This window comes from Castanea sativa, chromosome 2 (assembly GCF_040712315.1).
Source record: "Castanea sativa cultivar Marrone di Chiusa Pesio chromosome 2, ASM4071231v1".
In the NCBI taxonomy this organism is placed as follows: Eukaryota; Viridiplantae; Streptophyta; class Magnoliopsida; order Fagales; family Fagaceae; genus Castanea; species Castanea sativa.
In genome coordinates, this window is record NC_134014.1 from 34490035 (window position 1) to 34634213 (window position 144179).

The 144179-nt window shown below is 36.1% G+C and overlaps 9 protein-coding genes and 2 pseudogenes across 14 annotated transcripts; 6 read left to right on the plus strand and 5 right to left on the minus strand.

The window, feature by feature from the left end:
* Nucleotides 1-24283: 24283 nt before the first annotated feature.
* On the minus strand, nucleotides 24284-26633 carry LOC142623605 (zinc finger BED domain-containing protein RICESLEEPER 2-like; annotated as a pseudogene).
* Nucleotides 26634-37497: 10864 nt separating this feature from the next.
* LOC142624060 (GDP-mannose 4,6 dehydratase 1) lies at nucleotides 37498-39018 on the plus strand. Its single transcript, XM_075797563.1, has one exon. The coding sequence runs from the start codon at nucleotides 37688-37690 to the stop codon at nucleotides 38798-38800; it is 1113 nt and encodes a 370-aa protein (XP_075653678.1). The 5' UTR covers nucleotides 37498-37687; the 3' UTR covers nucleotides 38801-39018.
* Nucleotides 39019-39794: 776 nt separating this feature from the next.
* On the minus strand, nucleotides 39795-44728 carry LOC142624061 (uncharacterized). Of its 3 annotated transcripts, XR_012842269.1 has the most exons (8): nucleotides 44436-44728; nucleotides 44072-44230; nucleotides 43903-43986; nucleotides 43711-43795; nucleotides 42416-42504; nucleotides 41247-41358; nucleotides 40398-41031; nucleotides 39795-40123 (listed from the first exon to the last, which is right to left on the minus strand). XR_012842269.1 is itself a non-coding variant. In XM_075797564.1 (7 exons), exons 2-7 carry the CDS (start codon nucleotides 44105-44107, stop codon nucleotides 40856-40858), a joined length of 582 nt encoding a protein of 193 aa, XP_075653679.1. In that variant the 5' UTR covers nucleotides 44108-44230; nucleotides 44436-44728; the 3' UTR covers nucleotides 39795-40855. The 3 variants fall into 3 exon arrangements, 2 of the variants coding, with proteins under 2 accessions (XP_075653679.1, XP_075653680.1); XM_075797564.1 differs by having other exon boundaries at nucleotides 39795-41031; XM_075797565.1 differs by having other exon boundaries at nucleotides 39795-41031; nucleotides 44072-44175; nucleotides 44436-44717.
* Nucleotides 44729-49077: 4349 nt separating this feature from the next.
* On the minus strand, nucleotides 49078-51192 carry LOC142625261 (uncharacterized). The gene is made up of 5 exons (XM_075798949.1): nucleotides 51006-51192; nucleotides 50856-50959; nucleotides 50572-50757; nucleotides 49785-50304; nucleotides 49078-49133 (listed from the first exon to the last, which is right to left on the minus strand). Exons 1-5 carry the CDS (start codon nucleotides 51190-51192, stop codon nucleotides 49078-49080), a joined length of 1053 nt encoding a protein of 350 aa, XP_075655064.1.
* A 7616-nt stretch (nucleotides 51193-58808) lies between these two features.
* On the plus strand, nucleotides 58809-63719 carry LOC142626087 (uncharacterized). 2 transcript variants are annotated; one of them, XM_075799863.1, is made up of 11 exons: nucleotides 58809-59295; nucleotides 59787-60913; nucleotides 60983-61072; nucleotides 61152-61610; nucleotides 62053-62167; nucleotides 62254-62421; nucleotides 62539-62792; nucleotides 62911-63001; nucleotides 63095-63147; nucleotides 63229-63312; nucleotides 63399-63719. In XM_075799863.1, exons 1-10 carry the CDS (start codon nucleotides 59058-59060, stop codon nucleotides 63295-63297), a joined length of 2664 nt encoding a protein of 887 aa, XP_075655978.1. In that variant the 5' UTR covers nucleotides 58809-59057; the 3' UTR covers nucleotides 63298-63312; nucleotides 63399-63719. The 2 variants fall into 2 exon arrangements, with proteins under 2 accessions (XP_075655978.1, XP_075655979.1); XM_075799864.1 differs by having other exon boundaries at nucleotides 58917-59295; nucleotides 59790-60913.
* A 5615-nt stretch (nucleotides 63720-69334) lies between these two features.
* LOC142626088 (protein BASIC PENTACYSTEINE6-like) lies at nucleotides 69335-72111 on the minus strand. The gene is made up of 3 exons (XM_075799865.1): nucleotides 71970-72111; nucleotides 70677-70732; nucleotides 69335-70425 (listed from the first exon to the last, which is right to left on the minus strand). Exons 2-3 carry the CDS (start codon nucleotides 70677-70679, stop codon nucleotides 69574-69576), a joined length of 855 nt encoding a protein of 284 aa, XP_075655980.1. The 5' UTR covers nucleotides 70680-70732; nucleotides 71970-72111; the 3' UTR covers nucleotides 69335-69573.
* Nucleotides 72112-76377: 4266 nt separating this feature from the next.
* On the plus strand, nucleotides 76378-79084 carry LOC142625262 (zinc finger BED domain-containing protein RICESLEEPER 3-like; annotated as a pseudogene).
* A 5655-nt stretch (nucleotides 79085-84739) lies between these two features.
* On the plus strand, nucleotides 84740-85920 carry LOC142624468 (uncharacterized). Its single transcript, XM_075798037.1, has 2 exons — nucleotides 84740-85208; nucleotides 85300-85920. Exons 1-2 carry the CDS (start codon nucleotides 85032-85034, stop codon nucleotides 85744-85746), a joined length of 624 nt encoding a protein of 207 aa, XP_075654152.1. The 5' UTR covers nucleotides 84740-85031; the 3' UTR covers nucleotides 85747-85920.
* Nucleotides 85921-91633: 5713 nt separating this feature from the next.
* On the plus strand, nucleotides 91634-93398 carry LOC142625882 (histone H3.3). The gene is made up of 4 exons (XM_075799624.1): nucleotides 91634-91855; nucleotides 92607-92683; nucleotides 92809-92899; nucleotides 93002-93398. Exons 1-4 carry the CDS (start codon nucleotides 91784-91786, stop codon nucleotides 93170-93172), a joined length of 411 nt encoding a protein of 136 aa, XP_075655739.1. The 5' UTR covers nucleotides 91634-91783; the 3' UTR covers nucleotides 93173-93398.
* Nucleotides 93399-102570: 9172 nt separating this feature from the next.
* LOC142623869 (NAC domain-containing protein 37-like) lies at nucleotides 102571-106878 on the minus strand. 3 transcript variants are annotated; one of them, XM_075797348.1, is made up of 4 exons: nucleotides 106728-106878; nucleotides 104715-104892; nucleotides 104018-104289; nucleotides 102571-103269 (listed from the first exon to the last, which is right to left on the minus strand). In XM_075797348.1, exons 2-4 carry the CDS (start codon nucleotides 104878-104880, stop codon nucleotides 102691-102693), a joined length of 1017 nt encoding a protein of 338 aa, XP_075653463.1. In that variant the 5' UTR covers nucleotides 104881-104892; nucleotides 106728-106878; the 3' UTR covers nucleotides 102571-102690. The 3 variants fall into 3 exon arrangements, with proteins under 3 accessions (XP_075653463.1, XP_075653462.1, XP_075653461.1); XM_075797347.1 differs by lacking the exon at nucleotides 106728-106878 and adding an exon at nucleotides 105005-105358; XM_075797346.1 differs by lacking the exon at nucleotides 106728-106878 and having other exon boundaries at nucleotides 104715-104997.
* A 31233-nt stretch (nucleotides 106879-138111) lies between these two features.
* Nucleotides 138112-142182, plus strand: LOC142624451 (V-type proton ATPase 16 kDa proteolipid subunit-like). The gene is made up of 3 exons (XM_075798019.1): nucleotides 138112-138357; nucleotides 138449-138734; nucleotides 141542-142182. Exons 1-3 carry the CDS (start codon nucleotides 138276-138278, stop codon nucleotides 141672-141674), a joined length of 501 nt encoding a protein of 166 aa, XP_075654134.1. The 5' UTR covers nucleotides 138112-138275; the 3' UTR covers nucleotides 141675-142182.
* The last annotated feature ends 1997 nt before the right edge of the window (nucleotides 142183-144179 follow it).

A 144179-nucleotide genomic window follows, 5' to 3' on the forward strand; every position in this document is an offset into this window, starting at 1 on the left:
CTAGTTTCCAAGCTGTTACATTCTCACATGTAAAACGTAAAGGGAACAGTGTAGCTGATAAATTAGCTAAATTAGCTAGACAGTCCCATTTCCCACAGATTTGGTTAGAAGACATCCATAGTGATGCCACCAATCTTGTATTATTTAACAGAAGTTTCTGTTGATGAATGAATAAATGGACTTCCTTCTCAAAAAAAAAAAAAACTATTTTATTGTTCCTATAAATATATATATAGTTTTTTTTATTGTTGAAAATCTATTACGAAAACGTTAAAGGAGAAATACTATTAAAACAATCTCCACAACGAATCCTAAATAGTAACCTATTATTGGCCGTTATTGATGGATAAAAAAAAATTTCAATGATAAGTTCAAATTTGAACTAATAACAACTTACCATCTAGAATTTGTTGTGAAAATATTATGGATATAACACTTCTCAATATTAATTAGCTTTTTATGGTAATTTACTTTTAGGTGAAACTCTATTTTATGTGAAACTCTATTTCTTTAATATAATCTAAGTGTATATATGTGTGAAGTTCTCTCCTAAGAACTTGAACCTGACCCTTACCCTTCTCCCCGCCTCACACTAATTTTGTACTTGTGGAGTGACCATCACGCTAAGAGTGCGCATTGGCGGTGGTGAAACTCTATTACGTAAAATTTTTATAAAAAAACTATACTCTAACAAAATTTTCTTTACCAAAAGTTTAAAGAAATTTAAATAAAATTTAATACTTATTTGATTATTCTATGTCATAATGTGTGTTTTGATATAGTTAAACTTACATACTACTCAGCACTCACCTTACTTGTACCAAATTCTCCGAAATATAAATTTAAAAAAAAATATATATATAGGTATTATACATAAAAAAAGGGTTATTTTACATTGCCTCATGAAGTTAAAAAAAAAAAAAACCATATGTGTGGGGTCATGGATTTTGGGATTTGGCCGAGAGCATGTGGTTTTGGCCGAGAAGCATGGGTGGTCCGAGTCCGAGGAGTACTATCTCCTCGGATAAAGCCAAATGCAAATCTGGTATAGATCCTAATGATCAAGGATGACCTTCCAGGAAGTTCTAATGATAGCAACGAGCATCATGAACGTACAATAGGGATAAGGACTCAAAAATATCTAAGGGAAAACTGCTACCACCGCATTAATGAGGAAGTGACCTCTGAACAGTATTATGGCAGCCTTACAGCAACCCTAGAAGACTTTTAGAGGGGGCTGATGGGACAACCATCAACTGTCCACATGTGGTCCACGTGTAGGGTAAGGATGAAGGGAGAGATGTAATATAAATAAGGGTAGAGATCTCAGAGAAGGGGAGATGAAAAAAGGAGAAGAGAAAGTACTATAACTGATAATGCAAAGAAAATCAGTAGGCCGAATGCTTCGGACTTGAAAGGACTACTTGCTCTCTCAATGGCCTGAAAAAGAAAGAAAAACGATTAAAGGTGACCGGGGTTGCCGGCCAAGAATCCTCTGATGGCGAAGTTAGTTTTCTCTATATTTTTGGAGTTCCAACTTTTTGGAAGCAGTAAAAACGTACCTTTGCTTTGTCTGAATGAGCGTTTCTATAGTGTTCTAATAGACGGTTATCGCAATTATAACCTCCCCTGGATTCAAGGAGGTGCAAGAATTTAAAGATAACTTCCATAACCGTTTAGGAGTTATATACTTCTTACACAACGGTTACCAGAAGTTACGCGTGAAATAAGGAGTTGTCACATTCCACTCGGAAATTTTCCCAAGTATGATATCCTCGTCCTAGTATCTCCTTGTCGAGTGTACTTAGCTTAGAAATAGGGGTCGTTTCCATCTATGGACAAATTTCTTTCAGGACGAGCTTGTCGACACTCTGGACGAGCGTCTCATTCCCTGGTCACGCGGAACTCGTCCAAGGTTCTTCCTCTTTGGATGAGATAGTTATAGGTAAAGTTTTTTCAGGGGTTCTTGCAATACTAGCTGGGTCACGGACGACCTCTATGGACGACTTCAAGATGGGCTCTTTCGTACCCCATCAGCTGCCCCCTCGTCCAAGGGTCGTCCAGAGCTCTTGGTTTTTGGACACATGTTTCATCATGTCACCCCACGTGTCTCGATCTTGATGGTGGGGCTCCAATGGCTTCGGATTGTACCACGTGTCATCACTATATGGGTTAACCACTGTGTCGATTTGTGTTTTCGAGGAAGTTGCCACGTGGTTCTTCCTGATTGAGCACGTCGTTCCAGGTTCCATTTTTCAACGCCTATAAATAGTGGATTTCCTCCCATACCCTCTGCATTTTTCAAATTTTCTTGTTTGACATTTCTCGTCCATCGCCTCATCTAGAAGTATTCCAGCGTCCCTAGTTTTCCTTCGTCTAGAGCCAGGTATTTTCTCTACACTCGTCTTTAGGTTTCCTTTAAATTCCCACAATGTCAGAAGTTTTTTCTTCGTCTAGTAATAGTGTTGATAGAGAGATAGATGAATACCACAACTCAACTAGTTACAGTGGCTCTAGCAGTAATAGCAGTAGTAGTGGAGGTAACACCACAGACGAGTACGTTTTTGGGGTTCCTGGGGTTCCCCTAGAAGTCTTCCAAGAGGAATTTAGGATGAGAGTGGCGTCTGGGTCTGGGGCTGGTCCTTCCGGTGCGCCCTCATCCACTCAAAAGGACGAGGTTGAGACCATATATAGCTGTGCTGTGGGGGTTCATGCTAAGACAGACGAGAGGAAATTAGCATCTCTTAAGAGCTGGTATCAAATTCCAGACGAGCTAAATCCAAGGTTGGCCGTCCGTGATGAGTGGTGTTGCCAACCTCACTTTGGCATAGGCGTTTACGAAGTCTATCTTCTAGGAGGTCTTAGGTTGCCTCTCAATGCATTTGCTAGGGAGTTGCTCACTAGATTGGGTTTAGGGCTGTGTCAGTTCAATCCCAATGCATGGAGACTCATTGTTTCTATGCAAGTTTTGTGGAGAGAGGTTTTTGAAGGGGATTGTCCCCTTACCGTGGACGAATTCCTTTTTTGCTACAAACCCTCTGAAATTAGCCAATCCCGTGGCTTTTATCAGTTTACAGCCAGGAGAAGAGATTGTAGGATTATAAAATCGTTGGTTACATCAGATAGGAATTGGAAGACGGAGTCTTTCTTCGTCTCAAGTTTTTGGGCAGGGCACCCTGTTGAGGTGGGCAGGGATCCATTTGCCCCATATACAGGAGAGTTAGGGAACCTTCGTCCTGAAGGTATGCTTATCACTATTGTAGCATTACCGTCATCACATGTCTTTCTATACTAACTAAGCTCCTCGTCCTTACTGCAGGTGTTAGAAGGTCGTCTTTGAACAAGTTTTATTTAGGACGTGTTCAAAAGGCTCGCCTTTACCCAGAGAGGGACTTCCATTCTTTGGTTACCCTTCAACGTCTTGCGACTTGGGGACTTGGCCCTGAACCCTCTCCAGAAGCCTTAGCTCACAAAATTACAATTCGTCGACATAAGTTCTTGCCCTGAGACTTCTTCATTTTGTTCGTCTTGCCATCACCTTAATCATATCGTCATAGGTACATATGTTGATTTATTCATTTATTTTTTGCAAGAATGGCTACTATGAAAGAGAACAAAGGCAAGGGAGTCGTGGACAAGGCCAATAGGCAAGACGTTGAAACTAGGGCTTGTCTTGCTGTTGGTGACAAGAGAAGTCTGTCGAAGGCTATTAATCTTGAAAACCTCCCCAGCCGTCTGAAGGAGAAGAGAGCGAAGCATAGGAGGTCGTCCAAGCCTGGGGTCGTCACTCCTGCTGTCCCTGTTCCTCCTCCATCTCAATCGCCGTCCATCCAGATTCTTGACGTGGAGTCGTCTGAGCCTACCCACACTCCTCCGTCTAAAACTGATGTTCTTACCTCGTCCCAGCCTCTTGTGGAACTTGTTTCAAACCTCCTCGAGAGTGAGGACTTGGCCTGGGAGAGGTTTGAGAAGGCAGTTTCTGGTGAGGACGTGGCTGCGTGCTATAACATGTCCTTGAGAGAGTTTGAACACTCAGGTGTCCACGACCTTTTCAAGGTAATTAATATAAACTTCTCTTTTTTTTTCTTTTTTTTTATTATATATCTTCCTCGTCATACGCTTATTTGCTTTGTTTTATACGAAAATTCGTAATTATTTATGCAGGCTATGTCAAAGTTCATAGCCGCGTCCAGACAAGCTACTGAGCTGGATAAGACGAGGCTTTTATAGGAGAGGAGGATACAGGAAGTCAGGGACGACTGCAAAGGCTGGGTTGAAAAAGCGGCTAAGGCTAAGGAGGAGACCAAGGGTTTGTTGAACCTCGTCGAAGAGTTAAAAGCTGACATAGTAGAGAAAGACACTCGTCTTGATCACTTTCATAAGAAGACTGACGAGTTAAGAAATTCTCTTGAGAAGGCTAAGGAAGATGCTGTGGAGGAATTTAGGGCCTCAAAGCAATTAACCGACCTTCTGGACGCCAACTATGCAGCCGGATTTGAAGATTTTCGCATGAAGGCGAAGGAGAAGTTTCCCGAGGTTGATTTTAGCTCTATCGTCCTTCAATTAGGGGGTGCTGCTAGTTCTTTTCTCCAGACTAGTTCTGAAGATGTCAATGTTGAAAATGATGCCTCGACTAAGCCTGCCAAGGACGACCCCAATGCCTGATGCCCCTGTTACCTGAAGACTTTTATCCGTTCAAAGTGTTCCCTTCTTTTTTTCTTTTTTCTTTTTTTTAAAAAAAAATTTATTAGAGTACAATTGCCTCGTCTAGAATACTCTCGACGAGTTTATTAACAATTTGCCTTTTAAGGTTTATTTTATAAGGGTTTTTGGACGGCGGTCGTCTACCCTTTAATTTCTAGTGAATGTTTATTTTCATATGTTATTGTTATTGTATGGACGAGGTTATGTTTTATTTTCTCCATTAAATGTTTTTGGCTTTTAAATAGTGAGCGTGCCAAGTGTTGTATGGTTGTCCATGGACTTTTCCCTATGGACGACCTACCTATACACGGACGTCTTTGTTTGCCATTTTAATTTTTCAAAGTGTTACGTGCCTTAGAAATGACAATGATGATCATGCCTTTTTCCCTCGTCCATGGGCCAGAGTTGGCATTTGTCTTTCATCTAGACACTCTTAGTGTTTTCTTCATCCTAGAATACCTGGGCGTTTTGGCCAGGTGCTTGTCCATGGACTAGTTTCACTGTGGACTTTCCTCGTCCGTTTAGTTTCAGACAAGCATGCCTTAGCTTGTTTTTCCTTCGCTTGATCCCCATTTCGAGGAAAGATCGTGAATGGTACATTCCTGCGTCCAGAGATTTTCATTCGTCTTGGGCTTTTGCCCCTCCCCCCTTCCGGGTATTATTATGGAAATTAGATTTATGCATTAAATACATTAGAAATCCAAACCATATTATTACATGAACATTGTCCACAAACGTGGCACATGCTTATAAGCTAGTGCCTTATTAAAATACTTAAATACATAACCTCGTCTTTCATAAGCTGGTCTGTAAATGGTGCAAAAGTTTAAGAACTAGTGCACTTTTTATTTTTAACACACACCATAGTAGTAGTAAAAACACAACAATAAGTATAAGTGAACACAGGTCATAGTTGTAACTTCACTATTAACTTCCCTCGTCCCTGCTTATTACTGATAGTACCTCTTTAGGTGTTCCACGTTCCAGGGATGCTCTAACTTCCATCCGTCCAAAGCTTCCAGGTAGTAAGACCCCTGCCTCTTGCAATTGATTACCTTGTAGGGTCCTTCCCAATTAGGTCCCAATATTCCATGAGCTGGGTTCCTGGTTGCCAAGGAGACTCTTTTGAGAACAAGGTCCCCAACACTGAACCGTCTGGGTTTTACCATGGCATCATGCTGCCTGGCCATAAGATTCTTGTATCTCGCTATCCTTTGCTCCGCGTCCATTCTTACCTCGTCGATAAGATCGAGGTCAAGACGGAGTTGCTCCACGTTCTCTCTTTCTTGATACTTCATCACTCGGTGATTAGCCATATGAACTTCTGCCGGTATGATAGCTTTACTTCCGTAGGCTAGCTTAAAAGGGGTCTCTCCTGTTGGGGTTCCTACAGTCGTCCTGTAGGCCTAAAGAACACCTGGTAGCTCGTCTGGCCATATCCCTTTTACCCCTTCGAGCCGAGTCTTAATGATTTTCAGCAGGGATCGGTTCGCTACCTCTGCCTGTCCATTTGCCTATGGATGGGAGGGCAAGGAATAGTGATTCTTGATCCCAAAATGATTGCAAAAGTCCCTGAAGGGTGTGTTGTCAAATTGACGTCCGTTATCCGATACTAATACCTTGGGTACTCCGAACCTACATAGAATATTCTTCCATACAAAATTTTTCACATTTTGCTGAGTGATTGCTGCAAGAGGTTCGGCTTCTACCTACTTGGTAAAGTAATCGATTCCTACCACCAAAAACTTCATTTGCCTGGTTTCCATGGGGAAGGGACTTAGAATATCCAGTCCCCACTGTGCAAAGGGCCACGGGGCCATCATTGGGGTCTGGTACTCTGACAGCCATCGAGGTACATTGCTATAGCGCTGACACTAGTCACATACCTTGACATAGGCTTTAGCATCTGCCTGCATTGTAGGCCAATAGTAGCCGACACGGACAATCTTATGGACTAGCGATCTTGCTCCTGAATGATTTCCACATGCTCCTTCATGAACTTCCCTTAAAACATAGTTTGACTCGTTAGGAGCCAAGCACCTTAAGTAAGGTTGGGAAAAACCTTGCTTGTACAACACTTCATTTATGAGGACGTACTTGACTGCCCTGACCCTTAACTTTCTTGCTTCATCTTTGTCTTCTGGGAGCCTTCCATCTTTAAGATAAATCACTATTGGACTCATCCACTTTTCTCCTCCTCCTATCTGCTGTATGTCAGGGATGTCTATGCTTGACATATATTGGACGTTGTCGCAACCGTCCGTAACTCCTGCCCAAGCTGCTTTTGCCAAGGCATCCACTTCCACATTTTCCTCCCTGGGGAGTTGAACAAAACTTACTGCTGAAAATTTTCGTGCAAGTCGTTTCACTTTATTGAGGTATTTCTTCATTCGATCTTCCTTAGTATCACACATTCCATTTACTTGGTTGATAACTAGCTGAGAATCTCCTCTAATTGTTATCGACTCTGCCCCTAAGGACTTAGCCAATTCCAATCCTTTGAGTAGAGCTTCGTACTCAGCCTCGTTTTTGGTGGTTTGATATTGTAGACGGGCCGCATACTCCAACTTGTCACCCTCGGGGGACTTCAATATAACTCCAATTCCTCCCGTATATAGTGGACGATTCGTCGACATTAATCACCCATCTTTCAACTCCTTCTTCCTTGTCCAGCTCATCTTGGCTAGGGGTGAACTCTGCGATGAAATCTGCTAATGCTTGCGCCTTTATCACACTCCTTGGAAGGTATCTAATATCGAAGTCGCTAAGTTCAACAGCCCACTGTATTAGCCGTCCAGCAGCTTCCAACTTGTTCATTGCCTTCTTTATAGGGTGGTCTGTTAGATGTTGATGATGTGAGCTTGGAAATAATGCCTCAACTTCCTAGAAGTCGTGATCAATGCAAAGGCTAGTTTCTCCATCATCGGGTATCGTCCTTCTGCTCTTCTCATTGCACGGCTTGTATAATAAACCGGTTTCTGGACTCTCCCCTCTTCTCTGACCAACGTTGAGCTTACTGCGTGTGGGGACACTGCCAAATACAAATACAGCTCTTCCCCAAGTACAGACGGACTTAAAAGCGGTGCTGTCATGAGATATGTCTTCAAGTCTTGGAAGGCCCTTTGACACTCGTCCGTCCATTCAAATGCCTTCCTAAGAATTTTAAAGAATGGCAAACATTTGTCAGTAGCTTTTGACACAAACCTGTTGAGGGCGGCGACTCGTCCGGTAAGAGACTAGACTTCTTTGATATTTCTCGGTGGTTCCATGTTCAGTATCGCCTGGATTTTGTCCGAATTTGCTTCAATTCCTCTGTACGAAACCATGAACCCCACAAATTTCCCCGACGAAACTCCGAAAGCACACTTGCTTGGATTTAATTTCATGTTATACCGCCGCAGTGTATCAAAGGTCTCTTGAAGGTCGTCCAGATGATTGTCCTCGTCTTTGCTTTTCACCAACATGTCATCTACATAAACCTCCACATTTCACCCGATTTGAGGATGGAACATGTGGTTAACTAGCCTTTGGTAAGTTGCCCTTGCGTTTTTCAATCCAAAGGGAATCACTTTGTAGCAATACAACCCTTGGCTTGTAATAAATGAGGTTTTTTCTTGATTCGCTTTATCCATCTTTATCTGGTTGTAACCTGAGAAGGCGTCCATGAAGCTAAGAACTCTGTGACCTGCCGTCGAGTCCACCAACTGGTCGATGCATGGCAAGGGGTAACTATCCTTGGGGCAAGCTTTGTTTAAGTCGGTGAAGTCCACGCACATTCACCACTTGCCGTTAGCTTTCTTCACCATGACCACGTTCGCTAACCAGTCTGGATAATAAACTTCTCGGATGAACTCTGCGGCAACCAACTTCTGTACTTCTTCCTTGATGGCATTGTCTCGCTCAGGAGCGAAAACCCTTTTCTTCTGGCGCACTGGTTTTGAATAAGGACACACGTTCAGGCTATGAGTAATAATACTAGGATCAATGCCAGGCATGTCTTCATGACTCCATGCAAAGATGTCGAGGCTTTTCTTCAAAAACCGGATCAAAGCTTGCTTTAGCCCCTCTTCCATACTCACCCCAATTCTAGTGAACTTCTCAGGCTGGTTCTCGTCCAAAGGGACGTCCTCTAACACTTCAGTGGGTTCGACTGTGATCCTTCTCCCATCTATACTCATTGCCTGCATGTGCTCGTCCATCGCCAACATGGCTAAGTAGCATTCTCTGGCGGCCAATTGATCTCCTTGTACTTGGCCCACTCCGTGTTCAGTAGGAAATTTGATGGACAAGTGGTAGGTAAAGGTTATCGCTTTCCAGCTATTCAGAGTTGGTCTTCCAATAATTGCATTATATGACGATGCACAATCGACAACAAGGAAATTTACCTCCTTGGTTATCTGCTGTGGATATGTTCCCACGACCACTGGTAACGTGATGGTACCTACCGGTTGCACCTTCATTCCTCCGAATCCTACCAATGGCGAATTCACTGATCGAAGCTGATCTCGTCCTAGCCTCATTTTCTGGAAGGCGGGGTAGTAAAGAATGTCTGCAGAACTGCCATTATCTATCAACACCCTCCTGGTTATGTAGTCAGAAATGAGTAGGGTTATGACTATCGCGTCATCGTGTGGGTGGTGAAGTCGTCCTGCTTCCTCGTTCGTGAATGAAACAGCCTGCTCGTCCACTTCCTTTGTCTTAGGAGGTCGTCCAGACAGCTGGATGTTCTGCACCACCTTGAGGTATGTTTTCCTCGACTCAGATGACTGCGCTGTCGAGTTTCCTCCTACAATTACCCTTATTTCTCCTAGTGGGGGTCGTGATGGCTCTTCCACCTTAGCTTTCAATTTCTCATCTCTTTGGTCTCGTCCGAGGAAGTTCCTTAGCTTTCCTGTTCTAATAAGATTCTCTATTTGCTGCTTCAAATCAAAGCACTCGTCCGTGTCATGCCCGTGATCTCTATGAAAGCGGCAATACTTGCTTTTATTGCGCTTGTTAGGGTCTCCCTTCATCTTATCCGGCCATTTCAAGGACGGATCATCCTTGATCTGCATAAGAACCTGCTCTAGTGGCATGGTCAGGGGCGTGTATTGCTAATTCCTCGCGGAGGAACTTGCCTTCTTCCCACCCTTATCTTTCCTCTCATCTACCCGAGCTTTCTTTGGACGAGGTCCCAAATTTGAGTAACGATGGTGGCCCGCTTCCGAGCGCTCTTCCCTTTTTCTTTTCTTGGCTATGATAGCGTCCTCAGCATTCATGAAATTCTGGGCCGAATGGACGAGCTCGGCCATAGTTTGCGGTTCCTGCTCGTAGAGCTTATGAATGAACAAGTCAGAATTGACCCCGTTGTGGAAAGCGGCCAGCAACAACTTATCATCCATTTCGTCCACCGTCAAGGCTTCCCTATTAAACCGAGTAATAAAGGATCGCAGACTCTCATTTTTCCCTTGCTCTATAGTCAGCAAACTAGAAGAGGAATGCTTGTGGCACTGTCCTCCAATGAAATTATTGACAAACAAATTACTCAACTCTCAAAACGATCCCACCGAGTTTGGGGGTATTTTACTGAACCACACCCGCGCTGGTCCCTTAAGTGTGGTGGGGAAAGCTCTGCACATAATCTCGTCCGGGACCCCTTAAAGGTGCATGGTCGTCTTGAAAGTAGCAATGTGATCGCACGGGTCGCGATTTCCATCATACGAATCCAAAGAAGGCATTTTGAATTTTGGAGGTAGAGGATGACTGTTGATGGAAGCTGTGAAAGGAGAGTCCGTTCGGTGAACCATATCATCCAATGGGTTTGCCCGTCTCATGTTTTCCCTCATCTCATCCATGACTTTTCTCATTTGGTCCATCTCTCTTTCTAAGTGTGGCATTTTTCTTGAAGCGGTACCCCTTGTTTGATTCTCGGACTTAGGAGTGGCAAAATTTGACACGACCCGCGAACCCGACACGACAGGACACGAAATTAGCAGGTTATGGGTTGAGGCTTAACGGGTTCGTGTCATATTCGGGTTGACACGACTAACCCGTTTAATAAATGGGTTGGGTTAGTGTTGAACACATAGAACTCGTTTAACCCGTCTGACCCGTTTAATTAAATGATATTTTACCAATATACCCTTCAAACTCTAGGTATATAAACTTATTAGTTGTTGTGATTTATTTTCTTTGACATATTGTGATTGATTATTTGTGATATTGGAATATGCTTTAATTTTGAATGATTATTTGTGATGCAGTTACTCGTTAGTTCTAAATTTTATATTAAAAATATTTATTTGTTTTTTTTTCATTAATTTTTATTTTTCATTTTGATAAAATCTGATAAACAGGTCGACACAACTGACCCGTTTAATAAATGGGTCGTGTTAGGGTTGAGGAATCTTGACCCGTTTAATAAACATGTCGGGTTAGTGTTGACCTATGTAGTCGAATACTCATGACTTGACACGACACGAACCCGACACGGGAACACGAATTGCCACCCCTACTCGGACTCGACATTTTCTCCTCCACCTTCCTGACTTGGTGCTCGTCCCTCCGTGTGCCCATCTTGGCGCTGCCTCATGAGGTTGATCTCCCTATTCAACTCCTGATTCTGACGTGTCAGTTCTGCCATAGCGGCAGCCATGGATTGTATATGTTGAATAGAAGGCGGTTGCATGACAGGCGCTGACCTGCGATCGCGAAGGGGATTACTAGATGCATCCCTACTCTTCTGGTGGCCTGGGCTGGTAGCCCTTGATCTTGTTTGAACCATTCAGCCTTTTGTCTGGGAAAGGCTAATCCTTGACAACAAAAACACAATCGAATGAAAAGAACAGTGAATAGTGCTTGTTTGTTTTCCCACAAACGGCGCCAACTGATGATGCAAAGAAAATCAGTAGGTCGGATGCTTCGAACTTGAAAGGACCACTTGCTCTCTCAATGGCATAAAAAAGAAAGAAAAACGATCAAAGGTGACTGGGGTTGCCGGCCAAGAACTCTCCGATGGCGAAGTTAGTTTTCTCTCTATATTTTTGGAGTTCCAACTTTTTGGGAGCAGTAAAAACGTACCTTTGCGTTGTCTGAATGAGCGTTTATATAGTGTTCTAATAGACGGTTATCGCAATTATAACCTCCCCTGGATTCAAGGAGGTGCAAGGATTTAAAGATAACTTCCATAACCGTTTAAGAGTTATATACTTCTTACACAACGGTTACCGGAAGTTACGCATGAAATAAGGAGTTGTCACATTCCACTCGGAAATTTTTCCAAGTATGATATCCTCGTCCTAGTATCTCCTTGTCAAGTGTACTTAGCTTAGAAATAGGGGTCGTTTCCATCTATGGACAAATTTCTTTCAGGACGAGCTTGTCGACACTCTGGACGAGCATCTCATTCCCTGGTCACGCAGAACTCGTCCAAGGTTCTTCCTCTTTGGACGAGATAGTTATAGGTAAGGTTTTTTCAGGGGTTCTTGCAATACTAGCTGGGTCACGGATGACCTCTATGGACGACTTCAAGATGGGCTCTTTCGTACCCCATCAATAGCAATCTCAACAACTCCTGTAACCATTGTCATCCAATATATGCTAGAACAGAGCTCCTCGAACTGTGTCGAGAACCAACTTTTTCGCACAAACCGGGTTCAATTCTTGTTGGCTCATCATCCAAAACCATATTAACTGTTATCCAAGCACTAAAGACTAGCTCTTTGACCCACTCTCTACAAATTTATTGTACTGGGTTCACTGGGCCAAGATCCCTTACATTTTGGGTTTGATCTGAAAATTGTGTCTCTACAATATGTATATGCATATAATTTTCAATTAATTCATATATTGCACAAGCATAATTCTAGTATTTTGCATCAATGTTTGGTTTCTCTATTGATTTTAAGCAGAGATTTATCGATTTCAATTAATGAATTATTTCTTATCATAAAAAAAAATTAAATGTATTGTGTATTGTGTGGAAATCTAATTGAAATTCTATAGTTTTATTTTTAATTATTTATTGATTATAATTTGTTGAAACTTTATATATATATATATATATATATATATATATATATATATATAATATAGATATAAATATGTTTTTACACAATAGATAAAAATATACGGTTTTTTCTTCTTCTTTTTGATGCCACCAAACGGATTTAAACATACGCATTAAAAAAAGTGAAGGTCGGACGAATTTCCAAGTGGTATTATGTGGTCCATTACCTATTTTCATCCAACTTATTTTCTTCTTGTTCTCTTTTGTCTATTAATTATTTTAGCCAATGATTCAGGAGGGGGGTGGAGTGGGGGAGAAGATATTGGATCAATAAGCTGAACAATGGGCAAAAAGAGTCCTTCTATTTTACGTCAACATAAGTTTTTTGAGTTCTTCTAAAAAAAAAAATTTTAAAAATTGGTTAAAATGATATATCCATAGATTTACTAGTCAGCATGGGCTGTGAGTTGGCTATAAGCCTTAAGGAATGCATGCCAGCAGCGTCTGCATCTAACAAAATACAAAGATCATTTGACAAAGGATTGTCTAGAATTACAAAATCATCATTCAAGCAGCAGCCTTCCCTAGCAAGCTTGTCCGCACATTTGTTCCCCTCCCTGTACACATGACTAATCCTTATGCCTTGGAACCAGGTGAGCAAGGTCCAGCAGTCATTTAAGAGAGGAGTATAATATTTTTTGGGGGTATTGTTAGCATAAACTAGATCAATAACAACTTTTGCATCAAGTTCCACCACAATGTTTTTAATCCCCATCCGAGAGGCCAATATCAGCCCATCCCTCAAGGCCCAAAATTCTACCACCACACTAGTTGCCATGCCTATTTTCCTCATGTAACCTTTTACCCACTTCCCTTGAGAGTCAAGGATCAAGCCTCCACCCCCTACCTTCCCCGAATTTCCCATCGATGCCCCATCGGAATTCAACTTATACCAGCCCATTGGTGGTTTCTGCCAGCACACCCAAGAGGCAAAGGAGTGTTTTCCATTTTGCTGCTTACTCACGCAGAAGAAGTACTTTGTTGCAAGCCTGATGCAAGTGGTGTAGGTTAAGGTTAAGGGGTCTGTTGTCAAAAACAACTCCATTCCTATGCTTCCAAAGCTCCCAAACAGTAAAATGGAACAAGATACTCCAGGTTTTCCCATTAATTTGAACCTGGTTGCTACATAAACAATTTATTTTCAGCCATTCTAATAGCTCCAGTCGAAATGAACTAGTTAGAGGTTGAGGAAATCCAACCTGTTCCCAAAGATGGGATGCAAAGGGGCAATTTTTAAGCATATGAGCAATTAATTCATCTTCATTCCTACATAATGGGCACCTGGGATCGCAATTAATCCATCTCTTGGCAATGACTTGTTTGACAGGTACACTGTAGCACAACCAGAGGAAGGTGATAACTTTGGGCCAAATATCAAGCTTCCAAATCCAATTTCCTACAAAGTTCTGATTCTCATTATCCAATTTCCAAGATTAGATGTGGCTTGGATGCCCAGATTTTCACACACTTTCTCCTTAAGATTGGTTGGGATATTAGGGGAGAAGTAGATCCGTGACTTTTCATAGCTAATCATTTGCCCCGATTCTTCATAGAACTTATCTAACACATCTTTAACAGCCTCACTTCCCTTTTCACTCACCTTAGCAAAAAGCATTAAGCATCTGCAAAAAACAGATGTGAAATTCCAATATTTTCCCTCAAGGCTTTCATCGAGGTCCACCTTTTCCTGATACACTCCTTCTCAATCAACTGTCCAAGATATTCCTTACATAAGATGAACAAGTATGGAGACAAGGGATCCCCTTGCTAGATTCCTCTCGAGGGTTTAAAAGTATTAAGTTTACCTCCATTAAAAAGAAGTGACATGCTGGTAGTGGAGATGCAGCTCATGATCTGCTCTATCAGATTCTAAGGGAAGTGAAAAGCAAGAAGAACATTGTGGATAAAACTCCACTCTAGGAGGTCATAGGCCTTAGCCATATCAACCTTGACAACCATAAACCCCATCCTATCTTCTTTCTTGTATATTGAATGAATAAGTTCCTGTGCAATGATAATATTATCCAACCCTTTTCTTCCTGGAACGAATGTAGCTTGGACAAGGGAGATAATTTTATCAAGAAATGGTCGAATCCGTGCCACTATGATCTTTGACACCACCTTATAAATGGAGTTGCATAGGCTTATAGGATGATAATTGTAGAGACTTTCTGGACTGGGTGGCCTTTCTCAATCCCTTAATTTTACCTTAGAAGTCCAAACAATCAGGCATTAATTGAGCCTTAAATTCGACCTCGTTCTTCACACCAAAAAAAAATGTGCCTTCAAATCAACCTTGGGCTCAATTGTGTTCTATTTTATGTTCCATCAATCACAATTTGTCATATATTTATTTTTTCCATTTTAAAATTTGGCTATTTTATAAGAAAAGTTAAACAAATACATGACAAATTGTGACTAGTAGAACACAAAAAAAAGTACTGAGGATTTGTATTCCAAAATGACTACAACTCTTGGATTGTCTTAACTGAATACAGATCCTCTTTACCACAACATTTTGTGTTTTACTTTATGTTCTATCAATCACAACTTGTCATGTGTTTATTTTTTTTCCATTTTAAATTTTGGCTAATTTATAAGAGCACTAGCATTGGGAGGTGTAAACACCTCCCAATTGTTATTTAACAATCCAAGACACTTAAAACCCACTCCATCCAAGTTTGTAAACTTAAAAAAATTTGCAACCTATAAACAGTAAGGTATGAAACCTTAAAGCACTAGCAACGGGGGATGTAAAACAATACCTATTTTACATCCTTAAACACTACTTTATCTATTTTACCAACTCATCCAACAATACACCCAACATTCCAGTTTTTATTTTTACATACAACCCAATAAAATAATATAAACTACCTTATCAACTCATTCTCTCTCTTCTCTCCCATCTCCCTCTTTCATCTTTTTTGTACTTTCATGTACTTTATATTTACGATTATGTTTAGCAACCATAAATAGTAGATTGTATATATGCAACCTTACTATTCATGGTTGCCAAAAATTTTTAGCAACCCACCCTGGATGAAGCTCAACTGTTCATAGGTTGTAAAGAAAAAAAACATTATTTTAATTTTGTGGTTGTGTGTGAAGAGAAAAGGAGAGTGTGAGGAAAAAGAGAGAGAATAGTATTTTTTATCATTTTATTAGGTAATTTATATTATTTTATTGGGTTGTATGTAAAAATAAAAATAGGGATGTAGGGTGAGTTATAAAATGGGTTGGTAAAATAGATAAAATAGACTTTGAGAATACAAAATAAGTTTTTTTTTTTCATCCCCGGATGTTAGTGCTCTAAGGAAAGTTAAACAAATACATGACAAGTTGTGATTGGTGAAACATAAAGTAGAATACAAAAAATAGTACAGATGATTTGTATTCATCTTAACTCATAATACAATTTGTATCATTGGAGTGTCCAAGGGGGTTATGTAGCCTTTAATATTTGCCTTTTTAAGTAGGGCAACAATTTACTGAACAATCAATGTCATTTTGTCAATACAATTAACAGAATAAATATAACTTTATAAACAATCACCACCACACACCCTTAGTGCGATGGTCACTCTACAAGTATAAGTACTTGTGGAGTGTGGGGGGCAAGGGACATGATTCAAGTCTCCAGGAGGGAGCTTTACACACATATACAGTTAGATTAAGTTAGAGTAGAAATTCTATCTTGTATAAAAAAAAATTTAAAAAAAAAAACACTTTATAAACAATCAATGTCATTGGATTAACACAACCATCAAAATAAACGGTAAGACGCGCAATAGTAATTTTAATTTTTACATATTCCAATCATGGATCAGTCATGAGGACTCTTTGGGTTATATATAGAATTATAAATGCCTCAAAGAGATTTGTTGAGTTCCAATTCTATCATTTTTCTTAGTTGTCCATTTCCAACGATTTGCATAACAATCAATGTCATTTTGTCCATACAATTAGCAAAATAAAATATTATAATTTCATGACAATCGGTGTCATTTTGTTAATACAAGCCTTCAAAATAAAAATTAAGAATCTCATTATAAAAAAATATAGGAGTAAATAAATAGTAAGAAGCACACTAGTAAATTTACATATATCGATCACAGATGAGTGCCTCATCAGGTTTTATATATATATATATATATATATATATATATATATATATATATATATATATCAAGAAAGAGTCGTTGAGTTCTCTTTAGTTTTCCAACTCTGGATGGTTCAACTTCCAACTCTGAATGGCTTATCAGGAAAATGAAAGGAAGTGAAGACTCAAGAACGTAATTACAGAGCACAAAAATGAAAGGAAATGGCTTTGGTGCTTACTGGTGGTCTCATGGTCCAGTAGTAGGTTGGATTGTGATAGTCATTTGTTTAGGTGGAAAGGTAAGTAGTGGTAGTTGATGTGGGATGAAAACACTCAAACCACCCAACCCGTCCATGGACGGATATCACCTCGGCAGTCGTCCAGAAGTTATCCTCAGGACGAGGGAAACGAACAAGGACGTCCATAGGGTGAGCGAAGTTACATCCCTCGTCCGTGGGGTGCGCACAGCCTACCCTGAGAAGACTCGTCCACATGAAGATCCATGGACTAGGATTTTACATTTGGAATCAGCAGGTTCACACGACGAAGGAAATTCAGGACGAGGGTACCATACTTGGGAGAATCTCCGAATAAAATGTGACAATCCCTTATCCCACGCATAACGGTCATGTATCCGTTATGAAATAGAAATGTAACTCCCGGACGGTTATAGCAGTTACGTTTCAGCCTCGAATCCAGGAGAGGTTCCCATCTCAATAACCGTCTATAAGAACACTATATAAAGGCTGCTTCAGACAAGGCCAAGGTATGTTCAGTTTTCACTCCAAAAAAGTTGGAACTTAAATAACTTAGAGGAAAAAACTAACTTTGCCATCGGAGGATTTTTGGCCGGCAGCCCCGGTCGCCTTTGATACGCTTTTCCTTCTTTTTCAGGCCGTAGAAAGAACCAGTAGTCCTTCCAAGTCCGAAGCATCCAGCCTACTGATTTTCTTGGTATCATCAGTTGGCGCCGTCTGTGGGAACTGAAGTAAACTTGTTATTCTATCCCAGACAAAAGGTTGAATGGTTCGAACAAGATCAAGGGCTACCAGCCCAGGCCACCAGGAGAGTAGGGATGCTTCCAGCAATCCCCTTCGTGATCGCAGATCAGCACCTGTAATGCAACCGCCTTCTATGCAGCACATACAATCCATGGCGGCTGCTATGGCAGAACTGACGCGTCAGAACCAGGAATTGAATAAGGAGATCAACTTTAGGAGGCAGCGTCAAGGACACATTGAGGGAAGGGCCCCAAGTCAGGAAGGAGGAGGGGAGAATGTAGAGTCCGAGGATCAAACAAGGGGTACCGCTTCAAGAAGGGTGCCGCACTTGGAAAAAGAAATGGACCAGATGAGGAAAGCCATGGATGAAATGAGGGAAAACATGAGGCGAGCAAACCCAGTAGATGATATGGTCCATCGAACGGACTCCCCTTTTACAGCCTCCATCAACAGTCACCCTCTACCCCCGAAGTTCAAAATGCCTTCTCTAGACTCGTACGATGGAAATCGCGACCCCTGCGATCACATTGCAACTTTCAAGACGACCATGCACCTGCAGGGGGTCCCAGACGAGATCATGTGCAGAGCTTTTCCCACCACACTCAAGGGACCAGCGCGAGTGTGGTTCAGCAAGATTCCCCCAAACTCAGTGGGATCATTTGAAGAACTGAGTAAGCTGTTTGTCAACAACTTCATTGGAGGACAGCGTCACAAGCGATCCTCCTCTAGCCTACTGACCATAGAGCAAGGGGACAATGAGAGTTTGCGATCTTTTATCACCCGGTTTAACAGAGAAGCCTTGACGGTGGACGAGATGGATGACAAGCTATTGCTGGCCGCTTTCCACAATGGGGTCAATTCTGACTTGTTTATTCATAAGCTCTACGAGCAGGAACCACAGACTATGGCCGAGCTTGTCCATTCGGCCCAGAATTTTATGAATGCTGAAGACGCCATCATAGCCAAGAAAAGAAAAAGGGCAGAGCGCTCGGAAGGGGGCCACCATCGCTACCAGGACCAAGGACCTCGTCCGAAGAAAGTTCGGGTAGACGAGAGAAAAGATAAGGATGGTAAGAAGGCCAGTTCCTCTGCAAGGAATCAGCAATACACGCCCCTGACTATGCCATTAGAGCAGGTTCTTATGCAGATCAAGGATGATCCGTCCTTGAAGTGGCCGGACAAATTGAAGGGAGACCCCAACAAGCGTAATAGGAGCAAGTACTGCCGCTTTCATAGGGACCATGGGCATGATACGGACGAGTGCTTTGACTTGAAGCAGCAGATAGAAAATCTCATTAGACAGGGAAAATTGAGGAACTTCCTTGGACGAGACCAGAGAGATGAGAAAATGAAGGCCAAGGTGGAAGAATCATCACGCCCCCCACTAGGAGAAATAAGGGTAATTATGGGAGGAAGCTCGGCGGTACAATCGTCCAAATCAAGGAAGACATACCTGAGGGTGGTGCAGAACATCCAACAGTCTGGACGACCTCCTAGGACGACGGAAGTAGACCAACAGGCTGTTACTTTCACGGACGAGGAGGCAGGACGAATTCACCACCCACACGATGACGCGATAGTCATTACACTACTCATCTCTGACTACACGACCAGGAGGGTATTGATTGACAATGGCAGCTCTGCAGACATTCTCTACTACCCCGCGTTCCAACAAATGAAGCTAGGACGAGATCGGCTTCGACCAGTGAACTCGCCGTTGGTGGGATTCGGAGGAATGAAGGTGCAACCTGTGGGCACCATCACGTTGCCGGTGGCTGTCGGGACGTATCCACAGCAGATAACCAAGGAGGTGAATTTCCTTGTTGTTGATTGTGCATCGTCATACAATGCAATCATTGGAAGGCCAACTTTGAACAGCTGGAAGGCGGTAACCTCCACCTACCACCTGTCCGTCAAATTCCCGACCGAGCACGGAGTAGGCCAGGTACAAGGAGACCAGCTAGCTGCCAGAGAATGCTACCTAGCCATGCTGGCCATGGACGAGCACATGCAAGCGATGAATATAGAAGGAAGAAGGGTCGTGGCTGAGCCCACTGAAGCATTAGAGGACGTCCCTTTGGACGATGACCATCCCGAGAAGTCTACCAGAGTTGGGGCAAGCATGGAAGAGGGGGCAAAGCACGCTTTGGTTCGATTTCTGAAGAAAAACCTCGATGTCTTTGCATGGAGTCATGAGGACATGCCTGGCATTGATCCGAGCGTCATTACCCACAGCCTGAACGTGTGTCCCTATTCGAAACCATTGCGTCAGAAGAGAAGAGTTTTTGCTCCCGAGCGAGACAGTGCCATCAAGGAAGAAGTGCAGAAGTTGGTCGCCGCGAAGTTTATCCGAGAAGTTCATTACCCAGACTGGTTGGCGAACGTAGTCATGGTCAAGAAAGCCAATGGCAAGTGGCGGATGTGCGTGGACTTCACTGATCTCAACAAAGCTTGCCCCAAGGATAGCTATCCATTGCCGCGCATTGACCAGTTAGTGGACTCGACGGCAGGTCACAGGATACTTAGCTTCATGGATGCTTTCTCAGGGTATAACCAGATTCAGATGAATGAAGCGGATCAAGAGAAGACCTCATTCGTCACGAGCCAAGGGTTGTATTGCTACAAGGTTATGCCCTTCGGTTTGAAGAACGCAGGGGCGACTTACCAAAGGCTGGTCAACCATATGTTCCGTCCTCAAATCGGGCGAAATGTGGAAGTTTATGTGGACGACATGCTGGTGAAGAGCCAGGACGAGGATAAACATCTTGACGACCTTCGAGAGACTTTTGATACGTTGCGACGGTACCACATGAAGTTAAATCCGAGCAAGTGTGCCTTCGGGGTTTCATCGGGTAAATTCTTGGGGTTTATGGTGTCGCACAGAGGAATTGAGGCGAACCCAGATAAAATCCAGGCGATACTGAACATGGAGCCACCAAGAAATATCAAGGAAGTCCAGTCTCTTACTGGACGAGTCGCCGCCCTCAACAGGTTTGTATCGAAAGCCACCGACAAATGTTTACCTTTCTTTAAAATCCTTAGGAAGGCTTTTGAATGGACGGACGAGTGTCAGAAGGCCTTCCAAGATTTGAAGACGTATCTAATGACGACCCCGTTGTTGAGTCCGTCTGTACCTGGGGAAGAGTTGTACTTGTACTTGGCAGTGTCCCCACACGCAGTAAGCTCAGCGTTGGTCCGAGAAGAGGGGAGAGTCCAGAGGCCGGTCTATTACACAAGCCACGCGATGAGAGGGGCAGAAGGACGATACCCGATGATGGAGAAACTAGCCTTCGCATTAGTCACGGCTTCCAGGAAGCTGAGACATTATTTTCAGGCACACGTCATCAACGTCCTGACAGACCATCCCATAAAAAAGGCGATGAGCAGGTTGGAAGCCGCTGGACGGTTAGTACAGTGGGCAGTTGAGCTCAGCGAGTTCGATGTCAGGTACCTCCCGAGGAGCACAATAAAAGCGCAAGCATTGGCAGATTTCATTGCAGAATTCACCCCCAGTCAGGACGACCTGAGCAAGGACGAAGGAAATGAAATGTGGGTGGTAAATGTAGACGGATCGTCCACACTGTATGCAGGAGGGGTTGGAATTGTACTGAAGTCCCCTGAGGGTGACAAGCTGGAGTATGCGGTCCGTCTGCAGTATCCAACTACCAACAACGAAGCTGAGTACGAGGCACTACTCAAGGGGTTGGAATTGGCCAAGTCCTTAGGGGCGAAGTCGTTAACAATCAGAGGAGACTCTCAACTGATCATTAACCAAGTAAATGGGATGTGTGATGTCAAAGAAGATCGAATGAAGAAGTACCTTAACAAAGTGAAACGCCTTGCCCGGAAATTTTCAACTATAAGTTTTATTCAACTTCCCAGGGAGGAGAACGCTGAAGCGGACGCCTTGGCAAAAGCCGCCTCGGCAGGAGTCATAGACGAGTTTGACGACGTCCAGTACATGCCGAGCATAGACATCCCTGACATACAGCAGATAGGAGGAGGAGAAAATTGGATGAGTCCAATAATAATCTATCTCAAAGAGGGGAGGCTTCCAGAAGACAAGGATAAAGCGAGAAAGTTAAGGGTCAGGTCGGCCAAGTATGTCATCATAAATGAGGTGTTGTACAAGCGAGGCTTTTCTCAACCCTATTTAAGATGCCCGCTCCTGACGAGTCAAACTATGTTCTGAGGGAAGTTCATGAAGGATCATGTGGAAATCATTCAGGGGCAAGATCCCTTGTCCATAAGATCGTCCGTGCCGGCTACTATTGGCCAACAATGCAGGCAGACGCTAAAGCCTATGTCAAGGTATGTGATCAATGCCAGCGTTATAGCAATGTGCCCAGACAGCCGTCTGAGTATCAGACCCCAATGACAGCCCCATGGCCTTTCGCACAGTGGGGACTGGATATCCTAGGTCCTTTTCCCATAGGAGTCCGGCAAATGAAGTTTTTGGTGGTAGGAATAGATTACTTTACCAAGTGGGTAGAAGCCGAGCCTCTTGCAGCAATCACTCAACAGAACGTAAAAAATTTCGTATGGAAGAACATCCTATGCAGGTTCGGAGTACCCAGGGTATTAGTATCTGACAACGGGCGTCAATTTGACAACGCACCCTTCAGGGACTTCTGCAATCATTTTGGCATCAAGAATCACTACTCTTCACCCTCCCATCCACAGGCAAATGGGCAAGCAGAAGTAGCAAACCGATCCCCGTCGAAAATCATCAAGACTCGGCTTGAGGGGGCAAAAGGGATATGGCCAGACGAGCTACCGGGTGTTCTTTGGGCCTATAGGACGACCGCACGAACTCCGACAGGAGAGACCCCGTTCAAACTAGCCTATGGGAGTGAAGCTGTCATACCAGCGGAGGTCCACATGGCAAGTCACCGAGTGATGGAGTACCAGGAGAAAGACAACGGGGAACAACTTCGCCTCGACCTCGATCTTATTGATGAGGTAAGAATGAATGCGGAACAAAGGACGGCAAGGTACAAAAATCTCATGGTCAGACAGCATGACGCCATGGTGAAGCCCAGACGGTTCAGTATGGGGGACCTTGTCCTCAAAAGGGTCTCCTTGGCGACCAGGAACCCAACTCATGGAAAACTGGGACCCAATTGGGAAGGACCCTACAGGGTAATCAACTGCAAAAGGCAGGGGTCCTACTACCTGGAAGCCCTGGACGGGCGGAAGTTAGGGCATCCGTGGAACGTGGAACATCTGCGAAGGTACTATCAGTGATGAGCGGGGACGAAGGAAGTCAGTGGCAAAATTTCAGTTGTGATTTGCTTGTTTGCTTATATTTACTCGTGCTTTTACTACCATTATGGTGTGTTATGAATAAAAGTGCACTAGCTCTTAAACTTCTGCACTACTTACAGATTAGCTTATGACAGACGATGTTATGTACTTGATATCTTAATAAGGCACTAGCTTGTAAGCGTGTGCCAAGTTTGCGAACAATGTTCATGTAATGATATGGTTTGGATTTCTTATGTACTTGAATTCCAGTTTCCTTGATAATATCCACGGACGAGACAAAAGCCTTGGACAAATAAAATCTCGGGACGAAGGCAAACTCGTCTAAGATTTCCTTTAAATGAGGATAAAACAAAGAAAAAATGCTAAGGCATGCTCGTCCAAGATTCTTTTTTAAAAAAAAAAAAAGAAGAAAAAATGATGATGGGAACAAAACAAAGGGAAAAATGCCAAGGCTTTCTCGTCCAAAGCTTTCCTTCAAAAGAAAGGGAAAAGCAAGAGAAAGAAGTCCAGGCTTTCTCGTCCAAAGCTTTCCTTCAAAAGAAAGGAAAAAGCAAGAGAAAGAAGCCAAGGCTTTCTCGTCCAAAGCTTTCCTTCAAAAGAAAGGAAAAAGCAAGAGAAAGAAGCCAAGGACTGCTCGTCCAAAGCTTTCCTTCAAAAAATGCAAGAGAAAGATGCCAAGGCCTTCTCGTCCAAAGCTTTCCTTCAAAAAAGAATAAAGCGAAAGGAAGGCCAAGGCCCACTCGTCTAAGGAAGAAAAGTAAGCCTTAAGATATAGCATTCCAGAGACGAGCATTCGTCAAGACGAGAAAGCATAAACATTATAAACTGCTTTCGAGAAGGCGAATAATAATAATTGCCTAAAGGACAGGCTAAAGTAATGCAGTCATCATCAGTCCTAGGTGGGTCGTCCATAAAAAGATTGTAGACGGTCATTCAACACTTAGAGCATAATTTAAAGGACAATGACATAAATGATAAACAAACAAAGAAGATATTCTTTAACTTGAAAAGGGTAGACGGCCACCGTCCAAAAACCCTTACAAAATAAACAGCAATAACAAACAAACAATAAATTAGTACCAAATACAAAACGACTAGCTTGTAAGGAAACCAAGTTTATAACAGTAGCAAGCTAAAGGCAGAATCATACCAAGTCAGCCATTAATCATCAATGCTAATTAAGGGTCGTTTGCCGGAAGTGAAACTCTTGCTTGAGTTGGAATTTGCTGTTGCATTTGCTGTTGGTTGTTCATTTAAAACTAGAAAAGAATAGGAAATAAACACAATAAATTAAATTTGGCTTGAATACACAAGACATTCAATAAGATTAATAGACTAAATTTCAGAATTTAAACATATTACCTAAGTCAAGTAACTCCTCCTCCAATGCCTCTACATCATCCTTTGACCGGCGATGAGAAATTGGAACCGTGGCTTGAAGCCAATTTTGTGAACATACAAGGTTTTGAACCATGAGAGGAAATAGTGAACTTTGAAATGGATCGACAATTCGACCACCAGTGCTGAATGCAGACTCAGATGCAACAATAGAAACTGGCATAGCCAGCACATCCTTAGCTACTTTAGACAACACTTGGTACCTACTACAATTGTCCCTCCACCACTCCAATATCTCAAAATTCACATCCTTTCTCCCATCACAATTTTCAGCCAAATAATTCTCAAGCTCATTACTACAACCTACAGATTGTTCAACTTCCAAAAATCGTTCATATCGCGAGTAAACCATCACATATGGATCACTACCATCACTTTCCAATTCTGACCTCTCACTCTCACTTTGTTCTTGCAAATTTGGTGAATGAATAGAAGAGTAAAAATTATACAACTTGTACAAAAGATCTTTCACCCTATCAACCATCACTTCAGCAACTAAATTCCCATAAATTTCAGTAAAAGAAAACTTCAAAAACCTCAATTTTTTTCGTGGATCAAGAACCACAGCCACATACAAAAGAGGATTAATTTTCTCCCCTTCCCCCCAATACTTCTCAAATTTAGTTTGCATGTTTGTGGCTGTGTTTTTCAAGAGAGTGTTTTGGGATTTAACTAAATTGGAAATACTCTCCTGAATAACAAAGATCTCATCATAAAAGGCACTTGAAGTAACATACAAAGAACCAGAGAATTTCTTCGTTGCATTATAAAAAAGCCTTAAAAAGGTCACAAATGACCTACAATTTTGGAAATCAGCCATACACGGAGATCCCAAACCACCACTATCTTCCTTGGTCCTAAAGTACGAAGAATAACCATCATCTTCAAAATCCATTCGAAGGAACACTTTCTCAAACTTTTCAGCAGTTTCTAACATGATATAGGTCGAGTTCCACCTAGTAGGTACATCTAAACTAAGAAGACTCTTGGACTCCATACCTAACCTCTCCATAAAACTCTCAAAAGTTTGACTTCTATTGGGTGAGGACTTCACATACCTCACAGCTTCACGTACCTTAGCAACAGATACATCAATCTCTTTCAAACCCTCCCCCACAATGAGATTTAGGATATGAGCACAACACCTCATGTGCATGTACTCATTTCCCAAAACTGTCCCATTCCAATCTTTAGTCACCCTTTGCAAAAATTTAATTGTTGTTAAATTTGAGCTAGCATTATCTACTGTCAAGGTAAATATCCCATCAATACCCCACTCACGCAATGACATCTCAATTTTTCTACCTATAGTCTCCCCTTGTGGTCTTCAACTAGACAAAAGTTTAAAATTCTCTTATGTAATTTCCAAGCATCATCAATGAAGTGACATGTGAGACACATATAATTTAAATTTTGAACAGAAGTCCATGTGTCCGTAGTAAGACACACCCTACAACCCTTCAAAGATTTCCTTAGCTTATCTCTCTCACTATTATAAATGCCAATCACATCTCTAGCCACAGTTTGGCGAGATGGGATATCCTTTAATCGAAGCTTAGGTTGTAAGGTAGTTACATACTTCTTAAACCCATATCCCTCAACATACCTAAAAGGCAATTCATCAATTATAATCATTTCGGCCAATGCCTTTCTAGAAGCCTCAACAGAAAAGGTTGTTGACACAAGGTTGAATCCATCATCTCCATCCTTTTTGGGTTCAAAAGCTAATGTTTTCTGCCCTTTAACTAGATCATCTCTATTAGGGTTCTTAGGACATATTACCACATGAGCTAACAAATTACTAGTACCACAACTCTTACTATCAGCATTATACGATTTTTGGCAAAAATTACAAACAGCTTTTACTAGAATCACCCTCGCCTATCTTTACTTTTTCAAAATAATCCCAAGCAAGTGACTTTTTCCTACCACTACAAGTACCACTAACAGGAGCTGTCATACTCACTTGGCATGGTGGAACAGGGGGCAACTCAGCAGCTGCAACTGCTTCAGCTTGGGTAGCAGCAGAATCTTCAGCTTGGGTGGGAATAGCACCAACATCTTCTGTAGTAGCTGGAGTTTGGAGAGAGGGTTCATTCGCTAAGGTTTCCATGACCTAAAAAAATAAAGATACACATAAGCAAACTAGAGTAACAAGTATAATTCCTAGCTTTAATGGTAATAAACTAATAATAATAAATGATAACCACACAAACCAAAATTAGGAACAGCCACATTATAACAATCTTCTCATATAATCACAATTATTTAAGGTTTGAAGAATCATACACAGACAGTCCTTAAAAATCATTGAGCAAAAGAAACATTTATGTCTTGTAAAACTGAGCAGTGAGCACCTTTACATGCATTAATTGGCATGAAGCGTAGTTATGAAATCAACAAGACTCTAGGTTTTAACTGGCATAGCCAGACTCTGGTGCCAACCCTAGCTGCTGACTCCTAGTTATTTTTCTTGGCTCAGTGCTTATGCAAAGCAAACTTAGATACTAACTTCTAGGTTTTATCGTTATTTTTCTATTCTTAATTTACATTGCTGCATCATTCTAGCTTGTCCTGCTTCACAATCAGATCCTGTGTCACAATCAGAACAGTCTTTAAAGAAGTGAAGCAACATACATCTTCTAATCAACCTAGATAAGCCTCTTTTATTTTTGGCTGAATAGATATGCCTAATAGTATGCTTTACTCCCTATGGAAAATACAAATGCTAAGGTTGTTAATGTCAATTCTTGTGTAGACACATCTTAAACAAATGAGTTAACTTTCTGATGCTGATTCAAATTTCAGGAAGTTGTAAACATGCATCATGAGATTTGTGTCAACAACATAAAGCTGTACCAAGTCTCATTATTAATTATTTGCGTAATTAATTAACACCAGCCCCAGAGAGGAGCATCTTTGCATAAATCAAGACTAACTCCTTAGTCAGCTGATCTTCAGGCTTTTACTAATTTAATCTACACAAACAAAACAAACATACTTAAATGATTTGAAGTAGACAAATACCATATTTTCAGACCTAAAGTCCATGAGCATTAACCTTCTAGAGTTCGATGGTGAAAATAAATAGTTTGTGATGGGAAGAACAAATCTGGATTTTCAATGCAAACTGCCAAACAAATACATCCAGAACTAGACATGCTTCATGCTACAAATGAATACATATGATGTTAGATATGTGTCAGACATGCTTGACTTGTGGACCTGAGGTTCATCCTGATCATCTGATAGGAATTGCGAATAAATGATTCATTATTTTTTAAAACGTCAAGAAAGTTCAACTGAACACCAATAAAAGTAGCAAACATTGTTGTTAGCATTTGTTTCTTTAACTGCTGTGTTTATGATGGAGACTATGGAAGATACAGGGAAAAGATTCCAATTAACTATATAATCATTCATAATCCTGGCTTCAGGATAACTGGGACCAAGAGCAAAGTATTTTTTGATCAATAAGCCATACAAGAACTCAATGGATATTAAACTTGCAACCATTGTTTTCAAACACAGGATCAGACCAATCAGTCTGGGGTACAACTGTGACTGGTATCTATACTGGTCTGGTCCACATTCAAAAACTGGAAATACTTAAAACCAGTCAAAACTGACATTTCCACCTCCAAAACAAGGAACCGGAACTGGTTTTTACCCTTATTTTAAAGTGTTTGACATCCGAAGACATCCCCCAAAAAGAGTAAACTGACATGTATTACTTCTTTTATTAAGGGAGTAATGGGCAAAGTAACAAACCCAACATTGAACGAAAGAGAAGAGAGTATTGCCCATATAGAAGTTAGCTCATACATTCAATATTTAAAATTCTTAATGGAATGTGATATTTATAGAGTAAGAAGTATAACAATTTCTTTTATTTTTCCAATGCTACTAATTTAACATTAAAATCTTTAGTTTTATTTTGTATCCTCTTTATAGTAGTGGAAATATAAATAGTTTAGGGTTTCAATTCCTCACTCTAGTGTAGAACTCAACAATACCTTCAATTCTACCAAGGTCATCAAGACCACTTTCTACAAATGCAACCTCATATAGGGCCGCATCTTATAGAAATCACTGGCTGGGTCTTCCCTCAAAACCTTTCTACTACATGCACTTTCCATTCAATCTGTAGCATAGCCATCTAAGCACTAATTTCTTTTTCCTATTTACTTCTCCATTCATTATCTTAGCATGACTACAATCACCTTTAAGTTATCAAGAAAAAACAATAGCAACAACATTCAAAACCAGCGCATAATATTAGGACATCAAGACAGAACTAATCAAACCACTTTTTAAAAAAGTGAAGCAACAAATAATTCCTCTTACCAATAATCAACCTAGATATGTATAATTGTATGAAAACTTTACTTCCTATGGCAAAACAATGCTAGTTAACATAACTTATTCTGCAGAAAAATAGGAAACAAAAAACGTGACAATAAACTAGACTGGAATAGAGTGCAGTATTGTACCAATTCTCATTATCAAATATCTATGAAAGTTCTAGCTTTTACTAAACTGCACAAATAAAAGCAACATACATAGATTAAGCGGGACAGAAAAATACCATTTCTCTAATCCTAATTACTTTAATCAGCGATGGGAATACCAGCTCTGCTCCTTCAAGTGTAAACAGCTCTGCTCCTTAAAGCCGTGGGTGTGTGGGTTCAAACTTGAGGGCAGAAAATGATACTTGGAGAGTTGGAGTCAACTTTCAATCCTGAATAAATTAAAACAGGATTAAGATTAATTAAAGAAAAGAACAAAGAACAAATGTAAAATAGTTAGGGTTTCTAAGTTTTTTTTAGTTTGGGTTTCATAGTATGAATCTATGGGTTTATTTGATTTTAACACTTGATTTCCATTAAAATTAATTAAAGAAAAGAACAAAGAACAAATGTAAAATAGTTAGGGTTTCTAAGTTTTTTTTAGTTTCGGTTTCATAGTATGAATCTATGGGTTTATTTGATTTTAACACTTGATTTCCATTAAAATTAATTAAAGAAAAGAACAAAGAACAAATGTAAAATAGTTAGGGTTTCTAAGTTTTTTTTAGTTTCGGTTTCATAGTATGAATCTATGGGTTTATTTGATTTTAACACATGATTTCCATAACAAACCAACGAGACTAACAAAAAAGAAACAGAGAGAGAACAATTACCTTACTGACTCGGTGAAGAGAGTGTGAGACGGTTTAGACTTTGGACTTAGAGAAACGGTTTAGGCTTTAGAGAGTGTGAGACTATGAGAGTTTGAGAGAGCTTGAGAGAGCCATGTAAAGAACTGAGAATCTGAGACTGAAGAAGTGAGGACTGAAGAGACGAGGAAGAGGGAAAAGGGGAGGAGGCGTGAATGGTAAGCCAAAGCCATGACCGTTTGTCTCTGTACTGAAGTCTAAAGTGAAAAGTGAAAACTGATGAAGAGACTTGTGAGAGGCTTGAGAGCCGAGAGGCATAGAGATTAGAGAGATTAGATATCAGATCTTTTCCATTTATCCCTCACCGTTAGATTGGCTGTTCCTCTTTGATTTTAACCGTTGATTTAAAATGGGTGGTTGTCTTGCTGCCTTGTGTAATGCCTAATCAATCTTATCAAGCTCAGTTCTTCTCTCATCACGACCATTGATTTTAAATTTTAATTTAAGATGGACGGTTGATATGGATCTTGGGATGGTGTGTGAGAAAAAGTTGCTTTGAGACTCGGGCTGGGCATTGCTGCGTGCGTGTAGGCTGGGTTGCTGAGTATAGGCTGTCTCTGAAGGTGTTGTCAAATCTCAAATCTAATAAAATATTTTTTATATATAAATATTTCGGTCGGTTCGGATTTTACGGGTGAAAATTTTTGAAATCCGAATCCGAACCGAAATATTCGGTTTTTTCCTTTTGGCAACCCGTGACCGACCATAGGCTGATGCGGATCCACCCATGGAGCTTCGGTTCGGGCGGGCGGGTCGGTTGCTCCGGGTCAGTGGACACCCCTAGTGGCGGATGGGTATAGCAAAGACATGCTTGCAACTGCGTTTGACCATCTCTGTGAAAATAAGAAGGCAGCACGGGAATTTCTAGCCAAGAATGCTAAGCTGAGAAAGCTATGGATGGATAGTTTTTTGTTCACACAACTTTGACTTGTCTATTTCATGTTGATTGTGACGGTACCTTTAGGAATTAACTTTTGTTATAGTACTAGTATTCACTTACCATTGTATTATATATGTAGTCTTTTGTATTATTGGGACGATACAATTGCCCAAATTATGTATTTGTACTGTTCAGATACCACGTGTAGGTATCATTGTTGTACACCACGAAAGTGTAATGCCAATGGTGAAAGATTGATGTGGCTGTTTTGATATAAATATTATGGGTATATTCGGATGATTATTTTTTATGTTGAAGTGGATGATTATTTTTGTACTGTTACAGGTTTGTCTAGGCAATGCAGGTGTTGAATTTGTAAAAGGCATTTCATAAATTCCATAAAATGATCCACAAACCAAACATAGGAATTGATTTTTCATAAAACGGAAAGCATTTTCCATAAAATGTTTGAACAAACCAAACACTGGAATTGATTTTCCGTAAAACGAATTTCGAGGCAGCCAAACAACCTAAATATAGTTTCCTTTTCGGGAAAACAATTTCCCCTGAAATGATTTTACTCTTGAAAATGAATTTCCGTTGAACCAAACGCAGCCTATATGTACCTAATTTTCGTAGGAATTTAATTTCTGCAGCTTATTTAGGTAAACATGGATATTGTGTTATCCTGAACGATAATGTTGTAATAAAGAAAGATAAAATGTTTATTTATTCTGGCAATATTGTAGATGGTTTTTATATTTTAACTCCTAATAAGCATGAATCATACAATTCTGAATTAGATAATAACTCTCATGTAAAATCATTAAAGAAAAGTTTCCTTATACTAATGAAGCATATATTTGGCACTTGCGTTTGGGTCATATTAATTCAAACGAAATTCAAAGGTTGATCAAAGATGGACTCTTAAAGCCATTGGACTTTGATGGATTTTCAGTTTGTGAATCTTGTTTGGAGGGTAAAATGACCAAACGACCTTTTAATGCAAAAGGTAGAAGAGCCCAAAATTTGCTTGAATTAGTTCGAACAGATGTATGTGGTCCTATGTCAACCCAAGCAAAAGGAGGTTATGAGTACTTCATCACTTTTACGAATAATTACTCAAGACATGGTTATGTGTACCTAATGAGACGGAAGTTCGAAACCTTTGAAAAGTTCAAAAAGTTTAGGGCTGAAGTTGTGAATCAATTAGGTAAATGCATAAAGGTCATTCGATCTGATCGAGTTATCGAATACCTTCTTGGGGATTTCAAGGACTACTTAACTCAAAATGGGATTGTATCTCAATTGACTGCACTTGGAACTCCCCAACAAAATGGTGTAGCAGAGAGAAGGACTAAGAATTTTTTAGAAATGGTTAGGTCCATGATGAGTTACTCAACTTTACCAATTTTCTTTTGGGGATTTTGGGGATATGCACTAAAAATTGAAAATGCATATTTTAAAATTGGTTCCATCAAAATCAGTTCCCAACACACCTAAGGAATTGTGGAGTGGGCGTAAGCCTAACATGAGATACCTCCACATTTGGGGATGTCCGGCACATGTGTTGAAAAGGAAGTCTGATAAGTTAAAAGCAAAAACAGAAGTATGCATGTTTTTAGGGTATTTAAAAGAAACTAAGGGTTATTTATTCTATAATCATAAAGATAACAAAATGTTTGTTACCACCAATGCCAAATTTTTAGAGGATGATTATGTGAATAATTTTAATCCTAGGAGTAAAGTTGTCTTGGTTGAAATAGATGAACTTGTAATTGAACAACCAATGAATGAAACTAGGAATGGTGTTGCTGTATTAGATACACCACAAGATATTACTCATGAGATGACTAGTACACAGGAGCCTCGTCGTAGTAAGAGAATTGTTCGGTCACCTATAAGATTTATAGGTTTGGGCAAAACTTATGAAACTATCCCAGAAGAGGCTGAATCTGATCCTTATACTTATGAAGAGACAATGTATGATATAGATGCACATCATTGGGTCCAAGCTATGAAATCTGAATTGGATTCTATGTATTCCAATCAAGTATGGGATCTTGTAAAGGCGCCTAATGGTTTTAAACCTATTGGTTGCAAATGGGTTTACAAAAGGAAGAGAGAGATAGATGAAAAAGTTGAAACCGGTAAAGCAAGACTAGTGGTGAAAGGGTATACACAAAAAGAAGGTATTGATTATGAGGAAACTTTTTTGCTAGTAGCCATGTTTAAATCCATCAGAATTCTCTTATCCATTGCTGCTCATTATGATTATGAGATTTGACAAATGGATGTCAAGACTGCATTTCTTAATGGCAATCTTGAAAAAGAAATCTATATGATGCAACCGGAAAGTTTTATAGTAAAGAACCAAGAGCATATGGTATGCAAGTTAAAAAGGTGCAATTATGGATTTCAGCAAGCATCTAGATCATGGAACATCATATTTGATCAAGCAATCAAGTTTTTTTGTTTTGAATAAAATTTTGATGAACCATGTGTGTACAAAAGACATCGAGATAAAGTAGTAATGTTCCTAGTGCTTTATATTGATGATATTCTACTCATTGGAAATGATGTAGGGTTTATGTCATTAGTAAAATTTTGGTTGTCAAGCTAATTTGATATGAAGGACTTGGGCGAAGCTAACTTTATTTTAGGGATCAAGCTTTGGCGAGATCACAAGAATAAGAGGTTAGGCTTGTCATAGGCTAGATATATAGATAAGGTTCTAGAACGGTTTAACATGCAAAACTCCCAAAAATGATTACTTCCTTTCAGAAATGGAGTTCCTCTATCTGATGACCAAAGGCCTAAGACTCTTGAAGAAGAAAAATATGATGAGACAAGTTCCCTATGCTTCTGCAGTGGGAAGTCTCATGTATGTTATGCTATGTACTAGACCGGATATCTGTTATTCAGTTAGCATGGTCAGCTGATATCAATCAAATCTAGAACTTAAACATTGACAAGCTATAAAGCATATTCTCAAGTATCTAAGGAGAACGAGAGATTATATGATTGTTTACCGTTGTAAGGATTTGATACCTATTGGTTATACAGATTCAGATTTTCAGTCAAATCTTGATTTCAGAAAGTCCAATTCAAGTTGTGTGTTCACCTTGGGAGGTGGAGCCATAAGTTGGAGGAGTGTTAAACAATCTTGTATTGCCAACTCCACGATGGAAGCTGAATATGTTGCCGCTTGTGAAGTGGCAAAGGAAGCTATTTGACTCAATAAATTCCTTTTTGATCTTGGTATTATGAGAATGGAGTAAGTTCCTATCACATTGTTCTGTGACAATAGTGGAGCGGTTGTACAATCCAAGGATCCAAGGAATCACTAGAAAGAAAAGCACATTAAAAGAAAGTACCATAGCATTTGAGACATTATTGCTCGAGGAGATGTAGTAGTAGCAAAGATTGAAAGTGCAAGTAATCTAACAGATCCCTTTACCAAACCTTACCCCAAAGGACTTTTGAGTCACATTTGGAGGGAATGGGAGTTAGATTAGTGCACAATAGTCTTTAGGGCAAGTGGGAGATTGTTAGATAAGGTTCTAGAACAGTTTAGCATGCAAAACTCCAATAAAAGATTACTTCCTTTCAGACATGGAGTTCCTCTATCTGATGACCAAAGGCCTAAAACTCTTGAAGAAGAAAATATGATGAGACAAGCTCCCTATGCTTCTGCAGTGGGAAGTCTCATGTATGTCATGTTATGTACTAGACCGGATATCTGTTATTCAGTTGGCATGATCAGCCGATATCAAACATATTCAGTTGGCATGATCAGCCGATATAAAACATATTCTCAAGTATCTAAGGAGAACGAGAGATTATATGCTTGTTTACCATTATGAGGATTTGATACCTATTGGTTATACAGATTTAGATTTTCAGTCAGATCTTGATTTCAGAAAGTCTAATTCAGGTTGTGTGTTCACCTTGAGAGGTGGAGCCATAAGTTGGAGGAGTGTTAAACAATTTTGTATTGCCGACTCCACCATGGAAGCTGAATATGTTGCTGCTTATAAAGCGGCAAAAGAAGCTGTTTGGCTCAAGAAATTCCTTTCTGATCTTGGTGTTATGAGAATAGAGCAAGTTCCTATCACATTATTCTGTGACAATAGTGGAGCGATTGCACAATACAAGGATCCAAGGAATCACAAGAAAGGAAAGCACATTAAAAGAAAGTGCCACATCATTCGAGACATTGTTGCTCGAGGAGATGTAGTAGTAGCAAAGATTGAAAGTGCAAGTAATCTAGCAAATCCCTTTACCAAAACCTTACCCCAAAAGACTTTTGAGTCACATTTGGAGGGAATGAGAGTTAGATTAGTGCACAATAGTCCTTAGGGCAAGTGGGAGATTGTTAGGATTAGTGCCCTTAAATCCTATTGTATGATGCTATATATGACATTATGTATGATTTTATGTATGACTTAATATTATAATTAATAAAGTTATTTTATTATTATCTAAAATAATGGTAACATGAATATTTGGACATTATCATATAGTCCATGAGATACATAGTATATGATTTAGTCACAGAAAATATAGATCACAAGTTCTTTGTAAACTTAGAATTTTAATTCGTAGTCGGTGATGAAATTGGACATTTCATCTACGAATACTATAACATATCAACTAAGATGATTTGTCTTAATCATGGAAGTGGAAACTTTTAGTTGATATGTTTATATATTTTAAGAGTTAAGACATATTGAACTGGACCGTTGTGAGATTTTTTATTCTCCTAACAACTGTCAAATGAATAATAAATCTCATGACTTCTATTTACATGAACTCTTAATCCTGAGAGAATAATGGGCCTAATCATGAAGTGTAGGTTGGTTTGATATATCAGAAGTGAGATCTAAAGTCACGATTAAAACGTTAGTATGTTGAGCAACCACACTTAGTGTTGATGGAACATACATTCTCAAGATGCAATTCATAATCTCTTAACGGAGATATAAAATATTTCCTTGAGATATGTTTAATGGATTTGGTTATTCAGAGTGCTAGGCCTAACAACTTTAGTAAGGAGTTACTAAAGTATATATTTATGAAATTGGATTTCATAAATATATGATGAATAGCTTAAAGGATTGAACCGGGTACTTAAGGATTAAGATGTAGTAATCTTGAAAATGACAGTCTACATTCATCACTTTGTACTACTACAAATATTTTATGAAGGAGTTGCATGTATAATAAAATTTTGAGATATAATTTATTAATAAGCGTAGAGTGCAATTATATTTATATAGTGGTATTAAATATAATTAATGGTAGCTTTAAACTTGTCAATAATTGACAGAAAAGCCTAAGGTCCATTGGAACTAGAGTCTTATTTATTCCATTTTGGTTCCACTCCAAGCCACATCCTAAAACCCGATTGGAATTACCCAAAAGGCTAGCCCAATTAGATAATTAGTTAAATATAAGAGGAGAAACATACATAATTTCATAAGTACTTGTGTGGAGAAAAATTATGTGTATATGAGTGTAAGTCACTCTCTTATTCTCCCATTGGAAACTGATTAAGAGATCACACTTCTTGAGTATATAGTGGAATTGGAGTGAAGATTAAGAGTGTTCCCAAGTACTTCTAATCTTTGGTTTTGAATTTCACCGTACCAAGGTACACTCGCTTATTCTTGAATTCTGAAATTTACATAATACATGTTATCAATTATGAATGAAGTAGATTCACTAATTTTTCACTGCGCATGTTTTGTATGCAATATAAACTTGTATTTTTCCAACATTTATAACTATATTTCTTGAGGGAATCATCCTCATTGCATGAGTGAGAAGGTCTTGCTAAAGCAAGCTCTTAAAAAATTGAAGGTCTAAGTATTTGTTTGGGAATAATTTATTTAGTTGAAATTGAAAACTTTTTACTGAAAGTACTATAAATAAAGCTAAAATGTAGCTAATTTAGTACAGTGGGGTCATGAATAGTACTAAAAAGTGTAATGAGACTCATGAATAATAACAAAAATAAGCTGAATAATAAAATTAAAAAAAAACTGGCTTTTTAAGCCATCTCAAATGCACGCTAAAAGTTCATCTTTATTTTCTGTCTTTCACTTAAGTAAGGTCAAGTTAAATTGTTTTGCATGTACCCCAATTTTGTAAAGGAATGTGTGAAAATTACCATTGACGTTCCTAGTTACTACTAATTTATTTCTTCCTAATCGTAATCCCTTATCTCACGTTATATTTGGAGCATATGAGATCAACCCACAAAATTTTATACTTGATCTAGTAAGTAAGTTCATTTGTGTTTTGCAAGAGTGGACCAAGGTACCGAGCATTTAAGTGACTAAAACTTGAGCAAAGCCGAAGTCTTTGATGTGTGGTTCTTCTCTATTTTGAATCCCTCAACGTACAAAAAGAAAGTAGATTCATTACACTTAAATTTGTCTCTCTTTTTTCAAGGCAAGTCCAAGATATCTTTTACCAATAATTATAAATTTCAAAGAAGTTTGTTAAATCAAAAGTTTTTGGTTAGAGTAGATCGCAAATCAGAAAAGCATGTTTAGAAAAGGACGTTAAAAATATTGCATAAAAACAGGTTTTTGCCGAATGGCAAGTTATCTTATCAATTTTTTTTTTTTTTGAAATCAAGTTTATAAAAGAAAGTTAAAATAGTTTCCTAGTTTTCTCATACATGAGGTTTTGCAGAACAAAGATGTCAGGTAAGAAATAGTCTCAATTGCCAACCCAATCAAAATAAAAATTCCTAATTGAGCAGTAACTGTTCAGCACGACTCACCAATCACCATGCACCGCACCGACACCCCAAGGATAAAAAAGTCAATTAAGAAAAATCAATAACATGTCTAGTTCCCCCTTCCCTACATTGACCATAGTGAGGTGTCACCACACCATTAGTCAGCTGAGTTACCGGAGAAACCGCGTACCATTCTTTGAATCACTGTTAAATCTCCCACATCACCTCCTCCAATTCACAACAGTCCTTTCTCTCTCTCTCTCTCTCTCACATTTTTCCTCAGACCCGACAAATCAAACAGTCATAACAACAACAATGGCGTCCGAGATCGACAATTCCAGATCCGGATCTACAACCAACGGCGAATCTCCTCCATGCGCGCCACACAAAGTCGCACTGATCACCGGAATTACCGGCCAAGACGGTTCCTACCTGACCGAGTTTTTACTCGACAAAGGCTACGAGGTACACGGCTTGATCCGACGGTCCTCCAACTTCAACACTCAGCGAATCAACCACATCTACATCGACCCCCACAACGCCCACAAGGCTCGAATGAAGCTCCACTATGCTGACCTCACCGATGCCTCCTCTCTTCGTCGCTGGCTCGACACGATTCTCCCAGACGAGGTTTACAACCTCGCTGCCCAATCCCACGTGGCTGTCTCATTCGAGATCCCAGACTACACTGCCGATGTTGTCGCCACCGGGGCCCTCCGTCTCCTCGAAGCGGTTCGATCCCACATCGCCGCCACTGGGCGCAACCATATTCGGTACTACCAAGCTGGATCCTCCGAAATGTTCGGCTCGACGCCGCCTCCGCAGTCGGAAACGACGCCGTTTCACCCTCGATCCCCTTACGCCGCGTCGAAATGCGCGGCGCATTGGTACACCGTGAATTACAGGGAAGCGTATGGGATTTTCGCGTGTAATGGGATATTGTTCAACCACGAATCGCCGAGGAGGGGTGAGAATTTCGTGACCCGGAAGATCACGCGCGCGGTTGGGCGAATCAAGATTGGGTTGCAGAGCAAGCTGTTTCTTGGGAATTTGCAGGCTTCGAGGGATTGGGGTTTCGCTGGGGATTACGTGGAAGCTATGTGGATGATGTTGCAGCAAGAGAAGCCAGATGATTACGTGGTGGCCACGGAAGATTCTCACACTGTGGAGGAGTTCTTGCAGGTTGCGTTTGGGTATGTGGGTTTGAATTGGAAAGATCATGTAGTGATTGACAAGAGGTATTTTAGGCCTACTGAGGTTGATAACCTTAAGGGAGATGCAAGCAGAGCTAAGAAAGTTCTTGGTTGGAAGCCTAAGGTTGGGTTTGAGCAATTGGTTAAGATGATGGTGGATGAAGATGTTGAATTGGCTAAGAGGGAGAAGGTGCTTGTCGATGCTGGTTACATGGATGCACAGCAACAACCATGATGAGCTTGGGTCTTTCCAATTTTGCTTCAGATCCGCAACAATGGGGGTTTGCAAATGATTCTATTTTAAGAGGTTCTTATAGTTGATATGGTTTTTAATCCAGTAATTTTATATCATTGGTGTTTTAAGATGTTATTGTCATCATGTTATGCATTGTTTGAATATCTGTAATTCCATTAATTTAATTCTAGCCAGTCCCATACTTGTTCTTCTTCTTATTTTGCTTCTTGGAGTCGCAATGTGGATGGGATGGATAAGTTCGACATCTTGCAATTTTGAACACTGGAGCCTTTTTGGGATGCTGAATCTGATCACCTCAATTTGCAGGAATGTAGTTCGTTTATATATCTTTCTACATTAATCCAAATGGTCAAATAAGTTAGTAAAATGGTTTGTGTTAACTTGTGTTAATTCCGCATCAACTTCCCGGATCAATTAACATGTTAACATATGTTTTGTTAATTTCTTCCTAATTGATGTGTCTACGGTTCAACTTCTTTGTCGACAATATTCTTTTTATTTTATTTTATAATATTCTCCGCAATATGCTTGTATAAACGTGTAGGCATGCTGATAGAGTGATAGATTGATTCCAGTTTGTTTTCACGTTAAGATTTTCTAGAAAATAAATCATTTTAAAAAAAAAAACAAAATATTTTGTAGAAAACTACTTGAATTTCATATAGGACCTTAAAACGAGTCAAAAAATTATCTTTTGCCTTTCTTTAATTAGCTTAGCGTTAGATAGGATTATTTTTAATAAATTTTTTAAAAAACAATTCTATCTTGTATCAAACTAAATAATGTTAGTTAAGTGGGTTTGTTTGTTACCGTTGATTAAATAACAATTTTTATATTTAAATAACATTAAATATATTTTCACATTTTTTCATTCACGTATTTTTAAAAAATACAAATAACATTATTAAAAATCACTTATCAAATAGAATGTCTTTGACTAATTTTTTTTTTATGCTACCAACTACAGGAAACCGGAAATAACTATATTCACATAAAATTTTCTCTTGAAACAAACTGAGTAACTCTAGTTTTTACAAGCTTTGGTACTTGTTTGATCTTATGAATCTGTCTTGAGTCTCTTGACAGCTCAAAGACGCAGAAACGACAACCCAAAGAAAAAGAATCCAATAAACCTGATTTGTTATTTCCTTCAGTCTTTCTTTTGCTTTTTAATCTTTTTTGAGGCTGAAGAAACTGTAAAGAAGCATTATAGAATTACTATATTTGTTGGCGGCAGACGTGGAAAGAGGTCCTCTTCCTTCTTGAAGAGTGGCGTCTTTCATTCTCTTTGGAAAAAGCCTACTGAGGGTCCGTTTGGATAGAACTTATTGCTGAAAACTGAAAACTGAAAACTGAAAATACTGTAGCAAAATAATTTTAAAATGTGTGAATAGTACCGTGGGACCCATTTTTAATGAAAAAATTGCTGAAAAGTGAAATTTGTGGGTCCATGAACAGTGCACGAATGCACTGTTCACAGAAAATTGGGTCAACACTTGCGGCTGGAGGAAGAAAAAAAAAAAAAAAAAAAAAAAAAACCAAAACGCGGACGCAGAAACGCCTATCCAAACTCCACCTGAGTCCACAACTGAATAACTTATTCTACGTGCTAGAGATTCAATAATCCTTAAATTTTATATGATGAAATGCTTCATAGACTCAATTTTACACATGGGTTGTCCAATACCAGCCAGATTTGTAATGAAGCCACTCTGGTTAGCCACTGAGGATTAACCTCAATCTGAATCATTAAAAATAGTTGAAACTACATACAAGAACAAAACTATCTATTCTAACTTGGCTACAGTTCTGTTTAAATCTCTTGGCAAAGAAGATGAAGAATGCGTTTGGATAGGAGGCTGCGTCCACGTCTGGCCAGTTTTTTTTTTTTTTTTTTTTTCCACGCGCATGTGTCACTGTTCATTGGCCATGAACAGTGATTTTAGGCCAATGAACAGTACTTTTTAGGATGAACAGTAATTTTTACCCATTAAAAAATTATTTTTGTACAGTATTTTCAGTTTTCAGCAAAAATCAGTTTTCAGTAGAGCTGATTTCTGAGTCAGCAGTGGCAATTGCAAATGGTTTGACAGATGAACGAAGAGATTCTGGCCCCTCTGACGCAATTCTCTTGCACAATGCATCGCAGTTACTAATAACCTCTGTTAACCTTCCTTTAAGTTCTCCAATGTCCACCTGCAATGCATGAACTGCATGCATTTTTCAAGGTAAAAAGTCAATAATAAGAAAGGCGCAGCATCTGAAAAGTTCCAGTTAATCTGTACTCCCTATGATGCAAAACTATGGTCCACATGCGACATAGAACTGAGATTCAACATTCAGTGGATCCATCATGCATTTGTTATTGTGTGATATTCTGGAGCCAAATAACTAGCAGAAAGTGACACTTTGTCTGATCAATTACCTTCTGATAAATGTTGTGAAGCTGTCTTCATTGCCGACACTGAGAAATTAAAACGTTGTAGAAGTTTAACTGCCAAAGCATCTGCAACATCTATTTTGTTTACTATCTCTTCCTGTAACAATTATACACAAATTACATTGTGAATGTAGTTTGAAAAAAAAAAAACTTTGTTTCATAAAGCAGTAAGAATAGCAAACAGGTTAGTTTTCCTAATGTGATGCCAATATCTTACAATCCTGAAAACTAGCACAACAGATCATAACAAGAATAGGAAATGAATTCAGATACCTGCCCCTAAATGCAGAGTTTTCAAATCCAGTAAGGAACTCACATTTCATCAAATGAAAAATAGTTATTAGGAAGAGCAATTACTAGAATCTATAGAAAAAAAATTTATACAGAGGGTCACCTCCTTTTACATGATTGACTGGGTTGGCACAAAATAAGAATCTTAGAAAGATTGAACTTTTAGTCTTTCACTCAAGCATTTTTATCCACCCACTAAAGCATCAAGACTAGCCAAAATCCAAACCAATCAGTATCCATACACATCCAGCTTTAACCTTAAGGATCCAAATAGAATTTTACTTTATACAGTAATCAAAAGTAGTTTTGAATTCCTCTATTCCAACCAAGGATCTGATTATTTGAACCACTTTATGATTGTTGATTAACCATTTTGCTTTTTCATGTCCATAAATAATCACCAAACTAGAAGTTAGGCCTTGGTGCGATGGTAAGTGCCTTCCACCTAAAGCAACAAGATGCAAGTTCAAGTTTGGGAATCAACCTCTCCCAAAAAAAAAGGTGTGGGGGGAGGGCTTGAGGCTATCTACCAATCACCTCTCCCTGAACCCGCAAAAAATGAGAGTTTTGTGCATTGGGTACAAACTTGTTTAATTAATCTCCAAACCAGATGTTAAAAAAAATCTTTGAATTTGCAAAACCTTGATTTAAAGTTGAATTTAAATGTGAACCTGCCAAAATATGAGTTCCAAAGGATCTTGAGTTAGATCGAAATCCTTTTTTTATGATTATGAATCAGATCCAGATCCTATCATTATAGTGCTGAGCTTCCATGGATCTGATCTTACATGCCTTATGATATTGAAGTCATCTCCTTTTTCACTAAACACTGCTTGTGAACTCAAATTTTATTTACGGCAAACCTGCTTTTTGCTAATCACTTGAGTCTTCTGCTCCTGCCAATCACGGTACATCGAGAAGAGCTCCACCAGCACCTTAGGATTCACAGTAGCTATATCATTCAGAGAAAATAAAGTATAGTAATTAGTCTCACAACTGAACCACACCTGAACTAAAAAGTGATAAATAGCATTGCAACAATATAACTGAGATAAATAAATACTCAAATACTCATTCACAGAAGCATGATGCTTAATGAATTTGTGGTCAGTTGGTGTGTGGTATCGACAGATTACGAAAGTGATGGCCAACTTCCTTCTATGCTTTGGCTTCAGAATGATAAATGCATATGACATCCTTGCTATTTTTTATGTTTGTGAGCCATAATAAGTGAATACTTCAGACATAAATTAAGAAAACCTTTACACAATGTGTGACCCACTTTCAAAGATCATACTTGTAAAGGAGTTAGTACAATCTAACACCTTGATTTTAGATACAAGAAAGCATTATTTTCTTTTGGTTGTTTGATCATTTCTCCATCTATTCAATAGACCATTAACAGGTTAGAACTTAGGAGGCATTAAAATTTTAGTAAGAGGAACACCGAAGTTCTAGTAAGAACAACAGCTTTTTACAATCGAAGTATAATTATGAGAGCAACGCAAAGGAGTTCCTAAAGCAATGATTGAAAAAGAGGAAAAAAAAAAAGGCGTGGAGAGGATGATGTAAAATAAGCAATCCTGATGCCTTTTTCATTTAGCAAATCATCCAATGAATCAGTAAAAGGTTTCCTGAAACCACATGTGTGCTGAACTAGGACACTGAGACAGACAACATCTCACAAACCATTATAAATTGGCAACCACTCTCACAAGTGAAAATGATCCTCTTCATTTGAAATTGAAACAGATTCATTCTATGTTTCAAATTAAATATTATAAAATCTAAAGTTATATCCACTGCTATAAAATGTTAGACACAAAAAATAAAATCTTAACGGCACAGACAATCTTCACCAACAGATGCATCAGCTCAACCACCTAGGGATCTCTCATATCAGTTGCTTTGCTTTGTAGTAATTAACAATTTTACATCCCATGGTTATTCACTAGAAGCTCTAATTTTGAAGCCATAATTCATTGGGGGGGTTTTGATTGTAAGAAGTAAAAAAGTAAAAAGTGGGTTTTCCTTTTCCATGCAGGATTAACTTCCTTTACTAGCTATGGCTGTAGTACATATATCATATATCCACAAATCAGTGAAGAATATAACGAGAGTTTATTTATTTAGCTATATAATTCGACAGAAAGCCCACCTGGAGCCGAAGAAGACGAAGGTTTCCTCACCAGTATGTCAGTTAAGCTACTCTCAGCCGGCGGTGACGTCAATATTGGTGTTGTCTACAAATTACGCATCAGAAACAACTTAGGAAAAATAATAAGAAGAGAACAACCAATAAAATTATTAAACACAAAACCCCTAAAAACAAAGGGAAGAAAAGACATACTAATTTGAGGGTTTTGAGTCTCTCTAAGATTGGATCTGCGACCTCGGATCGATCGGACACGGTGGTGATTTCATCGACCGGACCCTTCATAGTAAAATAGACGCTAATATAACGATTGGCATTTAGTGGAGGGTAATCTTAGAAATGTATGGTGAAATTGAAGAGCTACCTGTGAGCTTGAGAGGGTGGATTCTGAGGTACCCATTTCTTTTCAGATTACGATCAAAACGCAGCGTTTCAAGAAACTGTGTCTGTGTCCGATCGTCACCTCACCTATGGAGAACGGAGTTTGCAAGTGATTTTGCAGCTAAGGCTGTGTTTGTTTCGGCTGTAAAAGGAATATGAAAAATATTTTACACCACGAGGATTGTTTGGAATGGCCGGAAAATTCAATCAAACGGAAAATGATTTCCATTGACCGAAAAATATCAACCCCTAAAGTGTAAAATATTTTACACTTCTATTTTACCTTCAAACCGCTTACACCTCCATTTTCATCCTACTAGAGATATAGAGGGAGAGAGACCACTCACCTGAACTCCGGCACGGCTCCAGGCCTAACCCTCGTTATCGCTGCCGCCTCAAACTTGAAGCCGTCGCCGTCGTTTTTTGGACTTAAGGAAGCTCGTTCTCCTCTCTTTTCCTCTCCGATCTCCGATCTACAAACCGATCTGGTCGCCGTCGCCTCCTTCAGACCCACCCGCCGATCGCACTGCCGTCAGACCCACCCACTGATCTGTGGTCCTTTACCTCTCTCTTTCTCTAATCTATTTCTCTCTCTCTCCCTTATTTTTTCTTTTAATGTTTTTTGAGAATGATGTTTTTTTTTTTTTTTGTTGAGAATGATGTTTTTTGTTGATTTGCTTTATATATTTAGATTTCTTATTCTCTGTTTGTTTAGCTGGAAAACCTTCTGTAAAGATAATTTTTTACATTTTTCAGTATTTGGTAGCATAAAAAAAACTGGTCAACGAAAAACTATCTTTAGTCAATTGAAAATCCTAATAAAAATAAGGCTTGTTTTCTATAAGTTGTTTTTCAAAAAAAAAATTGGAAAACAATCTTTCTCACGGTACAATCTCTTACTCTTTCTCTCTTCCCTTTTCTTTTTCTTTCCTCACACCCTCACTGTCATTACCTTATCTCCCCTCTTTTATAGATCTCTCTCTATGTTTCTTTTCCCCTTTATAACACAGTTCTCTGATTAGATTTTTTTTCCCTCCTTATTGCTCAGTAATTATTCCATTCCTCTCTCCTAACTTGCAAAGAAGAACATATTTGCAGCGGTAATTATTTCATTCCTCTCTACCAAAATCTCAATTCTTTACTTTGAATTTCAAACTTGATTTTATTTTTTTCTCTAAGAAATTTTTAGTTTGATGGATTCTAGGTAATTCTTTTTTGCACATAAGAGTGCTAAAAAAAAAAAAAAAGAATGAATGAATGAATGAAGTAAAAGACGAAAATTTTAAACATAATGCCGGCTCTAAATTGCTTTTGCATAGGATAATCTTTACGGTAAATTAATAATATTGTTATATAATAAATAATAATTGTTTATGGGAAATGTATTTGCTGGTAGATACATTATGCAGATACTATGTAGATACATTATATAAATACATAATTTCGAGTAATATTAAAGACTTGTGGTTGACCATAGTAGACAATTAGTGTACAAGCAAAAAGAATAAACAATTAAAAGTTATTATTATTTGTATTTATTAAAGATGTATTCCTATATCAATTTTATGTATATAGACAAATGATTTATATATATATATATATATATATATATATATATATATATATGTACATATGTATGTTTGTATGGACATTACTGTCCATATATATGAGCAAGATGAGTGGTAGAGATCATGAAAATTTGACAACTAAATTTGATTGTATCTATTGTCAAAATTTTAGTATGAAAACCAAATTCATTCTTGGTTTTTTATTTATTCTATTTATATTGATTACATTAGTTGGTTTACATAATACACATGTTTTAAATTACACAATAAATTTAAAAAATAAAAATAAAAATTTGCATACCAAACATCAGAAAATATTCTCAAGTTCATTTTCAAGATCGTTACCAAACACTGGAAAATGATACAGTTTTCTAGAAAATACTTTTTGGAAAATGAACAATTTTCTAGAAAACGTTTATGCTGAAACAAACAGAGCGTTATTATAATATTTGTTTGGAAGCTGAGAAAATGTAATAGAATGTGTTTTTTAAAAAAATTTCAGGAACACAGCCAAACACTTTAAAATATTTTTCAAAGCATTTTTTGTGATGTAACCAAACATCTGAAAATATTTTTATTTTTGAAAATATTTCACACGAATATTCTACACTTTGAAATCATTTTACATTGAGCCAAATGTGGTGGGATCCGAAGTCGCCCCAGATAGGTCCCAGTAATACGTCTCGAATCGACTTGAACCGATACACAACAGGGTGTTTAATCTATAAAACGACAGTCGTACATTTTTAAGCAAACATATAGATTTTTTTTTTTTTGCATAAATGCACTTTTAGTCCCTATATTTTGATTTTTTTATTTTAGTTCCTACATTTTATTTTTATCACTTTTAGTCTCTAAACTAATTAACGCGGGACATTTAAGTCATTTCCATCACCCAACTAATAGAAAAGCTGATATGGCTGACGGAGACAATAAAATAATGATTTTTTTTACACATGGCCCCAAACTCAGTCACGTGTATGTCACGTGAGGAACTTACCAACCAATCTGGTGCACAATTCCTCAAAAAAATCCCCAAATCATACCTTAATCCCTAGATCAGCCTCTTTGTCTCTCTCGAACCATCAACCTCTCTCTCAAACCATCTCTGCCACTTGAAGCCACCATCTCTCAAGATCTTCAACCATTTCGAAGTCCCTAATCAGATGGAAGCAAGCTCTTCAACCAATTCAAGCTTGAGGAGGAGAGCTCCATTCAGGTGCTACTGTGCTGAAAAACTAGTGTTTGTCGTTTCATGGACAGCAGACAACCTTGGCAGAAGGTTTTATGGCTGTCCAAACTACTAGGTGTTTCAATTTGAGCTTTTCTTTTACTAGGGTTCAGTTTTTATGTTTAAATTCTTCTTTGGTGGTGAAAGTTTATTTTTCAATTTTCTTGTATTTCATTATTAAGTGCATTTCTCAGTAAAAAAAAAAAAGTGCATTTCAGGCTTTGACTCTAGAGTGTTTTCCTGTTCAATGTAATGCTTTGTGAGGCTCTTTATGCCTCTAATCTATACAAGTCAAAACTGTCCCACTAAGAAGTTCAATAATCATTTTTTATTTTTTGTGGACTTAATAGAGTGAGAGTTTCATATATGCTTTTATATTCATTTGTTTAAGACACTCATTACTGTTCCTTCGATAAAATTCAAATACTTTTTTTTTGGTTTGGGAGGGAGGAGGGCTGAAAGACCAAATATCTTCATTCATCCTGTTTTTGCTGAAGTTGAGTTATTTCTTTGCTATGGAGTGCATGCTTAAATGATGTTGATCTTCAATGTTAATGTTTTCTTAAAAATTGGATTGCTATGGTTATATATAAACAACAATGTTTTTTCAATTTCATGTTAATTATATAGTTCTTATTGGTCATTAAGTAGCTTGATGGATGAAGAAATTGGTTTGCATTTCAGATTGGACAAAAGTGTAAATTTTTCCAATGACGTGATGATGAGATATGTGAATGTGGTAAGGTGCTCATCCCAGAGCAAAGGCAACGGATTATCAAACTAGAGGCCGAGGTTGCAAGATGCTACAAGAGAGAGAAGTTTTACACTGTGGCTTTGGCATTCTTATTGGTGATATGTGGGATTTGTCTCTTTAATTGTATGGGTAGTTAGACAGGTAGTGGAAGTTTGGTTAGGCAGAAAGTGGGAAGTGTGGAAGTGTTTATGTTTAGTTAGGTGGGTGGTGGAAGTGTATGTTTGATTAGCATGTTACATAGATGGGGGAGCTTCAATATCCTGTAATTGCTTATGCATAGGGTTGGCATTGTGTAATTTTTTGGGTCAGGTAGTTAGCATGGAAACACCTGCTCTTTTTTTTTTTTTTTTTGTACCAAACATGGAATGAAATGAATACCCCTGTTCCTTGATGACTGGACTAACAGTGTGAAGTTCACTCTGTGTTTTGGTTGATCAATGTTTTCTAAATGTGTTTTTCAATGGTAAAATATTAATAATGATCCTCCTTGCAATATCATATTTGGAGAGCTGTGTTTTGGAGAGCAACGAAAGAGAAAACATTAGATGTAGGATGTTGCTGCAGAATAAAAAAAACTAAGAGTTCCATCCAAAATAAAGTTTTGTGTTGCCTTTGGAGATTGAATTTCCCCTAGTTTTTGTCTGAATAAAATTTTCTCATTCATCAAAATGATAAAAAGACTTAAGAGGTTCTCAGAAACACAGAAGGATTAAAATGTACTTACTGACCAATTCAATTAAGCCATTGTGAGTTTCAATGACAATGGACTTCATACAATTGGCAATTGATAAGTAATAACTTCTTTTTATTGGTTGGGAGAATCACATAAGTATAATCATACTCATATTGCTGAATCAGTTTGACTACCAAAAACATGAACAAATAAATAAAAGGGCTATGGCATGAGTAGATTTGTGAGAAATATCTATTTTGCACAAGCTTTAATATATTACAACCTGCTCAACATCTCCATTGAAATCAAATTTTCAAGCAACATGGATTATCAGATGACAAGAATCAACAACTATGTCAGGCTGCATTGAAAATTTCTGTAATATAAATTTTTGCTGCATTATCAAATTTCTACTGCATTGAAAATTTCTACAATACAAATAAAGGCTACAAATAAAATCTTCCGCATTGAAAACATTCTGCAAATTATAGGCCGCATCAAACAAAACTCAGTAAATACAAAACAAAGGGCTGCAAATTTTTGCTGCATCAAACAAAACTCAGTAAATACAAAACAAAGGGCTGCAAATTTCTACTGCATCAAACAAAACTCAGTAAATGCTGCTGCATCAAATAAAATTTATGCTGCAAATTTCTTCAAATAAAAATTCTGCTGCATTGATTAAACATATATAATGTTATCACTTTCTACAAAACAAAGGACGTTGTTTCATAGTTAACCCTATCACCATTACCATCACTTTCTACAAAACAAAGGACATTGTTCCATAATTAACCTTATCATCATTACCATCACTTTCTACAAAATAAATGGCATTGTTTCATAGTTAACTCTATCACCATAAATACACAAAACAAGCAAAGGAAAAATGAACTTGTGTTGTCTTCATTTCCTTGGACCATGCACAGATGATTGTCTCCCACCATGTCTGATTGCTTCCATATATTTGGATGCATTCTTAGAAGCCTTTAAAGTCTCTGATGTGACCACCCTTATCTTTTTCTGCCTTGGATTTAGGTTGCTGCTCCTAGAGTTTTGATGTGCACCTAGATTCTGTGTGGTGCTGCCAAACTAGTTTGGTGCAGCTGGAGTGGAGCTGTGATGCTGTGTATATAAGTGGATGAACGTGCTGCTGGCCTGAAATGGATTGGATGAGCTTGTCCTGACATAAGGTGTTACATTTGAACTGGATTGGTGCATCCTAGTCTAAGATGGTGCAAATTGAATGGTTAAGCTTGTCTTGGTCTAAGATGGTGCACCTGGCCTGGGTTTGCTGGCCTACGAACAAGAAATTCACACACATTAATATTGAACATTGAAAAGCAACTATTTCCCACACATGTCCATATATTACTTTATTAGATGTACTGGTTCTATTTATGGTGCCTGGCAATGAGGAGTTCCCTCCAATCTCACCCTTACAACTTCTTCTATTATGCCCTAACTTACCACAGGCCTTGCATTGCTTAGAGATGCCAGCTCTCCTACTTGTTAGCTCATTAAGTTCCCTTGCTCTCTTCTTCTTAAGTCTGCCAGGTGGTCTTCTTTTGATGGGAGGCTGAACTGGGGTCACACCACTAGGTCTCCACATATCCTGTACATTGATTGGTGATATGATTGGTTCATAGCAGGCCTTGAATGTAGAGACATGGTAACATAGGTGAACATACTGCTCAGCATCTTGTCTGTTGAAAAATATGCAGGTGATTACATGAGCACAAAGCATGCCACTTATATCCCACTTCCTACAACTGTAGTGTGTTGTGGCCAAGTTAACAGTAAAACTTTGCAGACCATTTTTTACTTCAAACTGGGTCACCCCTGCCCAACAAGCTAACCACCTATTGGCTGCCAGTTTTTCCTTGTGCAACCTCTTCAGAACCTTGGCATAAATATCTGACTCTACTCTTAAATTCTTCTCTTTGTTCTCTTGAAACCTAGTCATGAGATATAGCCTGATACACTCAAGCTGCAAGCACATACAAGTACAATGAAACATTAGATATTAATTGCAACACCTACTAAAAATAGTACCAAACAATGAACATAATTAACTGTAGGTGATCACAAAGACTCATACCATGCTAATTATAGGCTTAGACCTGAATTTAAGAATCCTGTTGTTGAAACTCTCACACATATTGTTTACTATAGTGTCAGTCAAGGCATCCTCACTAAACATGTGTCTGACCTATTTTGTTGTTGAATGAGCATCCAACCAACTGTGTGTATCAACATTAATACCCTTCAACTCATCCATCACCCTATCAAGCTCTTCTTTATAAGTTGCCTTGGTTGCCCTCCAAAACAGTTCTTTGATCAGAACACCAAGATGGTTCTTCTTGAAGTTGTTGTAGAGGTGTCTGCAGCAAATCTTATGTTCATACTGCAGCCAGTTATCAATGAAAGTTTGTACCAACCCCTGTCACAACTAGTATCAAAGGAAAATATGTCTTAGAGATAGATACAATGAGTAAATGAAAAAAAAAAAAAAAACCAAATAGAGAATAAATTACACACCTTCTGCTGGTCTGACATAAACACCCATCTCTTATTCTGACCTATGTCTGCAAATAACAGATTGATGAACCAAGTCCAAGAGTCCTTGACTTCAGCCTCTACCACTGCATATGCAAGTGAGAAATACTCTTCATTAAGATCTCTGCATACTGCAGTATTGCCCCCTTGACTTGTTCTTCAAATGGCAGGCATCCAAATCAATGAATGGCTTGCATCCATCCAAAAACCCCTTCTTATAGCCCTTTAAACATATGTATAGCCTCTCAAAATAAGGTATTCCACACACCAAATCCATCTCAGCTGCTAAATCACCATCATGGAAGGTATGTACCTTCATAAGTATGGTATTACCAGGACTAGTCTTCCTTAATTCCTCACAGTACTCCCACAGCTGGTTGTATTTTGTGTATAAGCCTCATCAACATATTCTCGAGCCTTATCCCTAGCCCTACTTGCTTTTCATGTACTTATGTTTAGGGTATACTTGTCATGGACAACCTCTTAAATGTCTTTCAGCTTGATATTAGGCTGTCTTTTCACCTTCTTCATCAACTTTTTCCCAATGTATGATGAAGTACACCTAGGATTCTTATAACTTCTAGAGCAGGTGTGTTCCAATGTCAATGTCCTTAGTTGGTAGCTCCTCTACCTTGGCACCTTTGTTAGATAAGCAACAAACTTTCACCTTTCTTGGCAGACAGCTCTTACCCTTTGCAGATCATTTTTAGCAAATCTGATCCCTCATCCACCATGAACTGCATAATCTGTTATAGCTTCCTTGAATTGCTTAGGTGTAGTAAACATCATATCTTTCTCAAAATAAATATGCTCAGCCTTAGCCACTGACTTAAACACAGGGAACTTCCTCACTTGCTCTTTTTTTTGTTCCCTTCCATCTCCCATATGTGTCCTGTTATTATTCTCAGACTTATCATCACTATCATACCCAAGCTCATCATCAGATGATGATTCCACAAGACTGTGCAATTCCTCACTCTCATAATCAGAGTTCATTACACCAGCACCCATTTGGCCAGGTTCATTAACATCAACATCATCCTTATCGTCCCAATTGTCTCTATTATCTTCAACAAAGTCCCTAACACCGTGGTTCAACTCTACATCATCTTCTAGGCTACTTCCCCCACCATCACTTCCCACACTAACACTGTTATCACTTATATGAAATACCTTAGGTGGTTGCTCAATGATAGGTTCTTTACCTACTCTCCTTGAACCCACTTGAGAAGCAGCCACCTTAGTAGGAACATCAGCATAAACCTCAAGCTCATCCTTATTGTTAAAATTTTGATCATTAGCATACATGCCATCACTATCATAAAAATTGTAAAAATCATCTCCATCAAAGTCATCATGTTCACTGCCATCATCATTGTCATAATAACCTGTAAAGTCTTGCTCCAATGCCAATGGCTACACACCCTCACCAACATCCTGTCCTTCATCAACTAATATAGGGTCATGTATTGGGTGCTCTACATACACATGAATATCTTCATGTCCCCTCACTAATTCTGTCAGGTATATGGCATTACTATCATCAACAATAAAATGGAAGTCTGCTAGTTCTTGGTCCACTCCAAGCATTTTATACCACAGCCTGCTAACAAATATGTACCCAAAGTCCCTACATATACTCTCTATCTCAACCTTGGACCACCTTTCAAGTTCACAATTTTCAACTACATATACTGCACCTCCCACATATTTTTGGCCATTCTCAGTAAAATGGCTACCATGATGCATAGATATACTAAATAGCTCATCCATTCTGCATGCAACCCCAAAACCAATTAAACAATGCTAGTTACAGAACAAAATATATATTATATTTAACAAAACAACACTTATACCTAATAAAATATTTCATTCTGCATGTAGACAACACAACACAACACAACACTTAATAAAGTATTAGGTGATCACAACACTTAATCAAATATTTAAGTAACAATACAACACTTATTTCAATAATTTTGTCATACTAAAAGAAACAGAGAAGAGTAATTTTGTCATACATGGAGAACACATGGACCACAATGTAAACCACAAACAAACACATGCAGACAAGGACCAACAAACAGTCAAAAAGTCAAAATATACGAAAACATTGTGACCCCTACTAGGAAAAAGGCAACAAGCTTATTGTAAAGCTATAAATAAGGACAGAGAGAAGACCTTTTCACAAAGACAGAGGTCTCCTAGCTTGTGGGTATTAAGTGACAGAGATGGTGGTTTTGACAGATGGTTGATGATGATGGTGCTTCAAGTTAGTGTCTTTCAGAGATGGGTTTTGAGAGATGGTTGATGATGATGGTGGTTTGAGAAAGAAGTGGGATTTTTCTTTATGGTTGATGATGATGGCTATTCAGCAGAGGCAGAGAGCTAATCTTTGAGAGAGAGGCTAGGGATTAAAGTCTGATTTGGGAAACCCCTTTACTTGCGAGCCAGATTGGTTGGTGAGTGACACACGTGTGGGACGGGAAAGCCACGTGTCTTTCATGGGTGAGCCATGTGTAAAAAAAATCATTATTTTATTGTTTCCATCAGCCACATCAGCTTTCCTCGTTAGTTGGGTAACGGAAAGGACTTAATTGTCCCGCGTTAATTGGTTTAGAGACTAAAAGTGGTAAAAATAAAATGTAAAAAGGACTAAAAGTGCATTTAAGCCTTCTTCTTTTTTTGGAGGTGGGAGGCATAAAATGGATAATATTATTGATGGTGATCAACAAGTATTCTTCGTCCATAATGGTTGTCCAAGAATAGTAACTTCCAAGATAGTATTTAGAAAAGAGAAAAAAGGAATATGCACCACAAACATAAAATAAGGACGTCCAAACATATCATCAGTCGTCCAAAGAGAACATGGTCGTCCATACCATGAGATGGTATGGACGACCAATAAACACTTAGTAAATTTCTAAACATTTTCTAGAATTTTGAATGGTTAGACCACTAACCCTCATCTCGGAACATAGGGTGAATTCTCCGAAATTTACTACACGACCATTATGGATGAGACTACTTGTTGATCACCATCAATAATATTATTCATTTTATGCCCCCCACTGTCCACACATCTCCCATGATGTTAGGGGCACCTAACAAGTAGATCCACTCCAAACTCTCTATAAAAGGGACCATACCTCATCCAACAAAGGTATGTTCTACTACTCATCCACTCACTACACTTGTGTTATAGAGAGGAAATTGACTTAACCGTAGGATGGTTCTTGGCCTGTTCACCCCGGTCACCTTCGATAGTTTCTTTCTTCCTCTTCAGGTCATTCAATCATCGTTGAAGCATGAAGCATTTAGCCTACTAAATTTTAAGCATCGTCAATTATTAAGAGGAAAAAAAAAACCACAAAGCATATATTATATATACCTTTGGGTTTACACTCCATTTTTTTTTGTTATTACTTTATAATCATCTATCATTTTTAAATTCTCGTATTATTGCAAGTCATTGATGTTGGTTTTTTTTTTTTTTAAATCAAACGATCTATTTAAGTATTGAACAAATAATTCTATAACTTGTTTCCATAATACACACACACACATGTGTGTGTGTGTGTGTGTGTGTGGATGCAAGAACTCAACTCGAGTTTAATTACTTGCTTAAGGACACAATTAATTCAGATCATGGGCTTAAAACAATCCGCAATGGGAAATTTGAACAAGAATCCAGAAACTATCTCACTCTCACAAAAGTATGCAAAAAAGTTATTATTCATATGAATTTTCTTTGTTACAATTCTCACTTTGTGTTTCACTCCCCCTTTTTTTTTTCTCTTCTTTTCCTTTTATACTCTTCCTCCCCCTTCTTCTTCATCCTTATCCTGTGTTCGATTCCCTATATTTTCTTCTCCAGCATGTGTCATAGTAGGTGCTGTTCTGGTTTGGTTGGGCAGCCTTCTATTCCATTAGGTTCTTCTTTTCTTAAGGTTATTAAGAACAAAGACTTTTGAAACTTTTCGTTTTATTCTGGAAAGTTATGTGTTGCATTAAATGCTACTGTGTCAGGTGGATTGCTGTGAATTTATCAGGAAGATTCGGAGGGCTACCTCGAACGTTATGCGTATCTCGGTGGGATGCCTTTTGTATTTCGCTTATGGGCATTTACCTTGGATGGTTTAGGTGGTCCATTCATTCTTGGACTGAGGATGGTGGGCCTCGTTTGGTCGATTCTCAGGGTTTGGGATCTTGGGGGTACTTTTGATGATCTCTTGTTTCATCTTTTACCCTTGTTCTGAGGTATGCTTTTTCGTAGTTGGGCTTCATTTCTTGGAAAGGTGTACTTTGGGCTTGTGTGTGTGTGTGTGAGTGTGTGTGTGTGTGTGTATTGTGGGGCCATGGCACTTAAAACTTAATTAAGCATTGGGCCTTAGATCGGGACAGGCTTAGAGTGCGCACACACACGCGCTCGCGCGCACACACACACACACACACTGTAACTTGTTTTTTTTGTAAATTGAAATGACTTGTCACAATAGCATTCATGTGATGATGGAATTTTAAAATTATTCGGGAACTACTAAGAATATCAATCTTATGTTGTTTGTAGTTTATTAGCTCAATCCTTGATATAAGTTGAGGTGTATGAATTTTTGGTCTAGGTAATGGATAGGGATTAGGGAGCAAATTCAAAAAATACAGCTAAGGTGCAAGATGCATTGAATATATTTTATGGCCATTAATACTTAATAGCCTATTCAAGCAAATTTCTCAAGTGGGGTAAGGGGTTAAGTGGGTAGTCTATTTTGAATCTCAATAGTCTACACCTATAGTTGATACTAATGTGCAAGACGAGAAATTAAGGTATAATAGTATTTTTCCTTATTACCTAGCAAAAGAGGACATAAGTTGAGGTGTATGAATTTTTGGTCTAGGTAATGGTATGATAGGGATTGGGGAGCAAATTCAAAAAATACAGCTAAGGTGCAAGATGCGTTGAATATATTTTATGGCCATTAATAATCTATTCGAGCAAATTTCTCAAGTGGGGTAAAGGGTTAAGTGGGTAGTCTATTTTGAATCTCAATAGTCGACACCTATAGTTGATACTAATGTGCAAGATGAGGAATTAAGGTATAATAGTATTTTTTCTTATTACCTGGCAAAAGAGGATATAAGTTGAGGTGTATGAATTTTTGGTATAGGTAATGGTATGAGAGAGAGTAGGGAGCAAATTCAAAAAAATACAGCTAACGTACAAGATGCGTTGAATATATTTTATGGCCATTAATAATCTATTCAAGCAAATTTCTCAAGTGGGGTAAGGGGTTAAGTGGGTAGTCTACTTTGAATCTCAATAGTCTACACCTATAGTTGATACTAATGTGCAAGATGAGGAATTAATGTATAATAGTATTTTTGCTTATTACCTAGCAAAAGAGGATATAAGTTGAGGTGTATGAAGTTTTGGTCTAGGTAATGGTATGACAGGGATTAGGGAGCAAATTCAAAAAATATAGCTAAGGTGCAAGATGCGTTGAATATATTTTATGGCCATTAATAGTCTATTCAAGAAAATTTCTCAAGTGGGGTAAGGGGTTAAGTGGGTAGTCTATTTTGAATCTCAATAGTCTACACCTATAATTAATACTAATGTGCAAGATGAGGAATTAAGGTAAAATAGTATTTTTGCTTATTACCTAGCAAAAGAGGATAGTGCATAGTGTCAATCAAAGGTTGAATTGATATTTACGGGATGATTGTGAAGATTCATTACATAATATTTTGATATTTTAGATTTAGGGAAAGTGAATTTATCCAAACATCTAATCACTGCACAAGCAAAGTGAGATTTGTTGCCTATTCCTAATTCCATTGTTACTAGGGCAGTCTAAACTCGACCAAAACTCACCTACCAGCCAAAACTATCCATCTTGGAATCGAAACTCAACCAATTTGCTAAGTGCGAAGGCTGGCGACAGTTAAGGAGTTCAAAATTCAATAAGTAACGAGTCAAGTGGCTATTTTGGAGTTCAAAACTCGACGTAAACCGATCTGACTGATGCAAGAGCATAAAGCTCATTGGAAACCTCTGTTCTATGTCAACTAGGGCTGTTTAGAGCACTCATGGTCCCGATCCACCCGTCTAGGCCAACCGACCTGATTCGAAAACCACCTGATCCAACTCATGTGACAGTCGATAGCGGTTTCTGAAGTCCCAAACCCAATTTCAACGGGTTGGTTGGTGATTCATTGCATTGAAACCTGATTTAACTGACCCAACCGATTCCACCACCAAAAGGGCGTTGATATCTACCGTTTAAGGATTTCCTTAGTCAGATCTCGTCAAATCTAGCGAGATCATGCATAGATCAAGTGAGCCAAACACAACCAATTTTCACCCAGATTTGCCAGATTTTTCGACCAAATCTTGGCCAATTGTCATCCAATGAAAAACTAACCAATCCGACCAAACTCTTTGACTAATTGGAGGCGGGTTTCGAAAATGTCCACTCAACTTAGTCGGGTCAATTATGGGTTGGGACAAACTCGACCCAAATTGACTTGTGGACATCCTTACTATCAACCATCACCCTCCCTTTCTCTCTTAACCTCAAATCTAGAAGGATCTCAACCAAATCTGTCGAGATCACTTTGAGTTTTGGTGAGATCTCGCTAGATCCAACTAGATCTGGCAACCAAAATGACCACCCAATCCACCCGCCTAGGCCGACCAACCTAATTCGAAAACCACCAAATCCAACTCATGTGACAGTTGATAGCGGTTTCTGAAGTCCCAAACCCAATTTCAATGGGTTGGTTGGTGATTCATTGCATTGAAACCCGATTTAACCGACCCAACTGATTCCACCACCAAAAGGGCGTTGATATCTACCGTTTAAGGATTTCCTTAGTCAAATCTTGTCAAATCCAATGAGATCATGTATAGATTAGGCGAGCCAAACACGACTGATTTTCACCCAGATTTGCTAGATTTTCGACCAAATCTCGGCCAATTGTCATCTAATGAAAAATTGACCAATCCGACCCAACTCTTTAACTGATTGGCAGCGGGTTTAGAAAATGTCCACTTGACTTGGTCGGGTCAGTTGTGGGTTGGGACAAACTTGACCCGAACTGACTTGTGGACACCCCTACTATCAACCATCACCCTCCCTTTCTCTCTTAACCTCAAATCTAGAAAGATCTCAACCAAATCTTTCGAGATCTCTTTAAGTTTTGGTGAGATCTTGCTAGATCCAACTAGATTTGGCAACCAAAATGACCACCGTCTCACCACTTCTCCTTCACCAGTTTCAACTGAAATTGACCACTATCAATCTAAACCAAAACCAACTCAACCCATGGTTTGTAGTTGTTGGCGGCGAGTCTCTTCATTTGCCACCTGATGTGAGCGAGTTGGTTCCAAATTGAGCACAAACTTGATCTGGAGCTAACTGTGGATAGGCTTAATTATTACATCAACATCTCATTTTATTATTAGGGGTTTCATCTTAGATCCGTTAAGAAGATCATTCTCTACAAAATGTTGAGCTGGTTATGCACAAATTGGTCATAGTTTCAACCTAATAGTTCTTTAATCGAATTTCAAGAGACAATGAATGAAGTTGAAAATGTGAAAGTTGCGTAATTATGGCATGACTTGAATGACTCAAATCAAAACAATAGATAAAAGTTAGGGGTCACAATCCATGTTTTGAAATTTTAAGGGTAAAATAAAAATGACCACCAATGCAATTGCAAACTATAATTCAATTAAATGAAATTTATATTTACAACCGACTTACATGATTCGGCTCGAGATAATATTTTGGGTAAAACAATAGGCCCATGGTCCCTAGCCCATATGATAATGAATATGCAGCCCGGTGATTCACCTATGTACGTGGCGACATCGTCAACGCAAATCATCATAAAAACTCCAAACGACGTAGTTTAGCACGTTGCCCGAACCATAAAAAGTTTTGGAACATAGCCGTTCTTTCCATTTCATAACCTTTTCTTTCTATCTATCTATCGAGTACACGTCGCCTTCCCACTCTATTTATAACTCTACTTCCTTCCAACACTTCCATCTTCCTTCAAAACCGTTAAAAATAAACAAAATTAATTTCCACAATTTTTATGATTTTATCTCTCTCCTGCCTAGGGCTTCAGTTCAATCCCAATTTCGATTGAGGTTTTCCATAATTTTACACAGCAATGAGAACTCGTAACTCGGAAGCCCCTAAATCGGCGGCGAAGAAAACCCCGCCGCCGAAGAAATCCGCCTCCAAATCGCCTCCGGAGTCGGCCGCCGCAGAATCGGCGGCTGCTACTCCGAAAACCGCCGAGACGGTGAAGCGACCCTCCCCCGCCACCAAAGCCAAGCCGGTGAAGAAGAGCGACACCACTCCCAATCCGAGCCCGGCTTCTGATTCCAAGCCTGAACAATCACCAAGTAATTTTCAAATATTTATTTATTTATTTTGTGTACCGAGTTTAGTTTCTAGGTTTACGTAAAGAGCAAAAGAAAGTGACTTGTTCGTAGTTGCGTTTATATGAAATTAGCTGAATCAATTATCAAATAGTCCGATTAGGGTTCATTTAGCAGAACTAACGGCAAATTGGTTTTGATTTGGGAGATAGTAATGGATAATATCATATAGGGTCTAGTTAATCTTAGCTTAAAAGACAGGTTTGGCCTTGAAAGTCTATCCAATGAGCCATTTTAGTCCTTGAAGTTTAAAATGATAGCTAGCCAAATTTTAAACCGATAATTATCACTCTATTGGGACTAAAAGCGATCACTAAAATTGCTTATGTATTTTTGGCTTAAATCTCATGCCTGGGGAAGCTTAGTGTCTATAATTATAATTCGGATAGTTTTCATGTTACTGTTGAAATTGTAATATGAAATTGATGGTCTGCATAACTTATGCGGTTTTGCAGTAGTAGGTGAAGAGCCCAAAGCATCAGCTGATGCTGCTCAGGTGACACCGGGGACGAAAGTTGTTAGAGTGACAAAAACAGTAGCAAAGAGGACCCCGGGAAGAACTAAAACGCCCGCTTTGGTGAGAGCTGTTATGGTGCAGACACCCAATTCTGCTGAATCTATGAAGTCAAATGTTGAAGAATCTCAGGAGGAGGGAGGTGTAGTGGTTATCAGTAAGGAGGAATTTGTTGTTGAAAATGTAGTGGAATCTGTGAAGAATGAAGAAACCTTGATGGAAGTGGAAGGACCGGTTGTTGAACACATTGAAGAATCCGTGAGGAAGGAAGGAGCCATTATTGAAGTAGTAGAACCTATTGTTGTTGAATGTGCTGGAGAATCTGCACAGAACGAACGAGTCACAGTTGAATTGGAAGAACCTGCTGCTAAAAATGTTGTTGAGGAGGAAAGCATGATGAAAGTGCAAGTAGCTTCTATTGCAAATGTTGTTGGTGATTCTTCAAAGCAAGAAGAGCCTATAGCTGAAGTAGTTGTGAAATCAGTTGAGAATGAGGAGACCACTGGTGCGAAGGTGGGGGAGGAAGTTATGGAAAAAGGAAATGATGAGGAAACAAAATATGCTGGAGATAAGGATGAAGCCAATGTTGAGCATGTTAACGTGGAACAAAATGTCATAGAGAAGTTTGGAGGAAAACATACTCAACCTGTAAAGGAGTATGTGATTGATGAGGGAATGGAGGATTACAATGATAGAGTGGACCTGGGAGAACATGGGGAGGAGGAACTTGTTGAGTATGATCCAGAGGAGCCTGTTGACGATGATCTGGAGGAGGATGATCGAGAGGAGCCTGCTGAAGACACCGAGGCATTGGATGAAGAACACAGGGAATTAAATGCTGCTGCGAAGGAGCGTAAGATTAAGAAAGAGCATGAGATATTTGTTGGTGGGTTGGATCGGGATGCAGAGGAGGAAGATGTGAGAAAGGTCTTTGAGAGGATTGGAGAGGTAGTTGAAGTTAGGTTGCATAAGGATCCATCTACAAATAAGAATAAGGGGTATGCATTTGTGACGTTTGCTAATAAGGAGCACGCAAAGCGAGCTTTGTCAGAAATGAAGAACCCTGTTGTATGTAACTATTCATAGTTTTTGTTATCAACATTTATACTTTCAATTCTGATTCCTTTTTGTCCTCAGATTCATGGAAAACGATGTGGAACTGCACCCAGTGAGGACAATGACACATTGTTTATGGGTAACATCTGCAACACATGGACAAAGGAAGCCGTATGTATCAAAGAGTTAGTATTTTCATATTAACTTCTTAGGCTAATGTACTGATTCTTGATACTAAATGGAATGACAGATAAAGCATAAGTTGAAAGAATATGGTGTGGAAGGTGTTGAAAACATAACTCTTGTCCCAGATGTTCAACGAGAAGGGTTGAGCCGGGGTTTTGCGTTCCTTGAGTTTTCTTCTCATGCAGATGCCATGCTTGCATACAAAAGGCTTCAAAAGCCTGATGTTATATTTGGCCACCCTGAGAGAACTGCCAAAGTAGCTTTTGCTGAACCTTTACGTGAACCTGATCCGGAGGTCATGTCCCAGGTGAAGTCTGTATTTCTTGATGGGCTTCCACCACACTGGGATGAAGACCGTGTTAGAGGGTTGCTTAAAGGTTATGGGGAGATTGTACGAATTGTCCTGGCCCGTAATATGTCAACCGCCAAGAGGAAGGATTATGGATTTGTTGATTTCTCTGCCCATGAAGCTGCTGTTGCTTGCGTTGCTGGTATAAACAAAGCAGAACTTGGTGATGGGAAGGTATTTCTTTTAGTTCGATGTGTTTTGATATATCAATCTTTGAAGTATTTATCTTTTGCTTTTTTCTTTTTCTCTCTACTTTATGCATATATCTTAAAAAATAAAATGGTGGATCAGTGATAGGCACCCTGGAACTATATAAAACAGACTGAATGGTTTTAAAACAGACCAGGTAAAAAGAAGTCAGGGCAGAAGGGGGGGTTGGAGGCAATGTCTGTAAAGTAATTGATCTATATACATACATACGGAATAAACATGAGACAGTCTGGATTTCTGTTATATTTATGTTTTCTGCAAGATTTTTATCACTCATATATTTGTAACCGTGTTTATGTAAGTGCTTGGTACACAAGAACAATATATTTTTGCCTAATTTATTGTTAGACTCCTATTGATGTGGTATAAATAAAGTGCATTATGTTGTTGTCATGTAAACTGCTAGATGAAAGTGAAAGCACGGTTGTCAAATCCTTTGCCCAAAACACAGGCTGTGAAGGGTGGAATGTGTGGTGGATTTCGAATTGGCCGTGGCGTTGGTGGAGCAATGTCAAACTTTGGTGATTTGTTTGTTTATTTATTTTTGAGAATTGAAGCTTTGTTGACATTTGTAAGTATTTTTCATTTAATTTCTTGTTGCTTACAGGAAGGGGGTTTGGGCGGGGGGGACAACCCTTCCACCGTGCAAACTTCCAACGAAACAGGGGTTTCTATCGTGGTGGACGTGGTCAAACTGGTAGAATGAATTTTTCGAACGAGTATGATTTCGACAATCAATATGCTGAATTTCATGGGAGACAATTTACTGGACGAGGTTATTTGTCGAGCTCATTCTTTTATTCTCACTTTCTCTGTCTGTCTGTCTCTCAAAAAAGCACATCCAGATAGCTGCTCTCTCAGTTTAATATGTGTGATTATTCTGCAAAAGCAGGGGGAAGAAGGAATTCATTTAGAGGTGGTAATTATGCATCTGGTTCGGGAAGTACAGTTGCTGCCCCATCTAGGTCGAATCTTGATCGTCCCTGGCATAGTGCCCCTGATAGAGGCCGTGGGATGCATGTTCCTTCTAGGAGGCAACCATATTCACCAGAGGGACGCTTGGATAGACCTTTTGGGAGGCATTATGATGACCCTTATCTTTATGATGACAATTCACATGGAATGAAACGCCCGTTTTATATGACGGCAAGTTTTTCTTTTTCTTTTTGGCTTCATTTATTTTAATATAAATTGTGTGTTTTCTTAATCTTAAATGACTTATATAACATTTCTCACTTTTTGAAACAATGCTTCTTGGTTTTAGGACCATGATCCTGATTACATGGAGCCTAGTAGGTTTCGCCAACGTTTGGATTACGCTGATCCAGCAGCTTTCCGTTCAAATCGCTATCGTGGTATGAATTCTATGTTCAGTGGTGATATTTATTTTTCTGGGCATTCTCATTTTTTGAGATTGATAAAAAAAAAAAAATGTTTGAATGTTTCAGATAATTATGGACCTGGCAGCAGTAGCTACCCTCATGATTATTATGGCCCTGATGTGAGCAATCCCTCTTAGCTTATCATATTTGACTTTTATATTGACAACTAATGATGTTATATTATAAATTTACTGTTGCAGTATGGCGGAGCTCCATATTCGTCTTTCTATGGGAGTGACCGCCCATACGGTGGTGGCTACTACTATTAGATTATAAAACCAATGGTAATACTATGATTCCATCTCTAATTTTTAATCATGGTTGTGTTTTCTCTTCTATTAATGTTTGAAAGGTTCATAATTGTGTTTAGGTGGGCTTGGAAATGCGGGATGCACTTTATCAGTGATGAACAAGTGACTTGCTGCTAGAAAGAAAAGTTGAAGTAGCACTATATATTTCCTGAATGTCTTCGTACTACTTTTCCTCCTATTCCTTTCTACTATTTGGTTTTCTCTCTATGAAGTTTTTGGTAGAATTATCCTGAATGTTTCTAGATTAGGCCGTCTCTCAAGGATCTTTTACTAAGAAACTGATGTATTTCTGTATTATGGAGATTGAATGGACCTGCCCTTTAGGCTTAGGTATGAAAAGATTTGAGGATTTTATGATATGAGCTGTTGTGTTAAAGAGCAACAATTTGCTTCATGCTTTGTTGATGATACTAAATTCTGATGCTTATAGAAAACAAATTGGGTGATTTACTTGAAGTAACAAGTTCAGATGAATCAGATTTAGGTTTTAACCTTTTATCAGTGGGGATGCAGAGGTTAAAATTTTAAAATGCAGACGGAGGGTCTTTGGAGAATACCTCTAGTGTTTTATTGGAGAGAGAAAGAGGTTTAATATTTTGTATGCATGACAGAGGATTCATATTGTTTTGATAAAGTATTAAATAAGCAATATTATTGGAGTTACTTATGGTTATGGATTGGGGAGGATCTTGTTCTTCTTAATGTCTACTTGAGTAGAAAGGAAAGGAATTTGGGGGGATGGTCGTTTAACTGTGTTGTCCTTAGTTACATCCAGTTAATCTTTGTGATATCTTGCTGGTTGATGAAATTGTTCATCTGAAAGTATGCCTCTGCATTTTATCTTACAAAATAATGTTGCCGCTTTATAGAATCAAGATATGAAATATTTTGTTTGATGCTTCTGTGGCGAACACAAGTGACAGATCTGGTCAACTATGGTACTTGATCAAGTTCAATAGCATGTGTTTTCTTTCTGTGGGAGATCTCTGTGGTATTTCTACTTAACTTGCATCATTTGGTGTGGTTAAGATCGTAGTTGATTTTTTTAATTTAAATTTTTTGGTGAGACAACAGTCAGAAAGTTTTTAAGGTTTAATTGCATTCTAATTTTGATTTTTACTAAGGCATTGGCAAGTAAAACAATATTGGCGTTCTATCGCGAATTTGAAGTTTGATAGAAAAGAATCTGCTTCTTGAACTTAAGATGGTTGAATTGCTTTCCTAGTTTGTTAGCATTTCTGGTGGTGTTATATGTGCTATTTCTCTGTTCCATTGTGAATTGAAGGCATTAGCTTGAGTGGATTTGGTTTTTTAATTGAAACCAGTCGGTTTCCACTGTATTTCCAATTGAGCATTAGTGAGCTAATTGGTTTGAATTTTTCTGAAAGTACAATAGTCTCTATTTGTGGTGTTAGATGTTATGATTCTATAGATTGTTTTAGGATTGGTTACTATTGGGCGCTGAGACATAGGACATTGTGTTTTTTCATTTTTAGTTGGTGGTCATAGGGACTGTTACTCTGACGGTTTGATGCAAAAATGAGTTTGGATGTATGTCTATATATCTCCCCTTTGAAAATTATGCTGCTTTCTCTTTTTGCTTCATTTACTAATACTAGGTTTTGTGGCCTTTTAAAATTATATGAAAGATCTTTCTTAATTTAAATTTCATTAATAGATTACCAATATCTGGAGTGTGATTAGGGTAGTTTTGGAATGGTAATTTCTAACTTCTCAAGTCTGTCTTATATTTTTCTTGTGCTGAATTTAACCACAAAAAAAAAAAACTTCGTACTTCAATTTCACAATGAATGATGCATTATCTAAAAAATAACAAAGTGTTTTATTACTTCTTGTTGGTGGATTCAACATTTGTTTTTTTGTTTTTCAATTTCACAATAAATGATCCATCATTTCAAAATTTGACCGATAATGACTGATAATTTTGAAATATATTGATGCTTCTAGAAATTTTTTCCCTCAACTTTCCTCCTTTTCATCTTGTCTGCTTACCATCCCTGACTGTTTGATGCAAGGGTGGTTGTGTGGAAAAATCATGTAGAATTTAGTTTCATTTGATAGAATGGGAAAAGTTGAGGTATCTCTTGTGGTGTTTTCTGAAGATTATGACATGCCTTGTATAAGGCTATAAACTCATTGAAAATATTTTAAAAATATGCATTTGGTTACTTCTTAAAGTTGGTGTTTCATAATTTTTATCTATGTTTAAGTGGATGCTTGACAGCAATGGCTCCACAGCTGAGCAAAATGGTGGAGCCTCCTTGCATGGCACTGTAGAATTAAGAGTGGCTTCTTGGCTACCTATTCCAGGTACTTAGACCTGTGCATTTATGACAGCTTTTTGCAAACCTATTGTATGTTTGGCTGTTGGCTACAAAGTGTCATATTTAATTAATGAAGTACCCCCGTCTAATTTTTATCAGTTCTGATGGATACCAAGTTTCAAGATGGTTGTGATGCCTACTTGTAGAGTTTTCTTATTATTTCTTCATCTTTTTTTTATATAACAAAAACATGTATTTTGGGTGACCTAGCTCAGAGTTATGCTAGTGTTAAGTCTCCACATCAAAAAAGCTGGATCAGTGGGCTATTGTAAAATAATGAAAGCTGAACTAGCACCAGATATCACTGCTAGCTTGGTATAAGTTTTTGAATTGATATATAATCTGAAGAATTTGGTCGATTTAGAATTTAATTAAATCATCTGAAGAATATAATCAGCATTGCAGATGACCAATCATTTCAGCCATGTATTAGAAAGTTCTCACTCTATCCTTCCCCCTTTGCTATCAACTTAACTATCTGGTTCTAAATGCTGAAATTTGTTTCTGATCTACCATACAAATTACATTGTACTTTTTTTAATGACCCATTTATCAAAGTTTAAATCTTTATGTAACAGTAGTTTATTTGAGCCGCAAGACACAAGTCTCTAGAAAAGTCTAAGCTTGAGAAATGGATCTACTATGACAATAGTCCAATCGTGGAAAGTTATATGCATTGTGATCGTGGAAGTCATATGCATCCTATCTAAGATATTTCAGTACATGCATGGTGTGTGACCGCATTTTTGTTCTATGCGTATTTTTTATTCTTTCTTGTTATCAGAGCATTAGCATATGTAAAGTCTTGCAAAATAGAAAAAGTAATTGATTTTACACATTTTGAGCAAAAAAAACCCACATCAGTGGGTGTATAATTGTGCATAAATGCACAAGAGCTACAGTAACCGTGCAAATATGCACGGTTACTGTAGTTCTTGCATTTAATATATTAATAATTTCTAAGTCGCTCATCTTTTTTTTTTCCTATCTGCAAAACTAACGCATCCTCTCCCTCATCATGTTCTTTCTTCCTTTGATACACACATTCTCACATACACAAAATCAACTACAAAAATCAACTGCAAAAATAAAAAATCAACCACCAGAACAAAATCGTTGGATCGGTGATCATGGATTGTGGATTGGAGAGGTGATTTGGATCGGTGATGTGGATCAGTGATTGGTAATTGTTAGGTTGGTGTTCGGTGATGTGCGTTTTGATCAGTGATGTGGGTTTTGATGGTTGCGGTGCTTGTGATGGAGATCGGTGGATTGGTGAGGCTTTCATCACCGCCGCCATCGTCACAGCTACATGTGGATCGGTGCTTCTGGGTTTTGATGGTTGTGGTGTTATGATGGAGTGTTGACGGAGATCGGTGGATTGGAGAGGCGTTTTGGGTTTTGATGGTGATGGTGATGTTGATGTTGATCTGACCGACAGAGAAAGAAGAAGAAAGAAGAGGAAGAAAAAGAAAGAGGAAACGGCATAGAGAGAGATAAGGAAGAAGAAAGAAGAGGAAGAATATAAAAAAGAACAGGAGATAAAATAATATTAAAAGAATAATATAAAAATATTATTTATATAAAATGTAGTGTATAATAGATGGATTGACGTAGGGATTTTGTAAAAATAGGTCTGTAAACAGAAAAAGTATTTTTTTTTTTGTAAAATAGATGATAAGTTTGCATTCGATGACGTGGATGCTCACGTAAAAAAAAAAAATAAATGAGACTCTAATTTGACTTGAACTTGAGTTTTCGGTTTGGGCCAGCTAATCTTGTATACTTTAATTAATGCGTGCCATCACATGGGGTTTTTTTTAAGGTTGATACGATCTGTTTTATTGATTTGCCATGGGGCCCGATTGAGCAGGTTGAGTAATTGAGTTGCCAAGAAATAAATTCTGAACATAAATACACATCTGTGGCTTCTTCCGTGTATTATCTAATTCAATTATCTATCAATGGCCTTGTGATCTAATGATAATTCCAATCCCACTTGAAAATGTACTTTCTTGAAAGGGTCTTGAAGTTTGATATGACTGCAAAATTATACAGGGATCAACTGTTTGGGGAAAGAAGAAGCTGAAGAAAAAGCTAAAAGAGTCATTTTGATTGATTATCTATTATTATATCAATCTTGAAAACAATTGTAAAATGCAAATGAATGTATCCCACGCTAGTTTCTGAATCCCCAAATTATCATATACAGCTTAAGATTATAATTTTAATCACACAAGCCTATGTACCTTGATGTAAAAAGAACTAAAAAGATATGAACGTTAACGGTAAAGCATAGGAAAATTGCGGATTTTTTTATTTTTTGTGTGAGCAAAAATAGACTATTAATTCCTAAAGTTTACTTAATAAGTGCTTTTAATCTCTAAAGTTTCAAATGAGTGCTATTATTCTTTAAAGTTTAGAAAATGACCTTGATTGGTCATTCTATCAACTTCTGTTAAATTTTATTGTTTATGTATTCTATCAAAATAGTGATGTGTTATTTTTTATTATGATGTGGCAACGATTTTTATTATTAACAAATTACATGATGTGGCAAATCCACCACCCACCACCCTCCAATCCCAAGTTCTCTCTTCCGATCCCAGTGGCCAGTGCCTCATGTCCGCCATTTACCAGTGCAATGTGAATGCCCAGTTATTTGGTCTCAGCTAAAATTTCAACAATGGGCCAAGTAAAAGTTCTCACAGAGAAGCGTGAAGGCTAAGATTTATGAAGAAGAAAGTAGTGCAGCAAATATCAAGAACAGAGAAACTGAGAGACAGCTCCATGAGAGAAAGAATGAAAGTTGTATTCTCTCTTAATTATAATTATAAATTTACAATATACAATCCCAAATTCAACCTCCATGAAACAAACTCAACTTCCATAAAGAGCAACAATCCATATTGGACGAAGATCAACCCAAGATCTAAGCTTGAATTACGCAACCCATTACAAAACGTCTCCTATGAAGACCAATAACCCCAGCTACGACAAATTAAATCTGGCTATAAATCTTGAAGTGGGTCTCTTTGGAAACAAGCTCAGCCATAATAAATCACAAAAAAAAAAAAAAAAAAAATTTGGGTCTGTTAGAGAACAAGTTTAAGCTCACAAAACCTAAAAAAACACAAGGGGTGATTTTAAAATATGGACTCAATTGGAATCTAGGGTATTCATTTGGTTGCTTTTCATGGCTGTTGAATTTGTTTGAGATCGTTGCTGATGTCGTCAGTGACGAGGAGGGCGGTTGGGGGCAGAACCAAGAGGAGAGAGTGAAGTACTGACCGGAGCCATCTGTGGCGCCTGAGACAATGGCAGACTTGAGGCCGGAAAAGAAAAACTTGGGATGACAGAGAGCATGGTGCGTTTGCTGATATGTAATTTGTTAATAATAAAATTTGTTGCCACAATATTAAAAAAAAAATTGACACATCGCTACTCCACCGATGGAAGTTGAAGAAGGGACTAACAACGCTCATTTTATAAACTCCAAAGACCAATAATACTCACTTGAAATTTTAGGGATCAAAAGCACTCAGCAAATAAACTTTAGGGACTAAAATTGTATTTTCACCTTTTTTTTTTTCATGACAGATAATGCTACTCAATCACTGCTCAATAAAAAATTTGAGTACTGTCTGCCCTCAGGTGAATTTCCTTTTAGCTTTCTTTTTTCACGGTAAGAAAAAATGTTTATAAGCAAACAAAAGTAAGATTTATAACAGCAAAGCTGCCTATAGAATAGCCTAATAGACATAACTGTGAATGATTAGCATATCATCTCTGTTTTGCCCATTTCCCTAACAAAAAATTTGGACACTGACCTTGTTACTATAATTCTTCTTCCATCCTTTACCAAATCGGCAAATCCTACATTTACAAGCTACTTGATGGTACTATAGCGATTAGTCCCATGCTTGCCCCAGTGATTCTTAAGGTCTACTGGAGCAGACAAGTTATGACCATCATCCATAAGCCGACAAAGTAGTTTAGAAAAGACACTACCACTCATCTTCCGGCCTCCTACACGGGCGCGGCGCTTATTGGGCACATGGGGCAGTGGATACATTGACATCTTGGTTGTGCAGCATGCCGATTGCCATCCACCATTTCCCCACTTATAGCATTGCTGAACTTCTCCAGTGCAAGAGCAAACGGGCGCTGGCATTGTGGACTCATCAAAATTGACCTTGTTCAAACCCGAATTAGTTTCCCACTCAATCTCTGACATACCAAGCTGACTGTCTATCCCATTGCCACCAAAATCATGCTCGTCTTTCCATCCACTTGATGTGGAGGTAGTAACCTGCTTTCTTGCATCTACGGCACCTCTCCTGCCCTTTCTGAAAGACTTGATGACCCCAGAAGCTACAGCAGAAGTTGATAATGCATCACTTAGAGGAACATTCCTAGTAGATAGTGCAGCTTCAGACAACTGATGGTGCCCATGTTTTGGTCCAGGAGAGATTCCCTTTCCTAGCGAAACTGTGATTGATTTATCATCATTCATAGAGCTTTCTCTGAAGTACAAAGCATTAAGAGCATCGTAGCTTTCCAATATAAGTTTGTGTTCCACAATTGCTGCATCCCGCTCCTGGTTTGCTCTGTCTCGCTCAGCAAGAGCTTCTTCCTTTTCAAAAACCGCAATTTTTAGTTCTTGGATAGCCATATCACGTTCTTGGACAGCAACATCCTTCTCAGCCACAATGGTCATATACGTTTGCATCAAATGCTCCTTAATCACATTATGACAAAAAGTCAGTGCAAATTCAGTTAATCACATCTTCTAATCCCATTTGTCATAAATCAGAGGCTGATATGTAAACCAAAAGCTCACTCAGCTATAAACAGCTTTCATACAGATTGAATTTTTCCATATTTCAAATTAGGAAGAATTTCCATGTTAACAACAGTGATAATTTTGAAAAGCACCCACTGTATTTGGAAGCATATATAAGAACCAATACAGGGAAGTAAAGATCATACCATCAGCAGCTACTGTAGAAGTCAAAGCTATAAATCCATCCTCAAACATTACCTTTCTGCAGCAGTAAAAGGCACAAAATCTTAGATCAAGGTGGAAGAAAAGGATGCCAACGACAGGGCTGACAAACTCAAAAATTTTCCCAAGGACAATGTTTCTTTAGTGCTTAAGAATTTCACAAGTATAGGAATTATTCAATGATACACAAATGGTGTACTATTGAACATTCCAGTTAAGTTTCTCATTGCAATCACTGTCAAGTACATCTACGTTGTACCCAAAAGGACTAGTCAAGTTACAATTATGACTAGTTTGGATTGAGGGGGAGCAGAGGGAAGTAGATTAGAGTTGAGTTGGCCAAAAATTGGTGTTGTTTCCGACCAACTCTACTCTACTTCTCTCTGTTCTCCTTCCCTTCCCCTCAATCCAAACTGGCCTTTAGAGCTTCTCGTAATAACTCAATTCAACTTAGCATATAACCAAGAGACTCAACACGCAATTATCAAACCCATTCCACATAATCCAAGGTATTGCAATCACAGCCTCATATAATCCTAGGCCTAAGATTTTCACTAAAGTAACCCATTGGGCACCACGCTACTTCCCACATATATATTTTTCCTAAGATTGTTTCTTTTATTATCTGTTTCTTTGTTCTGCAGCTGCTATTATAAACAAGAAAGGGATGCCAACACCACCAAGTTTTACATCAAAGTCAACAGCTTATTAGCTAAATCATAACAACACCGGGGACCTTGAATTTGCAATATATAATTACTTAAAATAACATTATATATTGGCTCCACTGCAAAAGCCTAACAACATCTCCCTTAGCTTCTCTCTATTGTTGTTATTAAGCCATATTGCTCTTTTTTAAAAAAAAAAAAAAAAACTGATATCATTTTACATAAAAAAAAAAAAAGGAAAAAATGGAAAGACATGATAGGAACAGTTAGAAATTACACATATGCAAACAATCCGTTGACAAATGAAAAATTCATAAAATACCACGAAATAATTTTTAGAAAAATAAAAAATCATAAGGATTATAGTCAAGCTCAGAAATAAGAGTAAACACAATGATAACTATATAGTACATAAGAAATTTTCCTGTATTTAAATTTCCTCAGATCATGTAAGAGTTTGAAATTTTAATACTTACGGCACAAAAAGATACTAACAAGGAACAACTGAATGTACAAGAATATAACAATACAAACTATATTGAATCTTATTCTGATAAAATTTGTAATAAATTTTTTAAAAAAAAGTGGGAATTAGAACACGAAGCTTACCAGAGAGAGAGAAAGAGTCAAGACTCAAAATAGAGAAGAAACGCGGAGTTAAAATTGAAAACTTTTTTTTGTTTTTTTTGTTTGTTTGTTGGGTTCTTCTTTGAAAGTTTGGGAGAGGCGGTCTCTCTTCCTAGGCTCCTAGCTAGCTGTTTGTCCGTCTGTCCATTTTGACAAGTTAAGGTTTATTAAGAAGGGGCGGCAATACGACCACGTTTCAGCTTTTTCAGTCTTTTATAAAAAAAAAAAATAAGAAAGAAAGAAAGAAAGAAAAGTAATGTAATGTAATGATATCAAACAAAACTATTTACAAGTTACAAGAGCATCGTTTTGGTCAGCGTTGCTGGAAGGGATGAGGAATCATAATAATAACTCATGACTAATGACCCATGACTTTATCACACACACACTCTCTCGTTCCTCCAATCAGACAAAACAAACGTACTCCTTTGGATTGGAGCAGTCTCTTTTAGTCTACGGACCTTTTTTTTTTTTTTTTTTCTTTGAGAAAAGTCTACGGACCTGTTAAGTGTTAACAGGTCTTTATTATAATTAAAATTGGACCATTTCGTGCATTGCAAAACACGTGGTCAAGCACGGTGTACTTTAAAGAAGCATTATCAACGACGTGTACCAGCGAGTAACGTGCGTTTACCACCTAATTAGTCTTTATTTTTATGCATAATATATATATATAGTAAAGTAATACAAAATTTGTATAAATAAATGGTCATTATAAAACTTAAATGATAGTTTATACAAAATTTAATAAAAATAATTTCGCATATTGACAAAAAAAAAACACTTAAATACATAAAATTTTATAATTGTTGCGTGATAATCTTATTGTCTACAAGTTACACCTCTTTTAATATTTTAGTTCAAAAAAAAATATTTGAGCTTTTCTTTTTTATTTGTAAAAGCCTAACATATTATTAAGGGAACCAAAGTTTAAGGACAAAATTTACTACAAACTTAGTTATAGTTTAAAGTTACAACTCTCACTAAACGAATTAACATGATTGCATATTTTAAAAATCTAATTATTGAATTGCATATTATTTAAGTTTTTAAAACACATGTTAAATTTCATATTAATTGGATGTTATTTACTATTCGATCTATAAACTTATATTTTATATTTAATTTTAGATTATAGAAACTCAAAATTTAAATATTTGATTGATAACATAACTATTGATTTTTTATTTTTTTGATATTTTGCAATCATGGAGAATATAAAAAGAGAATGTAATTCAACGATGAATTTTTCGAAATTCACATTCAATAAAAAAAATGCTAAAATGCAGAATTCAACCTCTAAGTTTCTTTAAAATTCATTTGAGTTCTCTAACTTTGCTTTCGTTCATTTTAGTCCTCTAAGTTTCAGATTTATTCATTTAAGGCATTTTTGTCAACTTTTGTTAAATTTTTTTTGGAAAAAAGATCTGGAAAATATTTTTCAATCATTAATTAAATTTTTTTAATTAAAAAATTTGAAGAGAAATTTGAAAAATTAGAAAATTAACCACAATATATAGCAAAAGTTGATGGAAAAATATTAATTGAATAAACTTAAAAATTAGAGGACTAAAATGAACGAAAGTAAAGTTAAAAGGTTAAAATAAATTTTGGTAAAACATAGAGGATGTGTTTTGCATTTTAGTAAAAAGAAATATTAAGTGGAGTTGTAGCCTTATTCTATAGCCTAGTTTGTTGCCAAAATTTGTCGAAAATTTATTTATGTTGAGCCTAGAAAAATTTAGGGTAGTTACAAATTTATTTTAAATATAAAAAATCATAAATTTTTTTAAAATTTATATATAATAACATTTTTTTTTTCATGTCAGGGTAGTCTTGTGACTAGAGGTGGCAATTTTTATTCATATTCATGAACCCACTTATATAACCACCTCATTTGGATAAGTCTTAACCCAACTCATTTGAATATTTGAGTTAAATGAGTAAATACCCACTAGGTTATTTAATTAGATAGATCTAAATAGATAAGCCCACTAATACCTACTAAACCCATCTAAAATCTAAAATTTAAATAAACAACATAAACTCTAATTATCTAAACCAAAAAATTCGGCAAGCTCTTAGTCTCACTCTCCTTAACATTAAATTCATACTTTCGCTCAAATTTTCTCAATAACCAAACAAGTTAGAACTTCAAACTAAGGAAAATCTAGAGAGAGATGGAAGGTACTTGAAGAGCAGATTTAAGGTCGGGCTTCGACAATGGCGTAGAAGTGAGAAGGCATCGTTGAAGGTCATGTCTATTCGTCCCTCTCGCTCACTTTCCCTCTTAGAAACTTGTTGAAGGCCATATTAGAGTGCAACATGAACTAGGTTTCCAATCTTCACATCAGATTTCTCAGGTAAGTCACTCAATTCTTGGGTTGAGTTCTAAATTAAAGTTTTCGAGAAATTTGGGTTTGGGGTTTTCAGAGACCAACAAAAATATTCAGGTTTTTGCTATAATTTCTTGTGTAGACGAAGGGAGACACGGCTAAGTCAGGTCTGGTGATGAGTTTGTAGATTCTTGGAAACAAAAACTGTCTACTGCCCTTTTGTTTCAAGTAAATCTCTTTCATAGATTGTGGTGGACCATTTAGGAATGAGAAATTCAATTTCTCTAGTGAGTATAGAGTAAACTAGTGATTATGGGTAAACTCAAAACGGTTTATTAAGATTGGATTTACTAAATAGCAACGCAAGAAGTTTTTGCAAGACCGACCCTAAATTGGAGGATTAGAAAGATGACTATTGCTTTCCAATTGGCTGTTTTTGCATTAAAGCAAATTTACCAATGAATTGCGAAATGCTATGGTTTTGAAATATGATTTCTTAATTTATTCAAAAGTAATTTGCATGATTATGCACCCCAACAAGGGGCAGTACATGAATATTCACCTGTTGTCCATCCACTACGCCTTTCAGCTTGATCTTAGGCCCTGACTCACCCTTCGTGGACGAACCTTGCGGAAGAAGTAATGACGGTATCTGGGGAATAAGCATCTGCTAACTCTATGCCAGCAGCCGTGGTAATACAGAGGATGCAAGCGTTTTCCGGCAGAGTCGAAGTATAGTGTTGAACAAGTAGGTGTAACTGTGGAGTTCTATGGTGGCAAACTGAATGGAGTCAATTATAGTGATCCTGCTACTGTGAAAAAATATGCCTTTTTACTCTCTGTTGCTATATAATTCTTGTTAACAGGTTTTTGTATGTCTTTTTCTTTTCTGGGTGTTTGATAATTTGCATCTATCCTCTTTTACTTTTTGGGGTTCTGTTCAAATTGTCACCTATATTTATGCCTTTTGTGATTTTGGTTGATTTGTGATAAGGATAATTTTGTAATTAGCCCGTGACGAAACAAAGAGCGACGGATATAATAAGGTCGTCAGCTTCACTCCTATGAAACTACCTTCTTGCAAAGTCTACAGCTTCACCTCATACCTGACAGCTGCATCTTGAGCACAGTAAGCTTACGATAGTAAACTGAAGGATAAGCTGAAGACATCAAGCTAAAGGAAGTAAGCTGAAGACATCAAGCTGAAGGTAGTAAGCTGAAGACATCAAGCTAAAGGAAGTAAGCTGAAGACATCAAGCTGAAGGTAGTAAGCTGAAGACATCAAGCTAAAGGAAGTAAGCTGAAGACATCAAGCTGAAGGTAGTAAGCTGAAGACATCAAGCTAAAGGGATAAGCTGAAGGTAGTAAGCTGAGGCTAGTAAGCTGAAGGTAGTACATGAATCTCCGATGAGTCTGACGTCGAGCCCAATGAGTCCGTTGGGCTTGTTTGTTGCGAGGGACTGCATCTCAAAATCTACAGCTTCATAATAGAGCTAATGACTTTAATTATAAGCTAACGACCCTGAAAATGGACGATGCTGTAGGCTGACGAGAATAAGCTGAAGAGGTTAATTAAACCTCCATCCATAGCCTTACTTGATCTCCACACATACATGTATAAGGAGAGTTCTTGCGCTACACGCCTAACTCTAATTAAGAAGACTCCTATAAGGAAAAAAAAAAAACTCTAAGAGATACGCAAAATCCACGAGTTACTCTCCTAGAAGGAAAGAACTTCTTGACCAAGGCATGAATTTCGGCCCTACACTATTATAAATACCCCAAAACCCTCACAAAGCAAGGTACGCATGATTCACCCCAGCTCTGGTATTCTAGAGTTACGAACAAGAGATTTCTCTAACTTGACCGTCGGAGGGTATTTGGCCGGTACCACACCGGTACACCTCTTAAGGTCTTCAGCTTTTGTGTTGTGCAGTTTCTAGTCAAAGGCACGTGAGGACCGTGTAACTTACTGACGATTTTCGGCATCATCAATTTGAAATATATATTTATAGAAATTTTCATTTTGATTGTCTTATCTTTTAAGGTGAACCATGTCTGTAACTGAAGGGATGGATGAATTTGAATAAACAGATTCAAGTGTTAGCAAAAGAAGTAAGGGTAAGACTTCTGAAGTGTGGAATGATTTTGAAATATTACCTTTATATGAAGATGGCTATCGAAAAGTCAAGTGTAAAAAATGGACTAATATTTTAACGGCAGACAAGGAGAATGAGATTAGTAATTTACGCCGTCATGCTAAGAAATGTCATCAAGAAAATGACAATGGGCCTTATCATCCTCCCTTCATCAAGATATGTATTTTGAAAAGATTGCAATGGCAATTATTAAGCATAATTACTCATTTTCATTTCGAAGCATAAGATTAATAGAGAGATTCATATCCTTCTAAATCTTGATGTTAAGCCAATATCTAGGGATACAACAAAGTCTGATGTTTAGAAAATATATAATAGACAAAAAGAAAATCCCAGACATGCTTTAGAGTTAGTCCCAGCAGGATTTGCTTAATATCAGATTTGTGGAAATCTTCCACAATAGATGAGTACATGATTCTCACTGCACATTACATTGATACAAATTGGGAGTTGCAAATGATGGTTTTATGTTTTTCTCCTATGCCACCTCCTCGTAGTGGTAAGATTTTGGCAAAGAGATTGTTTAACATTTTAAAAGAATGGGGCATTGAGAAAAAAGTATTTACAATCACTTTAAAAAATGCTTCTTACAATGAAACCTTGGTGAATAGTTTGAAGAAAAACCCTTCTTTTAGATCATCTTTACCTTGTAGTGGTGAGTTCTTTCGTATTTTATGTGGTGCTCATATTTTAAACCTTATTGTACAAGAAGGTTATAAATTATAGAGCAACTTGTAAGAAAGTGCGACAAGATGTGCCAACAAGATGTAATTTGACATATTTAATGATTGACACTGCTGTTATATTTTGGGATGCATTTCACAATATGAGTATTGTTGATGGAAGCTTTCGCACTTGTCCCTCAAATGATGAATGGGATAAGTCCTGAAAAATAGCATCATTTTTTAAGCCATTTTATGACATCACCACTCTCTTTTCAAGCACTCAATATCCTACTGCCAACTTATACCTTCATGGAGTATGGAAAATTCATTTGCATATTTTAGAAGAGATGGAAGATGATGATATAGTAATTAGTGACATGGAAAAAATCATGAAAGAAAATTTTGATAAATATTGGGATTGTTACAGCATTGTGCTATCATTTGCTGTAATTTTAGATCCTCGGTATAAGTTGCAATTTGTGGAGTTCAGTTATAGACAACTTTATGACACTAATGGGACAAAAATGGTGATGGATCTTCGTGACAAGTTATATTTCATTTTCGATAGATATTTACGCACCACTAATTATGAAGTACACAATATGGCTGAAAATGCATCTAGTAGTGGTGCTAATGAGAAGGTGAGAGATGTTGATATTGTTGGTTGTGATATATTTGAGAGTCAAATTTTTGGTTCAATTGATAGTAAGTCACAATTAGATGTGTACTTGGAAGAGACCTGGTTTGACCATAACACTCATATGTACTTGGATATTCTTCAATATTGGAAATTAAATTGTAGTCGCTTTCCAGAACTTTCACTAATGGCTCGTGACATTATGAGCATTCCTATCACTACCATTGCCTTAGAGTCTGCGTTTTGCATTGGTGGTTGAATTCTTGATAAGTACTGCAGTTGTCTATTGCTACAAAATGCAGAGGCTTTGTTATGTTCTCGCAGCTGGTTGTTTTGTGGGCATGATAAATCTCTTTTTCATCTATTTCTAATTTTTATTAAATTATGCATTCTCCCTTTTGAACACCTAAACATTTCTAGACACATTACATATAATGATGAGGTTTGGGTAATTTTAATAATTCTAGCTCAATTAGTTCTAATTAAATGCCAAGTATTTTTTCTGGACTATTTGTTGTTTTTAATTTATTTCTTGGTTTTCTTATTCTTGTACTGCATTTGGATTTGGCTGAAAGATATATGATAGGAGCTTGTGAATTTTTTCACTGGTGATATTAATCAATATTAATGAATGGTATTTGATCCATAATCCTGTTTTTATAATCTGTGGCAATCAAGTGAGTACAAATCAAAAGAATGATTGTTCTTTGAATGGTTTTAGAAGTAGATTGTTCATTGCATAAGAAATTTAACAAGGATAGATTAGGAGATGATAGTGAAGCTTTGGTGCTCTTTAGTATGAAAGTGTCCTTAACTCATGGCGAACCTCATAACTGTTAAATTGGGCGGTAAGTTAAAAATAATGTAATTAGTTCGGGGAAATACTTACAATGACTAACAATTTGTTTTTGAGTTGCGTTTGTTCAATTCTTAGTAATGATTTATATGTGGACTGACTTTTAAAGAGAACGTTGGATCACGTGATGAATATATTTAAATTTCTCATTATATCTTCATGTGGTAGAAGTTTATGAGGTAGGAATCATATCAGTAGGAATTGGTGGTGCAGGACCTAAAATTGAGCCTTTGTTGTGCAGGGGGTTGATGGTTTTTTTTTTAAGCCATATAGCCAACTGATGAAGATATTGGAACAATTGGACGTAAGTAGAAACTTTATGCTGCATAAGTTTCAAAATGAATTTCTTTTGTTATTGAATTTCAGTTTGAAGCTTTAGTGACTAAAGAGAATTTGTTCACTGTTGAGTTACAAAGTTTAAGCGCTTACATTGTTAATAAATGAGATGCTATAATATTAAACTTTAATCCTTTAACTCACGTTCAAATAGCTAGCAGAGCAATGATAACAACTATTTTGGTGAATTTACTTGCTACAATGAGTTGTAGATTCAATAAGGTTGTTTTTTGGTTGATTGAGGATGTTAAAAGCCATTTATCAAAGATTTTAGTGGTACCCTTCTCATAAGTTGTTACTATGATTTTTTTCATGTTCAATTAGTTTGTTTCATTATTGAGCTAAGTTGGAAATAGAGAAATCTAGCTAACAACTTTGTTTTTGTAGAGTATAGGTTTCACAATTCACATAGATATATTGTTTAGTTGTTGGTGCATTTTTGCAAGAATGTGAAAAAACAACTTTAGTCTCTTGTTTAGCTCACCTCCTTTCTTCTCCTTTTTTAGATTAGTAGAGGATATTAATCCTTTGGATTTTCTTATTTACAAGTGGAATTTTTAATATAGTTCTACTCAATAGGATGGAGAGGGGTTTTCTAGTCATTGTCTCTTTCTTCTCAAACCTTGTTATGAATCAAATGTATATTTATATCTTATTTTTAATATATTTCTATCAGAATTGTGCTCTTTTTAGTAATGATTTATATATTATTTTTGAGCATTTAGCTGCTTATAATAAGCCAGATGTATATTCTTGTAGTCCTTTAGACATTTACTTATTTTCAATTTCTCTCTCTTGGGTATATTTGTATGTGTGCTATTCCTTTAGTGCTATGCTCTGTATATACGGGTGTAGAAGTTTGTAATTGGTCTTTTCTGATGGTTCTTGTATATAATTACTTGTTGTGTTTCTTCCCTCTTCATTTTGATTTAGTGTTGCTCATTCATCTTATTTCAATGGTCTGCTAGTTTTTCTTATATTTTAAACACTAGATGATTTTTATAATGCTCCCTTGGATGCAATAAATAAAGTTTTATCATGCACGGTTTGCGTTAATGTTATTACATCATTTTCCTTGGAGTGAAGAAATTAATGTTTTGGGCAATATATTGTCTTATCAAGAAATATTATATTGTCCTATCAAGAAATTAACGTTTTGGGCATGATATTGTCTTATGAAGAAAATAGAGATAAAAAAAAAAAATCGCCTTATTGATTTGCCCATTAGGAAAAGGAAAAAACAAAGAAAAAAAGAAGAAGATATTTGTCACTAATCAAATGTTATTATCTTGGGAATTTTTGGATTTTTAGTGTCTTTTGTGTAATTTTGGACATTTTAAGGGTATTTTGGTAATTTTGGATGTCCAAGGGTACATTGGTAATTTTAGAAGTGTAGGGTATTTGGGTCATTTTGGGTTAAATGGGTGGATTATTAATTAAATGGGTTGAGCGGGTAATGGGTATAATTTATATATAAATGGGTCATAAATGGATAAATGAGTAATTACACATCCAACCCACCCATTTACCACTCGTACCTGTGACTATCCTAGCATCAACATAGAGCTACTCCCTGGTTTTAGTTTTTCACTAACATATGTTTAGGGGTGGCAAAATTTGACACGACCCGCGAACCCGACACGACACGACACGAAATTAGCAGGTTATGGGTTGAGGCTTAACGGGTTCGTGTCATATTCGGGTTGACACGACTAACCCGTTTAATAAATGGGTTGGGTTAGGGTTGAACACATAGAACCTGTTTGACCCGTCTGACCCGTTTAATTAAATGATATTTTACCAATATACCCTTCAAACTCTAGGTATATAAACTTATTAGTTGTTGTGATTTATTTTCTTTGACATATTGTGATTGATTATTTGTGATATTGAGATATGCTTTAACTTTGAATGATTATTTGTAATGCAGTTACTCGTTAGTTCTAAATTTTATATTAAAAATATTTATTTGTTTGTTTTTTCATTAATTTTTATTTTTCATTTTGATAAAATCTGATAAACAGGTCGACACGACTGACCCGTTTAATAAATGGGTCGTGTTAGGGTTGAGAAATCTTGACCCGTTTAATAAACAGGTCGGGTTAGTGTTGATCTATGTAGTCGAATACTCATGACTTGACACGACACGAACCCGACACGCGAACACGAATTGCCACCCCTACATATGTTCTTATGGCATACATTAGTAAATTATTTTAGAAATTTTTTATGGAAAAAAAAGTGATTTACTTTTTTGATAACTTTTTAAATTATTCATAAATTTTTTTCTAAAAGGGTTGATTAATGTGCACTTACTAGTTTTCACTTTTCCATAAAGAATTTCTTAGAGGCATACATTAAGCTGACCCTATATAAATAAATTAAATAAAACTCTATCTCTCTAATAAGTCCAACTTAAACTTAAACTTATCATTATCATTTTTTAAATACAATTATTTTTATTTAATCAAATTTAACAAGGAGTGAAACTCTATGTCTCTAACAAGTCTAACTTAAACTCAAATTCAAACGTTGATAATCTATATAAAAACAAAAATTATGATAAGAATAAAAAAAATAAAAAAAAAGACTAATGTTGAAAAAAGAGAGACTCACGTTGATAATCGTGGGTTTGGTTTTTGGGTTGAAATTTCTACTAATTATTTTTTTTATTGTACATGGTAGATAAAAACATCTCTATTTTTTTGGAGAAAAATCAAAGATGCAATCTATATCTTCCAACCTAGAGAACGGTAAATTTTGTTTTGGTATGTTATATATAAATTTGTTGAATTTGGTTTGGTTCTGAAGTAGAATTTCGGGATTCTATAAATTTTGAAATTTTAAGTCTTGAGATTTTTGGTATTTACGTCTCAGTAGGTTGATCTTAATTTTTCACCTTAAATGCTTTTTATTTAGGTTCATGTGAATTTTTGTTTCATTATTAAAAGTTATATTTTTGGTTGATTAATTATTTGTTTGGATTAATTTCAATTAATTATTTTTTTATAATGTCTATTTACTCATTGTTGGATTTTTTTTTCAGAGTCAATAGTTTTTCTGTGCATCGCACGGGTTATCGACTAGTATATATACAAAACCAAAACTTTTGAAACTCTCATAATTTTCCATGTCAGCATAATATTTAAATAAAATTATCAATTTATTTAAATAAAATTATTATTTTATTTAAATAAAATTATGTTTGTTTATTTCAAACTTAACAAGGAGTGAAAATCTATTTCTCTAACAAGTCCAACTTATATTCAAACTCATCATTATCATTTAAAAAAAAATTTATTTTTGTTTAATCAAAACTTAACAAGAAATGAAACTCTATCTCTCTAATAAGTTCAACTTAAACTCAAACTCAAACGTTAATAATCTATAAAAAAAACAAAAATTCTTATAGGACTCAAAAAAAAAAAAAAAAGAGACTCACGTTGAAAATAAGACTAAAAAAAAAAGTCAAGTTAGATTAAGAAAAAGAGAGAAAGAGAGAGAGAGAGAGACTCCTGTTAGGACTCTCTCTCCTCTTCTCAAAGTCTTAACAATATTTTAATAAAATTATCATTTTATATAAATAATATAATTTTTTAGTCCAAACTTAACAATAAATGAAACTCTATCTCTCTAATAAGTCCAACTTAAATTCAAACTCATCATTATCATTTTTTTAAACAAAATTATTTTTGTTTAATCAAAATTTAAGAAGAAGTGAAACTCTGTTTCTCTAATAAGTCCAACTTAGACTTAAACTCAAACGTTGATAATCTATATAAAAAAAAAATTTTGATAGGAGTAAAAAAAAAAAAGATATTCACGTTGAAAATAGGACTAAAAAAAAAAAAAAAACTCACGTTAGATTAAGAAAAAGAGAGAAAGAGAAAGACTCCTGTTAGGATTCTCTCTCCCCTCCTCAAAGTCTTAACAATTACCATCTTAAAATCCTAAACTTAACTTCACTTTAGGATTCAAAAAAAATAAAGAAAAAGAAAAGAAGAGAGGCTCACGTAACAAAAAAAAAAGTTAGGATTAAGAAAAAAAAAAGAGAAGGACTCCTATTAGGAGTCTCTTTTCCCTCCTCAAAACCTTAGCAATTACCAACTTAAAACCCTAAACTTAACTTCACTTTAGGATTAAAAAAAAAAAAAACCAGAGACTAACGTAAAAAAAAATACAAACAATCTAATTCAACTTTCTTCTTTGATTATTGAATTTTATGTCAAATTTTTTTATATTGTTATTATTAATAAAATTTAAATTCAACATATGTGGATATTTGTTTATATTGTTATTAATGAATTTTATCATTTATGTCGAATTTTTTATTTGCTTTCATATGTGCCCAAGATTTTGTTTCTATCTTATTCTTTTGTTATGTTTAAAATTGATTTTCTTATCAGTGTTTGGGTTAATTTCCATATTTATATTGACATTGTTTTCGTGCGTTTAGTTTTCGGGTTAAAATTTTACTAATTTTTTTTTTTATATTGTACATGGCAGATAAAACATCTCTATTTTTTTTTGGAGAAAAATCAAAACTGCATAAAATGTCTTCTAGCCTAGGGAACAATAAATTTTTATTTGGTATGTTATATATAAATTTGTTGAATTTAGTTTGGTTTTGAAGTAGAATTTGGGAATTTTATGAATTTTGAAGTTTTAAGTCTTGGGGTTTTTGGTATTTGCGTCTCAGTAGGTTAATCTTAATTTTTCACCTTAAATGCTTTTTATTTAGATTCATGTGATTTTTTGTTTTCTTATTAAAAGCTATGATTTTTGGTTGATTAATTATTTTTTTGGATTCAACATAAAAGATAATGAAAATTGGTATTATAATTTTGATATTGTTCCATGTTTTGAATTGTCTATATTGTTATTACTACAAGAAAGTCCTATTGCTACTCAAATTTGAAACTTGGTGCGTCTTCCTCATATCATGGTTTTTGTTTATATATTTTGCAATTTATATTAATTTTGAGTATGTGTATATATAACTATTGAGAGTTTTGTTTTATTAATTTAAAAATTGTAAATTACTTTGTAGGTTTTGGTATGCACTTGCAACTCAATAATAAATGTTAGACAACACTTCTAAACTATGGAAAAATATAGAAGTTAAATATTTCATCATTTTTTTTCAGAGTCAATAGTTTTTCTGTGCATCGTACAAGTTAGCGACTAGTTAATATAAAAACAAAGGAATAGTACAAAAAAAATAGGATGAAATTGAAACTTGAAATTATAGTTAATGGACAAAATTGTTATTTTGACCTTATAATATACATCTTTTATTGAATACGAAAAACCATGATATTTCTATTTCTAATTTTATATACAACGAATCACTTTCATTTCATGGAACAATTCCTCAAAGACAAGTTTTGCTAATTATTTCATCATATACATTTTACACTGGAAAAAAAAAATTGAAACAAATATGCCCTTATTGGTTAATCTACTAAATTGGAAAATTTTAATTTCATTCGATCTCTTTTATATCATTACAAAAAAAGGACCCATATAAAAGCATAAAGGAAATGAACAAAAACTGTTCTACTGTGATGTCTTTTTATCACACCCAAATCCTATCCATTTCACTTCATTCAGCCCACATTATAATCCTTGGTTTCTTGGCCTTAATCTGAAAAAAATTTCATTCTGAAATTTAATTCTAATCCATAGAAAATTAGTCACAAAACCATTCAGAAAACACACCTTCCTCACACAAAGCAAAGCTGGAATCCCTATCCTCAATTTACAATACCTATCCCATTGACGCACTAAAAAAAAAAACACAGCCCATTCTAAACAACGCTTAGATATCGTCCCACGTGTACGTTCTAGATCTCTCTTTGCACAGGATGGCGATCCGCGTGACCTCAAAACTAACCAATCAGAAGCCGCATTTCATTAACCACACGGATCGCTCTCTCGCTATAAATACTTACAAGGCCATTCCCAGTTGCGTCACAGTGAGGCAGTATAGTTTTTTTAAATCAGTGGGAGAATTAGTGAATTTGTTAACTACTAAAATATCTGTGAATTCATAATGTCAGCAATCGCAGAGGCTGAGCAACTGGTGGCGGCGGAGGTCACAGTCGCCGGAGAGCCCAAGAAGCAGGCGGAAAAGCCTATTAAGGAGAAGAAGCCCAAAGCCCCTAAGGCCCCAAAGGAGAAAAAGCCCAAACAGCCCAAAGCTACCGTTCATCATCCTCCGTACTTTCAGGTATCTTGAATTTTTCTGTTTTTTGTTTTTTTAAGGCTAAATTTCTTGTTGGTACGATGATATTGATTTATTTATTTATGGGATTTTGCAGATGATCAAGGAGGCTCTGTTGGCTTTGAACGAGAGAGGTGGGTCGAGCCCATATGCTATAGCGAAGTACATGGAAGAGAAGCACAAGGATGTGCTTCCTTCGAATTACAAGAAGATTTTGGGTCTCCAATTGAAGAACTCTGCTGTGAGAGGAAAGCTTATTAAAATCAAGGCCTCGTACAAGCTATCTGAAACGGCTAAAAAGGAGAAGGTTACAACTACAACAACCAAGGCTGCAAAGGTTAACACAGAGAAAAAGCCAAGGAAAACCAGAGCAACGACAACTACTAAGGCTGTGAAGAAATCAGAGGCTACTAAAAAGGCTGTGAAGAAAGTCACTAAGAAAGTTGGGCCTAAGAAGACGAAGAAATCGACTCCTGCTAAGCCCAAACAGCCCAAATCGATTAAGTCTCCTGCTGCAAAGAGAGCCAAGAGGGCCGTTGCTTGAGTCTGTAGAAATTAGATAAAAATAAGTGGTGTTATGTTTTTAGAAAAAAAGTTTAGGTCCCTGTGTATATGAAGTCTTTGGTTTCAATGAAGGAAGTGTTTGGGTTTGCTTAGTCTTTTTTGTTTGTTTGTTTGTTTAGGCATCACTGCTGAATGTAATTGACTTTTCTCTGCTTCCTCTGTGAGATGGGTTGCTAATTTTTTGAAGTTTTATCTTGTTCAATCATCCATTGGCTTAATCAATTGTCGGTTACTGGAGCTTATTAAAAAGTGAAAATGAAACTTTGAACTGTGAAGGATTATCCAAAAATTTAGGGGCGGTTTGGGAACGATATTTTAGTAACACGATATTTTAGTGGTTAAAAACAAGTGAAAAATGAGTAACACGATATTTTAGTGGTTAAAAACAAAAGTGAAAAATGTGTAACGTTATTTAAAAATTTAAAATATGTATTTAAACTTATATACTAAATAGTTTTAAATAAGATTAAGGGTCCGTTTGGATAGAACTTATTGTTGAAAATTAAAAATTGAAAACAGCAAAATAATTTTTAAATGTGTGAATAATATCGTGAGACTCATTTTTAATAAAAAAAATTCTGTAAAGTGAAGTTTGTGGGTCCTATGAACAGTATAGGGATCCACAAATGTGCTGAAAGTTAACAAAATCCGGCTACTGTTTATGCACAGTAATATAAACAGTAGCCTTGTCCCCCTGACCCGTGCTGCTGCTGCAGAAGAAGAAAAAAAAAAAAAAAACAGAAAATTCAGACGCAAAAGACGCTGTATTCAAACGCCCTCTAAGAGTTTAAAGGTATGTTTTTAGTTTTTAAACATGTATTTTTATATATATTTTTATTTATATATATTTAAAAAAAATATATAAATAGCATTACTTAAATATCGTTTCTAAATGGTCCTTTATTTGTTTTAGATCTCTTTTGAAAATGATTTGATTAATTTGCTTTTGCGCATCTATGAGAATAACATATCTGAGGATGGCTATTGCTAATTAAACTGAGGTGGAACCGAACAAGTGCATTTACGATTCTGCCAAGTTTTGGAATTCGTTGTCGGTTCGGTAACGCTTCGTGGTGATTCGATTGGCAATTTGGCATATTCTGGTAATCTCTAGAACACATATTTTTCCTTTCTAAATTCTCCACCTCATGTTCCCATCAAGTCATGAACCATTTTCTGTCATGATTATTCCTACTTCCTGTTAGTGGGTCTACCTTCTCATACAAAACGTCTTTATTTCTCTATCAAATCCTTATCACTAGACGATGTAAGTGGAGGAGGTGAATGAATGAAGATCCTCCATCCCACTTTTGGTCTTTCAATTTATGCTCTATTGTGTAAATGTATCAAATTGTTTACATTTTAAATTTTTTTAGTGGTGGGGCCAGAGATTTATTAATATATAATTTTTTTTATTTGTATAAAATGTAAAATAATAATGTGCAATTTTTTGGGGTTTTTTTTTTTTGTGTACTTGAAAGACCCTAAAATATTGTCAAGTGGACCAAATTACAGACCCAAGTTTAATTTTATTGGGTATAAAAAAAACTTTGGGTGGTCATAAATCTTTTTTTAAGAGTAGACAATGTTTATTATCAGGTGATAAGGTTATTTAAAATTTTTCAAATTATTTCAGATATTTAAATTTTTTTTTTTTTTTTTTTTTTATAAATTTTGGGGGGCCAAACCTTACTATGCTACTGCTTTTCTTACTTTATAATAAGAAAAAAAAATTCAAGGTAATTTGTAATTAGTAAAGTACAAAGTGGAACATTCTGCATGCATTAGTAGGAAATTTTTATTTGTGGCAAATGTAACATAGATAATATAATATGAACTTATGAACCACTTCTAAGACCTTTTGCCAAGCACATACATGAGTGTCGTAGGCAGAAGCAGAGGTAGGGGGGTCGAGAGGGAGCAATTGCCCCCTGACCTCACCCAAACCCCACCCCCCTTATATATATATATATATATATATATATATATATATATATATATATATATATCTTTTAGATTTAGTATTTGTTTTGAATAAGTTTTTGTTTGGTTTAAGCTTATGGTCTTCAACTTTGCAATTGCATGTAATTGTGCTACGAGGCTATCACTCTTGGCTCCAGCTGTAATATACTCTTTTCAGCCGGTGATTAGTAAGAAGCTCTTTTAACTTCTTATAATAATGACTATATATTGATTGTTTTTTTTTTAACTTTTACTTGTTTGAAAAATATACTTATAGTCACTTATGAAGTATTTTAGATACAACAACATTTATACTAAATCTAGCATTACGCACAAGGGAAAAAAAAACTTAACACTTACCTTATATTTATATGTTAATCAAATTTTTTGTTTAATTAGTTAAGAATTTTTTTATTATACTAATTAAAAAATTTGAAATTGATTTTCTCTTCAATTCTTTATTTTCATCTTGCCCTCCTAAATTAAAATCCTGGCTCCGCCATTGGTCGTAGGTATACGGACGGATTAAAAGTTGTTCGAGGTCCATTTTGAAGTGATAGTGAAAGGAGGAATTAAATCTGGTTGACTCGGATTCTAACATGGTGAGTAAGGTCCATTACTCACTTGGCCAGTGGCGTAAGACGAAGATGAACATGCAAGCACTTTTTTTTTTTTTTTGAGAGGTGAATGATGATGTCGAAAATATTACCAATAATTTGCGGGCACTCACCAATCCGAATCAAACCTGCAAACAGAAAACAAAGAGACCTAAAAGAGAGAGAGAGCACCGGTGTGGTGCCAGCCAAAAACCCTTCGAAGGTCAAGTTAGAATTTCTTTTCAACCCTAAAGTGCTAGAGTTGAGTCAAATGTGCGTACCTTGCTTTGTGAGGGTTTTGGAGTATATATAGTAGCGTAGGGCCGAGATTCTCGCCTTGGTCAAGTAATCCTTTCCTTCTAGGAGAGTCACTCGTGAAAATCTGTATCTCTTAGAGTTCTTTTCCTTATATAAATTATTACTCAAGGCCTAACGTGTAGCGCAAGAGTTCTTCATATACATGCTGGCGTGAATTACAATCAAGGCCACGTCAGCCCTAATCATATAATATGACTTGAGGTGGCCCGGAGAAGGACGGGGGGAAATTATGTGCATCCATTCTACCTGTCCGTCCGCAGCGCATCCGTCCACATTGGTCATATCATTCGTCATGCTTGTTTTATCCCCATCAGTGAACATGCAAGCACTCAAGTTTATAATAAAGACAAAGGAAATATCAATTTAAATATTGACTCAAATAAGTGCCTTTAATACTGTATAATGAAGTTAGGAGAATGGGGGAGGTGATGAAGGAGAAAGAGTAGACACTACCCGTGTTAACACACGCACAAAAACTATTTCTCAAGTTGGTGAGTTAGATTGAAAATGATTTAGGGCATGTTTGGTAGCCCAGTTTGAGTAGTGTTGTTTAAAATAATGTGGAAATGTGGTTTAAAAAGTGTTGTTAAAAATACATATTTATAGTATTCATAATGAGAAAAATGTGTTTGGTAACGTGTTTCAAATAGATATGCTGGAGTTTAAAAATATGAAGTTGTGTGTTTGGTACTTATTAAAAAAAAAAAAAAAAGCTGCCACCGGTACTGTGAGTTATGATCTTGCACTGACACGTGGGAGAGCCATTGCAGAGAGGATGATCTTGCACTGACATGTGGGAGAGCCATTGCAGAGATGATGATCTTGCACTGACGCGTGGGAGCGAAGAGACCATATAAAATATACATGTGGGAGAGCACAGTTCTTTATGTCAAGTGGGCCAGAGTGTTGGACTCTATTGCTTAAACAACCACTCAAACAATGCTTGCTTCATAATCTCAAACAACAATAGTTAAGAATCACTTACCAAACACAGATTTCAGCGTAGGGCCCACCTGTTTGGGTGTTTAAACAGCAAACAACATTGCTGAAGATGGGCTACCAAACGGGCCCTTATCCTTCACTCCAAGAATGAGTTTTCTAGCAAATATGGGGTCATCTATTACCCATTTTCTCATAAGAATCAAAACTTTTGGTTACTAGGTTTTTAGAAAAATGGCAACCTTAAGCTTTGTTCTTAATTGGATATTTGGATCAAGTACTTTAATGATAATTTTGTATATTCCATGATTGAACATGTTTTTTTGTGCTTTACTAAAAGGAAACACTCCCAAAGAAACATGCTAAATTTTGTGGGAATTGGTTAGGCTGCATTAAATGCAGCCAACCTATTTTGATTAGCTTAAGGTAATTAGTCTAGATTTTTTTGGCAAATAAAGCAAGTCATATTAGTGTTATTATATGTGTTAGTGGTCGGCACATGACCTTGTTCATGGACCTTCGGCTTTTACTAGTGTTCCTAGATCACTATGTAAAGCCCAAGTTTTGGTCCATGTGTTAAGCTGAATAGGCACATTATTTACCCTACATGTCACATTCCTTCAATTCCCCAAAATAAATATATGGGCTTGGTTCATTAATGAAAATAAAATGCTACAAATAGGGATAGTGGGCCCAAAAGAAATCGGGCCTTGTTTTGTGCGGTCTTGTAGGATTTTTTTAAAAAACAACCATCAACAAGAGCTTTCAAGAAGCTATGCTAACTCCTAAGGTGAGGTTTCCTCTCAATGTTCATTTTTGTCCAGCTTTTTTGGTTAGTTTTTTTTTTTTTTTTAAATTTTTAATTTTTTTTAAAAATTAAAAATTAAAAATTTTCATTTTAATTTTAGTTTTTGTTGTTGTTGTTGTGGTTGTATAGCTTTTCAATTTTTTTTTTAAAAAATACAAGTATACTTTAGTATACTTTTTGTAAAAAATAATAAGCAAAAAATTAAATAAGTTGATGCTAAATGCACATACATCTTTACTTGTGACGTGTAAGTAGATTTAAAAAAAAAAAAATTTTTTTTTAATATTTTTTTTTATTTTTATCTTAAACAATGTTTCACCTTGTCAAATAAAATTGGCGTGAGAGTGCCTTTACACCTTTTATTTATTTTTAAAATTTTAATGCAAGAAAATGCATATTCTTTGTAATTTACTTGAGAAATAATTTCTCCTATGTTTTCATACGAGAAAATATAGATCTTTTGCTTTTTGAGAGATTTTTAACTTATGACGTCTGTTCCTGATGGTTGTTCTTTATCATCAAACTTAAACATCAATTGGTTTTTGGTATAAACGGGGATCAAACCCAGATCTCATATTTATCGATAAATTTTTTTACTAATTGAGCTAGTTGAAATCCACCAAAAAAAGACACGTTAATTCTTTGTAAAACTAAGAAAAGTGAATTAGTCCAAAGAAAAGTAAATTAGGAATAAAGAATTTTTATCAAAAAAAAAAAAAAGGTTTACCCAAACAAAATTTTCCAAAAAAAAAATCGATATTAATCGAAAAGTTTCAAAAATCAATGGTTATTTCACCGACAATGAAAAATTATCAAAACCATCCATCTAAACACAATAATTAAAAAAAAAAAAAAACTTGTGAAAAAGAAAACAAAAAGAGGGAAACATGTATCAAAATATAAATTGAAAGTAAAATGGGTACATATGGTCAAACAGGCCATGAGATCCCAACTGATTAATACCCCCTAAGAAAAAAAAAAAAAAACCGCAATCACCTAAGCCCACTTATTTTGGGCCAAGGTTCAAGGAATTTAGATTAAAAGAAACTTATGGACTGATAGCCTAATACGCTTTTTATGCGTTTCATTCCCATCGTTGAGAAAAACCTAAGCTAGCCCACCTCTAAAAGGCCGTATAATTTTAGATATGCAGTAGCCGTTCGTTCTTCTAAATTCTAATTCTAAAAAGTAGAAACCGCATATTCGCATGGCATTAGCAGTAGCAGTAGCAGTAGCAGTAGCACGCTCCCATTGTACCGTTGCTAATTATTTTGAAGTTTGAACGATCCTCGAAATTTGTTGAAAACCCTAAGTACTAACTAGTCTCTTCCTTCGCTAATCTTTAAGGAATTTGTTCGCGTTTACAGGTTTAGTTTGGCTTGATCTTGTTAATAATGGCCCGTACAAAGCAAACCGCTCGTAAATCCACTGGAGGCAAGGCTCCAAGGAAGCAACTCGCCACTAAGGTCTATTCTCTCTCGCTCTTTTTTCTGTGTCTGTGTCTGTCTTATTTTTCGGTTTTCTCATTCTTGTTTGGGAAATTGTTATATCTCGATTTCATTAGAGCTTAATTTCTTCATTTTAATCCTCTGTGTGTAATTTTATTATTATTATTACTTTCTGCTACTTTTTGATTTCGCAAACAAATTTTAATTTCGCTTCTGATTTCATTAGAATTTTTCAATCACAGCTTCGGTAAATTGTTTCTAGTAGTATCTCATTGGGGGGGTAAGGGTTCTCTGCTTTTCTGGAAGTCTTTGAATTAGGTTTTTATTAGTTTAAATTGCAAAATCTGATTTCATTAATTTATTTAATGGAGTTTTCTTTAAGCATTGACTATCTGTACACTCAATTTTTATTGTCTGCCTTATTGTTGTTGTAGGTGTAAGCACGCAGAGGTATAAATTTTAGTTTTGTTAATTAGCGGCTTACTGAAAAAGCAATTATGAACACAAAAGTCATAAATTGTAGTGAAAAAAAGGGGAAATTGTATAATTGAAAACTCATGCATAAAAACTCCTGCTTGAGTGTTTTAATGAAGCAACTCATCTTATATGAGGGTTTCTTTAGTTTCTGTACTCTTGCATTATTTAGTGTTTGTGAAATCTAGAAACTCCCATGCACTGAGGGTAGTACAACTTGGGTTATCTGGGTGTAGGATCATATGATTTAAGGATCATATGATTTAAAACTTTTTCTCTTCTTTGGTTTTATTAGGCTGCAAGGAAGTCTGCACCTACCACTGGTGGAGTCAAGAAACCTCACCGTTATCGCCCTGGAACTGTTGCTCTTCGGTATGGATGTTTTGTCCAGATATATCACTATATTCTTCTTGTACAACTTTAAAAAAAAAATTGTTTTAATTGTTCTGAGGCAGGATAATAATTCATAATGTTATTACTTGATATGTTTTGGACAGTGAAATTAGGAAATACCAGAAAAGTACTGAACTTTTGATTCGCAAGCTGCCTTTCCAACGCCTTGTTCGAGAAATTGCACAAGACTTTAAGGTAATGATTCTTTGGAAATGCCTCTGTTCGTTCTGTTGGTTGTCTTTTTATCTATTGCAGTTATTGATTCAATTATAAACTATTACTTTTTTTTTTGTTCAGACGGATTTGAGGTTCCAGAGCCATGCGGTTCTTGCACTTCAGGAGGCAGCAGAAGCCTACCTTGTTGGTTTGTTTGAGGACACAAATCTCTGTGCTATCCATGCCAAGAGGGTGACTATAATGCCAAAGGACATCCAGCTTGCACGACGAATTCGAGGTGAAAGGGCGTAAAAGTTGCTTCTTGTTTAGTTCATTTAAGTTGGATATTCAATTTGCTTCTAATATCAGGTTTACTATGGCATGCCTAATTTGAACTGCTGCATATTGTGGGTCTAGTCTACAACTATGTACTGAAATATATATATTTTTTTGACAAGTACAACTATGTACTGAAATATTGGTACTATACTTGAAAAAAAAAATCCTCAATTTCATTCTTGTGATGCTGTATCCCTCCTTTCCTGGTCCCTCATTTTTGCGTCAATTATAGTAGTAGTAGTAGATTGCTGGCAATTTTGCTTGTCATAGAATGATGACTTGCTCTGAGTTTTATGAACGAGTATTGTGGTGGGAGTGCTTAAAACATTGACCTCCATTATCACTAGTAATATGTTTGGCAATCAGATGAAGATGCTGAACCTTAATCCCTATGGTATGGAAATAGGAAACATCTATTTCTGCAACTTCATTTAAACCCTTTGAGGGAAGGGAATGTATAACCCTATATGACCTGCCTTTTAGTTTTCGGTGCGTGCATGACTTGATTTTTCATTATGTTCATGGGCACTTTGTTTAGTGAAAATAAAAACAAGCCAAGAGCCTTTTAGCTAAATGGCAATGCCTGGTCTCTTTTATGAGGAGAACCAATGTTTTAACCCCCTTCCCCCCTCTTGTAACAGTTGAATTATCAAGTTAAATTAGAAACAAAGATGAATGGGTTGTATAACTTGATGATGATGAGGTACCAAAGAGTGAGTGTTTTGAATATCTTGAATTAATAATTCGCAAGGATAGAGAGATTGAAAAGGATGTTAACCATGATTATTTTTTGATTGTAAAACACCTATTAAGTTAGGGAGAGTTTTATAAGACCAGTTGCTCTATGGTATTGAATGTTGGGCTATTAAGAAGTATATTGTTTATAAAATGAGCGTAATTGAAATGAGAATGTTAAGGTGGATAAGTGGGAATACTAGATATGATATGAAATGAAGAAATCCCCTTAAAGATAGGGGTGTCTCCTATTGATTAAATATGGGAGTTTTTTGAGATGGTTTGGTCATATGCACATAATAGCAATTAATGGACTAGTGAGAATGTATTAATTGATTCAAGTTGAGAAATTGAAAAGTGGCAAGAGGAACACAAAGTAATCTTGGTAGAATTAGTAACGAGGTGACAAGGAGTATGATTTTGGTTTTTGGATAGGATAGAAAGGTGGAGATGAAGACATATGGTCAACACTGATTAATTTGTTGAGGGTATATAATCAACGTTAAAATCTTGAGCCTAAGGCTTTGTTGCTATGATTACAATTTGCGATTGCTAGTTGATATTGAGTAATTTATATAATTTCATTGGATGGAACTTTTGAATACTGGGAATGCAGTTGTTGTCCTAGTTGGTGTATGGTTGTATACAGTCTAGGTGATGCAGATATTGCCATGGCAGTTGAAGCTAAGGAGACCTGGCTTTCTATTGCTGCATCTGGTGATGGAATTGCCTTGTAGGAAATGTTGGTCCAATTCAAGGGGTGTTAGGGATCTTCCATTGCGTGACATCTGAAACGATTAATCTTTTTGTGTGTGTGTGCGCGTGTGGTCATCTTCTCCCCATATATGTATTTGGAACGTGGACACCCCTTTGCCGTACTTGATGTCTGTGGGTTGAATGCCATCTTTCCCCTCCCCCACAATCAATTTGGAATGTCATATTTACAACGTGTTTTATTGACCCACTTTTAACCAAACCAAGCATTTCTGCATAATTTACTATGGGTTTTATATACATTGTGTCCGCCTTCCCTTCTAGAAGGAGTATGACTTGTATAATTTGTGAGAAATAATGGGCTGCTGAATCTGGGGTTTTATTGTTTGGAAAATCTTATTACACTATTGCATACTCAGTGCACACTCCCATTTGAAATTGTGTTTTTAAAAACACAAGTCAGTCCATATGGCAATATGTATATAGTAAATGTGTAATAAGGAGCGTATAACTATCATTACTCTTTATTGTTTTCTTTTTGAATGAATGCTGTGACCCGGTTGAATGAGTGGAAATAACTGGCCAAAATTGGAAATTAACCCAGTTTCCCAAATAGAAAGGAAAAGAATTTTGGAAATAATATCTGCTTGCCTTTTATTCCACAGTTCCTGGTTTAATACATCAACAGCGACTAATTAAAATAAAGAGATAACAACCAACATAATATCACTAATTCTATACAAGATAACAGGATGAGTCCTATCTCCAGGTAGTTTAATGATAACAAGATCCTAACACTGAGGCATTCATCTTCAGCTGCTCTATCTTCGGTCCCTTCTAGAGGTTAACTTCAGTCGCATCACTTGTTCCTTTAGCCCCCACGTTTGCTGCAGACATAGCATTATATAAGAGGAATCTATGTCAACACGTTAGGCTTCGCGTTTGCCTTAATATGAACTCTGCAATGTAAAGAATGCAACTTACTATAAGTGAGAGGAAACCTCAAATATCTACAATTAACTAGTCTTTTCGAAATTGTAGAATTGATCCTTAAACGCTTTAGCGACCCTAGACAAAAAAAAAAGAGCTCACTTTTGGTTGGATTTGTAGCAAAATCAGAAAATTGATGAAATTGATTGAGGATGCTTTGGAATGATTCAATTGAGTTTAGGTTGTCTGCAAAGCATTGGTGAGATTAATTGACCTTCTCACGTCAGGATGCAAGCTACCATCCTTAATAGTCACCTTCTTTATCTAAAATAGTCAACTTCTTTATCATTTTAGAGAAAACTTAAATAACTATTGATGATGCAAAAATTGTTTGTTGCACTTTCGTCTATTTATACATGGTGATGATGTGGCTTCTTTGACGATCAAACTGTAAAAAGAGTTGGTGAATGGACAAAGGGAGAGAACACTAGTGTAGTGTTGGCCAAATGCTCCTCAATGATCAAATTAGAATGTGAAAGATTCACCTAATAGGATCAATTAGAGGCCAAAGGCTTTGTACCTGACTTGACACTTCTCCATATACAAAGTGCTTGGAGGTCTAGGAGGGAAATAGTTCGAGCTGCGGGATTAGCAGCATGTTATAATTATCACTCAAAAAAAAAAAAAAAGGATCAATTAGAGAGAATAATATGGCTAGTGTGTAGAGAATAAAGAGTATTGCGTACCTTTTCCATTCACATTGTGTTGGTTTTATAGCCCTTTTATTCATTCTTGCAATGAATGTTCGTATTTATGGTCTTCAATGGTCATTCATCTGTTGGATCTGTACATTACTGTTCTGCCGTTAAGTGCATTCAAAGCTATGACCGATCTAACATTCAAAACTATGGATGACTGTTGGCCTTATGGATGACTATTGTAAATTTATACCCATCAACAAAAGTTGAGGAGGAAGGAGATTTGTTGAACTAAGACCTTTCCTACCTTTGAAATATCCAGCTAAATTCCCATTAAGAGTTATTGAGAATTTGAGAGAGATGTATGTATTCCTTAAAATCTCTTGGAAAAACCTACAACAGCTAAAGAATTCAACAAAACCCCCCAACCAACACTATTTTAATACTTCATATAATCCAGCTTAATTGTACAATGAGCTGGACCAAGCTTCCTAAGGTAGTTCCTCACCAATTCTTGAGCTAGAAGACTTTTCTCAGCAACGTTTCTACGAGGAAATAAATAGTTCAGATGCAACATTACCTTAACCTATTTATGTCACTTTCATATTGACTAAAATTGCTTATCTGCTGACATAGGCTTCCAATTAGTGAAGTGGTTAATAGATTTAACTTGAAAATGTAAGGAAATCTATACTTTAAGAAGTCAAAAGCAAACACATGCCTATTAACTTTTCAACAACGGTTACAATAAAATGGAGGTCACTACTCATTAGTTCTCTCTAGTCTCTACCCTTTCCCTTTAAGGCCAAAACATTTTAATTAAAAAAAAAAGTATTGGACGGATTTTTTATATAAAATTTTTATAATAAAAACAACAGATATTTGATGGATTATATATATCTAGTAACAATCACACAAGATATTCAAAATAATAGTAGGCTAGTCGGTGAATTTCAATACGGCTTAAATCAGATTAATGAGAATGCTTTACAATATTAATGTACTCTTAAGGATTTAGGACTGTAACTTCGGGGCAGGTCAAACTTAACCTGGCAGATGTAGCATAAATGTGAATATGGGCAAAGTTTTTGATAGCCTTCTTTTGTTCGGATTGTGTAGGATTAATATTTAAAACTAATGAGAACCAAAGCTTAATTGAATCAGTTAACTTTTTCCCTCTCATGGGTCCTTGAGGAAAGATATTATTACTTTCACACGCAACTTTAGCCTAAGTGCCTAACATAGTTTAAGGTTTAGCACCTCGATCTGGAATCATATATTTTGAACCCATGCCATTAATATTATCCCTGCAACATAATGATTCCCTACAAGAGAATATTTCCCTAAATTCTTTGCGTCAAATGATTCCCTTCTACATTGGAATTGCTGCATTCCCATTGGTGCGAACCAATTAGGCTATGTCAATTTGGGTTTTTGAGTGCTTCCAAATTATTATTACCTTCAGAAATTGGTCTTCAGTTCCTAATAATGAGAGAGAGAGAGAGAGAGAGAGAGAGAGAGAGAGAGAGAGAGGTTCATATTTCATAATACAGTCTTCTTGAGGTGGAGGGGAGGCTAGGAAGGTTGTTGTTGTTCTTCTTTGTTCCTTTTTTTTTTTTTTTTTTTATTAATTTTTTTTTTGAAAGGTTATCTCTTTTTCTTCTTTGCTGCCGAACTTTTGAGAGGTTTTCATCCTCATCTATATATCTTTGCATGAAAAGTTCATAAAAAAAGTTTGAATTTGAATTGATGCGTGCCATGATAGGTATCATTGTTGTCTAAAAAGGAAGCTCATTTGAGTCAACCATGATAGTAATTGCTATCCATGTTCCATCATCTTTCTGAAAACAACTCTATTTTCAAAAGCTTGAACAGCACTTTACGTGGAACACTTTGGTTGGCCGCTAAGCTTAAATATAAGCTCTGTTTATACTTTTAATCTTAAACTAAAAACAATCGCAATAAGTTGAAATTGTTTTGGCATATTGATTCAACCAATTAGTTTTCACTTGCACGCATTCGTGGGAACGTGATTGGTCGAACTTCTTATATGACAGCCGATTAGACATTTTAGTGGCGGGGTCGGCAAGAACATTTTTGTTGTGTAATAGCAAAATAATTAGTAATTGACATGGTGGAAAAACACTGTGCCACGTGGTGAATGATAGTGTAAGTAAATGGATTAAGATAGGTGCAGTACCCAATATAATAGCTTTGAATGGTTAAAATTGAGAGTTGAAAAAAAAGTAATTTTCAGTCTTAATCATTGAATTAATAAAAAAAAGTTAAAAAAAAAAATTTGAAGAAAGTTAAAAAATAAAAGTGGTAAAGAATTGATGTGAGAAAATGTGGGGGTAATTAATTGCACCGCTGATCCAAATCCTAAGTAAATACCCTTTAGTAGAGGTCTAAGAAGAGAGATTAATTTTTCTTTTTTGCTAAGTGAGAAGAGGTATTAATGGTCACCCAAGTAGTTCGTTTGATTGTCACATATGAGGTGTTAGTATCCCTACTCATCCACTGAAATTTACAGCCAATAAAAGTCTTTTTGCAAGGATAAAATATCAACCAGGTTTAATGGAACAAAGTTTATAACACAGTATTGACGCCAAAATTTGAAAATATTATAACGCAAGTATTCGACGCTTACTTTCTTATAGAAAACCAAAAAAAAAGAATAAGAAAAAGTCATGACATTTCATTAGTTATTTTACTTTTACAAATTAGGTCAAAATTATGACTTTAAAAAGACAATGTCGAGCTTACAGTATGGATCCCATGCATTATTTGATTGGCTTAAGGCGTTGCAATTATTCTTGGCGGCAATGGCTATAATTAAGACGCACAGCGATGTGACATGGAGCTATTGGTATTTGTCATTTAAACTGATAATTTTGTGGAAGTTGATTTATGCATGTGATCAGCTTGGTTAAAGTTTTATCATATTTCTGTTCAATTTTCCGGGAGTGCTTGGGCATCTTGAAAAGTTTTACATACAAGGTTAGAAAATAGAAAGTTAGTTTTTTGTTTTTGGGTTAAATTGTATGACTGTAGCAGGCACCCAAATTGGATTCACTTGTGTACTTAATTTTGGCTGAGCACTGAGCACTACAGTAGTGGAATTCGTGTAATGGGTGTCAGTGCAAGTGAAAATGCAAGTGAAACATACATCATTTTAACCTAGTCTCCATAATACAGTGAATCTCAGCCCTAAAAAAAAAAATGATACAGTAAGTGGAATGGAAGTCAATAGGCCCATTTGGTAAAAAATTGGAACTAGAAGTGAGTCCAATTGATAGGTCAATGACTCAATGGTGATAAGGATCTCTACGTTTTTCATATTACAAGAATTAGCTCAGAAGCGAATTACAGAATTTGCAGTGTCAGCTAAATTTTGAAACACATTTATCACAAAACACAAATCAAACAAGCAAACAATCTTAATAAGACTCAGAGAATATATATGGACTATTCACTTTAGATCTTATATATATATAACCTTTTATTACTTAATTAAATTGGGGTTGTTATTTTTCAGATTAGTGATGTGTGGCACTAGGAGGACATGAGAGGCTCCTAAACGTAAGAGGGGTCAAAATGTACACAAAGACAAAGCATGCTCAACAGGAGCCACGATGCACAGCGCATGCTAGACAGCCCATGGGCCCACCAAAACTCACACCCGATAGATGCTCCCATGCTGACCACGATCAATTTAATTCAATCAATTAACCTCTCTCTTTCTCATGCTCCTTTATACTTGCTCTTATTTTCTTTCTTTCTCATAGAGATTCCTTTATATGCTTTGGTGCCTAAAGACTACTTGGATTTCCAAGCCTTGTATTCTCTCAGCGTACATACAATATTTATCACAATTATCATGTTCTTACATTAGACATATACTGTGATAGCTAGTGTGATTGCATATCGAGCAATAAAAAGGAAAAAAAAAAACTGCTGTGATCAGTGTCTTGTACTTCACCAATATCATGCATTGTTCACTATTGTTTATGAATTTCTTGCACAAGCTCGGCAGGAAGTGCACAGTAATTTTCATCAGGGGAAAGCGAACTCTTTCATGCTGTTTCCTCACAAATATATATGTAGGGTTATTATTCATTTAAGTACACTGGCTTTGAGCTTTTCCATGATCTTTTGAACAGCTTTTGTAGTTTCATCCAAGATGTTTATGCCACACACGAACCATCAAATCATCTTTTATTGACGTGATTTTTTAATAATCATGAATGACTTGCTAGTTAATTAAGAAAAGTTAGCTGGGGCCAACAAATGATCAAATGAAACGTGTCATGCTGAATTGCTGATACTGAATTCATTTATAAAGAGAGGAAGAATTTACCTCCTCCTTTTCTTCTTAATAGGGACTTAAAAAAGATTAGTAGTAGTACGTTAATGTAGTAGACGTCACGTTCTTTGTCAATGAAATGAATTTGTTTGAATTATGTTCATTCTAATGCTACTGGGAGTTGCTACTGCATGCCCCAAGCTCTTTGTCAATCAAGCCAGGGCCCATTTGGTAATAACACAGCATTTACATTAAAGAAGTCAGACTTGTTTTTATATATACCTGGTGTGTGTTTGAATATCGTTTATTTTACTGAAAATTTATTACGGAAAAAAAAAAAATTATAAATTACTGTTCACTAATGAATTACTGTACATTTTTCTTAATGTACTGTTCAATAGGCGTTGGTAAAAAAAAAAAAAAAAAGCAAAAACGCCTGATGTGAGGAGCAAAACGCTATCCAAACGGGGCTCTAATCTCAACAATTCTTCCACTTAAGATTACTTTTGGATTTAACCACAAATCAGTGAGAGATTTAGGTAGCTAGTTTAAGCTGAATTTGTTCCATAAGTGTCATTGACTTCACTTCAACTCTATGGAAGACTTTCTGTCTCTAAAATGACAGCTTGGAAGAGATGTATATGAATTGTAGCTTTAAATTAATCACTGAAACCTTTGCTGCTTCCTTTGTCAGCTGACTCAGCTCCTTGGTTACCCTATCTGTTGCTATGGCCTGAGTAATCTCCAACAACAAACAAGATCTGTGGGCGGTTTTGTCAACTGGCCTGCTTACCTTGTTCGTAGTTTCTCTATAACGTTTTATATGAGACACAGCATATCATAGTTGAAACATTATATATGCTTTGTTTTAGTTTTAGTCTATTTTTCCCAACCTATTTTCGTCATACAAGCTAGATGTCCACCTCAATCCAATTCCAATACAGATCAGGGAACAATGAATTAGTACTCCATTAGACAAATATGGCTTAAAATAACAATAAAACCTGTTGCACTCACCAACTTGCACATACATCCATACACATAGGTGAAAAACAACTGAAACTTAAAGTTGAAGACATGCTTTTAATGTATAGCTAGGTTGGTATGTGTAATTAACACTACCTTACAAAAATGACCAGCTGAATTATAAATGAAGACATGGTAAAAATTCTCTCTAATTTGAATGTATTGATAAATCTTTCTAGGCTTTATTCTTCTATTAAGAATGAAGGGTAGGCAGATATTAAATATTAAAATATTAAAGTTTTCGAAGGATGAAAAATACAGTAAGTCAATGTTTGGATAGCGGCAAGCGTCTAGCGTTTTACGCTTGGGTCCCGTGCACTGTTTATGGGACTCACAAACCTATTTTTCAGCAAAATTTTCATTAAAAAAGTTTCACGGCATTCTTTACACATTTAAAAATTATTTTACTACAGTATTTTTAACATTCAGTTTTCAGCAATAAGCACTAAGTGAGGTAATTTGGCTGGCCTAAATGAAGAATCTTTTTCAAAAGACAGCATGTTGTAAAGAAGTCTTCTTAAAGATTTTCTTACTATTCTTTTGTACTTGTTGTTTTGTTGCTGGTTGAACTAATTTTTGCGTATTGAAGATATTATCATTTTTGCGTACTGTAGGTTCATATACTTATAGAGGAAGTAAAGTAATCATAATTCTGTTTATAGCTAGTGCAAGTACTACAATATTCCTAGAGTTAGTCTATAATTTGCTACTATATATACTAAGGTTAGTATTAGCCTATGGTTTGCAAAAATATATGCCCTATATTGGGTAACACAATAGTGTTTGTCTATATATATATATATATATATATATATATATATATTGCCGTTCAAGGGAAGCAAATTGCTCTACAAGCTACTTAGACCTGCAATAAACTTGGTCTTTTGGCTCTTAAGACAACATCTCTAACATTGGTACCAATTTTGATGCATGGAGAGAGAGAGAGAGAGAGAGAGCTTCACTGGTTCACAACCATAATTTACAAAAATATATCATATATCTCTCCAATTAAGAACCATCAACCATCATACATTTATATATAATAATACCACAAATAGAAATCTCTTCCACCTCCCCTATCTTCATTTCTCAAATATGCATATACCAATGTCACAGTCTGAACTTGCATTCAAGAATCCATTCAACTTCCCTTCATCATCCCTACTACTCTGCAATAACAGCAATGACATATCTGAGTTATGATCATGTAGGCCAAAGCTTGATTCTCCATCACCTTCAAATCTGTCTTCTTGACTCAATTGTGAAGCAACAAACTTGTCAAGGGCCCTCCAGTCAGTCACTTTCTTAGTGTTGTTGCACCCGCTATTGTTGATTTGCTCTTCTTCTTCATTATTTTCTGATATGAGAGATATTGAGCTCGGCCTCTTTATTGATGGTAGAGATGGGCTCTCTAGCTGAGGAAGTTGTACAAACGGATCAGACTGCATGAATCTCATGTTTTCCGCTTCTAACTCTTGCTTACACAAGAAATTCTGTGCTAAAAAGTTTTGGGGTTGCCTTGAGATGAAATCGATCGGATCCACCACTGAGCTGACCCCACTTGATTCATCATAGAAGTAGCTAGAGTCCCACCCTTCAATGCTTTTGGTTTGGCCAGTGGTTCGCTTCTTGAATGCTCTACATACCACCCATCCTTCTTCCTGCAATAACTTAACCAAAGTCAATTATGAGATTAAAGCGTCCCACATTTTTTCAAATTTATTTGTACAAAAAATTTTGATTATTAGCTCAAAGCCTGTTGTAATATTAAGAAAATTAAAGATTTTACTTCTTTTTGGTACATACGTTTTCCTTTTTGCTTTTATGAGCTTTCTTTTTCTGTTTGGTAAAGAGAAGTAGACGTAGTAGATATAGTCAAAGGGGATGAACGTACTAAGTGGAGAATTTGAATTTTTCTTTTAAAAAACCGTATGGGACAAAGCTCATACCGGAAAAGGAATTGAAACAAAGCTTACATGCTTTTGGATGTATTAACTTTTGACTTAAGAGTTGGTGGAAGTCATCTTCGTAGAAAACATACGCGGTGTGACTGAGATCGCAGATATTAGTGGTCTATGTAATGAACAGCAAAAGTGATTGGGAAGGCGAATAATTTGGTCGTAGAAAAATCAATTCACACTATAAAACCCCTTATTTTGTTTAAAGTCTTACGAAAGTTCATTAGGCACTTTGGAGAAAGAGAAAGAAGTACCAATACGACCATAGGTTTACTTTATAGCATGAACCAATTATAGTGGCATGGCAAGAAAACAAGGGACTAAAAGAAAATAATGGATTTCAAACATTTGTTTATGCAAAATAGAAGAGAGCATAGAGTAGGTCAAGAAAGGAAAAGGGACATAGATAATAGTGTAGGCAGCATATATATGTATATTGGATGATGCTTGCCTGTGGAGGTCCATTTTCATCAGATTCAAGCCTATACTCATGCATGATCCAGTCACTTTTCTGGCCATTTGGTGCGCGTCCCTTGTAGAAGACAAGGGTTTTCCTCATGCCAATCAGTTTGGCCTTATCATACACTGCCTTGTCTCTGCCGGTCGCTTTCCAAAACCCCGCCATTGTAGCTCTGTTAGTCCTCGTCCCCGTCGGATACTTCTTATCCTTGTGGCTGAAGAAATACCACTCATTTTGCTCCTCATATCCGATCCGGCATCTCTCTGTTCATTGCCATTCAGATCGCTCGTGTTAAACACACACACACACACACATAATAATATACATACTTATACACTAAGAGCCTTGCAACTTAATAACAAATCATGGTTCAAATCGCTGTTGTAAGTATTAAATTATATTAAGGAAAAAAAAAAAAAACTCGAAGATGGTCATTGAAGTGCAACCCTGTGATGCATTAGATGGATGGAATCATGGAACTAGATGTATATTTATGGATCTACAAACGACAAGAAAGATATATACACCATTGTCATAAACCCTAATAATTAAGATGGATCCAAACTCAACTACTAGTCTACTATATAATATATATCTAGAAGAGTTGGTATATATAGCTGAAACCCTAATATATACTAAACAGATCAAACAACCTAAAAGGAATAGAACATGTTACCTACGTACATACCTTGGAGATCCCATGGTTCGATCCTGTACAGATCGATATCTCTGATGACATCAAGATCGATCTTTTGTGACGCAACTTTCTTCCTCAGGTAATACCCAACAAGCTCCTCATCCGTTGGGTGAAAACGAAAACCAGGTGGGACAGACGATTCCATCGACTCCATCATAACAATTGGTTACTGCATCAAATTCACCACCAACATTAATAACCACAACCCTTTTCTTTCATCATCTCAAAATCATAACCAATGTGAAGTTATAAAGAGATAGAAGAGCTAGAAATCAACGAACCAAGGCAAAGAAATAAAAGGCTAAAAAAGGCAAAGTCTTGAAATTGTCAAGGTGGAAAAAGGAAATATAAAAGAAATAATGAATTCTGGAAACAAAAAGGTGACGGGTGTTATGGGAGATAATCATCAACTCATTTGGTGGTGAGCAACAGCACCCACCACACAATATTTCCCAAAGGAAATTAATAATCGCGTGTTAAAAAACAAAACCCATTATTCAGAAACAATGATTTTCTTGGGGTGATAAAAGAAGAGGAGGTGAAAAGGAAAGGAAAACCAAATCATGAGTTTGATAAAAACCAAGAGAAGTTGGGAGCTTGGCCTCTATTTCTTCAAGGGTCTGCAAGAAACGGACAAGTAGAGGTTTGTGCTAATGATGTTGTCTTGTGTTGGTGAATGGTAGAAATGATGCATCAAGAACGGGGTTCCCATTACAGCACTAATAAACAAATAGATTAAAACACTCAATTAATTTAATATTTTAATGGGACAGCACTAAACAAATTAACAGTAATGATAAAACAAACAAAAAATATACTAATTTAAAAAGAAAAAAAGAAAAAAGAATGTTGGTACGAAAATTAAGAAAAAAGTCAGACACATTTGAGTTTGGAATTTGAGTTGGGATACTAAACAGAGAGATTTAGAGCTTTATTGTAGAAAGGTTTGATTTGGGAATGGACAGGGTGGATGACGTTATCACAAATTAGCACGCGTTTCTCGAAAGAGAAAAGGTTGAGAGACAAAAAGAGAAGCACCGTTCAATTGGAGCAGGCCTGCCAAGGATAATATAAAGCAGAAAAGAGAGCACTCTTAGGCTATTCTTGCAGTGTCTGTATCTAAATGCTGAAACGGGGCTCTGAGCCTTTTGTCTTTTTGTCGAGAATTTTCAAGGCACTTCTGCCTTTTTTCTTTGATGGACTGTTGGGAAATGCTGACCCAAAAAAAGAAGCTGTTTTTGGGTGTGCCTCCTTGTACTTACATTTGAATCACTGATATCGTAAACTAAGACAGGATTGGGCGAGTTTAATGAAATGAAATTGTGTTATGCATTGCAGACTCAAAGTTTGAACTGAAAAAGCTGCTTTCAGAAGTGAACTCTTAAGGTTTCTGAAACAATAGCCATATGCACAAGAGGGGGGGGATAAAAAGTATTAATTCTGAAAGAATGGTTAGTTTGTGGGTGAACCTGTAAAAAACTACAAAGGAAAAGTACATTCTAACAATTTGCCACAAACCTTAAACTTCTTGAGGTGTCTTTGTTTAGTACTTGTTTTCAACTCTAAGACCAAAACAAAAATAGGTAAAGTGATATGCTACCCGAAAGAGAGGAAGAGAGATCAAACTAGCTAGCTAGGAAGAATAGCCATGTAAATTGTAGAGGAGTGAGTTAGTGACACAATAATTCTAGACCTAATTTACAGATTTGAAGATGTGAGAAAGGCCGGGAAGAAACTGTCCAAATGGCCGGGAACTCAGGCAAAGACAGCAAAATGGTGTAGACCTACTTTCTTTCCTGGACAAAAGATTTGCATCCCATTTGAGAGAGCCTTGCTTGATGAGAAAGACTATGACATCTTACATGAAATCAAGAGAACATATTGAGCATTAATTTGAAATGAAATTTGCTTCAATAGAATTCAAAAAAACAAAAAAGAAAGAGCTTGTTTTTAGAATGACAATTAATCTTCCATGCAAACTACAATATAATTAACCTTAATTACCTGCTATCGATAGAGGGTCTCAGTGTATTTAGTGGTTTAAGACAGAACTAATAAAGAAGAAAAGGACAAAATTAAGGAGATTAATGAAGAAGAAGAAGAAGAAGAAGAAGGAAAGAAAGAGAATTGGAAGAGAGAATGATAAAGAAAATTCCGTTAGGAGGGAGAGATGGAGAGAATATAAAAGGAGGGGAGGGAGTAGGGAGGACCGCTCGATTGCGCATGGCTTGATGGTTGTCCCCAGTTGTTGACGTCATCACTTCCTTCATTCTCTCTTTCTCTTCAAAATACCACTTCGCGTGAGATTTTTTCTGTAAAACTGAGGCGCCTTTTAGTAAAAAAAATTAAACATGGTGGCCTATAAGTGAATAAGAATTTTCTATTTTGGCTTTATTTATTGTTCTACTTTATGTTCAACTCATGCGTGTCTAATGTGTGCTCAACACCATAGTTATAAAAACCCAACATTGAACCATTATATATATATATATATATATATATATATATATATATATATGTGGGTGGCAAAAATGCTTAAGGGCACGTTTGGACCTTGGGTCTGGTTAGTTGGTATAAGTCTGTTTAATCAGAGTCTTCTAGACCCACAGGTCAGTTCGCACTATCATGATTTGAGGAGTTGTCCGAGGTGGAGTATTTCCTCGGACAGGCCCAGTAAAGGCCATGAGACTTGCTAAAGGGCTTAGAGATAGAATTCTGGAAGATCTGTTGGGTAAAGGCGTGATCCAAGCACTCGTTAGAAGCAGGAACGTGGGAGAAATATCTGAGGAAAAAGCTGCTACCACCGCATTAAAGGCCTTGCATCTACCTTCCTGGCCGCATTAATGGAGAAATGACCTCTGAACAGTAGTATTCAGCCTTCCAGCTATTATTTGAAGACTTTAAGAAGGTGATGGATGGAACAAGTATCTAGGAGGAAGATTTGTGTTACACGTGGATGGAATAGGGAAGAAGAAGAAGAAGGATATAAGAAGACGAGAGAGGAAAGAAGAAGGGGTCTCTCCTTTGGAAGCTAAAAAAATTGTAATCTTTTGCTTAGAGAAAGAAAGGCTATACAAATTGTCCTAGGCTATACAAATTGTCCTCGGCTTACGTCCGAGGAGGGTTTCTTTTATCATATTCATCTATTACTTGCATACTGCAGCATTCTAGCCTGTTTATCAACTTTCCAATATCCCTAACCTAGATTTCAAACCCATACTCTACAAATTTTATTGTATAAGGCTCTTTGGGCCTAAGCCCATCACTCATTTTGGGTCTGGGTACAAATTGTGCACTTACAATATATATATATATATATATATATATATATATATATATATATATATATATATATATAGGAGGTGAAGATATTCTATAAAAAAGTGATATGATTCAATTTAAGAATTTAATTTTTTTTTTCATAATAAATATGACACTTTTTGAATCAATCTTTGGACTTAAAAAAAAAAAAAAAGTTAAAAGCAATAAGACTTAAAATGCCATAAATAAAAGTGTAAATTTAAGGAAATTATGGTATAGGATCAAAATAACTTGACATACAAAAATAGACGGTTCAAATAATAGAGCCAAATCATTTGGTTTCACATACAAATTTAGTATTTTTCTCTCGTGCCGATATAAAAACGTATACATAATAATTATGCTTAATTTCATACTGCACCAACCACAACTTACCATATAATCTTTTTTGCCCCTTGTAAAGTAACCAAATTTCAAAGAAAGAAAATCAAACACACAATACATATTGCAAATTGATGGAATATAAATTATATAGTGAAATACTTACTAAAAATCTTCTAGTCCATTCTAAGTATTCCATTTTATGTTCCATAATTTGTAGTAAATCATGTGTCTTGAGTTTTTCCTTCTATTTTAAACTTTCATTACTTTTTAAGGGGAAAATAAAAACGGAACATATGGCCTGTAATTGGGGGAGCAAAATCAACGTGGAACATATGATTTTTATTTGTGAAACACCCTTAGTGCTTAGTGGGACATAATTTCTATTCTTCTTTCATCCATTTTTAATTAAATTTATCCAAAAAACAAGTTAGCTTCTTAACCTGTCTCATTAGTGTGTGTGTATATATATATATATATATATATATATATATATATATATTAATACATGTGTGTGTTTTAGTAAAAAATAAAGAAGAAGATATTTTACCCCCTCACCACCCCCGCCCCCCCTCCAATAACAGACTATGTCATGAGAACTTGTTCTGGAGAACCATGAGGAGACTGAAAATAGCTTAAGATTTTTATCTTTTTGGTATCTAAATTAATCTTAATAACATTAATACCAAAGGTGTAGTTTGAAAAATGGTAATAAATCTTTTAATCTTGATTAAGGTAAAAAATGGTGATAGGAAATAAATGTTATGAGAATATGATACAGCTTTTTTGTTGTTTTCATTCAATTATATATTCCCCCACCTTTCACTTTGTTGAGATGAGCCTATCTTTCTGAACTACTACCACAACTCATGAGTCATTATGAATTGTTTACCGCAACAGTAGTTGACCATATTTCTATTTTCTTAGACCACTCAAATCCTCTTATATCATACGAAAGTCCTATTCTCCTTGTAGAAATATTCATTCAGGGTTGTCATGATCTATTCGTTAATTTGGACATTTTACGATAAAATTGTTTGTTCTTGTAGGAAACTTCTTTTATTGAAAAAGATCCCACTTCATATACTATTCGAAAATAATAAAATTTTCATTCTCAGAATCAGAATAAAACTTTTGAAGACAATAAAAACACTCTTGTCTAGCTCTTGTAGTCAACTGATCATGAAAGTTGAAATTCAGCAATTGCTTGCATATAGATATAGTGTAGTACAAGATGAATGGCTAGCTAATTGGTATGTATAATATTGAATCTAATTTTTTGCAATAATGAACTTGTTTTTTTGGGTGCAAAAACTATCTATCGCTGTTTCTCTACTGTTTTTGCATTGACTGCTACCTTCCAAGGGCCAAACTACTGAAAACTCCACGTGATCTTATTTCTACGAGGTGTTTTTCATTTTTATTATTTTCGGTTAAAAAAAAAAGAAAAAAGAAAAAAGAAAAAAGAACAAAGAACAAAGAACAGAGAACAGAGTGGTCTTCCTTCAAATATCGTTTAAATCTCACGAAACATCTCATTAGTTCCAATTTCACTCACTTTTGGTTAGTTTTTTTAAAACTTTCTGAGACACTGCCACGCTGGCACGACAAGACAAACTGATAGCCACGTGTTGCCGCCAAAGTAAGGACCGCCCGTCGACGCCGAGGTCTTGTCCCGCGAGACACACGGCTCACATGGCTTCGTACATATCCATCCAATTTTACCAAAGTCTCCTTTTCTTCTCACGGCAAGTAGCGAGTCTTTGTCAGGTCGCTTTCAGGGGTGTTTTAGTCATTCTAAGTCTTTTTATTTAACTACGGACTCCCCAAATGATTTCACGACAAGTATTTGGGAGAAGGAAGTAGAAATTGTAGCAAAAGAAGAGAAAACGTACGTTGAGGAGAACAGTGGGAGCGACGTGTAATTCAGTGGTTGGTGGATTTGAGTTTCCTTCTTTCCGTAGAAGATAAACAAAGCAAAGACAAAAAAATGTCCTAAGGCCAGCCTTTGATTATGAGGACCCCCACTTGTTCGACCCTTTTTTCAAACTTTAAACGGAGTGAAGATTCATACTGTTTTCTCAGAACTATTCTGGTTCAGAACTGTCTTAACCTGTGTTATACTATATACTATATAGTATATAGACTTCAGAGCTTCACACACATGACACGCGAGTCCACGAATATGGTCACAACATTATTAGTTTATCCTTCCGTTTTTTAAGCTAACAATCTAATCGAAGTTATGTCCTAACATACTTTTAGCTATATATCAATTATCTATTATAAAAAATTAATTAGACCGTCAAAAGAATTAGTCACTTTATTATTTTTCTATAAAAAAATTTCTTAAAAAAATTTATTAATGTATATTCTAAAGGTATAAGTTAGTAAAACTCAACTTAATACAATACAGTTGCATATATTATTATTTAACTATAATATCTGGTTTGAATGGAGGAGAAGGGATATAGAACAGAGTAAAGTCGGGGGAAAAATTGAAAAAAGAGATCTCAAGAAACATTGGCTTGAGTTGGAAGTCTATTAAAAGATTAGTGTTAGTAATAAATTATCTTGTGCATGTAGAACGTAAAGTACACCCTACCCAAATACACTAAAAGCGCGATTTTCATATTTTTAGTTTATTTTTGCAGTATGTGTAAAGACACATACTGTGTACTAGTTTTTTTTTCCTAGTTAGAAATAATGAATTAAATGTTTCAAGAACTCTTGAACATGTAATGCTCGTGCGCTTAGTAATAACTCTGCAGGGATCTAACTTCTAGTGCCCCAGCAGTTGGTGGTGATGTGCCACCTATAAATAAATTCAGGCAGTCCTGCTGTGTGTTAAGAACATGATGGTCATGGCTTTAACAGTAAGGAAGAGGTCTATAAGATTGGGAATCTGACCAATCACCGACAGTGGTTTGATCTAAATAGTTTATGTTAACTTATGCCAACAAAAAAAAAAAAAAAAACCCCAAAACAAAGCAAAACCAAAAAAAGAAAAGTTTTGTTGAACAACATCAGTAACTATCATAAGAAATATAAGGTCGGCATATCTATAAGCTATCTTCAGGGATATAAAATTGTCACTGTGACACCTACGGTCCTATAGAGAATTTTATGGAGCTATATATGGACTTAATTATTTATGCGAGCAGTGGAACAGAGAATTCTGTAAATTACAAGTCACTATCATATATCCTATTGCAAACTAATCATTCTTATATAAATTTTTAGAGGTGATTATAGGCCGTGTTGAAGTTGTACGTGATTTGTAATTATTGCTACTCTCTTTTTTACATGCCATTTCCTACAGAGGATTGAAAGGAATAAGAATCTTTTCTTGTTATTAATTTTCAACAATTTTTTAAAGTGGTCCACCCACACCGGCTCATCGTTCCTGGATAAGTAATTTTATATAAAGGAGCCAGTGGTCTAATCCAAATCGATTTAGAAAATTCGATAATGCAATTTACTTGACTAGTTTATCTAATTTCTCATTGAGTTTGAGTTTTTCTTATCCTTTATTTTATTTTATTTTATTTATTTTTTGGCAAAGTAACTCACAAGTCGAAATGGGATCGAACCTGCAGTCTCACACCATCATAACTGAGGATGGAATGTCAGTTGGACTATAACACTAGTGAGGGAACCAAGATTTAATCTTAAAAAAACAAACTATGAACCCCAATTTTTTTTTACTATTATAGAATCAGAAATATACTAAAATTTTAAATTTAAATTAATATATGAAAAATAAAACTAGAATCTATCTAATATTAACAAAATAAAGATACAAAATAATTGTTTTAATACACTTCAACTTAATCATTTATGGTTTATTAACATGAAACTCGAAATTATTTTAAATCTTGAAAATCATTTATGATAAATACTATTAAATTTTGCAACAAATTTTTTTTAATATGCAAAGTCAAAGACCCTATTAAAATATCCTCTTACATTTTTTTTTTGATGGGAAATACTGAATACTTTATTAAATCAAAGAAGTGTAAGTTACATCTTGAATCAAAGCTTGGTTTAGGAAACATGGCTCCTCTTCCAACTAAATTGAAAAATCATCTATACCTGAAGCATATTTAGCTAATAAATGAGCTGGTCTATTGCCCTGCTGACGGACATGTGAAAAAACAACCTGTCTAAACTCTTGAGAAACCAACAAAGAGCTAGAAATAATAGTAGCCACAGATGAAGGAGGTGGAGAGAGTTCCTTTAGAGCATTGATCACCAAAAGGGAGTCACCTTCAAGAATAAAGTCATGTATACTAAGTTCTTTAGCAAATTGCAGACCAACCTCCACTGCTTTCGCTTCAATTTCTACTGCTTTGAGAGAAGCCCAAATTTTCTTGCTAAGGGCACCAATAATGTTACCTTCCTCATCCCTGATTAAAACTCCCACACCTGTAGCTTTCTAATCAGCAAAGACAGCTCCGTCAATGTTGATTTTAAACTTTTCACTTGGTGGTGGCTTCCAATATTTAGGCTGGACATCCCGTCGCTGCACCGGCTCGGCAACACATTCCTGGTACTCTGCTAAATACTCTAAAGCATCAGGCCTAACCCTTGTTGTGCTTTTCTTCACCCCTCCATGCCTGGATTCATTTCTATTTGTCCAGAGAGACCACTCCACCATGATTACTTTTCCAATCAACTCCGCATCCCAGTCAGCTTCAAAGATCCCGTACCATACCATGTCCATAAAGGATGAGAAACGAATGGATGGCTGAATATTAAATAGTTTTAGACTAGCCCATACCTCCCGTGCCCTGCTACAATCCCAGAACAGATGGCTTGAACTCTCTAGTCCCGAGTTGCACAACTCACAGCATCCCTCAGTCAAGACTTTCCTACGCATTAAATTTTATTTAGTAGGAAGGGTGTCTCGGCAAGCTCTCCATGCAAAATGGCGAACCTTGTGAGGAATATGAAGTTGCCATATCTGTTTCCAAAATCTTCTCATCCTACTGTCATTAGAAGCAGTCCTAGCAGAGCCTTCAGAGGCAAGTTCCACAGCCACTATGTATGCACTTCTAACACTGAATCTACCATTGTATGTAGGAGCCTAGACCTGTTTGTCCTCGGGAAGCTTAGAACTCAAAACAATGCTGCAAATGTCGTCAGCTTCGTGAGGAAGAAAAATTCTTTGAATTAAATCAGCTCTCCACGTACCATAAGTTGGATCAATTAATTCACACACCCATGCCTCCAAAGGAAGACCAGCCGGTGGAGATACAATCTTATATGATGAGGGATTAAGGGTCCATTTGTCCATCCGTATTCGAATGCTTTGTCCATTGCCTACCTGTCATCTCATTCCTTTTTTGACAATATTTTGACCCACCATGATACTTCGCCACGCATAAGATGGATTTGCACCCAAACTAGCTTGTAGAAAGTCACTCCTTGGAAAATACTTCGCCTTAAACACTCGATAGAACAGTGAGTCTCCACCCATTTGCAATCTCCATCCCTGCTTAGCTAATAAAGCAAGATTGAATTGTTCAAGTTGTTTAAACCCCAACCCCCCTTGAGCTTTAGGAGTACAGAGTTTATCCCAACTAATCTAAGCCATCTTCCTTTCATCTCTTATTTGCCCCCACCAAAAGTTCCTCATAAGGCTAGTCATCTCATCACAAAGTTTATTCGGAATCTTGAAACAACTTATAGCATACGTAGGAATTGCTTGGGCCACTGCTTTAATCAGAATCTCCTTACCTGCTTTTGAAAGTAATTTTTCCTTCCATCCCGCTAGCTTCTTTGCCAACTTTTCTTTGATTCCCTTGAAAGAATTCTTCCTATTCTTCCCCATAAGAGATGGTAGCCCAAATATTTTTCATGTTGTTTAACAACCTGTGCTCCAAATCTAGTCTTGATCTGATCTCTTCTTGAATGTCAGTGGCTGTATTGCTGCTGAAATAGAGCGATGTCTTTGCTCTATTTAATTGTTGCCCTGATGCATCTTCATAGACTTTCAGAATTCTCTAGAGGGACTCACATTCTTCAATAGAAGCTTTGCAAAAGATAAGGCTATCATCTACAAAAAATAGGTGGGAAAGACAAGGCCCATTCCTGCATACTGTTAGAAATACTAAATGATTGTATTGTATTTCTCACTAAAAGAATATACATGAGTGCCTTTATATAGGAGGCATATAAGTGCAATACAAGTAAGAGTGTAGTACAAGAATGTGTGCTATACAAGTAAACTAGTTGAGCCTAAAGCCCACAACACTATACATGTTAACAGCCCCCCTCAAACTCAAGGTGGATGTGAGACCAACTTGAGGTTGTCAATCCAAGTACGAAGGTGTCCTTTAGGATGTGACTTTGTGAAGATATCTGCAAGTTGATCTGTAGAGGAGACTGAGATTAGCTTGAGAGCACCATGGACAAGATGATAACAGATAAAATGTCAATCGATCTCGATGTGTTTAGTCCGTTTATGGAAGACATCATTGTGAGTAATATGAATGGCACTCTTGTTGTCATAATAAAGAGGAGTAGTAGAGGATGTAGACACACCTAAGTCTTTGAGAAGCCATCGTAGCCAAAGAAGCTCAGATGTGGTATCAGCAAGGGCATGATATTTTGCTTCAGTACTAGAACGGGTCACATGAGTTTGTTTCTTACTTCGCCAAGAAATCAGAGAAGAACCAAGAAGAAAGCAATAACCAGTGATGGACCTGCGATCAGTGGGATCTACTGTCCAATTGGCATCAGAAAATGCACGGAGAACAAGAGGAGACTGAGCAGAGTAGAAAATACCATGGAAAAGAGTGCCCTTTAGGTACCGAAGAATGCACAGAACAGCAGCATAGTGAGTCGATCATGGAGCAGACGGATATTGGCTCACCTGGTGAACAACATAGGAAATGTTTGGACGACTAACAGTAAGATAAACTAGGCTGCCAACTAAGCGTCTGTAAAGAGAGGGATTAGACAATGGTTTCCCCCTGAGGGAGTCAGATGTGCATTAAGCTTGACTGGAGTGTCAACAGTCTTGCTATCAGTGAGTCCAGCTCTAGACAAGAGTTCAGAGGCATACTTGGCTTGAGTAATGTAAAGTCCATCTGTAGAATGAGTGATTTCAAGACCCAAGAAGTAGTTGAGATGTCCAAGATCTTTCATCTCAAACTGCTAACTGAGAAAATCCTTGAGTTCTTGAATGCCACTGAGGTCATCACCAGTTATGATCATATCATCCATATACAGGAGAAGTAAAATAGTGCCTTTGTCAGTGCGACCAAGAAACAAGGCAGAATCATAATGACTAGCCATGTAACCCAAACGAGAGATGGTAGAGCTGAATTTGGCAAACCAAGCACGTGGAGCTTGTTTAAGGCCATAAAGTGCACGTCGAAGGTGACAAACCTTATTTGATTCAACAGAGTGACCAGGAGGAGGTTGCATATAAACTTCTTCGCTTAAATCTCCATTAAGGAATGCATTTTTGACACCCATCTGGAAAAGATCCCATTTACTGGCAGCAGCAACAGCTAAGAGGGCACGAACAGATGAGATACGAGCAACCAGAGCAAAGGTTTCTTCATAATCAATCCCATACTCTTGTGTAAAACCTTTTGCAACAAGACGAGCTTTGTAGCTCTCAATGGACCCATCAGAGCGAGTTTTAATCTTGTAGATCCACTTGCAACCAACCACAGATTTACCAGGGGGAGAGTGACCAAGTCTTAAGTATGGTTTTTAGATAATGCATCAAGTTCCTCTTTCATTGCAATCTGCTATAAAGGGTCAATGGAAGCCTCATGATAGGTGTGAGGCTCGTGCAGTGTAGCAAGAGCAGTGTAACAATGATAGTCAAGTAAATGTGCAGGAATGGACCTTACCCGAGTTGAGTGACGAGGTAGAATGTCTTGGGCATGATCTTCAGGCAGAGCAAGAGCAGGGGAACCAAGATCAGGGTTGGGTAGCTCGTCTTCGACCTGTTCATCTTCCACCTGTTCATTAAAGGGGGAACTAGGAAAGGGATCAATGATATCTGGTGGTTGGACAGAGAAGTCAATAGGAGAATTAGGAGCAGCTACAGGAGGATCAAGATCAGCTATAGGAGGGTCAGGAGCAGCTACAGAAGGAATATGTGTCTCATCTAGAAATAGATCTAAGACAGAAGAGGAAGATAGAGAAGCACAGAAGTGAGAGAGCTCGACAAAGAGGCGATGTTCCCAAAAGACAACATTGCGGGAGATACGAAGACGATGAGAAATAGGATCATAAAACCGATACCCCTTTTGAGTTTCGCCATAGCCAAGAAAACAACAAAGTCTTGACCTAGGCTCAAGTTTGTTATACTCATGTGACTGAAGAAGAACGAAACAAGCAGAGCCGAATGAGCGTAGGTGGTGATAGTCTGGAAGTGACCCAAAAAGGCGCTCATATGGAGTTTGATTTTGGATGACAGGATTGGGAATGCGATTAATAGCATGAACAACATGAAGAGCAGCTTCGCCCCAAAAAGGAGCAGGAACTTTGGCAGAGAGAAGAAGAGCACGAACAGTGTCAAGAATATGATGAAATTTTCGTTCGGCTCTACCATTTTGCTGAGAGGTACCTGGACAAGTTAGTTGATGAATAGTGCCATAGGAATGCAAAACAGTTTGGAAAGCATATTGAGTGTACTCAAGTGCATTATTAGATTGAAAAATTTTGATACGTTTAGAAAATTGAGTTTCAACCATTTTTGCAAAATTAGAATACACTTGCAATAATTCAGAATGAGGTCTCATATTAAAGATCCAGCTATAGCGAGAGTAATCATCAACAAAGACAACAAAATATCGAGATCCACCAATACTAGAGACAGAGGAAGGTCCTCAAACATCAAAATGAATAAGGTCAAAGATATCAGTGGATATAGATTCACTAGAATTGAAAGGCAAAGCTGGTTATTTTCCTAATTGACATGAAACACAATCAAAATTTTCTATAGATACTGAACCTAACAAACCTCTAGAAGCCAATTGTTGTACACGAGAAGAAGATGCGTGACCAAGTTGAGTATGCCAAAGAGCAAGAGAAGGAATAGAAGAAACTGCAGCAGCTGCAGCAATAGAAACAGGAGCAACAAGTGGAAGACGAAGGTTGTCCACGGGAAACATACGCCCAACTCTGGGACCAGTCCCTAGCTCCTATCCCGTCCTTGGATCCTGCACAATACACCCAGAATAATCAAATATAATTCGATAATCCAACTCAGCTAATTGTCCCACAGAAAACAAATTGTAAGAAAGGTTAGGAACATTAAAGACCCCAGAAACGGAGAGGTTGGAGGTTGAAACGAAACCTATATTATGACCAGACATTGTGGAACCATTTGCTGTGCGAATAGTAAGAGGGTGTGGTGCAGGTTTAAGTTCAGAAAATAAGGACGAGTGAGGTGTCATGTGATTGCAACAAGCAGAATCCATAAGCCAAAAGGAAGGAGACATATCGGATAAAGCTGAGAGAGAAGAGAAATAAGATGCATTACCAACCATATGAATGACATTGGCGATGATGTTTTTAAGGTCATCTGTGGCCATGGTGAAAGTGCGACCTGAAGACTTAGACTGTGCAGAGACGGGAGCCATTGGTTGGACACTCTCAATGTTAGCAATAGTGGCAGCAGAAATTGAAACAGCTGATTTATTGCGCTGAAAGCAAGTCTCAATATTATGGCCAAAACGTTTGCAAAAATTGCAAAAACGTTTGCTGGATTGTCGACGACGATTGTTGCAAAAGGAAGAAGACTTGTCCTTATTCTTCATTTAGAAGCAAAATATGCAAAAATGGATTGCAAAAATGAAATCTACGCGAAAAATTAGGTAAGGAGTACTTGGGCTGCAAAAAGTCAACTCTGAAAAAAGTCAATGGTCAATGGTGACGTGGCGGGTGACGTGGAGGGTGACGTTAGCAGCACGATGGAGGATGACGTCAGCGATGATGTGGCAGTGATGACGTCACCTAGGGCTGACGTCAACAGGTGCAGGTCTGGCGCGTGGCAGCTCGTGGAGGCGTGTGGCGGCGCGTGAGGAAGGGTTTTGGCGCGTGGCGACGCATGGGCGCGTGATCTTCAGTGCAGAAGCTTTGGGCGGCGCGTGAGGGCGCGTGGAGGCTCCGATTACTGTGAGGTTTTCATGAACAGATAGATCAGAGCAAGACGATCTTCGTGGTATCTTCGAAAAATTTATCGGAGCAATATTCACGACGGTGCCGGAAAAGGCAGTGGTCTTTGCAGTGTTCGAACTCCTCAACGGTAGCTGCTACAGGTCCGGAACCTGAGGACGATGTTTGGAAGACTCGAAGGTTCAATGGCGAAAGGCTGTGGCAGTTGTTGTGACAGCGGAAGCAATATTAAGAATGAAGTTATACCAATAAAGACAAAACTGCTAAGAAAATGTTAGAGCAGTGGCTCTGATACCATGTTAGAAATACTGAATGATTGTATTGTATTTCTCACTAAAAGAATATACATAAGTGCCTTTATATAGGAGGCATATGAGTGCAATACAAGTAAGAGTGTAGTACAAGAATGTGTGCTATACAAGTAAACTAGTTGGGCCTAAAGCCCACAACACTATACATGTTAACACATACAGAAATACCTTCCATAGACCCTTCAGCAACAGCTTTCTTTATTAAAATATCCTCTTACATTTTGTTGTAGAACAATAATATTTATGCACCAGTCATTGGCTCAATTCATAAATATTTGACAATTTTTTGAACTCAAGATGCTTGCTACATTATGCATATAAGTCATAACATTGAATTTTTATTTTCAAGAATAGCATTTCATGATTTGTGAATTCCTAATGATAAATCTTATTTACTAATAAGCAAATATTATCAATTTTAATAAGATGCGTGTGCCACTTAAGGAAGTACGTGTTGACCTACGAATAAGAAATTCCACTACATGCTCACTAAAAATCAATTTATTGATAAGAAATTCCATTACTAACAAACAGATATAATCAATTTTTGTTGATAAGGAATTTTTCTTTGATTTTTTTTTTTTTTTGGTAATAGATATAGGCTAGGTGGCTACTTTAATTTTTGGGTTTTTTTAGGTCAACTTTCAATCTTAGGAGTTAATTTTTAATTTTTGAGGGCCTTTAGAACCACAATTTTTAAAGTTTATCTAATACTAATATACACAATTAAAATTTTTTGAAAGTTCCAGGGGACCATGGCCTCCCTTTGGCCTTTTCGTAACTTAATTAACACCACTCTTCTAGATTGAAATTCAAAATTTTCTAAGGCAACCATTAAATTCTTAATCATTCTTGATTAAATGAATAGTTGAAAATTTACCACATTATACCACCGCACCCCTTTGGTGCGATGGTCACTCCACAAGTATAAGTGCTTATGTGGGGGGGGGGGGGAAGGATTAGGATTCAAGTTTTCAGGTGAGAGCTTCACACATATATACACTTAAATTAGACTAGAGTAGAATTTATATTTTGTATAAAGAAAAAATTACCACGTTATCACTATCTTAAATGAATATCAAAATAATACTAGTTAACATGAAACCTCCAACACAAGAATTTTTTTTTTTTGAACAAATATTTTCCACTTAGCATTATCATTGGTTGCATTTGGAAACATCAAGTTTTAAGGTGATAAATTGTGTGTGTGTGTGTGTTATTTTGGGGGAGGGGGGGGGGGGGGGGAGAGGTCGGAACAACATATAAACCGATTAGAATGTGCCAATACCAACTTAATATAATCATTCTTGATTAAATGAATAGTTGAAAATTTACCACATTATACCACCGCACCCCTTTGGTGCGATGGTCACTCCACAAGTATAAGTGCTGATGTGGGGGGGGGAAGGATTAGGATTCAAGTTTTCAGGTGAGAGCTTCACACATATATACACTTAAATTAGACTAGAGTAGAATTTATATTTTGTATAAAGAAAAAATTACCACGTTATCACTATCTTAAATGAATATCAAAATAATACTAGTTAACATGAAACCTCCAACACAAGAAATTTTTTTTTTTGAACAAATATTTTCCACTTAGCATTGACATTGGGTGGATTTGGAAACATGAAGTTTTAAGGTGATAAATTGTGTGTGTGTGTTATTTTGGGGGAGGGGGGAGGGGGGGGGGGGAGAGGTCGGAACAACATATAAACCGATTAGAATGTGCCAATACCAACTTAATATTGGCAATGTTGTTAGTTATATTCATCAACTGATCTCACTACATGCTGGATGACCAATTTGAAAATTATCTCTTAAAAAGTAGACCGAAAGTTCTTAGTAGTCACAATCGCATTTATTATGCTCACAAGTCACAACTACTCACTCAACGTTTAATGTGATATGGTTTGTCTCGATTACCATTTGGAAGTGAGCCTCAGTTCGGCAAAATGAATAGAATCATATCATGTCCACTGAAAGCATTTGAGTGTTCATTGTCACCCTGTAGGGATAGCTATGTTCTTTTTGTTTGGGTGTATGGTAAAGTGGTCTGTTTCAGTTAAAACTTCTATCAATTTCCCTTCATATTTCTCTAACACCTACAAATTTGTACTAGGAATTTATCAAGTAACGTGAATAAGAATTTCATAAAATAAAGTCACGTTAATAAGATGGTCTATTAAACGGTTAAATAAGAATAAGGTTAGATTAAACGGTGCTTGTTAAGGTTACAATAATGTGAGTCCCACTTATAATAAAAAATTAGATAAATAAGAAAAATTGTATAAAGCTAACCTTAAAGCTTATAAAATTGACAAAATACTAACATAAAACTGGGTGGCTGTCAAAAATGGTGGTTGTGGCAAAAAATGGTGAAGAAAAAATGGGGGTTGTGGCAAAAAGGTTGTGGAATAATTTTTATGAAGATTCAACCTATGACGCATGCTTCTAATAATTGCGCTCTTTATCATCAAACCAAAATATGAATCAATTTTTGATAAAGTCATGTAAATAAGAGACTCTAAGTTTATTAAATAGTGAGATGAAGTAAGGTAAGATTTTGAATAATAATAATAATAATTAATAATCTCCCTCTCTCTCTCTCTCTCTCTCTCTCTCTCTCTCTCTATATATATATATATTAATAGACAAAGTTTAGGAAAAATCTAATTAAATTCTACAATTAAAGTTCAATTTTTCGCCATGTGTCCTAAATTAATTATTTTTAGAGAGAGTTTTATTTCTTAATTTTGGAGTCAAATGTGAGACTAAATCATAAATATCTATCTAAGTGAGTTATTGCGTAAAAAAATCAAAGAGTCTAGAATTAATGAACATAAAATAATCTTTAAAAAAAATAAAAAATGGACAATTTACATTTGCTACCTAATAATATTTTTATAAGACTTTTTAAAGAGTTAAAAGAAATATAAGAATAGTTATCAATAAAATTTAAATTATATATGTAAGAATTATACAATGCATCTTAATGTATATCTTTTAAGTCTATTTATGCACGTGCATAAAGTTACAAGCTAGTAATAGCCATTGACCACACTTCAAGTGGTATGTAGGAATAGACTCAGGAATAAAATAGTTCATTGTAATAGTTAAGTATTAGTGATTCGGGATGGTTATTCTTTTATTTCTATAAATTTAGATTTGGGATGGTTATTCTTTTATTTCTATAAATTTAGAAATAATTAGTTTTTTTTTTTTTTCCAAAAGATCGGCAATAATTATTTCTTAGCGCACACAATAACTCCAAAAAAAAAATATTGCTTGTCTCTTTTGAAACTCTCACTCCTCTTGTTTGTGGTATTGTCAGATTAATATTTTTAACAAGTATAATCCTAATAAACTTTTATTATGGTATATATGAAATTTAGTAAAGAAATACACAAATGACAAATTCAGTTTTTATCATTAGAGTGTCAAATATGTATTAACTTTTTTTATTTTTTATTTTTATTAAACATGTGTTTCTTCTTTAAAGAATTCAAGTTTATTCTATATATAATTATGATATCCAAGTATGTATAATAGTCACTCATTATAATTTAATATTTAACAGAGATGTTGTCAATTTTTATTAAGTTCTGCATATAAAACATTCATTACACCAAAAAAAGTCTACTACATCAGGTGTTAATACAACAAAATATGTATAGTAGTATTAGATAAAATATGACATCTACAAGTTAAAAATTGTTGCAATATTAACTTGAAAGTGTTAAATTATTACATTAACAATAATAAGTTGTAATAACTTATAATTTTTGATGCAATAGAAACTTTAATATATTAGGAAAAATTGTTGCAGTAACTTAAAATGAAGAAATCATTACAATAAATTGATACCAATTATTTTTGCAATCTAGTGCAATAAAAATTTTGAACTAATAGCTTATTGTAACAAAGTTATCATTGCAATAATTTGATATTAATTCTTTACAATGTCTAACACCTTACCTTTGACACTTAGAAATTGTTGTGAAATTGTTATAGACACAACACTCTCCAAGACTCCATTATTTGCCTACACATTAAAGTCACTAATATTTTTGTGTGCCCACATTCCATATGTTTGAAGCAAAACTAAACGGAGCTAAGAAAGTGAAACACTGTCCGTTCCCTCCTCTTATTTTTTTTTCTTTTCTTCCTATTCCTTCCATTCTATCGTCATTTTCCATAGCTATCAAGTAACAAAGCTAAGTCCTTGAAAGTGCTCTACATTCGATCATGTCTTGATCTGTAATTTCATGACCGAGTTCGGAGAAGCGGTGGTGGAGGTGGACTTGGCTGAGTGGAGGGTGGGGAAGGCAAGGAGCAATGTTGAGAGGGTGTTTGAGAAGTTCAAGGATTTCAAGGTGCTTCTCATTTCTGACTTGGAGGAGGCATAATTCGTCCTATACCTTCAGACCGAGTTGGCTTTCGCGGGAAAGGAAAGAACAACTCCAACTTGTCACCTGAGACAAGAGGTTAGTGGTGGCGCCACATGGTGTTCAGGTGATTCAAATGAACCCCTTGACTTGTGATTTTTTTTTTTACATATAATATTTTAAAATATTTTTGTTTTGTATACCTTAAAATAAAATTTTGAATCCCCTAAAATAAGTCCTAAGAACAAACCAATTCAATTTTCTTAAAAGAAAAGAAAAAGCCCAACATCAAACTAATTTGATCTAAAATCCGAGGAAAAAAATAGCGAGTCCAACAACAAAAATTAGTAATTTGTTGATCTTAAATTTTGGAAAATGACAATTAAATGAGTTGTAAAGTGTAAACACTAAAAGATAATTAAGTGTGAGGCAGTGGAAGTGGGGTGTGAGACAATGGAGAATGAAGACATTTTTTTTAATGGTTGTATTGTTGCATTGAATTCTTAATAGAGTAATGTAAAAAACACAATAAAATTCTTCTTCATGAATTACAAAGACCTGTAAGTTGTCATAATTGAGTTGAATTGTTAAATAAAAGAATTGAAAAGAGTAAAAAACTAATAAATAATGAATTAGAGTATTCTAAGTAATAATAATTAAAATTCATTTAACAACAATAATTAATAAATTTATTATAGAAATAGAGAATAGATAATTTACAAGATTTAATCTTAGTAATAATAATTAATATCTTCATTATACTAAGAAAACATATGCCCAATGAACTTATATATAATTCATCTTTAATTCTCTTGCTAATACTGTGAATAATTTTTGATAAGGAAGTCACATATACCACAAGATTTATCTTCTCCCTATGATTTATTATCTAAAAGAACTCTTGTTGACTTAAAAAAATCTTCCTTTGGATCATAGGTTATGAAAGATCTCATCAATAATATCATAATGATCAAGATGAAAAAAGATTATTTACAAATAGGTCTTTCTCAATCTCTTCAACACAAATTTAAATGACCCCCCTAAAATATATTCTTGGAGCCACCACTGCAAGAGGTGAAATAGTTTAGTTAGCTGCACTCCACCAGCTTTTTTTAGTTACAGATTGATCAAGATCGATAAGGGAGTAGCAATAAGAGAGTAGGTAGGGGGCTTTAGATAGGCTTGGGTTTAGTATGGGTTTAAGAAGGGTTTAGTGGTTTGAGATTGTAAAAAGTTTGAGTTGGCACTACACTAAAAAAAATATACTACATCAAATGTTAATACAACAAAAAATGTATAATAGTATTAGACAAAATACCACACCTACAAGTTAAAATAAGTTGCAATAATTATTAATTTTTGGATGCAATAGAAACTTTAATATATTAGGAAAAATTGTTGCAATAACTTAAAATGAAGAAATCATTGTAATAAATTGATACAAATTATTTTTGCAATCTATTGCAACGAAAATTTTAAACAATAGCTTATTGCAACAAAGTTATCATTGCAATAATTTGATATTAATTCTTTTATGGCAAATATGAAATTGCAACGAATATATCATCGCAATAACTTAGTATCAATTATTTCATAATCTATCGCCATGACAAAATGAAGTAATTATCTATTACAATGAATATATCATTGCAATAATTTAATCCGACTTATTTTGATAAATTATTTGCAATCTATTGTAATAAGATTCATGAAATAATAACCTATACTTACAAGATGTTTAAAACAGTAAATTGTTTATTGCAAAAATATACATATCATTGCATTAAAGTTGTTATTAAAATATTTAGAGTTTATTGCAACAAAATTTTTTTTTGCACAAACTTATTACCCCAAATTAATTTTTTGCAACTCTATGTATCAACTATTGCAATGATTCTAATATTATTGCAACGATTTTTTTTATTGTAGTAAACATTTTTTCTTGTAGTGATTATATATGTATGTGTGTGTGTATATATATATATATAAATTATACTCACAAAGTTTAAATATAATTTTATAAGGGTTTTTAAAGAAATTTTGTTAAAATATGGTTCCATTTCATTATCTTATCATGTTGTTCCGAATTGTGAAACAAACAAATTCATGGTTCTATTTTGATAGTATCACTGAATAGATGAATAAAAATAGCTATTCATGAATAATTATGATAACACCCAAGCAAAATACTTCCATTCAAAATAATTTTTGAATCATCAAAGTGGCTACTAAAGGTAAATGTTGAAGTTTCTACATGTATCCAAAAATATATTTCGACAATAATCCCTCCTTTAGTGCTCCAGCAGCTCTATCGCCATGACAAAATAAAGTAATTATCTATTATAATGAATATATCATTGCAATAATTTAATCCGACTTATTTTGGTAAATTATTTGCAATCTATTGTAATAAGATTCATGAAGTAATAACTTATACTTATAAGATATTTAAAATAGTAAATTGTTTATTGCAAAAATATACATATCATTGCATTAAAGTTGTTATTAAAATATTTAGAGTTTATTACAACAAAATTATTTGTTGCACAAACATATTACCCCAAATTAATTTTTTGCAAATCAACTATTGCAATGATTCTAATATTATTGCAACAATTTTTTTTTTTATTGTAGTAAACATTTTTTCTTGTAGTGATTATATATATATATAAATTATACTCACAGAGTTTAAATATAATTTTATAAAGGTTTTTTTAAGAAATTTTGTTGAAATATGGTTCCATTTCATTATCTTATCATGTTGTTTCGAATTGTGAAACATACAAATTTATGGTTCTATTTTGGTAGTATCACTGAATAGATGAATAAAAATAACTATTCATGAATAATTATGATAATACCCATGCAAAATACGTCCATTCAAAATAATTTTTGAATCATCAAAGTGGTTGCTAAAGGTAAATGTTGAAGTTTCTACATGTATCCAAAAATATATTTCGACAATAATCCCTCCTTTAGTGCTCCAGCAGCTCTATTCAACAACTGAGCTCAGACTTCTGAATAATTATGGATACCAAGCATCTTAATTGATCACAAATAGTATTATGTTTTCGCTGCTAAACCAACACAACAAACACAACAAATTAATAGGGATCCAGTATTCCAATTATATGGGATATTACGTGGCTTAAAAAGGTGACATTCATGTTGATTTGAAGAGAGTAATATCATAGTTGGATCACATCGTGTCAAAAAAAGACGCATGGGTCTGTGCTTGAAATTTCTTTTGACTTTTAAGCAAAATCATGAGTAATTTTGCAATCAAACATGGTGCACGTGTCCATATATAATCCATATTGAAGAAAAATTAATTTGGGTGGTAATTATCTAGCTTTTTCCTTTGGTGAGAAAAAGAAGGGTCCCTGGGCTTTTTGACCTTCTATTCGATTTCAACAATTAGAATATTTATCCCATTGTAATTGAATATAACGACTATTTGTAAACAATAAGATCTGCTCAAGAGGTGGACGAAAAATCTGAGAAATTAAGTATTAAGAGAAATGTGAAATGTACAATAAATAGAGCTGAATAACAAATTCACTATTCAGAGGCTTTTTTTTTAAGAAATAAAAATCATTTAATATTTTAATAGAGTTTTTTTTTAAATGTTTTATTGGAAATAAAAGCATATGCCAAATGTGAGTGTTATCAAAATATCGTAAAAAAATGAAATGAAATGAAAAAAAATAATTATAGAAAAATAGAAATGAATAAGTGTTCTCTTCTACTCATTTTATTATTTCTTATTTCTTATTTCAATTTCTAAACAAGGGAATAAACTTTTCATTTTCTCCATTAAAACTCCTAAAGAAGAAAAGGGAAGAATATTCTAAATTTTTTTTTTCCATTCCATTCCATTTTCTCTTCCCAGATGAGGGTTAAATTCGTCCACACAATTTAAGTGAACACTCCTAAATATTAGATAATTTACCTAAGAAACATATAATCACTCTAGCAATTGAATATATAGTACAAGAAAAGAAAAAGCTTATATCAAAAATCAAAAGGGAAGCATTTTGAATCATTACGGCAATTTGAAGATAGAAAGAACTTGAAGACAAAACAAAGAAAGTGAAATGGAGAGGGAATCAAAGAGGAAAGAACTCAAAGACATCCAAACAATCGAGTATTGTTTTTTTGGTACACCATTTTTATTTTGACAGATGTTATGAACGAAATTGAGGGGTTCATGGCACCTTGTCACATTGTCCAGCCCATAATGTTCAACTTCACTTTGAAACGGATGTTACAATTGTGTGAGCAATTTTTGTACTCCAGGGAAACTATTTGTTGTACTCCCTGGAAACTTATACTGTCCCACATCGAAGAGAACTTCCCCCACTTTCTGCCTTATAAGCTTTGAAGCGAAGGAGTAGTGTACCATCAGCTTATAAGTAGCTGATGGTACACTACTCCTTCGCTTCAAAGCTTATAAGGCAGAAAGTGGGGGAAGTTCTCTTCGATGTGGGACAGTATAAGTTTCCAGGGAGTACAACAAATAGTTTCCCTGGAGTACAAAAATTGCTCACACATTTGCCAGAGTTAAGAATATTATGCGTACCTTCATATTTAGGGTTTCTGAGGTATTTATATTGAGCGGAATTACCTTTCATTTAGGATACAACTTCCTTCTCAAGCTTATTTTCATATAGGAGTCTTCTCAAACGTGTGTCGCAAGAAGTCCAAGTGTGCACGCTTGCGTGGGGATAAAGCAAAAGCTCATTTGGTGCATATCAAATTACATGCCACCTGGATCCTACAATCAATCCACCTATGACGGATAATCAGCAAAAGTTTACCGTCATAGTCGCGTCACTTACGATGTCCATCCGTCATCATTATCTCCGTCTATTTACTATTTTTATCCCCTTCAGTTGCCCTCTTCAGTCCTTGGATCCGTCCTTATAATCTGACGGATCCATGGAATGACTAAAGACAATGTATTAAATGGGAACGGGCTTGGTATACCACGACGGATGACACGTGGCCTGTATTTCTGACGAAGAGCACGTGACCCTCGTGGATTGGCTATTTCCCCAAAACGAGGCGTCGCTTCGTATTTCGTGCCCTTTGTTTTATAAAAGGCCAGATATTTCTCCCTTCATTTCTTCTTCTTGTCAAAAAATTTGTGAGCAGAGCGCAACCGTCACAGCTATAGTGCCTTCCTGTCGTTCAGCAGATCCGGTATGTATTCCAAATCCTTTCTCCGTCTTTCTTTGAATTTCATTGTTTTAAGTATATGCACTTTCCTTAGAACCGTCGGTGTCTTAGGTTATACCGTCATAAATGTAGGTAATGTCTAGTGCGTCAAGTAACTGGTCGTTTGTCAGCGAGGGGCGGGCTACGATGAAAAGTTTCCGTCGAGTCCAAGAGATCTGACACTTCAAGTGAAGAGAGGAATCCATCAAGTACCTCTTCTTCCCTTGACGGTGGTCTAGAGATGGAGAGTTCGAGTCGTCCGGCGGTAGCTTGGACGGTGTGGATCCCCCCGTCCGGTCGATGGTGGCCCGAGATGGCCTCGGGGAGTTCGTCGTGTTGCCTCTGCGGACGGTAAATGATTTTAGGTCGTCCATGACTGAATCTCAACTCAACACACTTAGGACCAAGTACCAAATACCAGATAACATCCGTCTACGTCTTCCCAAAAAATCCGAGAAATGCTACTACAAGGGAGTAGACGGTGTTGGGATCTACGAGCAAGCTTTAAAGGCGGGGCTCAGATTTCCATTAAGTTCTCTTCACCGTCGACTTCTTCAATACCTTGGTCTATCCGTCACCCAAATCTCCCCCAATGCCTGGAGAGTGTTCATTGGGGTTGAGGTTTTGTATGGGGCAATGTCTGACGGTTCCCGAAGGTTGACGGTGGAAGAATTTTTCCATTGTTACCGTCCAACAGAGATTGTCAAGTCTAAGGGGATGTATAGCTTTACAGCTAGAAGTCCTTTATTGAGGCTCGTCAGTGACACTCCAAACTCGAACAGAGACTGGAAGAGTCGTTACTTCTTTTTGGAAGGGGACGAATGGATGTGTCGTCCAGGAGATGTAACTAACATGCCCGTCGACACAACATGGGGCATAATGCCTCCGTCGGGTATGTGTATTCCTTTTGCTTCCGTCCAGTCTTTGAAGTTAATAATAAATTTTTTTTTAATTTTTTTTTTAAAGGTCTAACCGTCCTTTATTGCAGCTCGGGACCGTCCTCAGGTTGATTTGGAGCAATGGAATTTTCTGGAGAAAATTTTTAACAAAACAAAACTGCAAGAGAGGACTTGGGCTCAACTCGTCACACTCGATACGCTTCACTGGCATTGTGACGGACCCGAACCTTCATCCGCTGCCCGTCAATACGATAACAGAATTCGAAAACGTAAGTTCATCAAAACTATACCCGTCTTTCATTTATCTCTTGTTTTACTTTTACCTTTCCTTTCTCATCCGTCTTTGATTTGCAGAGATGGACGCCGCCAGGAGGAGGGCATTCATTAAGCAACAGGCGGCGAAGAAAAAGCAAGAGGGGGGTCAAACAAAGGGGACGGTCCCACCTGTATCGTCAAAACAAACTCAAGTTGAGAAAACGGACCATCCTCCCAAGAAGCAAAAGACCTCCACTGAACCCGTCGTGGCCTTTCCTTTAAATGTGTGAGCAATTTTTGTACTCCAGGGAAACTATTTGTTGTACTCCCTGGAAACTTATACTGTCCCACATCGAAGAGAACTTCCCCCACTTTCTGCCTTATAAGCTTTGAAGCGAAGGAGTAGTGTACCATCAGCTTATAACTGAAGGGGATAAAAATAATAAATAGACGGAGATAATGATGACGGATGGACATCGTAAGTGACGCGACTATGACGGTAAACTTTTGCTGATTATCCGTCATAGGTGGATTGATTGTAGGATCCAGGTGGCATGTAATTTGATATGCACCAGATGAGCTTTTGCTTTATCCCCACGCAAGCGTGCACACTTGGACTTCTTGCGACACACGTTTGAGAAGACTCCTATATGGAAATAAGCTTGAGAAGGAAGTTGTATCCTAAATGAAAGGTAATTCCGCTCAATATAAATACCTTAGAAACCCTAAATATGAAGGTACGCATAATATTCTTAACTCTGGCACTCTAGGGTTAAAGAAACAAGATTCTAACTTGACCTTCGGAGGGTATTCGGCCGACACCACACCGGTGCTCTCTTCTAGGTCCTTTATTTTCTTTTTGCAGGTGTTGCTTTTGTTCGAGGAGCTTGCGACTCACTGGTGATACTTTCGGCATCATCAACAATCATTATGGATTAATTATGACTCATTAATCAAATGATAATGCTAATCCACCTAATTTGTGTGTTAACTAGGTCATAGCCACATTAGCATTTGGCATATGCTTTTTTTAATTTAATTAGATTTTTAATTTATTTTTTTATGTACAACTTTTTTAATATCTTACTTTTTTTAAAGTATAATTATATACAATTACTTTTCAGCAAAAAGTAACATTTAGTTAAACTCTAGATTCTTAGTGTCATTGTATTGACTAGCAATAAAATGATAAGTATTAAGCAATATTAGTCCTTTTGTTTTTTATATTATGTTTCTCACTTGTTTATAGGTAATACTTACATAATCCTAAAGTAGTGTTTCGAACTCTCACATAAGAGGTGAGCCTATAGGAGACCTACGTGTGAATAGTTACCAAAATGGTGATAGTTCATGTAAGTTTAAATATTGATGACGTAGTAAAATCTAAACCATATGTTTCAAAATAGTTGGGGGAATTTTAGAAACCACATCCTAATAACTATCGATGCCCCAGCTTATGTTGTCCAGTAGGTGGTAGAATTTCTTCATCAAGTTATATAGTTATAACTTGGTCTAACCTTTATAATTGTATAGCTCCTACCTTCCTTCATTCCTTATGTTGTCCAATAGGTGGTAGAATTTCTTCATCAAGTTATATTAGTTGTAACGTGGTCTAACCTTTACAATTACCTTCCTTCATTCCTTTCATCATTGTAAATTCATTTCATGGAAACAAATTATTATTATTATTATTATTATTATTTGATAATTGTAAGTATAAAAAGGAAGATTTAAATTTTAAATGTTTTCATTAAAAATATTAGAAATGTCAATTAAGATACAAATTTAAAACAAAGATTATTTTTATATTAGGTAAGTCTTAATTTCATTGCTTTAGAGCCAACACGATGCAAATGTATGACAAAAATTGGATAAGTCTCCTATGTTCATATTTTGTCGGCTAAGCCCTCCCCTTTTATGTCACACGTGAAATTGATGTACCCAAAAGGGAGTGCGTAAATTTTAAATGAATAATAATGTCATGGGAATTTTTACATCAAAGCAACTTTTTTTTTTTTTTTCATAAAGAGCCATAAGTATTGCGACATGTGGTGCCGATATAACAACCATATTATTCCGTGTTCCCCATGTTTTGTTTCTGTGTTTGTTTTTAGTTACTTCTCTTCTTTTTGTAGTTGTAGAGGAGGTGCAGGTGGTCCTTGGTCATATGGTAAAAGAGCTCGATGTTTCATCTTTGAGATGAAGGATACACAGTGAATATTGAAGAAAAGAATTAGGAATTACGGAAATTGGAAAATAAAGAAATTAATTAATTAATACTACTGTACTGTTATTGATAAGAGCAGTGTAGAAGTGTTTAGTACGGGGGAGTGGGTTTGGCAGCGGAGGGGCTAGTGATGTGGACGGTTAGTTCCACGTAGGACGGTGGTGGTCGGCCGTGGTCTCCAATCATGCGGCGGACCACATCATTGAACTCATTAGTCATTACACCATTTGTGGTCCTCACCCAAAACGCCCCACCCCTAGGCCCCACACCCCTTCCTCTCTTTCTCTAAAAGCTGTGGCGGTGATAGCTAAACAACAAATTCCTCTTTTTTTTTCTTTTTTTAAATTTTTATTACTTGCTTTGGGTACATTACCAAAGGGTGGTGCGTGTCATTATCGCAATAAATCCAAATGCATTAATAAAGGAATTGAATCGAAGTTTTGTTTTTGTTTTAAATACAATTAACATTCTTACAATTTGAGTTAATATTAACCAAGTTTATGACTTTTAAAGCTAGCCAACATGATCTTTAATCATCATGAGAAAAAGAAGAAAAATAAGTAATGATTTAGGAACTAAGTTGATTAGTTTTGAAAAGTTTTAGATCTAATTGGCATTAACCCAAGCTTCAAGAATGTTAATTGTATTTCTTGTAAGGTGTCTTGAAACACTTCATTTTAGTTTTTGTAATGGTAGGGATTTTTTTTTTGTTTTTGAAAAGTAACCCTACCCTCTATCATATAATTATATACTTTGACACTATTTAATTTATATATAAAAAATCATTAACACCACTTTTTTTTATTAATCATTAGTGTTGATACCACTTTAAAAGTTGTGAAAATTTTGAATTCTTAGACTTATTAATATTTTTATTATCTATAATTTCTTAAGTATTATGCCTTAAATTCTAAAATTGAATTTAATCATCGTATTGACTAGTGCACTAAAATAAGGGGTTATTTCTTTTAAGAATAGTTAAACTCAACCATATAATCTAAGGAATTTTACCTTTTTAATTTTATTTTTAGCAACACGCACACATGCATGAGAATGAAACTCTAATACAAAGATACATCATAAATTCTACTCAAAATTCATAATGACTTACACATTACATTTTCTTATGAAATAATTACTTTTTTTAAAAAAAAATTAGAAACAAACATACACACAAACAAGGGACACGCAAGGGAGAGAGAAACTAAAGAATTTCACCTAAGTTTTACCTCCTCAAAAAGAAGGGGGCTCCATTGCACAAAATATGATAGCAAAACAAGAAACTCTCTTGCTTTTAGAGTAACGTTAGACGCTAAACAAATTGTAGATAAATTAATCTCCCTTGTTAGAGAAAGAAGAAGAAGCTTCTCCTGTGTACAATATTTATATACTTGATAAAATAAGATGAAAAGTGTGAAGTTGAAGTTAACGTAACCAGCAAAAGGAGATCCTAGCGGGGTCCTATTAGGATCTTAGCCCTTATGACATCGACCCCCCTCCAAACACTCTCATATTGTCCATGTCTCTCACTCTTAATCTAAGAATAACACCTTACCCTTTAGAAACTTATTGTTAGTTAATGAATTTTAATTTATGGTTGACGGTGGTTGGTAAAGAGAAATCACTAGGAATTTGTTGAATCAATATAGTTTTTTTTAAGTATAGTTAAAAGGTACTCTTAGGATATTTGTTAATTGACTATTTTAAAAAAAATTTAACTTTTAATATTACTTTCATGTGAAATATAAAAATTGTCAAAAAATTAGTTGTTTTTTATTTATTTTTTAAAATTTATAAATATATTTCCTAAACCAATACTCTTAAAGCATTCTTTAAACTTTTTATTTTATTTTATTTATTTTTTAACGGAACTCTTCAACTTCACTCTCTTTATTCTAAGGTGTGAAACACAAGCTTCTTTCAATGGGGCATGAACTATCATTGTGCCCCCTTGTAGGTACTAATTCTAACATTTCATTTAAATGAAATAAAATAGATTACTTTCTAGAATCTAGACCCCTAACATTTCACTCAAGCGTCTATGATTATAAGCAAATATTTTCTAGCCCCATTTGCTGGAAATTGTTTGAACCTTTTCGACATTTGTGGGGGAGAAAATGTTAATTTACTGCTGATTTTTCATTCTATAAGGTGATGATTGTCCATCATGTGAATTAGAGTGGACGTTCCTGTGGCTAATTTATATATGATCGGAATTGAAAAGCTAGGGACCGATTGAAAACTGTAACCAATTTCTCAGATGGTTGCATATTTATAGTAATGGAGGTTTTCATATCATAATCATTATAAGAGAAAGATATAGGACAAGAAGAGTATTGGAGGTTGAACTTTAGTACTCTTTATGTATCAAACATCCATGTCAGACCAATAAATCAATGGTAGAGAATTGAAAGAAATAAGAACAAAATATTAAATATAAAACAACGATTGTATGGATGTTTTATGTTGTTGATTGGATCAAATTCTCTATACATTAATTCCACCAGTAAAAGTTGGGAGAAAAGAAAAAAAAAAGGATGGGTAAAAAAACACATCTTCTTCAAACAAATTGTATTGATTGATACAAGTTGATTTTCTATCACGATAAATTGAGGAAACAATTAGCCTGGTCCAATAGCTACTTCAGCCGCTACAATACATAGGTACCATAACAAAAAGTTAATTATTTTCTACGATATCTTGCTTGATCACAAGTCGAAGAGCCCTTATGTGTCTTGAACTTATACTGAATGCAATTAAATAGGCAGTCACAATAATTACATGTTGAAACATCATTAACCAACTCTTTATCAATTATTCATTTCAAGATGAAAAAAAAAAGTTACGACTTATATTGACTAGAATATAAAAAGTACGACACATAGGAACAAAGGAATATATTGATATTGATATTGATAATAGATTGAATAAAATAATTTCTATAAGAAGTGAGAAGAAAATGATGTGATAATTCCAGTAACATCACACCAACGAGTAGGCACAAGTTTTTGTATGTGATATTTTTATTGGTTTGAGGTCTAGAAGCTTTAGGAGAAATACTGGAAAATATGCATGTGTGACATTGATGGATGTGTGTTTTCAGTTGAACAGGAAGTCTCTAGGCATAAAATGTGGGGAAGATGAGTCATTGATTGAGAAAGAAATGTGGGATTGATGCCATGATGGTCACAGGTGAGCTGAGGGGTCCTGCAACATGTATATATGGTGTGTTTCCAATGGGTTGGTTCAGACTCTGCCTCGTGTTGATTAGATTTTTCAAGATTCAGTGGCGGGTCCAATTTGAATCAATGACAAACGCGTTGGAATTGACTTGCTAAAGATCTGTGTTGCTTGTCTTGCAAAGACATGCCTAATTTCTAGCTACAGATTTTGCATTCATAAGAAATGTTGTTTGTGCTGGTTTGTCAAAAAGTATGGTTCTTACTGTCTTATCTTTTCTTTTTCCTTTATGGATGTTTCTAGTCAATGGACTTTCATGTACAATCAAAGGTTATAAGACAGACTAGCTATTTGTGCCTATACTTGAGATTGTGAAAAGAAATTTTTTTCATGATATTGGCAAGTGCACGAAGCAAAAATGCTTAGTGCGGATAGTGCTGGCCACCACATGTAAATGCTTGTTCATATCATCAGCCATGGCAGTATGACCAAGCTAGGCAGAGCTGGTATGGGTGATGTTCAGAACTTTAGTAGATAGGTTAAGATCTCTAGTAATCCCTATGGAGATTAGCTTTTCATCCAAAACTTATTTGTTGAAAGAGAAAAAAAGAAAAGAAAAGTAGGTCCATAGGAACATCTATTAATTACTATATGAAACTAAACCATCAATGAAATTGACCACTTTTACCACATAAGCATTTTAAAGCACAAATCCATTCTTCAAAAGAATTATATATGGAAAAAAATTTGAGTCATTAAACTGATAATAGCGAAAGTGCAAGTCCTCATGAAATCTTAAATGATCCACAACCTTTACGTTTAATAGACTATTTCAAGTACCGTAGAAAATGGACTCATAAAAAAGGTAATGGAAAAGCATCACGTAACTATTGCACTTCCATGAGAATATCCACATGCTCCTTATAATAATTTCTAACTGATGCTTTTCATGGGCTTCCTTCACATATATCTCTGGTCCCATACTATATCTGAAACGTACGTGTGGCCAATACCTGTGCTTTGTAGGTTCAGTGCAATATCTATATGGTTAACTCTATGAATGTGATGTAAGATAATCATCTTGAATTCATTATAACAATCCGCAACAAGCATAATCAATGAGAAAAATGTTAAAGTAAACTTTTTGGCGTTTGGAACGATCTCATCTGTGCACTACAAGTCTCAACAAATAGAATGATGCAAACAAGATTATCATGGGAACGTCTTTATATCTAAAGCTTAATCACAATGTATTAAATTTTAAGCATTCGCACGTTCATCTAGTCCATCAAATCAGTCATGATTAGTGTCCATTATATAGGGCTTTTGTACTCTTGAAGTAGATAACACTGAAGATGCAAGAAGATGAAAAAGCTATTATATTGGTACTTATGTGCATCATGGTGAAAGTTCAATCAATCTTAAACCACCACACTTACTTTTCTAAACCAAGTCATGAACGTTGAAGGGAAAGTAAGAATCATCTAATTGCGAATTAGTTACGAAACACATGCATTCCCCTTATGATGCAAAAGGGGCTAAAAATGAGCAGCAAGAATAAGTACACTGACTTTCGGAGGAGAAGAATGAAGAAAGTGCACAACCATACTTCATAAAAAGTCTTCTTTTTATGATAATGGGATTTTATAAATCCGATAGCGGGGCCATTTTACTGCCTAATATTCACAAGTTATGTAAAGCAGGAAATGGGACAAAATTAACATTCTTTTGAATGGATTTAGCAATGAGAAACATTCTGTAAAATGGATACACCAGAGGTAATACCGAGTGATTTTATTTCTGCTTGAAGATTTCATGATAGCTTGAAGTTGATCAGAATTATAGAGATCTACATAGGTGTCATTTTTTATATGCAATGGAATGCTTTGCTGGTGCCAGAGACTCTAAGCTAGTCTAAAGTACGTGGTGGGTCTATCTATCTATTTATCTGTGTGTGTATATATTGATGAAGTAGAACCCCCAACGTACCCCACTTTTGATGGAACTGGGATATATATATGGACAACTACCCACGACTCTAAAAGCCTATAACAGTATGGATCCTTATCTTTTGCAAACACCTTCGAACAAAAAGGTAAAAATGTTGTTGTTTAGTAAGAATTGAGATGTAGAATTCTTGCTCCGGTGCATTTGCTTATATCAGTACAACATAGGAACCTCCTTGAGGGGCCCATTGAAACTTTGCTTTGAAGGGACTAATCTCTATTTGGGATGGTTTAGGAACTAAAGTTTGAACTTTTAACTGAAAAATTGTCAATGTTTGGCAAACTACAGTTATAAAGTTACACTTATTTGCTAACCAAACTAATAAAAAGCTTTTAAACGTGAGAAATAATAGAAGAGGATATTATTGATATATTAGATACTTTAAAAATTAAGAACCCCATAAACTAATAGTGTAGTGGATTGAACTTGAGACATTTGAGTTTATGACAAGTCTCAGATGAATGAACCCACCACTAAAGTATTCTCATAAGATACTTTATTTCCATACTTGAATCCAAATAATTCAACAAAGGTTACTTGGTAACACCCACTAAAACCTAGTATAAATTGAGATTTCATGCATTGATTGAGGTAAGAAAATGAATGTTAATGAAAGGAAAATGTTAAAGTTTTCTGTCCTCTATGTGTTTAGTAAAAAGAATGGAAATGTGAACTGATATAAAATGTTATTTGAATAAATTTATTGTTATTATATAAGGGTTAAAGAGAAGTTTAAAAAAGATTGGGCTAAATAGTAAATTCGCAGTAAAAGACATTCTCTCCCAAATTGGCAGGTCCGAAATTCCGAATGAATGTTTCCATCCTCGTCCGTCCTTTTCCACCAAACCAAACAGACCTTAATTAAATTTATTTATTGGAGCATGAGGCCTTCTCCATTAAAGGCTTGACAGTTCCTATGGGCCGAGGCTTGTCAAAGCTCAGCCCATATTCAAAATTTTACAGCGTCATGTCATCAGTCTAAATTTAGACTGTCAAGCCCTGTTTGTTTCATCGATTTTTAAATTTTGGGCTGAAATTTTCAGCACAGTCACCATTTGTTGATAAAACTGTTAAAACTGTACAGCCCATATTAAGGGAAGCCACATCGAAGCTTCCTTTCCTTCGACCCCATTCGACAACCAAAAACAAAAACAAAAACAAAACCAATTTCCCAAACTCTCTCTCTCTCTCTCTCTCTAAAAGCGAACAATTTCCGATCAATTTCCCAAACTTTCCCAAATCAAAAACAAATCCTACAAAGAAAGAAAGAAAAAATGTCTTCTGCAGTATTCAGTGGCGACGAAACCGCTCCATTCTTCGGCTTCCTCGGAGCTGCGGCTGCCCTAGTTTTCTCATGTAAAAGCACACTTATTGTCCTTAAATCTTCATTTTTTTTTTTAACTAGCACTGTTTTTAATGATGCGATTCTTGTTTGGTTCATGTTAAGGCATGGGAGCTGCTTATGGGACAGCTAAGAGTGGAGTTGGGGTGGCATCGATGGGTGTGATGCGACCTGAACTGGTGATGAAATCGATCGTGCCGGTTGTTATGGCTGGAGTCTTAGGTATTTACGGTTTGATCATTGCGGTTATTATTAGTACCGGGATTAACCCTAAAGCCAAATCGTATTACCTTTTTGACGGTTATGCCCATCTCTCCTCTGGTCTATCTTGTGGTCTCGCTGGCCTCTCCGCTGGTATGGCTATCGGTATTGTTGGCGATGCCGGTGTTAGGTACTCTCTCTCTCTCCCTTTATTCATCGTTCTTTGTATATATCATATATCAGTTAATAGTTTGTTTTTGTGGGAAATGAGTATTAAGAAAGAAACGTGTATGTAATTGCAATAGGATGAGGTTACTTATGAGTGTGATTTCTGTGAATCTTGTACTTGTACAATTAGCTTATGTGTGAAGAAATTGTGTTTCTAGAATGGGTTCATTGTAGTTAATTGGAACTGTTTGTTGCGGTTTTCATTTTAAGGATTTAAGAGGATGGTAAGTTGATTCAAGTTGGGGGAATGGAAATTGGTAGAGGAAGATAAAAAAAATAAAAATAAAATAATGGTAGGAGAAGTAGTGAAAAGGGACATGTCAGTAATGGAAGTAGCACGAAGTCTGACTTTAAATAGAATAGAATGGTGGAAAAGAAGACGTGTGGCCGTCTCTGACTAATATCTATTGAGAATCCATAGCTGACCCCTAACAATTTAGGACTAAGGCTTCGTTACTGTAATATTGTTGTCGTATAAGATGCCTTGTCTTTTAGATTTTATTTTTATTTTTTAGTTAAGTAACAAAACTTCATTGAAAGTAAGGGAAACCAATACAAGGAACCAAAGCACACAGGTAGTGTGCTCTGCAACCAGTATATGTCAAAACTATTGAGTTTGGAAAGTACAACTGTCAAGCAAATCAGTGGATGAAACAAAAGAAAAAACACCAGAAGCATTTGTCTACTCCAGCAATATCTGGAGGAAAGACAGCCTTGTCTTTTTTATGTTTGTTTATATTGTGCATTGATTTTATTTCTTACAGGCCATTGATTTTTTGATCTCCAACTATCCTCGATCCAATTACCCCTGAACACATCCTTAAAGTATATGCATAGTATTGGAACAAAAGGGGTGTGATGTTGTATTTCTCATGTATTATGCATTGTCGTGTTATTATAAGTTTTAGCCTTATAGTTGGTACTCCCCCCCCCCCCCCTCTCTCTCTCTCTCTCTCTCTCTCTCTCTCTCTCGCTATATATATATATATATATTTCTATTTGCTAGTAATGGGAAATGAGTATGTATTTGCAATAGGATGAAGTCATCTATGAGTGTGATTCTGGAACTGTGTTGCGGGTTCAAATATACAACTTTTCACAGTCTATATTGGACAAGAAATGTTATCTGAAATAATATTACCGGATTTGGAATACTTTTAGAACAATTTGAAATGATGAATAAATTAAAGAGAGCATATAACTGGAAATAACTTTGAAACTTCAAAATTTAAGCATTTTGTAGGTTTTATTGCCCGCGAGCAATTAATGTACAAGTGAGAAAGAGTGAGTTGATTTAAGCCGAGAGAATGAAAGAGGGTAGAGGAAGACCAAAAATAACATTAGTAGAAGTAGTGAAAAAAAGATATGTTAATTGAGGAAGTAACAAAGAGTATGGCTTTGGATATAATGGAATGGCTGGTGGAAAAAAGACATGTGACCGGCGTTGGCTAATTGTTGAGGATCCATGGCTGACCCCAAAAATTTGGAACTAAGGCTTGGTGGTTGTTGTTGTGTAAGATGTCTTGGCTTTTAAATGTTTTTTTGTATTTTGTTTTGATCTTGAATCATTCCTGATCCAATTAGCAAGTCAAGCTTTTGTGAAACCCCTAAACACATCCTTAAAATTTATGCATAGTATTCAAAGTTGAAACAAAAAGGATAGATTGTTTGTTTTTAATGTGTTATGCATTGTGTATGTCGTTTTATTATAAGTCTTAATCTTACAGACAGTTCTTTTCTTCTGCCCTTGGAGAATACAAGAGTGCATTCTCTGTTTTCTTGTTAGACTGTGTTGGCAGTTGATGTATGTTATGCTTAGAGTTGTTTAGTGGTCTCCCTCATATCCCCTAGTTCTATTTTCATAAGGAATAATGACAAATTCTTGAATCTGACATTGTAAAAACTCGTTGGTAGCATGAATTAAGAGGCCTTCTTCCTTCTGTGTTTGTCAAACATTTGACTCAGGGACACCAATAATGATTTTTGTTATGAATTTTGGTTCCTTCGTGCTATCAAATTCTGTTGCAATCAATTTGAATTTAAGGGCTTAAGGAAGATTTTCGTTAATCTCTGCAATCATTTTCCTTAATGACAATATTGCATAAAATACATTGTAGTGCTTAAGGAGAGACAGAATGTTTAGCAAACACTGGTTGGAGATGCATATTATTTTGTTCTGTGCAATAGATGCAAGTATAAGGTTGGTTGGCAACTTGCAATTTTTTGTAGACAAGAGAGGATGCTACTACAAAGCTGTCTGAATGAATGCTCCTGTTTTTAAGCCTAGGATACAAGTGAACTGCTTTTTGACATTGACCATTCATTCAAATGACACTACTAGGTTTACTTACCTTTTTTTCTTTCTTTTTTTGGTGATTACTCATGCACTTGGTGGGTTTTGAGCCCATGAGCTCAGCCTTTATCTTGTTCTTACAAGGGGATGGGGTGCCATTTGATCTAGAGCTCATCGGTTATGTTTGGCAGGAATGTAACAACAGTATCTTTGAAGATATTGAGAGATCCTTAGATCTTTTAAAACATCTTTTTTTTGGTACTTTATTTCAGTGGGTTCATATTTGGAGTTTTAAACAATGTATTTCAATTTCTGCTTTCCTACAATCTGTTAGCTTTAGCTCGAGCTTTTTGTGTTTTTTCATGTCCAGAGTGTTCATCATCATGAACACGACGTTCATTTTATTCAATAAAAGTTTTATTACCTATCAAAAAAATAAGTGTGGGCCTCGCTGAAATTTGATTGTTTTTCTGCAGAGCTAATGCTCAACAGCCAAAGCTTTTTGTCGGAATGATTCTTATTCTCATCTTTGCTGAGGCCTTGGCCTTGTATGGTCTCATTGTTGGTATCATCCTTTCTTCTCGAGCTGGCCAATCCAGAGCAGATTAGAGAAAGGTTTTCTGCATGCTGCTGATGTTGGTGTTGTAGGCGTTGCTCAAGGTATGTGACGCATACTAAGTGGGCAATCTTGTGTCGAGTTATTCATTCTGTATGTGGACTTTCCATTACATTTTATAAGAGGTTCTCTGCTAATTTGGAGGTGAGTTTCAAAATAAAGCTTGCTGGGCTGTTGCTTTACCTATTGCCGTATTGTAGATGTTAGCTTAAACTAGTCTAGAAACTGTCTTTGAAGCAGATCCCTGTCAAACGTTCACTTTACATTTCTGATCGTCATTATTGTACTTAAAGTTGTGTTTCTAGACTTTCTGTATGTCTTTGTGTGTGTGTACTTGAAGAAATGTTTCTAGTATGGTCTATTCTTTAACTCTCTGTGTGTGAGAGAGAGATTAAGATTCCTGTACTGTAGCCATTTGTTGCTTGTTAGGGTGTACTTGATGGAGCCTGAATTTCAGCTTTGGACAAGTAACAAAAAATATGAGAGTATTTGTTGTGTCTCCGTAAGTCTGAAGATTATGATTTAGTTTCTTTATTTATCATTTGGTCATTTGGAGTATCCTGCATTTGGGCCCTTTTTCATCAGGTAATTTTAGAAGACCTATGTCATGGTTGCATTGATTCATCAGGTAAAACTTATATGTTGTTCAGAGTGTTCACTCAGATTGCTGCATGCATTATGTTTTTGTGCTCCATTCAGAATCTAGGCTGAGTTTGACATTGCTAGATGCAAAAGTTTATGATTAGGTTACATGGTGCTAGAAATTGGGAGCCAGGTCCTTTCAGATTAAAATAGTGGTATATGTAATATTTTGGTATTTGATAAGATGTGATGTTTTTCATTGGTAAAGAGCGATTGTAGACTAGCTTAAAAACTCTGAACCTCCTTTCATTCAAAACTAGCTTAAAAACTCAAGTTAGATGTGGTCTGAGACTCTTAATGAGGATAGCATGTGGTAACATCGTAGACAAATGGATTGCTGAACAAAGTAGGTTAATTTAACCCGAACTTGTGGACCTTCAACCTTTCATCCTGGCAGAATAGGCCGTTTGTGGGCTGAGTTTCAAAGAATTTAATTATAAAATAGCATAGCCTAGACCAAATTATCAGGGCTCTGTTTTTTTTTTTTTTTTAGTATAATTCAATAGTTACCAACTTACAATAATGGGAGAGAATATTTTAACCTGAGCTATCCTAATAGAGGAACGTAGAGATTGCCCTTGGCAGCAGGGGTCTAAGTTGGGATACCTGTTTGCACAGAGGTATACGCCCAGATTTGCTCAGTCCATGTAATATGAGAGTGAACAAAGTTTCTCTCCAAACTAATTTGGAGAAAAACTTCTTAAATTTCCTATATATTTCTTTTTTGGATGTGAATTTTGAAAATCTAACCGTTGAATTTCATAGTTCTTATGTTTTTAACATGCGTATCAAATTTCGTTCAAATTGGATATTGTTTATTATTTGATCAATTAACTTATTTTTTATATACAACTTTAGATCACAAAAACTTGAAATTATAACGTTTATTTGATGACATAGCAATTGATCTTTGATTTTCTAGAAATTTTGTAAGCATTAAGGATGTAATAAGAACATGCAATCTAATAGTTAGATTTTCAAAATTCACACCTAATATAAAGATATATGATAAGTTTGGAGAGAAACTTTGTTCGGAAGAGGGAGTTCTTGACTGTGCCATTCCAAATGTTGTTAGAGCTGAATCGGTTGAGACTAGACTGTCAATGGAGGTATAGTGTTTGTTCTTAGAGCTGGGCTTAAGCCTATTTAAAACTTCCATCTCATTCTAATATAAAAAGCCTATTTAAAATTACTTCCAATGAATTTGAAATTAATCCAAATTTTCTATCAAAACTTATAATAATATTCAAAAATAAATTTCAATGAATTTATTTACTATGCTCTAAAAATTAGTTGTTCTTTTTAAATATGTTTTCATAATAGTTTAGTTTTCATATTATTGGAAAAAGGTGTATACATTAATTCTATTGATTGCATCACAATAATAAAAATTATGTTTTTTTTTCTCTAAAATAGATCAATTAATAATGAGCAATTTTTTGTCTATATGATGCAGTGGAAGCTCATTAAATGTGTTAAATTAGATTTTAGTTGCACTCTTAATTATTTTGGCAAGCGTGTTTTAATTAAATTTAACTTACCAATTTAACATACCCTAATTATTTTAGCAAATATCATTGTAATTAAATTTCACATTCTCTAATATCAGCCAATGTCCCTTCCCTTCAATTTAAAACCACTTATAGCACACATTTTAAATTTCTATTAAATTACCTTCAAGACATTCTAATCCATTTTAAACTAATTAAAATTTCTTATCAAAAGAAGTTATTAATTCAAGTATAATTCTGTTTTAAAAAGTTCTTAAAAATTGGCGATTCATTTATATATCTCAATTTTCATAATTCATTTGAAAATTTAATTATGAAATAATAAACTATCTCCTTTTTTGTTCC

What these genes read in the sequence shown, in the direction of transcription:
- LOC142624060 (XM_075797563.1), top strand. Translation starts at nt 37,688, where the DNA reads ATGGCGTCCGAGATCGACAATTCCAGATCCGGATCTACAACCAACGGC.
- LOC142624061 (XM_075797564.1), bottom strand. Translation starts at nt 44,107, where the DNA reads ATGGGTACCTCAGAATCCACCCTCTCAAGCTCACAG. An exon ending in CCACCCTCTCAAGCTCACAG is followed by an intron (nt 43,987 to 44,071) that starts GTAGCTCTTCAA and finishes TTTACTATGAAG; the next exon opens with GGTCCGGTCGATGAAATCAC. An exon ending in TTCGTCTTCTTCGGCTCCAG is followed by an intron (nt 42,505 to 43,710) that starts GTGGGCTTTCTG and finishes TGAATGATATAG; the next exon opens with CTACTGTGAATCCTAAGGTG.
- LOC142625261 (XM_075798949.1), bottom strand. Translation starts at nt 51,192, where the DNA reads ATGAAGGTACATACCTTCCATGATGGTGATTTAGCAGCTGAGATGGAT. An exon ending in GTCAAGGGGGCAATACTGCA is followed by an intron (nt 50,960 to 51,005) that starts GTATGCAGAGAT and finishes TTGCATATGCAG; the next exon opens with TGGTAGAGGCTGAAGTCAAG. An exon ending in TTATGTCAGACCAGCAGAAG is followed by an intron (nt 50,758 to 50,855) that starts GTGTGTAATTTA and finishes TAGTTGTGACAG; the next exon opens with GGGTTGGTACAAACTTTCAT.
- LOC142626087 (XM_075799863.1), top strand. Translation starts at nt 59,058, where the DNA reads ATGAGAACTCGTAACTCGGAAGCCCCTAAATCGGCGGCGAAGAAAACC. An exon ending in GAGACAATTTACTGGACGAG is followed by an intron (nt 62,422 to 62,538) that starts GTTATTTGTCGA and finishes CTGCAAAAGCAG; the next exon opens with GGGGAAGAAGGAATTCATTT. An exon ending in ATGATTATTATGGCCCTGAT is followed by an intron (nt 63,148 to 63,228) that starts GTGAGCAATCCC and finishes TTACTGTTGCAG; the next exon opens with TATGGCGGAGCTCCATATTC.
- LOC142624468 (XM_075798037.1), top strand. Translation starts at nt 85,032, where the DNA reads ATGTCAGCAATCGCAGAGGCTGAGCAACTGGTGGCGGCGGAGGTCACA. An exon ending in ATCATCCTCCGTACTTTCAG is followed by an intron (nt 85,209 to 85,299) that starts GTATCTTGAATT and finishes GGGATTTTGCAG; the next exon opens with ATGATCAAGGAGGCTCTGTT.
- LOC142625882 (XM_075799624.1), top strand. Translation starts at nt 91,784, where the DNA reads ATGGCCCGTACAAAGCAAACCGCTCGTAAATCCACTGGAGGCAAGGCT. An exon ending in CCTGGAACTGTTGCTCTTCG is followed by an intron (nt 92,684 to 92,808) that starts GTATGGATGTTT and finishes TGTTTTGGACAG; the next exon opens with TGAAATTAGGAAATACCAGA. An exon ending in AAATTGCACAAGACTTTAAG is followed by an intron (nt 92,900 to 93,001) that starts GTAATGATTCTT and finishes TTTTTTGTTCAG; the next exon opens with ACGGATTTGAGGTTCCAGAG.
- LOC142623869 (XM_075797348.1), bottom strand. Translation starts at nt 104,880, where the DNA reads ATGATGGAGTCGATGGAATCGTCTGTCCCACCTGGTTTTCGTTTTCAC. An exon ending in CGAACCATGGGATCTCCAAG is followed by an intron (nt 104,290 to 104,714) that starts GTATGTACGTAG and finishes GGCAATGAACAG; the next exon opens with AGAGATGCCGGATCGGATAT. An exon ending in ATGAAAATGGACCTCCACAG is followed by an intron (nt 103,270 to 104,017) that starts GCAAGCATCATC and finishes AAGTTATTGCAG; the next exon opens with GAAGAAGGATGGGTGGTATG.
- LOC142624451 (XM_075798019.1), top strand. Translation starts at nt 138,276, where the DNA reads ATGTCTTCTGCAGTATTCAGTGGCGACGAAACCGCTCCATTCTTCGGC. An exon ending in GGCTGCCCTAGTTTTCTCAT is followed by an intron (nt 138,358 to 138,448) that starts GTAAAAGCACAC and finishes GTTCATGTTAAG; the next exon opens with GCATGGGAGCTGCTTATGGG. An exon ending in GTTGGCGATGCCGGTGTTAG is followed by an intron (nt 138,735 to 141,541) that starts GTACTCTCTCTC and finishes GTTTTTCTGCAG; the next exon opens with AGCTAATGCTCAACAGCCAA.